The following is a 110,427-nucleotide window of genomic DNA, read 5'->3' on the forward strand; positions in this document are numbered from 1 at the left end:
TTATCAAGGCTCGAATATTTTCATGGATATTCCGCCTCTCCTTAATGAACTCGCACAGTTCATTTATTCGTTCCCCGAGTGTAACGAACGCCATTCCGGTATGTTCCCGTTTACTCTCGCGCCTTGCACCACAAGGAATGATGTCGATCAAGGGACTATTAATGTCTCTTTCAGAGTCCCGCGACGAATCTCGACTACTAAAGGAAACCGTTGCCATCGGTGGTGATTTCCCAAGCTTCGAACTCCTCCTAAAAGGATTCGATGTGGACCTAATTTCCACTCCACCATTATCTCTTGTAGCATTAGATGCCACAGTAGTCAAGTTTCCCACTACTGTGGCATTGCAGTCGTTGGATATCGACGGCCGCTTGCTCACTCCCAAAAACCGGCGGCACTGGGTTTCCGAAGCCCTGCACCGTAAAAAACTTCCTTTCTCCTCCTCCATATTTGGTTTATTTTCTGGGTATCCTTCCCATAGCCAATTTTTATCCATGGGTGGGCGTTTACTTCCCATATTCGCGGCCTGCGCATAAGCATGTCCATACACGCAAATCTCCGGATGCGTGCATGTGATGGGAGATTTGGCAATTCTACACAAGATATATGTTTTATATATATCTATATATATATAGTTAAAAAAGCCCACGGACCCTCTTCCCGCCCAACCGGACAGAGGGGCGACCAACCTAAGGATGGGCTGAAGGCAACGTCCAAAGGCCCGCATCATAGCGATGATGCGTTTTAACGCAAAATGTGTGCGACCATGCGAAAATGCATTGCTACATCTCGATTGTCGCAAACACTTCAAGGAAAGACGCGGTGGTTCTACACTTTTGTTGCAGTCAACACTGCAACAGAGCCCCAATGTTGCAATGCCACATGGTTACCTCCAAATGTAGGGAAGGTATTTGGAGGGGAGCCGCTGAAATACAGTTAAACGTCACTGCAATTCATCCGATAGGCGCGTCGATTCTTTCACCCCGGATTACGGATTTGTTAAGGAGGTTTACTCCCCCTGAAAGGGAAGCCGAACACAAACGGAAACGTTAAGGCTGCCTGCGGCTACTTATTAACAAGATTAACTTGCGATATTTGTAGCTGACCCGACAGGCCATGTTATTATCCGCAACCTATGAGACGCGCCTGGTCGCATGCAGCGCTGCGTTTGCCACTCAGGTCGGAATTAACCTGATACGCCAGGTATATATATATACTATAAGTATATTTTTTGAAAATTGACATGCAATTTTCTTAATTTTATTCCAGAATAATCAAGTTCGCAGTAATATAGGGTATACTATAATATATAGCATGATACTACCAAGTTTGCTGGAAATCGCGTTATTACTAGCAAGGTTATAGTAGCTCAAATTTTTCACCATATTAGCGGCACACTAAAGTGAATGGTTTGACAAACTAAATGCATAAACAATACTAGCTGTGAAATTCTCACAAACCGTTTAGCTTCCGGTTCCCTGACTTATTTTGTTTTTCTGAGCTAGAGTTATTTTATTTTTGATGAAATGCTTCATAAAGTGTGTAAATTAAATTCTCACCAATTTCGTTAAGTTTGGCTGCTGTTGTTACGTTTGTATTCGCAGAAAAGGTAAATCGATATTGGATAGCCTTAATACCTTCTGGAATCTTAGCGGGTGGGTCCCACATGGGTTTTGTGAAAGTTGTACTATAGGCCTGGAGTGTACCGTAACAATTTTGAATGAAGTGGTCTAACACACTTCCACACCTGGAAACAATTGGATTGTGACGCCATGGATTATTATTATATAAACGGTATAAACTAGTGTTATTATTATCGATACGATCAGTGTTGCTTATTGAACAATACCTTTTCAACAAATTTATTAGTGTACTTCATTGAACTGTATCCTGAGAAGACTGATAAAGAGTTCCACCTTATATTCAAACCTGCGAATCAGCTGATAAGTGTTGAACTGTCAAAATGTGACAAAATTCTGATCAGCGAATTGTGGTTCGCATAGTTGGAACGTCGGGTGGTTCAGTATATGTGGTTTCATTCTATAAACAATTGGTGTTCATTGCAAATTGGACTTGTATTTTCTAAGTAGAGGAAGTTTGTGAAATTGGATCTTTGAGCGAAAGTTGTCATCAAAATCACTTTATTTTGGAACTATTTACTTGGAATCAATGATAACCGAAGACTGTGAGATGACTCGGCTGTCTTACGAGGAATTGCGGCAAAATTTCAAGGATAGCGTTTATTTCGCAGCCCGTGATGGATACGCAATAAGCCTTGTTGCATTGCTGAACGAAATTGATGATTGGCATCTTCAGAATGAGTTGATAAATCAGGTAAGAGTCATATGTTAACTCCGGTTCCTTTAGTTGGTTCAATGATAAAGCCTTTGCAAATCAAAGAGACGGTTTGTCACGTATTATTTATAGGAATTTCGCTAAAAATAGGAGATTCGCATTTTTTATAAGAAACTGCGCGCCAGCTGATCGCGTGTGGTTTCCACATTCATTTCTCTAGGCTAATAAGTTCAACAACATTACTCATGTAGAAATTTTATAGGAGGATTCCGTTGTTCTCATCGTCGCACTGCTATTTAGAATAAATGGTCCGCGCGGCGCATAAAAGAATATCTTTGAGTGAAATTCCGTTTGCGTCTCCGCTATAATAAATGATTTACGAATAAACAAAGAATTCAGTATTCGAACAAGGAAATTAAGGTTTTCTTGTAATATAAAATAAAGATTTTATTCCAAAGAGTACCTATATTCTCCGTCTCAAATTATTTCGGGTGCAAAACCATGAGAAGGATTACTCTTAAGATTAAAGAATGGGTTATATGTAAAAGTTGTCAATTAATGAATGTTGCAAAGTAGAGGCCGACGGTTTAGAAAATTATCACATTGCCATCATTGTCAAGTTGGTATGTAGTTGAAACTTTTGTTTTCATTTAGTTCAAACTGCCTAAGGTGAGCGATAATGTCTTTAGGAGTGTATTTATGCATGCTGTCCCCTCCTTTGTGGATTGTATTATTTTTTCCGGCATTTTATTGTAAACCAAACTGCTTCAGTTTCTTTATCAAGCGATAAGTGTAACAGACAAGCACAAAGACGAAGATAAGCATCATTGACGACCGAGATTGGAATCCGGTTTTACTGTAGCCGCTGCCCTGCTAGTGAAGTCTTGATGTGCATTTCTTCCGCTTCTAAAGAAACTTCTTGCAAAGTTATAGAAAAAGGTCTAAGGCAAGTTACTTTTATAAGCGTTGTTGGCCTACGAATTAGAAATATTTCCATAAACACTTCTACAACTTTCCGTCATCAAAATTTGTTTTAATCAATGGTACCAGATACTTTTTAGGTTTTGTACAACTTGTGGGGGGGGGTCTCCATACATGCAAAAGGGAGTCATAAATGGTCATATTCACTGAATACAGTCATATGGGGTATCAAATGAAAGACCTCGGTTAGTATTTGTCAATGCCGACATGCAATACAAAATGTGGAGAGCGGGGGCGGGAAACTGCTCGTTTCTTTCACGGACCCATTCTCAGAATCTTCCCAATCGAAAAAAAATTTGATAAAAAAATCGTGTACGAAGTCTCCGAAATACTCTTCATATTGATATCTGTTTAAATTTTATTATGATTTTTAGTATTTAACAGTAAAACCCCCCTTAAATTCATCATAGAACCATAAAATTTGGCAGTGAAGTAGTAATATCCTATCAAGTGTTGAGAAGAAATCGCACTATCACTATCGAAGTTAGATTAGGTCGAAGTTGTCGCTTCGTATCTCAATGTCACGCTAAAATGAACTTCCTGTTATAATATATGCATATAAATTACGTGCTAGGTACAAATGGAACAAATGTCCACTCAAATATTTTTGTATAAGAAATACACAAAACCTTTCATACCTGAAGCGTCCAGCTTCTATTTTCCTGATTTGTTCAATCATAATCCAACTACATGTATTTTCAATAGCAATTGCTTAATTTCACTGGTTAATAAAATGTGTATTTGTATGACTTCAATTTGAGATATTAACGATTTTCGATGCTTCGTGATGGCTCCTTTTAGTAGTGTGGAGCAAACGATATTTCTCACCAGCCGTAATGAATCGCACGGGAAGCTAGAGAACATCTAATCACATAAGTGTCGTCTATAAATTCTCGGGTAGGCATTGATCAGATCTCTTTGTAGGGCGCACTGGTAGTGTTGTGCAAAATGCTCCTTATGATTTCAACTTCATTATTCACAATGTACATGTAATTACAGCAAATGCAGTCAGTGGAATCTTTTGTGTTTTTTTGAAAGCGGGGTTGATTTACTGTGGGGTGAAGTCTCCGCTGGAGTACTCATCTGAAGAACCTTTCAATAGCGAATTCATGGGTACTTTTTGAACACAGTTGCCCTCTTTCGAATGTTTATTTTTTGGGTGTTTCTGATGCGTTTACGGGTTGATTTTGCCAATTTTCAGAAAGGAGGAAAATTATCATTGCTACCGCGGTTTTTAGGCCAAAGATTTCGGAAGCAAGGTTTCCGTTTAAAATTAAAAGGAAGGGAAGGGTTAAATCACTTGAAATAGAATTGCTGCGGAAGGAAAATTTTCACGGTTTTTATTCGTGCAACTTTGACAATGTTAATATATATAATTTTCAGAATAATCTTCATTTTTATTCGCTGTTAATAATGCCGAAAATAAGGATTTTTCATTCGCTATAAGGCTACTTGTCTGGGCCTTATTTCCAAAATAATAAAACTGTAAGATTGCTTTCCGAAATTGTCATCCTAAAAAATTAAGGGCGGAAATCCATATACCGATAATCCTTTGAGCATTGCAATTCTAGCCCCTAGCCAATTATAAACATTGAAAAGCAATCCTTCTTCAGTTGATGGTTACACTGCCGTATAAACGGCACTGATCATGATTTTAATTATGCATGATTATGATTAAAATGATTACGATTACGATTCGAACTGATTATAATCAGGTAATAACGAAAGCATGCCCATTTGATGATTGAATGAGCGATACAATGACCGTCCGGTTGTGGGCGGGTCACTTAATCCATATGGATGAGGACGATCCCACCCGGAAAGTGTAGAAGGGCAATATCTATGGTAGGAAAAGAAGACGAGGCAGACCCTGCCTAAGATGGAGCGATGGCGTAGGTCAGGATGCCAGACAGCTTGTAGGGATATCGAATCGAATCGGTGGACCTTGGCGCTAAACCGGGATGTCTGGAGTTCCTTATTAAGGCAGGCCTAGACTGGATACCGGTTGTTGCGCCGTTGATCATCATGATGATACCCATTTCCTGATTATAATCGTAATCATTTTTTTTTTTGTTACATCTGCTTGCTCCTACACTAACTTTTGGATTTTCATCAAATGGCTCTGGATTTCAACAAGGCAGACAAAATCGGACTGAAGATACCAACAAAACCGGGCGATTGATTCGTATGGCTTGGTAGCGTTGTACTAAATTTGATTTTACACCACTAGATCCGCCTTCGGTGTTTTCTCTAAAATCACAGACTGTAGATATCTCAATACTAATATCAAGTTGAGGTTGTTTCGCGCCAATGTGCTTTCTGAGCTTCTATGGGGGACAGTACCTGGAAAGTGAACACGACTGTTACTGGATAAAGTCAAATTTTCGTTACCACATGTTTCCGTTTTATTGATAGGGTATTTTGGCCTGAGACAATGTCGAACGAAGTACTGATAAGAAAATGGAAGAGGCAATGGATAGAGCTTTTGCTAGCTATGCCTCAAATGAAATTCACTATACCAGGGCGCCCTTAAATGAAATCCACTATCCCACATGGTGTAGAATAAAATAAGAGGAGTTTGGACTTTTCGGGAAGAGCTGAATGTAGCTCCTACACGGATTCCAGCATTTTGACTTCGATGGCGGATTCATATACAGTCGAACCTTGATAATTCGAACTTGGATAATTCGAACTTTTCTTTTGGTCCCTTGAATTTCCGAGAGTAATGACGTTAAAGAATCGTGGCTGATTCGAAGGATTTTTAGATACTTCGAAGTATTTTAGAAAATATTTCAACTTTCAACTTGACTTTAAAAGGATTTCAAAAAATTCGAAAAATTAGACTCTCACGAGATTTTTTAGTTCAGTTCAGTTTATTGTAAAAATTCATGGGTTATGCGTTTGTCTTGAGGCCAAAATGACCAAGTTATAGATATATATATAGATGTATAGAATTTGTGATTCGCACGGTAGAAGGAGGGAAAAAAGTTTGCGAAGATCGCACGAATGATCTCAGAAAGAATCACAAGTTTTCATGATAAAAAAATATAACAATCCTTTATGTTGTTTAGAAAGGAACAAATCAACATGTTTAATAGACAAATTACCAGTAGTTGTACTTTGTAGTGCAGGGTTTGTATAACATTTTCTAAGAAAGCAGTAAAGCTAACTTCATTATTAGCTAAACGTGTTTCTGTTCTCTATTCGTATACTTTCTAAAGGAAAACATAATCTACATGAAAGACATTTTTTCGATTTTTCACATTTAGTGTTATAGTCAAGTAACGATTAATTCTACATTTTCAAAAAAATGGGCAATTGCTAGTAACTTTAAGGTCCTAAATTTTTCTTTCGGCATGTCCTTATTGAAGGATTTTGTAATATTCATTTGGACCAAACAATTTTTTGCAATTCACCGAGGTGGGTCTCCTTTGTTATGAGTCTCAATTCGTTTCTAATGTTTTTTTGATTTTCTTATTTATAAATGCAACATAAATCAGCATAATTTTTGTCAACAATCGATTCATATGTGTGTCCGGATGGCTCAGGTGGTTAAAGCGATGGGCTGTCGTACAGAAGGTTGCGGTTCAAATCTCGCTGGTGGCAGTGGAATTTTGATCGTGATTTGATGTCGGATACCAGTCGACTCAGCTGTGAATGAGTACCTGAGTCAAATCAGGGTAATAATCTCGGGCGAGCGCAATGGTGACCACATTGCTTCCTACAGTGTACTGTAGTGTACCGTTACGGTCTTGAATGAAGTGCTCTAACACAATTCAAGACCCTGATCCAATTGGTTTGTCGCGCCAAAGATTGTTATTATTAACCGATTCATATTGATGCCATTTCTTCGAGAAAGGCACCCGTAGAAAGTCTAAATACTGTCTTCAAATGAAAAGTTAATAACATGTGGAAATTATTCGAATTGAGTGAAGTTTGTCGTAATAACGATAGTTTTGTGTCGTGGTTGAAAGAAAAAAATTTAATTCGTGGACGACAAACTGTAAAAACATAAGAAATAAATGATTCTCGATGGGAAAGATGTGCTTGCTCTATTTAAAGGCTCATCCGGTAAGAATTCTCAGCGCCCTAAAATTTCTCGGGCTAAAGGTGGGTGATTTGAATCATTGCGAATGTGTCCCCAACAAGTGGTTATATTGTACTGCTTTGTCCATCACTTCTCTTACAATGGTCCTATGAGGGAAGTTTCTATTTTTGATGAAATTCTCAGTTTCGAAACTTTGATCGATCGGTATTCCTATCCAAAAAAAGTTTATGTGATCGTTTTAAACCAATTATATGAACAAGAAGGACAAAAGGGCAGTATCGGTAAAATTATAGAAGTGGATGGAACTAAAATTTGTCAAGCGAAAGTATGAGTGCGGATGAGTGGATTGTCGGTATGATTGAAAGGAATTCTAACAATTATCGTAATCGCGGATATCATGATTCCGAAACGCTACTTAATATTATAAAAAAAAATATTTGGCAGCGGGTTTAATCATTTTTTCCGGCCAGGACGCCAGACAGCTTTTAGGGATATCGAATTGGTGGACCTCGGCGCAAAACCGGGATGTCTGGAGTTCCTTATTAAGACAGGCCTAGACCGGATACCGGTTGTTGCGCCGTTGATGATGATGATGATGAAGTTATATGCCAAAAACTCGATTTTCCCGAAATTTTGTACTGTTATTTCAGGCCTTACAAGCCTTACAATTCAATTGGAAGAACACTCCTATTATGAGTAATGTTTGTAGCATATAAACTTGTTAATTAATTAATTCAATTTTAGTTATTCAATGCAATTCTTTAAATAATTAACTATTTTGTAAATCTTTGTAATTAGCACACACTTATAGACATTATATGTTTAGAATATTTAAACAATAACAATCAGTTGGCAAGAAGGCCTACTACATTCGAACATTCGAAATAAATTCCTTCGGCCTTCGTATGGAGACTGCAGTGGCTTCCGGACAGCATCCGTCCTGACCAGGACGTGCGTGCACGTATCCAGTTCCCTGGGAGCGCAGGCAGGTGCGGATGTGTGTCAGGTGGGGGGTGTGGGTTTAAGGCTTACATGCCTGGTGACCTTACACTTCTGGCATGTGACGCACTCCCTGGCCCAGGAGTTGACGTCCTTATTCATGGAGGGCCAGAAGTATTTTTCGGTGACTTGTCGATTTGTCATTCGATGCCTGGATGCGCTAAGTGGTGAACAGCGTGGAACACTTCCTTGCGAAAGGTGGCCGGAATGTAAGGCTGAGGTCCCTTTTCCGAGTATTTGCAGCAGAGAGAGAGGTTCGAGCCGAAGATGGGCAACTCCCAAAATTTGTATTTGGGGTAGAATTTGAAGCTCTGGAGCACTGTGTCATCCTCCTGCGCTTAGGCGATAGTCGAGAAGTCGGGTGATACGGGGATGTTTACCCCGGGGACACGTGACAGAGCGTCAGCAACTATGTTGTCCTTGCCAGACACGTGCTGTATGTCAGACGTGAACTGTCTTATAAAGCTCAGATGTCGAAGCTGACGAGGGGACGCTTTGTCGGGCTTTTGTTTTAAAGCAGACGTGAGAGGCTTATGGTCCGTGAACGCTGTGAGTGGCCTGCCTTCTAGGGAGAAACGAAAGTATTTAATGCTTAAGTACGCGGCGAGCAGTTCTCGATCGCAGGTGCTGTAGTTCAACTGTTTAGAGAAGAAGCTTAACGGCTGCGAGACTTGATTCACCTTTTGGTGAAGAGCAGTACCTACTGCGATGTCAGAGGCATCAACAAAAACGGCAAGGGGTGTTGAGGAAATGCCAAGAGTGTAGCATCAGCCAATCTGTCAAACGCGCGGACAGCCTCTTCAGGCCACACAATCTCTCGTGTGTCTTTTGATTTGGGGCCAGACAAGTACGCGTTCAAAACGGACTGGTGTTGGGCGGCCTTGGGCAGGAAACGACGATAGAAGAACCAAGAACCTCCGCAACTTCTTCACAATTTTCGAACGCGGAAAGCTTGTGATCGCTTGCACCTTGTCTGGGTCGGGCTGTATTCCGTCAGGGGAAATGGAGTGGCCGAGGAATCTCACCTGTGTCTGAAGAAACTTGCATTTATAAACGTTTAGGACTAAACCGCCCTCAAGGAGACGTTGAAAAATGCACTCGAGATGGGCTAAATGCTTAGACTCTGAGGAAGAAGCGACCAAAACATCATCCAAATACACGAAACAGAAGTCGAGGTTTCGCAGAACCGAATGAATGAACCTCTGAAAGGTTTGCGCCGCCTTGCACAACCCGAAAGTCATCCGCGTGAACTCGAAGAGTTCAAAGGGTGTGCTTATTGCCGTCTTTGGAATGTCTTCTGGAGCTACAGGGATTTGGTGATAGGCCTTCGTTAAATCCAAGGTCGGAAAAATGCGGCAGTTTGCGAGATGATGTGCAAAGTCGTGGATGAGTGGAATGGGATATCGGTCAGGAATAGTCTGTCCGTTTAGCCTTCGATAATCCCCACAGGGGCGCCATTCGTCCTTTGGCTTAGGGACCATATGGAGTGGGGAAAACCAACAGCTGTCTGAAGGTCTGCAGATACCCTGTTGGATAAGTTGCTCAAATTCTTTCCTTGCAATAGCCAGCTTTTGGGGTGGTAGAGGACACACCTTCGAGAAGATAGGGGAACCAGTGTTGTTAATGTGGTGCTGCACATTGTGCTTCATTGGTTTAGAGAGACTACATTCGGTAGTAATCTGGCTGAACTTTTGGAGGAGTGTCCGAACACGAGAGTCGGTAATGTCCTCCAAAAGTACGGAAAGATTGTTGTTGGGGTGTGATGAGATTTTGTTTGACGAATTAAGATTGATTGTGGAGTCTACGAGTATAAGAGACCTGTTCTTCAAGTCCACTAGCAACCCATAGTGACACATGAAGTCTGCAGGATGAATCGCTATGGGAACATCCTACGCAAGCCAAGACTCACGTCCACTTGCCTGTAAATGTAGGTGTTAATGCGCGAGGATTTTGCTGCCGTAAATTTTAAAGGTTGTGGGAATAGCCGGCGTACGCGAAGAACCGAAACTTCCGCACCAGTATCAACAAGATAACTGCGCCTGCTGAGATGGTCATAAATTGTTAGGCATTTTGGCGTTGCGTTCTGGGTGGCCGTCGCCAGGACCCCCACCGACCTAGTTTTTTGTGGTACTCGCGAATTTACACGGGAGTGTAGCTTTTTCGTCGCATCTACGATGGTACCAACAAATGCTTGGGTCCGTAAGTTGTCCTGATGACCTGCTAGGCGATCGCCCTTTTCGGGTGGTAGACCGCGAGTGTGCTTGCGGCCTGCTGTCCGAACGCTGGGCGTCCAGTGTCGCCTTCATTTCCGCCATGCTGGCCACAAGAGCGGCCATCTCGCGCCTCATTTCGTGAAGCAATTGACTGGGAGTTCGATTGCCCGACGTCAAACTTACCATCAAGTTATCCAGCTTAGCCGACCCACTTACCGGCAGGCGCTTAATTAGCTCCATTTTTAGTACATTGTAGGAGATCGTTTTGACAATGTCTGCCACCAGGAGGATGGTCTCCTCACCCAGGCTACAATGGCGTAGTTGAATTTGGTCGCGTCCATTGTGATTCCGGACATCTGGAATTGTCCCTCTAGATGGACGAACCACAGCTCCGGGTTCCCTCGCCAAAAAGGGGGGACGCACACAGCGAGGGCGTCTTTGTTGACCAGAGACATGACAATAGCTAAGTTAAACGCGAGATGAGTCGAGGAAGGCAAAAGAAAAGAAAAACACATTTCAGCAAAATCCACCGATGCACCCCGGAGCGGACGCTTGAAGCGCAGACTAAAAATAAAAATAACTCGCCACGGGAGCGGAACTCCAACGACGAATTTAAAAAATATCGTCGCCGTCTCTATAATTGTTATTAAAAGAAATTCACAAGCAATACAAAATTTAATTTTTTAATTTAGAAATTTTTCCCTGCGGCGGCTTGCACTGACGGCGTTTTTGAAGTTGGGGCTCCTGAGTGTACGCTCACTTGTCGGCGGCTCCGGTTTCCTGCGGCGACGTCGTCGAAGTCAGCTTCCACTTAGAGGCTGGCGGCTCAACGGACTGATCAGTGATTTCAGCACTAGACATCGGGGGCATACAATAACGAACGGAATTTTTCGCGTCTCTCCCAGCGAACTAAACGGCACGAACCTTCCAGTCGGCGCTGATACGGGGCGTCCTCGGCAGAATTCCTTGCGATCTCTCATTCGAAGCCGCGTTCGCGGTGTTGCGTCTGGCTCCTTCTGGCGCACGGTTTAGCCACCTTTCGCCGTCTCCGCAACGAGCGGCACACAAAAAAACAGCCCGAAACCGGCCCAGCGACGATGTCGGTTGTCGCTCTAGTCCGCGCTGCCTCGCTCTAGTCCTGACTGCGCTGCCTCGCTCTAGTCCTGACTGCACTGCCTCGCTCTACCTGGGCACAATCGACGCAATTGGAAATTTCCGCACAAACCTGCCTTTTCCCCTCGTTCTTTTTTTGATAGTGGCTACAGTTAGTTGAACCCACTACTTCAATTTTCTTTCTGTCTGGTGTTAATTTGGCGAGTAGTGTCTTGAGGTAAATGCAAGAGGTACGATCCTCTTTAAGTCCACCCAACTACTGGCCTATGCTGACGATGTCGACATCATGGGAAGAACCACCCGAGACGTACAAACTGCCTTCATCCAGATCGAGCAGGCGGCGCGAGATCTTGGGCTGCACATCAATGAAGGCAAGACAAAATATATGGTGGCAACGTCAGCACCGAAAACGAACCAACCAGCAACATCAAACCGCACTGGTCAAAGGGGAAGAATAACGATAGGAGAATACAACTTTGAGACCGTTGATAATTTCTCCTATCTAGGGTCGTAAATCACAACCGATAACAGCTACGGTGATGAAATCCGTTCACGGTTGTTGTCAGCCAACAGAACCTATTTCAGCTTACAAAAACTGTTCCGCTCGAAACGTCTCACCATAGGGTCAAAGCTCTTACTGTACACAACTATGATCTTGCCAGTCCTCATGTATTCCTCGGAAAATTGGGTTCTTAGCAAGAATTGCGAACACTTGACCGCGTTCGAGAGAAGAATCGTCCGAAGGAGTTTTGGCCCCCTACATGAGGATGGACGATTCCGTTGCCTACACAGTGACGAAATCTATGAGCGATACCATGACCGTCCGATTGTGGATAAAATCCGGCTCAATAGGTTACGATGGGCGGGTCACTTAATCCATATGAATGAGGATGATCCCACCTGGAATATCTATAAGGGCAATATCTATAGTAGAAAAAGAAGACGAGGCAGACCCTGCCTAAGATGGAGCGATGGCGTGGGCCAGGACGCCAGACAGCTTTTAAGGATATCGAATTGGTGGACCTTGGCGCAAAACCGGGATGTCTGGAGTTTCCTATTAAGGCAGGCCTTGGATTCGCTCAAAAATATTTTCGCTGCTGATGTAAGCTAGAATTTTTTCATTTGACTGCCTCAGAGCAAAGTTAATAGTAGAAGGGTTAATCCGGTGAGCTTGTGAAGTCTGAATCCTGACGAGCTAATCTATGGGCACGCGTATTGCCGATTTTATTTTGTTTTAATGGATGGAATAAAACTGAATTTCCTTTTCTTTCATTGGGGTCACCAATGTTAATTAATTAATTCAATTTTAGTTATTCAATGCAATTCCTATGGAATTAACACGCGCTTATAGAAATTATATATTTAGAATATTTAAACAAAAGACCGACTAGGTCAATGGTTGGTTGCAGACTCCCCCTCTATATTCAATTATTTTTTTACAATACCAATCAGTTGACAAGGCCGACTATGCCACGCAGAGCACCGGTGGTGGCATCTGTCTGTTGAATTAACAACATTTGAAATTTATTTGCTGCGCCACAAACTCATCTAATATCTGGGTATCTAAATATATTCAATGCTTCTTGCCTTTACGTACCTACTCCCAACTTCCATTCGATTTCGAATCACTGTATTTATCCTTTATATAGCCAAAATGAAATCAGATTTTAAATGAAATTATGGGGAATGCGTATAAAAATAGCTTATGTTATGCCAATTAGGCAACTAGGCGCTTTTTTCTTTTTCTCACTATCAGGTAAACAATTTTATTCCTCATGATTTTAACCGCGGTAATAGTAAATCATTTGTAACACAGCTACCTCTGTTAACAAGACAATTGAAAATCTTTTTATTTTTAGCCTTGGAAGTCCTCCCACTGTGCTGCAGTTGCAACAACGGTTCATATATTTACTTGAAGTGTATATGTACAAAGTATTGTAAATCCATTTAAATGACAAATTGTACTCGCATTGATATTTTTTTCTCCACTGATTCTTTTTCTTGCATCTTTTAAATGAATAACATTTCCGCTTTTTCTACGTATTTCCATAAAATTTCCAATGGGCTTCATTTGCAATCTTGCAGTGCCACGACATTATTTTCAATTATCGTCTCGTTCTCCATACGAGGATAGATTGATTGATATGCGCTGAACCATGCTTGACGCAGAATTGCTGAGGAAAAATGCAGACTTCTTGGGAAGTACTAGGGGAGGTGAAAATCATTGCTAGGGACCGAAAGTGACTGCGTGTTGGTGCATTTGATCTACTATGTTTCGTAGGAGTTTATGGTAGCTATATAATACATATACAGTATGCCCCCCGTCAATAATCTAATCCCAGATTTGATACCATTTTCGGAAAATACATAGAATTTTTTATAAATGGATATGTTTTCAACTGCACACTTCACAGTTATATCTAACTGTTTAAATTTTAAAGAAATTTCAAAATCGATTTTTTATCTGAATTTCAATATGCATAACGGTCCTTTAAACTTAGAAACGTGCAAAGTTGATAAAAGGTGCCTCATTATGTTAACTTTCAAATGACGTGCAAAAATGATTGCCTTAATTTTAGGAAATTTAGGAATATTACACTTTAAATGCGAGAAAACATGTTCTTGATATGCGACAAATTCACTTAAATATAGTAGTTTTAAATGCAAACAGATGAAAATTAATGCGCCAAAATACTAGAACTATCATATTTAGATTCATTGATTCATTTACTTTCCTAAAAGTTCAATTTCGACATATAGAAATTCTTCTTTCTTTTTAAAGTTTTGTGTAAAACAAAACCTTATTAAATCGATTCAATGTCTGTCTGTCTGTCACATGCACTTTTCTCCAAAATGGCTAAACCGATCCGAACGAAATTTGGTCGACAGATGGGAACTATGAAATTCCACGCATACAGCGAGTGGCATAAATTTAGGTGGAGTTTAAAGGGGGCTTCCCATACATGCAAAGAGGGGATTCAAAAATTTTTTTCACCGGATATAGTTGCGTAGGGTATCAAATGAAAGGTCTCGATTTGTACTTCCCGAAACTGATATTAGTTTTAGCATGAATTGTAAAGTGCGTGAGTAAGGAGTCAAAATGTACGCACTTAAAGTGAGACAAGACTTAATTTCGGAAACTACCCATTCTAAAAATCCGAAAAAACCAAGGCGGTGCACTTAGATGAAATCCAGGCCTCAAAATATGTCCCATTCCGATATCTGCTCAAATAAACTTACTAATAGTATATTACTGCTTTTTAGAAATTTACTGAAAACCCCCTCAAAAGTTCATCCTAGGACTATCGAATTTTGTACCAGCATAGAGGACAATGTCGTGGAAATCTGGTAATTAACGCCGAAGTTATAGCAGTTCAAACTTAGCAATTTTGCGCGAATTTACCGCTTCCAAAGCCATGCAAATCAGATGCTGACGACATAATTAACGGGAATAATTGACATTCGCATGAAATATTAAACAAAAGTCGCATTTATGAAGAATCTACTTATCTGCAGCCCTTTTTAAGGTTTTGTGTAAAACACTTAGGTGAAATCTAATCTTCGAGAGATGTCCCATTCCGGTATCTGTTGAAATAAATTTACTAATAGTATATTATCAACTATTAGAAATAGACTAAAAAACTCCCCTTAAGTTCATCCTAGGTGTAAGCCATACAAATAAGATGCTGACCTTATAATTAACAAGAATAATTGATATTCGAGAAGAAATCTATTTCTTCCTAGCCTTTTTTTATATTTGATGTTGGTTAAATTCTTGTAATTTGCTAATAATATTAAACTCAGAGTGTCAACCGCATGAGGTTGAGTATTTTCAATACAGGGCTTTCCATCAAATGATTTATTTAAATCGCTTTCTAGAAAATAGAGGGCAATGGAATTTTTAGCTATTTGACACGGAGCTGTCGCGCACATAAATGCCTGATGAGGATGTAATCGCGAGACCTATAAATCCCCATCCAGTGTATCAAGCCACCATTGTTTTGGCCGGCTTTTTGGTTGCTTACCATTGACTTCGATGTTCTGATCAATACTGGTTGTTGAATTCTCGTTAGCGTGAATTACGTGACCACACCATCGAAAACGCCTCTCTCGCAGTTTTTTCACGATCGGTGCAAACCCATATCAATCGCGGATATTCTCATTTCAGACGTGATCAAAACGTGTCACGCCACCCGTGCAACGCAACATCTTCTTCCCCATTACCGCAAGACGTCGTTCATTGTCCTTTATAATCGGCCAACACTCAGAACTATAGAGAGCGGCAGTACATTTTAAATTTGGAACGTGCCCTGATACGTCGATCACAAAGAACACCCGTTGGGGAATGCCACTTCATCAAGGTTGCGTTAATGTGTGAAACAATTTCATTACGCAGTTCTCCATTGAGAATCGCTGAGTTCTGGCAATGTCAGTAAACTGCCCCTCGAGATATTTAAATCGCTCAGTACTGGAAAAGGCAGTAACTTGCCCAGAACTGAGCGATTTCAATATCTCTCAATATAAGCCAATGGAGAACTACGTTATGTTCTTCACATAGGGAAACACAAAACCTTTTATACCTGAAGCGTCAAGCTTCCGGTTTCCCGACTTGTTTTATATTTGATGTAGGTTACATTCTTGGCATTTGCTAATAATATTAAACTCAGAGTGTGAAGCGTATGAGGTTGACAATTATCAATACATGGGTTTCCATCAAATTATTTATTTAAATCGCTTTCTAAAAAATAGAGAGCAATGGAATTTTTAGCTATGTGACACGGAGCTGTCGTGCACTCGTCGCTCCTCACATCTTTTTCTTTTGCGTTAACCTGTGTCCCGTTCACAAGCGGGGTCGGCTCGTCGTGATCGGTTTCGTCATTTTATTTTATCAAATGCCTGATCAGGATGTAATCGCGAGGCCTTTAAATCCCCATCCAGCGTATCAAGCCACCGTTGTTTCAGCCGGCTTTTTGGTTGCTTACCATTGACTTCGATGTTTAGGCCAATATTAGTCACTGAATTCTCGTTAGCGTGAATTACGTGACCACACCATCGAAAACGCCTCTCTCGCAGTTTTTCCACAATCGGTGTAAACCCATATCGATCGCGGATGTTCTCATTTCAAACGTGATCAAAATGTATCACGTCACCAGTGCAATGCACTTCGTCTCCATTACCGCAAGACGCCGTTCATTGTCTTTTATAGTGGCCAACACTCAGAACTATAGAGAGCGGCAGACGGACGACGGGAACCACTTGTTCCCTTCATCAGTGCAAACAAGTTTAAGAGTTCAAGTTCAAGAACTTGTTTGCACTGATGAAGGGAACAAGTGGTTCCCGAAATATCGGTATTTGCAAGAATAAATTACCCACACCAACGAATAAGAAACAACAAGTTTTTATTATTTCAATTAATTAATCGTTGGAAACACCGCATAATTTCACTCTGATTATGTTACTGTATTAATTATTAATATAGTTGTCTTTTTTGTGCAAATTTGCTGTAATCCGAAACACTAAATATCAATATTACACTAAAGTGACTAGTCTGACCTGGTACATTACAGACTACGTGCAAAAGGAACAGTTCTCCACTCAATGTTCTTTCACTAGAAATACACAAAACATTTCATAACTGTTTTTGACTTGTTTCATTTAACTTTCTAAACTGTTTTATTTTCATTCTTTTCATTCTCAATGTTGTGTTGTGATAGCCTATATCGGCAGAACAGGCATAAAAACGAACAGAAACTTCCACGACGTAATCAACATTCAACAAGGCAACGAGATCGAGAGGTTGACCGTTGACCTTGTTTGTCGCAAAAGATAAATAAAAGGGAAAGAAATTTCAATTTTTTTTCCTATTGAAACGGCGACAAGGCTGTGAGTAGAATTCACGATTGTGACATTTGGCTATGGAAGGCGGTTGACTGATTTTTGAAATATGCGCGCGCTTCTCAACAACGGGACGAGGATACTCAGAGTGCTTGCTTTCTCAAACTTGAGTGAGAGTTTCAGCATTTCTAAGCAAAATGCGCTTTTATATTCTGTAAAATTTAATCGTCGCAGACACGAATCCCGTGTGGGATTGTTGCTGATAACCATCAACGGAGGTTCCTAACACTGACGAAAAGGATACTTTCTATGAGGAATTACACGCAGTTCAGATGAAGCCTCACCTGAACCTGCGATGGTGATAGATTATTTGAATAGCAAAGGGGGCTCTGATACCTTGCTCGGTCAAGAGATGGGTAGACAAAGTCTTAATAATAATAATTTTTGGCGTAACAATCCAATTGGATTAGGTCTTTGAAGTGTGTTAGAGCACTTCATTCAAAACCGTAACGGTACACTACAGGATTACAGTATCCTGTAGGAGGCAATGTCGTCAGCATTGCGCACGCCCGAGATTATTACCCTGATTTGACTCAGGTATTTATTCACAGCTGAGTCGACTGGTATCCGGCGTCAAATCACGATACGAATTCCACTACCACCAGTGAAATTTGAACCGCGATCTTCCATACGACAGCCTTGTGTTCCAAACACTCAGTTATCCGGGCAAAGTTTTGGTGACTATTATCATAACGGTGAAAGGTTTGTAGATTTTTACAACTCCGATCGCCTTGTTATCGGCGGCACACTACTGCATCAGCTCCCAGAAGTCGTCCCACGATTTGGCTATCGTGGAGCAGAAATAGAACTTTCTTGTTGCCTAGACGACACAAGCTCTAAATAACGCTCTCGAGAATATTAACGATCAATCTATCGAAGTTTTGTTTGCAGTTCAGTATTATCCGTCGCAAAGAAAATTGCGACGGGTGGGAACACGCAAACAACTTTCTAAACGGGTGCGCTTCTTCGCAATCTTATCGATCAGGAGAATAAATTCCCATGATTGCCATAAAAGTGAAATTAATAACTCTGCACGAAACAATTACCACCTGCAAGCGATTTATGGCAGGTAATCATCATTTAAGTCAGTTTCTGTGTTCCTGACCAACGAAAAATTAGGCTCGTTCCATACTTGGATTTTTCGAAAATATATAATTAAATCCTATCTTCCGTTGGTGCTAACTCATCAGTGAAGATAATTATGTATATAATATTGAAATAAAAATGTATAGATGTATTTGATAGGTACATAATCTGCAAGAAAAAGTTACTGAATATGTTGAAACTTATACCATTATAGGAGTTCATAGAGGACGATGGACAGATTTTTACGCCATTTATTATAGCTGCAAAAAACGGAAAATACAATGTCGTATTCACCTTACTTATGAAATTTAAACCAGATTTGGAAAAGGAATGTGTAATAAAATTTGATGGACACATTGTGAGTGGTGCAACTGCTTTGTGGTGTGCGGCTGGTTCCGGTAAGATACAAAATTCAATGTACTGCAGTTGTTTTGAAATAATATATACTTACTTTTCCCTATATCGCAGGGCACATGAATGTTGTTAAATTATTGGTAAAACATGGAGCTAACGTAAATCACAAAACAAAAGCCCATTCTACTCCGCTTCGTGCTGCCTGTTTCGATGGTAAGGAAAACACATACTTTTGTAGAAAAGTGGAATTAATTTTTACTTCGTAAAGTAACTGCATCTTAGACTAATTAACAATCTTTTTAAGAGGATTTCGTGACAGTTTCCAGAAGTCGATTATATATACATATATATTTTTTTTGCGCGTACACGGAGGTGGAAAATCTTAGAAAGACACGTCCGCCGTCCGAACGCCGGAACTACAGCGGGTGTGTGTGGGATTCGAACCCACTAAAAACCATCCCCGGTCTCTCCAGGCCCAGCCCCGCGGGACCACCATCAAGGTATTACTTCGCGGGGTAGGTTTGCTCTTAGGCACTCATCCTTCTCCTATCTGTAGCTTTCCTACTGCATTTGGATGATTGCGGAGCCAACCGCAAGCCACTTCTCCTCGGACTCCATCTCGGTAACCAAGCTCTCCGGGGTCCCGCTCCTGCCCAGCACCTGGTTTAAGCTCCTTCTCTCCATCGCAAATCGTGGGCAGTGAAACATCACATGCTCTGGATCCTCCGGTATGCCATCGCATCTGGGACAGTTCGGAGAATCATCCAACCCAAAGCGGTGCAGATACTGCCTGTAGCAACCACCGTGTCCCGTGAGGAACTGGGTAATGTGGTAGTTGGTCTCCCCATGTTTTCGCTCAAGCCACACCCTAATGTTGGGAATGAGCCTGTGCGTCCACCGACCTTTCGTAGACTCGTCCTATCTGCGTTGCCAGAGATCAAGCGACTCTGACCTTGCCGCATTTCTACGCTGTGCATGCTCCTCCACACGTCTTGCATGGTACAGGACACTCATTTCTTTGGCCAGAATGTCAACCGGAATCATGCCTGCCACCACCAATACTGCCTCATCTGATGTGGTTCTAAAAGCACTGCAAACCCTCAAAGCCATCCGCCGGTAAACCGAGTTCATCTGCTTCCGTCTCTGACAGTTTGCAAGCGCCTCTGCCCACACCGGCGACGAGTAGAGCAGGATGAAGCGCACCACTCTGGCTAGCACCAACCTCAGGCAATGTTTTGGCCCACCAATATTTGGCAACATTTTTGCAAGTGTCGTGGTGGCTGGCTGCATTTTGGCATGCATACTCTAGGTGTTCCCTAAAACTCAATTTGGTGTCAATTATTACCCCCAGGTATTTAATAGCCGGTTTTGATACGATCGTATACATATATATATATATATTGAAAACAGAATATATTGGAAGCATACTGTAGAAATTTCAGACCTAAAATATTTAGCAAGTTACAGCAAATAGAAGAGCACGCACCATGTTACTGTACATACAACATGAAAACTTTATGGGGGTCATCCGGTGTGAAAAAAGGTGTTTTTCTGCTGCCACGCTAGATGGCGCTGCGATCATCTTCAAGAAAAAAAGTCAACGGCATTTTAACGTGCGGATTTAACTACAGTCCGGAAACTAAAATTATTAAAAAAATATTAAAAACTAATTTTTTTGTGAATTTTGGTGTTTTTTAAGGCTTTTTTAATGAATAGAAAAAAAACTACTGAATGAGTCACAATTATCCTAGTTTGCGGACTGTAGAAATATGTTCTGAATAAGTCGTGAAAATTTCATAGAATTTCGTTGGATAGATTTTGGGCTATGGTGGCAGCCATCAATATGCAGTTTCGAGAAAAACGCATTTAAAAAGTGGAATGTGATTTGTAGCCATAAAATCTTAACTGATCATTAATCTGCTATACCTAGTCCATAACCCTTAGGTTTTTTCAAGAAACACATCTAAATCCTTGGCTTCAATTCTTGTCCTTTTAGCGAAGTCATTCGAACGTCATTCGGACCGATAAATGTGCGCTTTATTACACCGATCATCATAAATCTGGCATCTGACTTATTACGTGTTTGACACTATAATTTCCGAACGACTCCGAATATAAAAAAATTACTTTGCCCATATATTCTAGACTATATCTAGATACAATTGATGCCAAAAAAAAATTCGATTTTTCGGATCCGACACATGGGATGACCTCCGAAACCACATTTTGTCAACTGGTGGGAAGTACAAATAGAATTTTCTTGCATCTATAGACCGGACTTTTTGAAGATTTTTCGTTACAATCGCTATTTGAATATTAAGCAAGATAAAATTATAATCGGGGTTCGCACGGTAAAGGCAAGTATACAGAATACGAAAATGTTTGAATTTTTGGTACCATATTACTGCCAGTGGAGATGTGCTTCCTGCCAACCTATGTTTTTTTTAGAGGAGCTAACTTTAACCATCAAATTAATTAATTAAAAATTGTTTATCAAAAATCCAGAACCAGATGTGAAGCTGGTATCGAGTTGCTTCTGAGGCTGCCGCAAGGCGCGCTCTGTTGATCTGCGAGCATGTTTCTGACAGATTTCTGACTGCAAGATTCCGGTCCAGGTTAAGGAGCATGATAATTGTACAATGATACGTACCAACGGAGACTGCTGGCAGCAGATTGCTCGGACATGTGGTGGGCAAGCGCGGTCTTGGCGGCTACATCGATAATGGTGGAAGGTTTGTGGATTTCTGCAGCTTGCACAGGCTCGCCGTTGATGGTACACTGTTCGAGTACAGAGTCTGCGTCGCAGCGATATAAACTGAACATTTTGGGCCTAAGCGAAGTAAGATGGTGGGATTCTGAAAAGTACTCCTCTCCCTCTCGTCACACTAATGCTTTTGTATTTTGGAAAGCCAAGTGGTAGCAGACGCGAATCTGGTGGCACTCTCTTGACTTGGGCGCCGGTTTCTGACAGATTTCTGACTGCAAGATGCCAATCCAGGTTAAAGAGCATCACAATTGTACAATGCTACACACCAACGGAGAATATCGGATATAGTGAAGAAGAATGCTTTCTACGAGCAATTAAGTGCAGTTCAATTCTTCCTAAAGGTAACATTGTGATCGTGATGGGTAATCTGAATGCCAAAGTGGGATCTGACAACACCTTGCTCGGATATGTGATGGGGAAACATCGGCGACCGCAACGATAACAGTGGGATGTTCGTGGATTTCTGCAACTTCCACTGCCTCGTCATTGGCGGCACATTGTTCGAGCACAGAGGCTGTCATAAGGTCGGTTGGGTTTCATTTGACCGATACCATATTTTGCGATAGGAAGCAGATTCAGGAGCTGTTTCCTGGGTAGGGTTGGGCTTTTGCGACCCCCGTAGTTCAATATCGAACGCTTGTATAACTCAGTTGTCGTCGAAAGTGGGAGAAATATTTTGTTGGTCGGACACTGGATATACTGAGTAACCCTCTTGAGAATATCGATAAGCATTGGGCCGCCATTAAAAATGTTCTTTTCTCGAGTGCTACACGGATCGTCGGCCACGTCCTGAAGGGACATCGTAATATCTGGCTGACTGCGGAATTGTGAAAGCAAATTATTCGATGATTCGATGGAAGGACGTCAACGATCGAGTTCTGATCCACGATGATGATCGATTGAAGAGGTGGAAATATCACTTTATCACGGTTCTTAACCGTATCCCATCAGGTGAAGTTCCATTGGTGGATGGAAAGTCTAGTAACATGCGGACTGTTCCTTCCAGCGAAAGAGAAACAATTTCGTCCACCAATGGAGTAAAGGCGCTGGGTTCGACTGTGTCGCTCAAGCTGCAGTTACTGCAGATCTGCTACTTCCATTTTTATGGAAATCTTGGGAATCCGCGACTTTTACCAGAGTGTGGAAGAAGGTGATAACAATTAATTCCAAAGAAGAGCACCCATTTTGAGTGTGGCAATTGGAGGTGTATCTGCGTGTTCCCTGCCGCTACAAAGATAATAGTGAAAATAATCATGGAACACATCAAAGAACGTCTCGAAAACTTGATCGGCAGAGAGGAGGCTGCTTTCCTCGATCAATTAGACGAGACTATTGTTGATATTTTTTTAAATTATGACTCTTTTGCGTTTGAAATGGGCTTTAGGAGGAAATTAAATGATAGTCTACTGGCACCTTGTGTCGACAGACCTGTATTTAATTTAAATTCATGTATTCGTGCTATTCTGTTTCTCATTCTAGTGACTTTTTGACTGTAAAAGTGTAACACCTTCAACTATCAACCAACTTCAACTATCGTTTCACTAGAAAAAATCTTTAGTCTTTTTTTGATTTTTTCCTATGCGCTTGCGCAACAAAGAGCAGACTGGTTTCCGCTCCGGATTTTGCTGCATTGACCACATTGACAGAACTCCACGGATCATGTTGAAACAGTACAGGGAATTTTAACAAAAAATTCCACTTGAGGAAATGCACCGAAACCACATTAGATTTAGATTTTTGCTTCACTTTCGTCTCATCGATTTCAAGAAAGCTTTCGATAGCGTGAACAGAAAGTGTGTTTGGCGCAGGAGAGGCATTCCGGAGAAACTCATAGCTATTATTAGAAAGACATGTGATGGCATCAAGTATCACGTGCTACTTCGAGGTAAATTCTCAGAGGATATTATTTCTTCTTGTTATCTGTGACGTTCTGCATACTGTCTTGTTCAGAGGACGTGGGTGCATTCAATGGACGTTGACATCTTTCCTTAAACACCTCGACAACGCTGATGACACCTGTTTGCTCTCTCACCGGACCTCAGCAAAGTGGCTCTGGATTTGGAGGCAAATAAAGTTGGACTGAAGATAAACACCAATAAAACCATGGTTCTCATACTGGCGTCGATTAATTGTATCTCTAGGAAGCGTGGTTCCTGCCGACTGTGGCACCGAACTGTGTGTGGCCCGATGCAGCAGCAGTGCTAGATACGCTTTTGCTGCTTTGTCCAAAACCTAGAAATGTAGTTATTTCAACACCAATATAAAGTTGAGACTGTTCATGCTAATATTCTTTCTGCTGCTATATGGGAGCAACCGTTGGAAAATAACCAACACTTTCACTCGGAGGCTCCAAGCCTTCGTCAGCACCTGTCTGCGTCATATCATCGGAGTAAGCGGTCCTGATACTATTACAAACGGAGAACTCGGTCGTCGTATAGGCCTGGTGCTTGTACGTGATGTGATCGGAAGGCGAAGTGGCTGTGGTAAGGTCATTCATTAAGAAGGGGCGAAATTACATTGTTAGCTACGCCTTGCAGTGGAATCTACTCTCCCAAGTTGGGCGACGAGTGGGCCGGCTCAAGAGCACTTGGCGCAAAACAGTAGAGAAAGAGTGCGGGTATATCGGGAAATCGTGGGAAGAGCTGAAGCGCATTTCAGGTAACTAGAAACAATGGCGCATATATACCCACTACCTCAAGGTAGAAGAGCTGGTATGTGCCAACTACATATCTGTCATTCAAACTAGTGGATGCGAAGATTAATATCTGTGTCATCTTTAATCTTTTGCAAGAAAGCACAAACTTACGTCGAGTTGAAAGCTCTTCTATACCTCCTTATCCTTTTGGGGTGCCGCCCACAACCAGTCTGAGTCCCCCTCCGAGACTTTATAAATTAATGAGGCTGGGTATTCGAAAATAAAGAAATCCCTATCGAGTACGTGTGGTACACAATTCCTAGGAACATCTTGTGTATGTATGTATACATATTAAATATGAAGCTAAACCCTAAACTGCCTCAAAGATGGGAACTGGGCCAGCCCCAGTCCCATTAAACCTTTTAATAATCGACTGAACTGTTCATCGCAAACACTTCACTAACTTTGATATTTCAATATAAGATTTCATTTTTCTCTAAAAACAATTATTTATTGTTTTTGCTATTGAAAGCTCACTCATTTTACCATTTTCGGAATCACAATATTCGGACTTAAACAGAAAACAACAAAGAACCACGTGCTTACACTAACAATAGGAAATAGAAATTGATAACACATCATTAAGAAAAACTAAGAAAAATGTTTTGAGCTTTACTTCATAAAAAGCTTCCTGTTGTTCATGTAACGGTATCAGCCTAGGTTGTATCCAAAGGGTCGTAAAAGTAATTTGCACTTTTCAATGTATCAACATTTTTTAGGGATGCCTAATAATTTTGGCCAAGGCTGTAGGTCACGTAATGTACATTCGCATTTGTTTAGGCCGCCAACATGGAAACATTAACCAGAACACCGAGTTTTCAATACTAATACTTTGTTTTAAGAGCATCAGGAAAGCCATCAGAATATGATTACAATTAAAAGTAACAATGCGAAATAAGAGAACTGTGGATGTCAGGATACAACTACAATGTATAATTACGTAGTACAAATTTGTCATTGATAAAAGGAAGCATTGCATAATCCGGTGAAAGTTCCCCGTCGTCTTTATGCTAATATATTTGCTTAGTATTATTGGGATTTATAGATTATGTGTCATCCACAGGTCGTATGGACATTGTACAATATCTTGTTACTCATGGAGCAGATATTAATCTGGCCAATGCATACAACAATACTTGTTTAATGATTTCTGCGTATAAAGGTCACACAGATGTGGTACGTATTAAGTGGTTATGCCCGATAAACTATTATAAACTTATTCATTTAGAGAAACTTTTGGGAGGGAATTGTAAAATTGAAATTCTCACGCCAATTTAAATTTAACTTATAAGAACTTTCAACTAGCTTTCAATAGCGAGGAAAGTCCATTTGAACCAATTTTATGTCCAAAAGAGGCTGTTGTTGATTTGTTTATCATCTGTTATTTTTATTATTATTACAGACTCATTCACAAGAACAAATAATTAAATATGTGTTTTTTAGGTAGAGTATCTTTTGTCAATTGGTTCCGATCCAAATGAGCAGGCACTATGTGGTGCAACCGCTTTACATTATGCTGCAGAATGTGGCCATGTAGAAATATGTAGTGCCCTTTTAGATCATGGTGCAGTGTTAAAGTTAAATGAATATGGTGCGTATAGCAGTGGATATTGTGTGCAGAGAATGTAAAATCTAAACCTACTTCTTTCATTTTTCAGGTATGACTCCCGTTATAGTAGCCGCTGAAAGAACTCGAGAAGCTGTAGTACACGTTTTCTCTACTCGTCCCCATTTACTGTCCCGAAGAGAAGTAAGTATGTGAAGATATTATCATTTTGAATAAAATGAAAACTCGATCAAACATCCGCCTGTAACAATCTAAATTTTCGTGTGACGGCTGACCAGTAATGAAATGAATCGATATAAGTACGTTTGGACAATATTGAGAGATTTGGAGATAATGAAAATTGGAATCGCTATGCTTTTGAAGCTACAAATTTTAATAACAAAAAAAATCCAGATAGGAAAGTGTACCAACAACACATTCTACATATCTATATGACAATATAGGTGGTCCCGTCAATTAGCCTAGTATATTGTTGATATTGTTTTAAATAATGATATTTTTCGATTTTAAAAGGGCTTTAGATGACTAAAAAGAGTAAACTAAACGATAGGCTCCTAATACATTGGTCAATAGACTTCTACTTAATTTAAATTCCTGATTTATGTTATTCTTATATCTCATCCTAGTGATTTTTCTAATTGTATAATTTATATCTCTAAATCCTTTCTTTTTGCCGTAATATTGAAAGTCATTTCAAGCTCTGGCGTTCGATCATGTTTGCCTCGTTTCATCTAATTCGAACTATCTTTTGACCAGAAATAAGTTTATTTTAAGTCTCTTTCTATGAGTGAAATATTGCATACACTACGGTGATTTTCTGATCATTAACGGGGTCATCCCGTGTGTTGGATCCAAGGAATAGAATTTTTTTGGCATCAATTGCATCTAGATTAGTGTAGAATATATGGGAAAAATGATTTGTTGATATTCGGAGTCGTTCGGAAATAACAGTGTTAAATAGGTAAAATGTCGCATACCAGGTTTACGTCGATCGCCGTAGTAAACTGCGTATTTATCGGTCTGAATGACGTTCGAATGACTTCGCTCATCATAAGAATTGAATCTAAGGCTTTGCATGTGTTTCTTCAAGAAACCTAAGGTTTATGGACTACGCATAGAAGATTAATGGTAAGTATAAGATTTTATGGTTAAGAATCGCACTCTATTTTTTAAATGCGTTTTTCTCGAAACTGCAAGTTGAAAATCTGCTGCCACCATAGCCCAAAATCTATTCAACGAAATTGTTTGAAATTTTCATGACTTATTCAGAATATATTTCTATGGTGGCGAACTAGGATAATTGCGATTCATTCAGTAGTTTTTTTCATTCATTAAAAAAGCCTTGAGAAAACATCAAAGTTTACAAAAAGAAAGTTTAATAAGAAATTTATCTTTCAATATTTTTTAATAATCCTAGTTTGCCGACTGTGGTTAGGTCTGCACGTTAAAATACCGTTTACTTTTTTTTAAAAGATGATCACAGCGCCCTCTAGCGTGGGAGCAGAAAAACATCTTTTTTGGAGATGGGTGTATAAGTTGCTCTGTATTTCAATAATGAACTATGCCATCGGTCTGGAAAAATTACTACGCATGCTCAAGATATTAGTAAATGTATGGTGAAAAATTTGTATTTGTAAAAATACTATTCTCAAAAAAGCGAAAAAAACAACCTTCACATGAGATGACCCCCTTAATCTCGGTTATTATACAATAATAAATGTTGCTGTTTTTAAGGTTTAGTGTGAAACAAAACATCTGTAATATGTGCGTATAGTATAATTTGAAATAAATATGAAGGAATATTTTGGGTTTTTAGCCATATACGAATGGAAAAATGTGCTCAGAAAGTTTCTTACATAATAATAATAATCGTTGGCGCAACAATCCATAATGGATTAGGGCCTTGAAGTGTGTTAGAGGACTTCATTCAAGACCGTAACGGTACACTACAGGATTACAGTACTCTGTAGGAGGCAATGTAGTCACCATTGCGCTCGCCCGATTATTACCCTGATTTGACTCAGGTACTCATTCACAGCTGAGTCGACTGGTATCCGACATCAAATCACGATACAAATTCCACTGCCACCAGCGAGATTTGAACCGCAACCTTCTGTACGACAGTCTTGTGCTTTCTTACATAAGATGAACATAAAACCTTTATGCCCGAAGCTTCCCGTATTCCGACTTGTTCTTAAGGTTTGGTTGAAAACAAGTTTTTCTCTTGGTCGTGTCGAGTATTAAATGAAAGGTTTCGATTAGTACTTTCAGAAGGAGGTATTAGTTTTGAAATTGGGTGCAAAGGGAACGATTGCGGGGTTTCGAAAAGGGTCAATTACTTCAAGGACCTGTTCTCAGAAACCACTCTATTGAAAAATTTGAAAACAAAATCGTGGTGGCCATGCATATCGTATCTACTCTCCGTTATAATATCTGCTCAAATAAAGTTGATGATAGTATATTATTTTATATTGAAATTGTTCCGTAAAAATACGGTAAAATAAAATCCTATCATTATTCACAAAGTTATAGTAGGTTAAAATTGGGATAGTGGATTCGACTGCATGGTGAAAATTTTGAACTTTTGAGTAAGACTGGCGGTCACTTTCCATATGCTGCTTTGATATAGCAATACCGGAAGAGCTGTTGAAGAGGCTGCTTCATGGTCTTGAGATAGCTATATTTCCTAATTTGCTGTAGAACTGCTTGTTATTGGTTTCGAAACGATTGGACAACATCAAGTCCGATGCAACCGTCGGCCAAAACAACGCTTTCTAAGTACACAAACTATTCGGTGTCTTCGATATTCTGGTCAGTATAGCAAATAGGACGAGTGCAAATTACTTATGAGCCAAAAACCCCGGCTTTGTTAATATTTATATTCGTTCTAATTGCCTTCTTCTCAAACCCGGAGCCAAGGAGATACGGCGGGAGAGCAATGGTAGTCGAGGAAACGAAAAAATATAGCGAGAGAAAACTGTAATGGACTGCCCTTTGGACGTCAACTTCCTCCGTTGGCCTCAGAGCAGATCGTGAAATTTTGCGCCGCCATATGTCAACATATATATGTATGTAGTTATTAGTTAATCTAAACTTTGTACAATATTTATTGTACAATAACCTGACGTGTGTTAATGTGCTATATCCAAATTCCAATCTTAATGTGGCTGTTGAAACTTACACTATGATCTTTTTATTAGTCTAGTTTAACTTAATGATCGATATGCTGACAATTTGGTTGCTGTGTTTATTCATTTTTTTTCATGATAGATGTCCGTGACCCGATACGACTCGGCACGTTGATGATGCTAACTCTTGTGGAGTCGGTAATTTTATTGGATAATTCAAAATGACACCCCCTTTTCTGGTGCGTTGACATTCTTTGGTTGATGGCCGTTGTTGAAGGCGTTCCTTTTTATTGATTTGACCGTTTGCTACCCCAACAGACTTGTTCCTTGTTGTTCTTTTCTGCCTGGCATATGTCAACGATGCCACTGCAATGATAAAAATAAACAGAACGCCCAGCTTTCCTATTGATATGTACCCATGCAGCTTCTCACTGACTTGACCCGCCTAGCTAGCTACTCGTCGGCATTCAGTACGTGCAAGTGTCTTATTTGGTTAACCCGCATATAATCACGAATCCTCTTCGGCAACGATTGAACCACATCACAGCATCGACCCGTATGTATCGCCACCTTGAAAAACACACCAGTCTCCAAGTATCAATCCCACTGGGGGATACTATATTCTCTTTTGCCATTTGAGCAGTGAGCCGCAACCGCCACTACATTCCTTGGGATGAACAGCCACTGATTATTAATCTATCCCCACAATTAACATAAAAATTTGTTACACACATCCTTTCAATAATAGTGACTTTCGTGTGTTACATATCGGGTCGAAACCGAAGATCACGACCGCTTTACACCATTCGAACCCTGGTTTGGTAACTGCTTCAATAGTGCTAGGACGTCCTGGTTATGAAGTAAGTCAGGGTTTAGTCTTCCATGTTTCGCACTCCCAATGAACCCCCTAGAGTTTGTTGAAGGTCCAGCAAAAGCTGAATCTTCAGTTGAGCTAGCAAAAAAAGTTCGTTAGGATCACTTCATAGTCCTTCGATGCTCACGGTCATTCTTTGTCGAATTTAAGGAGCTGTTAAAGATGTGCTTTATTTGCATTCGTTTGCTGCACTTGCGTCCTGTTAAATAACTCATAATTGGTGTTCATCATGCTAAGCTGTACCTCCAGCGGGTTAAAAGTTCGATTCTCTTTGGTATTCAATTCCGCTAGCCCATTAGTAATTCGCTTTTCATTTTTCGGGTCTATCGTATCTAAGATAGCTTTACTCAATCTACCGATACCAACAAAAGAAGAATTAAAAAGTCCGTCAACTCCATTCATCTATGCATATAGTTTGTTTTGATCCTTAGTGATGTTCATCTCCCTCGATTCATTTCTATTCTATAGCTGGGGTTTTGTCAAGATAAATCAGGGGGCGTGAAGAAATACAAGCGTCCTACCTCCTTAAGGTAGTAAGACAATGTAACGATTTTCAAGTATAACATATTGAAAATGTACAGTAAAAATCCCAAATTGAAATTCAAGATATTTGTAAGGTTGTAGCACAAAGAACGGTTCGCACTGTACTGTTATAGTCAACTGAACAAGGTCTAGGCATTATGTAAAAGTGCGCATATACTATTAAAAATAAGAAATCGGCATAGTATACGAGAAAGAATTTTGGAACAGCTTATTAGTAAGTTTTGCTACGAAAAATCTATTGTTAAAACTTTAAACGCGTTTTACTCGAAACCAAAGTTTCGGGAAAGCACTCAAACAATGGCTTAGCCGATTTAATTGAAGTTTGAATTCTTTCTTCTACACATTCATATGGGTATGCGGAACCTCAAAAATATTTAATTTTCTAATAAATATTAAAAAAAAAAATTTCATCAGAAAGAAAAAATATTTGAGGTTCCGCAAGTCTATAGAATGGAAAGTAATTTTTTTTTAATTCGGACCACCACAGAAGGCTTTGTGCTTCCCTGAGTGAGGTAATCTTTTTTTCAAGGAGTCTACTTTGGTCATAAAAAACATATTCATTCATGCAAAATTAAGTAACAGAAAATGTTATTGTATATTTTAAGCTTCCATCATTACTATTACTTTCTTATTGAAAAAAAATAACAAAATAATGAGATAACGTTAAAATTTCAAGCATCTGTACTACTACCTTAAACATCCCAGTTCGTCTTATCTGGTTCATCCGTAATCGTTCACCGCAAGCAAATGTCTACCACCTGCAAGCCAATAGCAATACGTATGTTGTCACCTTATTATAATTAGATTAAAGCTAGCAACTACTATTCCTACTATAATAACACAACCTTAATATTCTCTTTTTACTTTATTAGAATCGGTTCAATATCTGCTTGTCTGTCTGTCACACGCGATTTTCCCAGAAACGGCTATACCAATTGACACGAAACTTGGTGGGGTGGATGGATGTATGCAATAATTGATATCATTCTATTTGAGTTTAAGGAGGGGAAGGGGGCATATATGCCAAATGGGTGTCTATCATTTCTTTCGCCAAACATCGGCATGGTATCAAATGAAAGGTCTCGATTAGTACTTTTCGGAGCCAGTCATAGTTTTGACGCGGGGTTAGAAAATTATCATTTATTTCACAGCACCATTCTTAGAAACTATCCAACTCAAAAATCTGAAAAAGCTGTTCCCATACCATACCTGGCACTCAAAATACCATACCCTTTTTGAGAAGGGTTGATCTTTCTGAGGAAATCCTGAGTTTTCTATACCGACGCGAACAGATTCCGATCGATCAGCCTATAGTTATATTTTCTTTTATTAAGAACACAGTCTATTCCATTAAAACATTTTGCTTTTATTATTTTTAATTAACTTAAATTGTAACTACAAAACTAAATTCAAAGAATCACAAGAGTTCTTCATTCCTCAAATTCTGACTTCTCACTTAAAACAACTGACATTAAAATTCAATTCATTTTATTCGAAATCCATTATTTCAATCATGGCCTGTTCCGCCACGGAGAACACCGATGGTGGCCACAGTCAATTTAATTTATTTCGAATGTTGTTAACCCCGCTGCGCCACATCACTCCGCCCTCAGATGAAACCTACGGGTTTCAGCGACTGACTTTGGAACTGCGTTCCCCATCATACGGCGAAGCGAACGCGACGTTGATTTGGGGCGCAAACGGGCTTCAGCCTGGATAAGGAAACGACCTTTTTTTGTCCCCCGATCCCGAGCTGGAAGAAATGCTCCCCACGCTCGAGAACACGGTACGGGTCTTCGTATGGAGGCTGCAACGGCTTGCGTGCAGGTGTCCAGCTTCTTGGGCGCGCAGGCAGGTGCGGACGAGTGTCGTGTGGGAGGTGTGCCTTTAATGTGGCGAAGGTTGTCTTTCAGCAGGCACAGCACTCCCGAATCTGTGAGACCCGATCTCTTGTCGAAGACCGGATCACTTGAAAGTCTTGGGTTCTCCCCGTATACCAGCTCCGCGGGGCTGGCAGGAAATTCCTCTCGGCGGGTTGTTCGTAGGCCGAGTAGGACGAGAGGCAAGACCTGACTCCAGGACGGATAATCGCGAGCTATAATGGCGGCTTTCAGCGTCCGGTGCCAACGCTCTAGCATCCCATTGAATTGCGGGTGGTAAGCCGTAGTTCGCTGGCGTTTGAATTCCAGGAGTTTGCCCAACTCCGAGAAAAGGGTGAACTCAAATTGCATTCCTTGGTCAGTGATGATCACTGAAGGGACGCTAAAGCGAAGGATCCACTCTCGACAGAGGGCTTCGGCCACCGCGTAACCCTGTCGATGATTGTAAGGCAATACTTGTAACCGTGCGAGTCTCGCAAGGGTCCTACGATGTCGAGGTGTATGGTGTGGAATCGCTTGGTGGTGCGGGGAAATGAGCCCACTTCTTTTCTTACATACATGGTGAACTTTCACTTCTGGCATGCGATGCACGCTCTGGCCCAGGAGTTGATGTCCTTATTCATGGAGGGCCAGAAGTATTTCTCGGTGCCTAACCGATTTGTTGACCTGTTGCCTGGATGCGCTACGTGGTGAACCGCGTGGAACACTTGTTTGCGAAAGGTGGCCGGAATGTATGGCCGAGGTCCCGAGCCGAAGATGGGCAACTCCCGAAATTTATATTTGGGGTTGGATTTGGGGCTCTGAAGTACTGCGTCATCTATCTGCGCCTTGGCGATAGCCGAGAAGTCGGGTGAGGCGGGGACGTTAACCTCGGGGAAACGTGACAAAGCGTCAGCAATTATGTTGTCCTTGTTGTATGTCAGACGTGAACTGGCTTATAAAGCTCAGGTGTCGAAGCTGACGAGGGGACGCTTTGTCGGGCTTTTACTTCAAAGCAGACATGAGAGGCTTATAGTCCATGAACACTGTGAACGGTCTTCAAGGGAGAAGCAGAAGTACTTAATGCTCAAATACGCGGCGAGCAGTTCTCGATCGTAAGTGCTGTAGTTCCGTTGAGTAGGGTTTAACTGTCTGGAGAAGAAGCTCAACGGCTGCCAGATGTGATTCACCTTTTGGTGAAGAGCAGCACCTACCGTGATGTCAGAGGCATCAACAAAACTGCCTAGGGGTGCATTTTGTCGGGGAAATGCTAAGAGTGTACCATCAGCCAGTTGCTGTCGGGATTTATCGAACGCGCGGACAGCCTCTTCAGACTACACAATCTCTCTGTGTGTCCTTTGTTTTGGGCTAGACAAGTACGCGTTCAAAACCAACTGGTGTTGGGCGGCCTTGGGCTGGAAACGACGATAAAATTTAGCATGCCCAAGAACCTCCGCAAAGCCTTCATCGTTTGCACCTTGTCTGGGTCGGGGTGTATTCCGTCAGGGGAAATGAAGTGGCCGAGGAATCTCACCTGTGTCTGGAGGAACTTGCATTTCTCAGAGAGTCCAACGGGTGTCTTTGGAATGTCTTCTGGAACTACAGGTATTTGGTGATACGCCTTGGTTAAATCCAAGGTCGAAAAGATGCGGCAGTTTGTGAGATGTTGTGCAAAGTCGTGGATGAGTGGAATGGGATATCGGTCTGGAACGGTCTGTGCGTTTAGCCTTCTGTAATCCCCACAGGGTCGCCATTCGTCCTTTGGCTTAAGGACCATATGGAGTGGGGAAATCCAACAGCTGTCTGAAGGTCTGCAGATACCTTGTTGGATAAGTTGTTCAAACTCTTTCCGTGTAATAGCGAGTTTCTGGGGTGGTAGAGGACGCACCTTCGAGAAGGTAGGGGAGCCAGTGGTGTTATTGTGATGCTGCACATTGGTTACTAGTTTAGAGAGATTACATTCCGTAGTAATCTGGCTGAACTTTTGGAGGAATGCCCGAACGCGAGAGTCGGTAATGTCCTCTAAAAGTATGGAAAGATTGGTGCTTGGGTGAGATGCTATTTGGCCCGACGAATTAAGGTTGGTCGTGGGATCTATAAGAGACTTGTTTTGCAAGTCCACCAGCAACCCATAGTGACACAAGAAGTTTGCGCCTAGTATGGGGAAACTGACATCGGCCAGGGAACGTCCTATGCAAGCCAAAACTCACGTCCACTTGCCTATACCTGTATGTGTTAATTCGGGAGGAATTTGCTGCCGTCAGTTTTAAAGATTGAGGAAATAGTTGATGGTACGGGGGTACGGGAAGAACCGAAACCTCTGCACCAGTATCTACGAGATAACTGCGGCTGCTGAGAGGGTCATAAATTGTTAGGCGACGTGGCGTTGTGTTCTGGGTGGTCGTCGCCAGGACCCCCCCGCGGACTCAGTTTTTTGAGGTGCGGATTTACATGGGATCGTACATTTGATGGCTTTCTCGCCAAATCTGCGATGGTACCAACAAATACTCCGGCCCGTAGGTTGTCCTGACGACCTGTTACCCGATCGCCCTTTTCGAGCAGAAGACCGTGAGCGAACTCGCGACCTGACGCCCGAACGCTGAGCGTCTAGCGTCGCCCTCATTTCAGTCATATTGGCGACTAGTGCGGCTATTTCACGCTTCACCTCGTCAACTTCGTCAGAAGGCTGCTGAACGGCCGCTATTGTTGGACGCGCGCGCACTTCGTGCACCTTATCGGCCGCAGCCGCCGGCGCCTCCAACGAACCAGATACGCACGCGAGGATCGTCTGGGTGCCTTTCGGGAGTCGTCGCAGCCAGAGTGATTTTAACAAGTCGTCGTAGATCTTGCTCCCATCCAATTGCCTCATTTCGCGAAGCAATTGGCTGGGAGTTCGATTGCCCAACGAAAAACCTGCCAGCAAGTGATCCAGCTTAGCTGACTACCGACAGGCGTTTGATTAACTCGGTCTTCAACAGTGTGTAGGAGGCCGATTTCACAATGTTGGCGACCAGGAGGATGGACTCCTCATCCAGACCTACAATCACGTGGTTAAATTTGGTTGCGTCCGCCGTTATTCCGGACATGTGGAACTGCGCCTCTAAATGAACGAACAGTTCTGGATTCCGTCGCCAAAATGTAGGGACGCGGATAGCGAGAGCGGTCACATGAGGGTCTGATGGGCCTGCGGCGTCTTAATTGTCAAACGACATAACTAAAGCTAAGTTAACGACGTGAGTTTTGTCGAAGACGCGGCTGTATCGGATTCTAACAAGGCCCTGCACTAACTACGGCAGGCTGTACCCACAAATGCTCGCATGAGTGAAACGCAGACAACAACAACGCACTCCGAAGCGGATGCGTAGGCCAAAAAGAAAAGAAAAGAACTCGCCACAAAAGCGAAACTCCAACGACGAACATTTTTAATTTTTTCCTTTCGGTGGCTCCTTGCGGCGACGTCGTCGAAGTAGTTGATTGTTGAGTTTGGCTCACCGCACTGGCTGCAATCGATTTGCTGTGAACTTATATGATGCCAACGATCGGACAATCGCTCCTAGTCCGTGTTCTCAACGCCGCTGACGTCACACAAGATTTGAAGCACAAATTGGGTGAAAACATCCAAATATCACCGGTAAGGTAGTAGACTTCTGCCAAAAAAAATTGCAGATACCAACAGCGCCACGGAGAACACCGATGCTGGCCACTGTCAATCTAATTAACAACATTCGAAATAAATTTCGAATGGCGGTGGAATGTTGTTAACTTCGCTGCGCCACATCCTTATCTGCTTAAATAAAGCTATTAATTCACCTTTTAATGGGGCAAAGCGCATTGACCGCGCATATGTGCCATCATTCATGATTCATGGAAATGCACTTCAGAACGGGAACCCCTCTTGGGAATCTTAATGATTATCGCCTTCTTCCACTTTCTGGGAAAGGTCTTGGATTCCCAAAACTTAACGTACGAGGGTAGTTCAATAAGTGCTTAGAATGACCAACGGATGGCGCGCGAATCGCCCTAAATCATCTGTTTTTAGTCAGATATATAGTGCAGTCACAGTCCACATCTTCTGAGTTTACGCATTGAAAAACAAGTCGGGAAACCGGAAGCTGGACGCTTCAGGTACGAAAGGTTTTGTGTATTTCTTAGTACGTAGCACGTAATATATCCATATATTATGTGAGAATATCCACTTTCGGCTGATGTTGACATTCATAGTCTTTAATTTTCAAAGAAGCAACCAATTTGAGGTATTATAACTTTGTTAGCAATAGTGCGATTTCTACCAAACTTGGTAAGATTATGCTTTATATTACAGTCTATATCACTGCAAAATTTCATGGTACTAGGATAAACTTAAGGGGGGTTTCTAACCAATTACAAAAAATTGCAATAATATACTATTATTAACTTTATTTAAACAGATATCGGCATGGAAGGTATTTCGGAGCCCAGGCGCCATATAGTGGCAGCCTCCTGATTTTTTTCAGATTTTTCCGTTTGGTAGTTTCTGAGAATGGCCCCCTTAAAGAAGTGATCACTTTCAACCCCCCGCGTTCCCGACCCTTCCAACGAATGTCAAAACTAAGATCAGCTTTGAAAAGTACTAATCGAGACCTTTAATTTGATACCCCACATGATTATATTTGATGAAAAAAAATTTTACACCCCCCTTTTGCATGTATGGGGACCCCTCCTTAAATTCGACGTAAAAGGATGTAATTCACTGTATGCGTGAGCGTTCACAGTTCCCACCTTCTTGCCAAATTTGGTATCAATCGCTATAACCGTCTCCGAGAAAAATGCGTGTGACGGACAGACAGACAGACAGTAAACCGATTTTAATAAGGTTTCGTGTTTACACAAAACCTTAAAAAGAAATGGCTTGTTAAAAAAAATGGAAAAAAAACGAGTTCAGAGCGGTAATAAAACATTTTCATTTAAAGGGCTTAACTCCATATGAGATAAAAAATGAATTAGACTCGGTTCATGGCATATCTGCCCCCGCTTTAGCAACGCTTTATAATTGGGTAAATGGATTTAAGCGTGGTCGTAGATTAACAAGTGACGAACCACGTTCAGGAAGGCCCGTAGAAGTGACTACTCCCGAAATCATCAATAAAATCCACGATATGGTGTTGAAGGATAGAAGATTAAGAGTGCGCGAGTTAGCTGTGGCCACAGGGATATCAATAGGTACAGTTTTTTATACATGAAAAATTAGGCATGAGAAAGCTATCAGCAAGATGGGTGCCGCGTTTGCTCTCAGCTGAGAATAAACGAAATAGAGTGGTCACCTCTGAGGCTCTTTTGGCGCGCATAAGTCGGAATCCTGAGGATTTTTTTCGTCGGTTTGTGACTGTGGATACACCACTACACTCCTGAGACGAAGGAACAGTCAAAACAGTGGATCGGCACGGGTGAACCAGCTCCAAAAAAGGCGAAAACCGTAAAGTCAGCTGGTAAGGTTATGGCTACAGTTTTTTGGGATGCCCGTGGAATTATCTTTTTTGACTATTTGGAAAAGGGTAAAACAATTACTAGTGAGTAATATGTATCATTATTAGGGCAGCTGAAAGAAGAAATTAAAAAAAACCACCACATTTGGCGAAAAAAAATTCTTTTTCATCACGACAACGCCCGAGTTGACACGTGCTTCGTGGCTAAAATTAAAGAATTAAACTTTGAATTGGTCGATCTGGTATTCACCAGATTTAGCCCCCAGTGACTTTTTCTTATTTCCAAACTTGAAAAAGTGGCTCGGTGGACGGAGATTTACGGACAACGAAGACGTCATTGCCTCTGTAACTGCTTATTTTGAGGAACTTTATCGGATATGATAAGGTCGAGAACCATGGTCAAGTGATTCTTGCACCCCTTCAGGTGTTCGTCATCTTGGATGAACAGGAGTTGATCGTTAACGTCCCTCACAGGACCATCGAAAGATTAGCGCTCATAAAGAAGTTATTTTATTATGCGGTATATGGTTCTGAAATCATTACGGCAATCTCTTCTTCTCTGACCACCGCAATAAACCATTCCCTTTTATTTATGATGCATACTATGTTGCACTTCTGAGGATTTCACACGGTACCGGAGCTTGCGTGCGTTACGCTCGCTATCACTCACATAGTAGAGCCTAACCTACGGTTCGATAATCAATTATCGATCATTTCGGGCGGATTACGAAGGATATTTTCCGTCCGATCGGCAAGCTCTCCAACTGGATCCGGATAACTGGATCATATACGCGGTTTATGTTGAACTGCGTCTTAGTTCAATACATGAAGGGTTAAAAAAGCTAAACTACTAAAGAAACTTGCATCTATATGCTTCACAGAAAACTACTTTATCTTTAGGGGCCGTTTCTTCAAAATAACAAAAGGAACAGCTATGGGTAATACAGTATCCAGCGAAGAGGAGATAGATCTATTTCTATTCATACCAACAATAAAGTAGAAAACTAGCTCGACACAAATCATTCCATGATATCCCGACTCCTAACAGTATCCCCAACCGATGAAAGATTCAACAAAAACGAAGGTTCATCACCGATATCGTGAAGGAAAGCAAAGAAGATTTTCAAGAAAAATTACACAATCCATTACGAATAAGAAACAAGTCGGAATATCGGAAGCTCGCGCTTCGGGTATAAAGGTTTTGAGCTCATCTTATGTAAGAAATTTCAACGCACATTTTTCTATTCGTATATAGCTATAAATTCCACATATTCCTTCATATTTTTCTAAACTACGAGACATATGTATCATACATACAGGGTGCGGCAGCATAACTTCCTTTTTTAAAATGGCCGCCACTCAGTTAGTTGATATTATAGCGGAGCGCTAGTGGTCTCGTTCAAGAAGGGATACTGTAAAGTTTTGTCCTGACACGGTTCAGTCGCCATCATTCGTTGGAATAGTGAGGAGCGTGCCTTTGCCGTTGAGGTTTACTTTTCAAGCGGATGTTCGGTTATTGCAATACAGCGTGCATTTCGGAATCGCTTTAATTTAGCCCCGTTGGCTCTCGTCCCAGACCGCAAATCAATTGTTACATGGGTCACTCACTACATTCAGACAAACTGAAAGTGCGACAAAAGGAAGAACTGGAGTCCCTCGGCCCGTTAGATCACCTGAGAACATTGAAGCAATGAGAGCGTCAATGTTGCGATCGCCACGGCGTTCTTCGCGCAAACACGCATCTGCCCTTGGACTATCCGATCGTTCTGTGAGAAGAATTCTTCGTGATGATCTTCATTTTCATCCCTATAAGATGGCGATAGTGCAGGAACTTTCAGAACGTGACTTCAATTCTCGGATGAACGCGTGTGAGCTTCTTGATGTCGTTCCCGAGGGTGCTATTGTTTTTTTTAGCGATGAAGCCCATTTTCATTTGTGTGGGTCGGTTAACAAACATTTGATTTGATTTGAAGTCCAACATCCAAGAAGAAATTGCCAACATAACACCTGCTATGCTAACAAGAGTCATGACAAACGCCAGAAATCGGTTTACGCAATGTATGGAGAATGGGGGACGTCACCTAACAGATTTGATCTTCAAAACAATGTAAATAAAAACTTTAGACATGTACCTACATTATAAAAAATAAATAAATATTTTCCGATGCATATAATAGTTTTTATTGAGTTTATGCTGCCGCACCCTGTATAACAGCCATAGATATTACGCTTACCCTAGCCAAACAAACTGCCTATTTCCGAATACTGTACACATATATGCACGTATATAAATTGATCGTTCCCATATTTCCGATTTACTTCTTATATCTATTTGAATTAGGCACTACCCGCAAAGTTAATTAGCACGCATATACTATATGCATACATACATACATGTCTGGTTGGAGTAATTGATATTCATATACAAATAACTAAAAAACTAAAACCAAATAATTCTTTCGGACTCCATTCATAAGAACTCATTTCGTTGTGGTATTGACGAATTGATATGTGATGATGACGTCATGCAGGTTGCACGAAATTCACAAAAAATTGTAAAGTTTTACCCTCTATAACTTTGTTAATAATAGTTGGATTTTCTTCAAACTTGACCAAATTGTGCACTCTGTTCTTCATTACACACATGCCAAATTTTGTACTTCTGGGATGAACATAAGGGGGGTGCCGGGTAAATTTCTAAAATGTGGAAATATGCTATTATTAACTTTATTTATACAGATATCGAAACCGGATATATTTTGAGGCCTAGATTTTGTAAAGATACACCACTGTGATTTTTTTTGAGATTCTTCGGTTGGATAGGTTCTGAGAACGAGACCTGTTACACTTTTTGGGGGTCATATTTTGAGCTCTCACTCTGGTTTGTTTCACCCAATTTCAAATATTGAACCAGTTTCTACTAATTGAAATATTTCATTTGATACCCCACATGGCTACATTCTGTGAGAAAAAATTTGCACCCTCCATTCACATGTATGGGGAACCCCCCTTAAACTTAGCACAAAATGGTGGCACTTACTGCATGTAAAGGGAACAGATTACATACTCTCACCAATTTTCGTGGCAATCGATCCAGCCGTTTCCGAATAAATCGGGTGTGACAGACAGACACCGACTAGATTCTAATAAGGTTTTTTTTCCAACATCGGTGTACTCCCATATGGTCTAAATTCAGTAAGGTGGAACTACTCTGGGTACCTGGTCATTGTGGCGTAGAGGCACCGGAACCAGCAATTGGAGCACTAGTAGCATTGGTTAAGGCTGTCTTCAGAAAATGGGAACAACTTTCCGCAATGACAGGTGGCAGAGCCTAAATGCTGCTAGACACACCAAACTTTTCCTATCAGAACCGAACAGGCGTACCGCAAAGTTTATCCTGTCGAAAAGCAGGAGTATTGTGGGCATTCTGACAGGCCATAATTCACGAGCTGGGCATATGTTCAGAATAGGAATTATTCAAGATGATACGTGTCCCTCCTGTAATGAGGAAGCGGAATCCACGGAGCATTTGCTATGTGAATGCCTATGTACGCATCAGGCATCAGATCTTTGGTGCCGATGTCCTCCAGTTGCGACGGGTAGCATCATATCCACTAACGGAAATCCTGCGATACGTTAACGAATCCGAAATATTTCGTTCGATGGGGATGGCGAGTACAATGGGCCAACAAGGCCTGAGTGTTCAGAAGACACACCCACACACCCCCATATGGTTCGCGGATATCCTCATTTCGAACTTTTTTTTTATTCAAGTATTCTTACACAGAAAATACACAAAACCTGTTATATCTGAAGTGCCTGAAGTGATTCGTCTCATTAACAACACGTGCCAAAGAATAGCAACTAATTATCTCGCTAACTGCTGACCGAACTTCCTTGCATTGCCGCGAAATTTACAAATCTCGTCAAGTCGGCTGTTCAAACATAATTAAATTGAACAACTTGGAAAGACCCACTTGAATTATCATCCAACAAATTGGTTCAAGAAATATGCGGGGATTGCGAAAAAAGGCCGTTAGACCTCTTGAGGTCTCAGATAACGATTCTACCAAGACGATGTGTCTTCTATCGAATTGCCTGCCCGACACCGAAGTAACCACCAAGGACATCTTTGATGATTTTTGTTCCGCGTTTCTTTTAGGTTCCTTATTGTTCAGGGGTTCTGCTTCTCTAGCACATCAGGTCGCCTCAATTCCATCGACTTGGTAAACTAGTAGCTTCCTCCAAACTACAATTTTTATTTTTCAATGTAGATATATTGGGTTGGGGAAAAAGAAATGTCGTATTTTGTCAATAGATGGTGACACATAACCATTTCTTGTGTTGTACTTATCGCATCGGGCCATACTATTTGCTATTTGAAGACGACAATTTGTGCTACAAGTGTCTCTTTGGCAGTGTTGTGATCGTACGTTTCAGTCTCAAGTTATAGTGCGTCAAAGATGGAATCCACAAAGCAAGAAATTCGTCATATTTTACGTTTTTATTACCTGAAAGGTAAAAATGCAACGAAGGCGGCCGATAAAATTTGTGAAGTTTATGGGCCCGATACTGAAACGATTCGCATAGAACAGCGTTGGTTCGATCGATCTTGTTCTGGTGGATAAAGTCGTCGAAATCATCCAAGTAGACCGGCATGTGAGCATTCGCTCTATTGGCCAGGAACTGGGTATAGACCATAAAACCGTTTGGAATCATTTGCAAAAGATTGGATCCCAAAAAAAGCTGGATGGTTGGGCGCCACACGAGTTGACGCAAAAAATCTCTTGGACCGAATCAAAACCTGCGATGTACTGCTGAAACGGAACGAATTCGGCCCATTTTTGAAGCGGATGATGAAAAGTGGATCACGTACGACAACCTCAAACGAAAAAGATCGTGGTCGAAGTGCGGCGGGCCGGCCCAAACCATCGCCAAGTCCGGATTGACGGTCGGGAAGGTTTTGCTGTGTGTTTGGTAGGATTGGAAGTGAATCATCCACTATGGGCTGCTCAACTATGGCTACTGTGAGCAACTCGGCCGTTCGAAGCAGGTGATTGACCAGAAGCGGCCTGAATTGGTCAGTAGGAATGGTGTTGCGTTCCACCAGGACAACGCTCGGCTTCACACATTTTTGATGACCCGCCAGAAGCTACGGGAGCTCGGATGGGATGTCCAATTGTAGTTTGGGGGAAGCTACTGTTCTATCAATTTTAGGCTACACTACAAATAGCAGACGATATCTAATCTCCATCGACTTGCTTTCAGACCCCGGCACTACTGAATCGCTCTATCATTTTCAATTCATAATCATATTCAGACAGCTTTTTCTGAAAACGGTGCATCCAGCTGGTGATGTCTCTAGCATTTAGCATTCCCTTCAACGGCTTGTTATCGGTGAAACTCTCAACTATTCTCGTTTTGAAGTCAGCATTCGACTTACGTATTCCGCTGACTGTCCCTTCTGTTCCGGTACTACAGAACTTCTCTAATTGCGGACACGCCACTTTTCAGCTGCCTCTTTGCCACCAGAATGAACGGGGAGTTGTACAGACTATGACATGATTCAATTACACTGTCTTTCAAGAGTTATCACAACAAGGGTATGGAGAATGTTTTTTTCTTCCGTGAACGGCAACTTATCCCTAAAAAGTAGCAAAATATTATTATATGGACATCCTACTTTAAGCAGAATTGAGTAATGTTATCCCTCTCTTCTGGTTTAAGGGTTTCCCGTAGTTCTAACATTTCCTTTAAACGCCTACTCAACTTAAAATGTCAGTTTCTTCTCTCCCTTGGCCGCCGAAGTTTATAATCAGACAAATACTCGTACTTAGGCATAAAATTCTGAAGATTCACTTTTTCCTTATTCATATTGATGAATCTAACGTAAACCGTTCCATTCCCATAAGGTTTCATTACGGCATTACTTAGAAATACACCGGGCGAAACTTCCTGATGAAGGTTAATAATAATAATTTTCCCGTTGTATCTCCGATCGAGATCTTTTCTTCTTTATTTTAAAGCGTAAAACTGGACAAGTGGAAGGGTTTCAAGCCAAACTTGTTTTCACACATGCATTTTGGAAGATCTTCGTCAAGATTCATTCCTGATTTTCTTATTTGTGTAGGATTGCAAGCTATAGAAAGAAATTTGTATAGCTACTAATTGCGTGTTACCATGCTCGGCTTACATGTTTAGCTAAACCTCTTCTACAACTTTCATGTAATTACACATTTTTCATCCGATTGCGCATTGAATCATCAATGAGTCGCAGACACTTTAATTCTCATTGCACACTTTAAATAAGAAATAAGTGAGAACTATAGAGTTCATATTTTGTTTCAGTTATAGGCTTGCGGTCTTTTTCTTTCTCCAGAAGTTCTTCCGTTGCTATTCATGTACATTCACACTCTTGTCTCTCATTACCCACTTCCTCACACCGTACTGACAAAAACGTAGCTATACAGTCTTCAGGAAATAACGATCGAGATAGTCTGAAAATCTATTTCCCCAGATTCTGCGTTCTCTGAGAATAGTAATTTTCCCCAACATAACGATATCAACCTTCTTCGGCATCACTAGAATCGCCGAATTAAAGTTGATAGCACGGCCTGGTAAGCCTTGAGGAATTCCCCTAGTTCTGAACAACATTAAAATTACAGTTGTGCTACCCTGAACCCAGTTTCACACATTTCCCATTTACACATTCCCAGGGTTTTATTGTCTTCCCCAAACAGCCCATTAATCGTGATTTGCCGTTATATATCTAAAACTAAATCCTTTTTCACCATATAACTCTTTGCTAAGCTGCACACCATCCGTGTATCGCTCTATCACAGTTCACGGGGTTTACAGGTCGTCTCATCACATCCAAGAACGGTTTCTACTAGTTTTTTTGATTGACTCCGCTCCGCCAGCTACCTACGCATACAAATCGAAGTGTCGTGATCCCGCGCCGACTTCTGCTCGCTAACAAGCGTACATCCGTCTCCCTGTAATCCTACAAACTTTACATTACGTCGACCCTGCAGAAGCGACCGGGGAAATTTTTGTCGAAAACATTATCCCGGAATATGTCTGCACTTTAAGCAGCGAACGCAAAAAGGCTAAATCTGTCGTCTGATACTCTCTTGATTGATGTCCAAATTTTCCACAATTAAAACAGTTTACATTTTTAAGGTTTTGTATAAAAAAAACCTTATTAAAATCAGACCCATTCTCAGAAACTACCCAACCGAAAAATCTGAAAGAAATCACAAAGCTACCACTAGAGGGTGCCTAGGTTCCGAAGTATCATACCGATATCTGTTCAAACACCAAGTTTGGTGGAAATCGCACCACTACTATCAAAGTAGGTCAAAGTTGTCGCTTCTTAGCAAATTCAAGACAAGTCAATATCACAAAGTGGATATTCTCACATAATATATGGATATATTACGTGCTAGGTACTGATGGGGCAAATGCAAACTCAAATGGGTTATATAAGAAATACACAAAACTTTTCATACCTGAAGTGTCCAGCTTCCGGTTTCCCGACTTGTTCTCTTTCCTGCTAGGTGGTGATCCGGTCCCAGTCACAAGAAATTGTCGGAGATTGTGTCCATCGTCGTCAGACCAAAGCAGATTTTGCACTCAGGTTGCCGTATATGCTGCACTGCTGCTATGAGAATCAAAACTACTCCTGGTAAACTGTTCGAAGAGGCCGATCATTGAAATGCAAAGAACTGTCGCTGTCGTTCTCATAACAAATAGCTTTTGCTTGTTGCAATGTTCCAGGAAGCTTCGCCACCAAAATCAGTCTTCTCACTATTTTTATCTATATATATGTTATTTTATTTTATCTATATATATATGTACATATCCTTTTGCGCATGGAATTAAGTGGAAGCATTCAGATACATGGGATCAACTTAGATAGATATGTGTGTGAACACAAATATACGTATCAGTATGCGGTAATTGGTAATATCTATGGATGGTCATACTATAATATTTACGTTTTTAATCTGTACTTATAGTATATATAGTGTTCGGATAGCTGAGTGGTTAGAGCATAAAGCGGAAAATCGCGGTTCAAATTTCACTGGTGGCAGTGGAATTTGTATCGTGATTTGACGTCGGATACGAGTCGACTCAGCTGTGAATGAGTACCTCAGTCAAATCAGGGCAATAATCGGTCGAGCGCAATGCTGACTACATTGCCTCCTACAGGGTACTGTAACTCTGTAGTGTACCGTTACGGTCTTGAATGAAGTCCTCTAACACACTTCAAGGCCCTGATCCATTATCGATTGTTGCGCCAACGATTATTATTATTATGTAAGAAACTTTCTGAGCACATTTTTCCATTCGCATATGGCTAAAAACCCAAAATATTCCTTCATATTTTTTTCAAACTATACTATACGCACATATTACAGATGTTTTGTTTCACACAAGACCTTGAAAACAGCAACATTTATCCTTGTATATTAACCGAAATTAAGGGGGTCATCCCGTTTGAAGGTTGTTTTTTTCGCTTTTTTTAGAATTTTTTTTTTTTATGAAGAAGTGGTTAAAGATACAAATACGAGTTTTTCGCCCTGCATTTACTAATATCTTGAGCATGCGTAGTAATTTTTCCAGCCCAATAGCATAGTTCACTATTGAAATACAGAGCAAATCTCCAAAAAAGATGTTTTTCTGCTCCCACGCTAGAGGGCGCTGTGATCATCTTTTAAAAAAGTAAACGGTATTTTAACGTGCAGACCTAACCACAGTCGGCAAACTAGGATTATTAAAAAATATTGAAAGGTAAATTTCTGGTGCCTTATTAAACTTTTTTTTTTGTAAACTTTGATGTTTTCTCAAGCCTTTTTTAATGAATTAAAAAAAAACTACCCAGTACCCATCCCAAGATCGCGGTTCAAATTTCACTGGAATTTGTATCATGATTTGACGTAGGATACCAGCCGACTCAGCTGTGAATGAGTACCTGAGTCAAATCAGGGTGATAATCTCGGGCGAGCGCAATGCTGACCACATTGCCGTCTATAGGGTACTGTTGTGGCGCGGCAGGATCCGCAGCATTCGAAATTTATTTCGAATGTTGCGAATGCGGACACGTAGATGGCGCGGAACTCTCCACTCGTTTTGGAGCTCGCCACGAGAGGGGAGGATTAGCGGTGAGAAAGTGCCGTTGGTTGGAGCAGAAAAGACCGCATGGAAATAAGCCGGTCTCTTCTGTCACAACCACCGGGAGACACACGCGGCTTCTCTCGCGGCCCATCGAGTAAAACCTTTCACCGTTCACCATAATAAAGTTTCTAAATTGAATAATAATAATAAGTCGAAGGCAATGCACGATAAACACGTGAATTGTCTTTGGCAGCCATTTGTCGATTTGCATCTGTCGAACAGATGGCTGTGTGCTGGGGAGCTCTTTGCTGAGACGGAGGGGTTTATGTGTGCCATTCAGGATGACGTGGTCGCCATCCGAGCTTATAAAAAGCTCATCATGAAAGAACGGGTGGAGAACAACCAGTGCAGAATGTGTGGTTCGGCGTTAGAGACGTTGGACCATCTCATTTCTGGCTGTACTGTTATGGCATCGGTGCAATACATCACCAGGCATAATGCTGTATGTAAGGTTATCCATCAAAACCTTGCATATAAGCATGGGCTGATCACGGGAACATGTCCGGTTTACCAATATGAGCCGCAAGCAGTACTTGATATTTCTGCTTACAGCAGGTATTGGGACCGGCAAGTTCTGACTGATCGCCATACCGCACACAATAAGCCTGACGTACTGTTAGTTGACAAGACGGGTCGCTCCGCGTATATTATTGATGTTGCTATCCCCCATAATAGCAACATTGAACGGAAATACGTGGAGAAGAAGGTGAACTATGAGCCATTGGCTCGGGAAATCAAAGAAATTTGGCGTCTCGAGCCGGTGGTTGTAGTTCCCATAATATTGTCAGCTACAGGTATTGTACCTAAATCCCTGACGGCTTCCCTTGATGTCCTGGGACTTTCGCACAGTGTGGTTCAAACCATGCAGAAGTACACCATTCTGCATACGTGCTCGATGTTGCGGGGAGTACTCAACGGATTCTCCCACTGACCTACCACCGGCCACCACCACCAGTGTCCCTTTTAGTTTTTAAGTAGGTAGGATCGTCCGAGCCTAAATGCTTTGCACTTAGTGCTAGTATTAGGTAAAATCCGGCATCTGCCGAGATTGTGATAACTCGGAAATAATATAGTCATAAAGTTTCTAAATTGAATAATAACAATAATAATGTTATAAAGTAGCGTTAATTAATATTAGGAACATGAAATGTGCAAAATGAATATAACGGAATATATTGAAAACCCATTTTTACAAAAGTGACAGTAAGTAACGCTAAACTGTAATCCTGTAGTGTACCGTGTCGTTACGGTCTTGAATGACGTGCTCTAAAATAATTCAAAGCCCTGATCCAATTGGATTGTTGCGCCGACGATTACTATTATTATTATAAATTAACGGCTTTCCAAATGAAATCCATGACTTTACAATTGAAATTAACATTTTCTACAAATCAAATTAACGAATTTTACATTAACTTTTTCTGAAATCAGATTTACATCGAATCTCCGATTTTCTAAATTCAATATATAATAATTCAAAAGAAGAATGTTACATTGAAAAACCACTGCCATGTAGAATATACCCTTTCCCAGTAATGATACTGTAACCTTTGAAAATTTTTACGTCTTGGTTGCTATAGATGTTAGCTGGCAATTGAACAATTTTCAAGGTGGCCTATACTGTTACTTATTAGTGTCCATATTAAGTTCATTAGCGATAAAATTGCCAAAAAAAACCTCGCTCATAGCCTAAACACACATGAAATTCTCACTCACAATCTAAACAAACATGTCTGGCCAGTTGGCTGAATTATTTTTCATTCGATCACCAACCGCCTGAACAGTCAAAACTGACAGACTAACTCATTTCATCCACGTTATGGCCGCCGGGTAAATGCGGTCTCTTCAGGCGTAACTGACAGGCCGAACTGAAAGTGGATGACGACCTTTACAAATGTAAATTAAAATCCAATAAACTTATATCCCCCCAACACTGCAATTTTAAGTTGTAAATAATCGTTAATTTTTTTATTTTGAGTAAATTTGTAAAAGTGTTAATAGTACAATAAAGCAGTGTTTTTATTCAAATTGTGTGTAGTGGTGTAGTAATGAGTGTCAACATGGATATTAATAGCAATTCAGTATAAAATATGTTTTATTTTGAAAAACTACTTAACAGATGAATAAGGATTTGCAACAAGTGTTTCACCAGCAGGGTTCACTGCAAGTTCCTCTTATTTGTGCATGGCTTTGGTTTCCAGCACCACGTGGAAACTGCGATGCTCACAGTACCATCAACATCAAGAGTATGACGCTTTTGTTAGGCGCATACATTATCAAATTAGGTTCCCACATATTAACTGTACCATCTTCCCATTCAAAGAAGCAAGTTTCTCATAATAATTAAGAACATACAATCAGTTCATTATAATAAACAAGTTCAACAAACAGTGGTTAATAGTGAGCAACTAAAGACTATAAATATAAGTTCAATAGATTTAAGCTTACCTTTTGTCCGTGCTACTTCATCGAATAAAGTACATATTAATCGTGGTTTTCTTATTTACGAAGTATATCTTGAATATTTGGTCGCTGTTGTTACTACGGTTAATTATGTATACTTAATTACCATTTGGTCAACTACGGCGTATATTCTGATATATACCAGTGCGTAATTAGTGACATACTAGTGCAAACACCTGTAACATGTAACACAAAATACAGCAGGGAACAATAGAATCTGCTAACACAAATTGACGAAAATGGAGTTATCGTGAAATTATCCGCGTTCGCGATCAAAATGAAAACCAATACTGCACAATGCGTAATGAAATACAGCAAACATGAGTGTAGTTTAACAGAAGAAGGTTGCAGTGGAGTTCATCGGCTAAAATTAATCGAAGACGTGTCGTGAAAACAAACGCAAGCTTGAGTAAACGGAGTAACCATTGACAAATCAACAATTGAAAATGGTTTACGGAAATTAAGCATGAGCAATATCGTCATGTTCGTCATGGGGTCGTTCGTAGTCGATCAAATGAATGCTCGCCGCCGACATCTCGACAAGATGTCAAGAAACACAGCCAAAAATGGTTTTCATAGGCGAGTGTCGGTTTACCTTGCATCTGCGCCGAAAGCAAGTCCGATCACGGCGACCATCACGAACGAAGAACGAATATTTTAACACAACCAACCTGCAATGCAGAGAAATTGTACATATTTTTACGGGAATTGGTATCAAAATTGGATTCGTTAGCATTCGCTTAACGCCCAAATTTATCAAGGCAACGAAGCCAAGGGGATATTAGATTGCGGAGGACTAAATAAAACATTGCTATCGTATGATAAATTCAATTGAAAATGTATTCTTAATAGTCAAGGGATTTATTCGGCAAGCTCCAAGCGATGTTATGTGTGATCCTGTGTGATTCCTTTAGCTTTTGTCCCGTTCACAAGCGGGCTTGGCTCGTCGTTATCATTTCCGCCTTTTTATTCGATTAAAGACCTGATCTAAATGTAGTCGTGAAGCCTTCCAATCACCATCCAGCGTATCAAGCTACTGTTGTTTCGGGCGGCTTTTTGGTCACTTGCCAACGACTTCGTTGTTCAGACCAATTTTGGCGAGTGAAATTTCATTAGCGCGAATTACATGGCCATATCATCGAATGCGTCCCTCTTGCGATTTTTCCGCAGTCGGTACAACTCCATATCGATCGCGGATATTCTTATTTCGGATGTGATCAAGGCGTGTCACGCCACTAGCCCAACGCAACATCTTCGTCTCCATCACCGCAAGATGCCGTTCATTGTCTTTTATAGTTGGCCAACACTCAAAACCATGAAGGGCGACAGGACGAACTACTTTGTGTTAAATTTTAGATTAGAGAAGTTCGTTAATACGTCGATCGCAAAGAAAACCAGTTATGGACCGCCACTTTATTCAGGTTGCACTAATGCATGGAGCAATTTCATAACGGAGTTCTCCATAGACTGATAGCGCTGACACCACACCACACCACTGACAGTGATAGTGTCTCTTTCAGTGGAATCAGTCGTTAAAAATAGTTTTATTTAGATTCAATCTGAGACCATGTTGCATGAGGCGATCATTCCAGTTTTTTCATAAATTGCTCGAATTCATTTTTGCTAGGAGACGCTAAACATCTTCATAAAGCATTGTATAGGGTGCTGGCCGTTGAATGTGACTGTGTCTATAACAAGAACAAAGACGAGTGGTGAAAGGGCGCTTCCTTGATGAATAGCAACAGAGATATGAAGGGGGAAGTTTATGTGACACACAGTCAAACGCTTTTTCTAGATCCAGAAATGCAGTATACGAGCTGGATTATTCTCACGATTTTTCTCTATGAGTAACCGCGCATCGTGTATTGCGTTAGTAGTTACGCGGTTCTTGTCAAATCCGGCTTGATTCACAATTATTTGAATGATTTCGCGAATACGGTTGTCAAGAATGCGTTCAAAAATTTTCATGGTATGGGATAGCAACCGGATCGAACGGTCAGTTGAACATTCTGCTGAACTGCCTTTCTTTTTCCATATCAGTCAGATGATGTTCTATCTTCCTCAATAACCGGATTGAAGAATTCACTGAGCGACAGTGTTGGGTCCCAGCTCTTCGCTTTCCAAAGTTCAGATACGATGTCATCAGGTCCTGCTGCTTTCCCCAATTTCATTCGCTTTATTGTTTCCTTGACTTCAGTGGCGTTGACACGTTGAATGGCTCCAAATGTCGGCAACGCTTGCGGAAGTGGAGGATGAACAAATTCTGCTGTTGAAATCCTGTTCGAAATATTGTCGCCATTTATTCGTCGCGGCTCGTGGGTCGGTAAGCAAAGTACGTACTTGTCATTAACGCAGCAGTGGTATTCGATATCCTGTCTGCGTAGTTGTCGGCTTTTGACAAGTCGATACAAATCTCTTTCGCCATCCTGAGTGTCCAGTTTATTGTAAAAATCTTCGTAATGGACAGCTTGGTGACAATTATCGCTTTCTTTGCCTCTTTCTCTCTCTCTTCTTATAAATTTGCCAATTGGCCAGCGTTCTGGTGCAGACGCTTATTTTTACGGGCCTTTATTTCAACATTGCTATTCTAAAGCCAGGTATCTCGCTTACCCGGTTTGGTAACCCCGAGTGTTGCATAGGTGCTTTGTGGATCGTGTCTTTAACATGGTTTCACAATTCTTTCACCTTCGTAATGGTTGGTAATCGTGTGAGATCATTTCTTCTTCCTTCTCACGAAATCGCCACCATTGAATGTACCGCAGGATAGCGCGTTTCTCACGCTGTTTATCATCGGCTTGATTCGCAAGACCGCAACCGACGGTCGATATAGAGGTGTGATGCTTTCATAGGAAACGGCTTTGTAATCAATGACGGTGGTAAGATGTCGGCGTCTTATGAGAATATAGCCGATTTGGGTTTTACTTTTCTCATTATAAAATGTAAGATGAGACAATCATTTGATGAATAATGTATTCACGAATGTCCGCAAAATCGACTATACGCTTGCCATCCTCATTGCGCGCTTCAAAGCCTTTTCCCCGGGGCATCCCTTTCGGAGAGGGCATCCCTTTTCATCCACATGATCATTAAGGTCGCCTGCAATGTTGACATAATCATCAGGTGGCATGTTGCCGGTTTCTGCATTGAGAAGTTGATAGAAGGCATCCTTCTCGGCAACAGGTCGAAGGAGTTAATTCTGTAACATCCGACGATTACATGCCCTACGTCCGGGATATGGTAATGCTTCTTCCATCTGCAGGGAAGTTATTGAATTTGATTTGGAAAATCATTAATTTTATCTGAAATATCGTTAATCGGAGGTGAAAATGATGTATATCGGAAATGCACAATTATGATGCTTATCAATCTGGACCGGAATTTCTTAGTTAAGATCCTGCCCAAAATCGGCTCGAAGGTCATGAGAGCGCCCCTTGTGGGGTTTGCAAGCAACACTCCGACACCGCTAGGCTTTTCAGAGTGCAGAAACAAGAAGGTGAGGAGTACTGCCCAGAATTTCACTATTTAACTTCGGGTAGGCCGAGAAAGCCCACCGATATTTTGGAATAATTGTTGCAACTACTTTGAATATAGTAACTGTAATATTCGATAGCTCGCTACAAGCACATTTTGCACAAGGCCGAGATAATTTTAAATTCTACTATCTTCTGTATTGAGAAAGAAAATTCGCGATTTTTTTCCCGATTGCGAGTAAAAATTTGCATTATCATATAAACTGTAATTCATTTAATTTTGCAGACCATAGATGCTTTAGAATTGATGGGAGCTTCATTTGCCAATGATAAAGACAACTACAACGTTGCAAAAGCATATCAATATTTGATGCACGCAATGGAGTTGCGGTAATTTAATAAGATACTGAAGTGAATGTATTTTTAAATATTTCGTTCTCTTCAAGATATGCAGATGTCGATGATGTGATAAAAAAGAATTTAGCGCCACCAATTCCTGCTTACGAAAACTGGGTTGAAAGTCAAACTATCCAGGTAACTTATTCTCATCAACTTAATTCGGAATTACGAAAAGATTGTAATTTTGCAGGATTTGCAAGCAATACGATATAACAGCAATTCAATACATATGGAGTCTCTTACAATACGGGAAAGGATACTTGGCAGAAAATGTCCAGAGGTTGCCCATCCCATTGTTTTCAGGTTTTTAATAAATTTATGAATTTGGCAACCATCAAGCTAATGAGTTTTTTATCATGCAGAGGAGCAGTGTGCGCTGATAATGGTCGTTTCGATCGATGTGAAAGTTTGTGGATGCATGCCCTAGAAATTAGACAGGAAAATAATGTAGTTAACATGTTAAAGATAGAATCTTAGTTTATGCAATTTACTGCCTTTTTTCCAGCTATCTGTTCAGCGGGATCTTCTCAGGTTCGCTCAAGTATTCTCACAGATGATTCATATTAATGCAGCTCTGCGAGTCAGTAATGTAAAATTCAATTTCCTCCTTTTCTTGATTATGGGAAATTTAAATGTATAATATTTTCATAGATACTGAAAGTTTCAGCGGCATGTATTGTGGAATTGGAAAGAAACAAGCAAAAGATGGCAAAACCAGGTCCTAAAGACGATGTCGAAGTTATAGCAGTACGCATTATATTTTGTTTCCTTTTTCGATTATTTTTAACTATTTTGAACTTTTAAGGAGGAGTATGAACAAAATATAGTGACCGTGCTTTATCTTTTAACCATCCTCACAAAAGTTTTGAAACGGCCCAATCAAAGAATACAAAATTCTGACATAGCGGCGCTGTACAAACTGGTTTTCACTTTAAGTAAAATGAATTTAAAATTGCGCGATGGACAGACTTTACTTCATTTAGCGGTAAATGGTGTAACTCCTGTCGACGATTTTCATACAAATGATGTTTGCAGGTATGTCTCCTCTCATCAATATATCTCGTGCCTAATTTAATGGTTTATCAGGTTTCCTTGTGTGGATACAGTGAAATTGCTACTTCATTGTGGAGCAAATGTTTCAGAATGCGATTGTGATCGTAACACACCCTTGCATATATTGGCTTCTACGGTAAGATACGTAATTTGATATATTTTAGTTTTTTGAGGCCGGTATCTCTTCTTGTCTTGTCAAAAGATACAGTTACGTCCTTGTGGTTTGACGTGAGTGCCCGTCGTGTGTTGGTCTAATCGCACGATCCGCGATGTCGACGTTACCACAACCCCATGAAACACCTGCTAGGGGACCAAACGCAAATAACCTGGTCGAGAACATATATATGGCTGTCATTTACTGTCGTTCGCGGTAACCTGAAATGCGCTTCAGCTCCCACTATGATTTCTTGAGACGCCTGCATTCTTTCTCTGCTATTTTGCACCAAGAGCCTTTAGAACAAACTCGTTGGCCATCTTGGGAGAGTGGATTCCATTACATGGCGTAGCCAGAAATGTAATCGTCGCCACTCCTTGATGTATGACCCATCCACTTCTACTTCCGCCTTTCGATCACAAAGCATACGGGTGCCAGGCCTATGCGCCAAACAAGTTCTTCGTTTGTAATACTATCAGGCCACATTACTCCGATGGTACGACGCAGGCAGGTACTGATGGAGGCTTGGAGTCCTCGAGTGACATTGGGAGCAATTTACCATGTTCTACTCCCATATAGCAACACAGAAAGAACACTAGTATAGACAGTCCCAACTTAACTTAGTGTCAAGATAAGTGCAGTTCTAGTTTCTAGGCAAAATGGCGCAGGCGGACGTTGCGCTGCAAATGCTTCGGGCAACATACAATTCGGTACCACCGTCCGCAGAAACTACACTTCCTAGATATATAAATTGATCGACGCTTTCGTTGCTTTGCCCGTTATTGCAGATAGGGAGAATACGATGATCCTCAGTCTGAGGTCCTTGATTTGTAAATCTTCAGACCAGCTCCACTTGCTTCTATTTCCAAATCCATAGTCATCCATCAAGATCCATGACCCGGTGAGAGAGCAAAGAGACGTCATTAGCGTAGTCGAGGTGTTTGAGGAAAGATGCATGGCACATTGAAAAGCGTCGTTACATCATCGACAACAAGAAGAAATAATATCGGTGAATATCGGTAATATCGAGAAGCTCTCTCGAAATCGATGAAGAACAGATAAAGCAAAGATTTCAACTCTGCGCAACGTTTCTAAAATGATGTGGTCAATGCAAGAGGATCCGGTGGGGAAACCAACGATCAAGCTGGAGTTGTTCTTTGATGCTTTCCAGGATTATTTTAGCTATTATCTTCGCGACGGCGAGGAGCATGCAGATACCCATTTAATTATCACATTCAGAATGGATGGAATTTTAACGGTCATCCCCTTCTACTCTGTGGGAAAGGTCTCGGATTCCCAAGGTTTATGTATGCATGAGCAGAGGTAGCAACTTTGCAGTAACTGCGGGGAGACCGTCATGTACAGCAACTTTACTCGGTTTGTGTGCCTTGATAGCCGAAATGCCCCAGAAATTCTCATGAGATATATGAACTCGGAGGGTTATCCCGGTTCCCATGGTATCAGATAACCTGCTCTCTTCGTTCCCGATCCCACCACGTGGAGTCCTCTTTAGCCACTAGGTGTTGATTCAGTCGACAGGCTTGTTGCTCCGTCTCACTTCTTGATACATCAGAGTACCTGCCAAAGGATACAGTGTCAAATAATCACCTTGAATACTAAGAACTTATAATAAATGCATATATGTATTAGTTCTGTAAACCATTATGTGCGACATAGCGCATCAACCAAACCATCGTTGATGGTTTCTAGCAATTTACTTCAGCTTTTCCGATGATTGTCTGAAAGCTAGTATCTGCTAATGAGATTTATTTGATTTCTTCAAGTAGTATAGTTAGTTGTTATACACTTTTTCCAACACTTACGTTAGATTAAATAGTAAGTAGTAATTAAAAGTAAGAAGACTGTATACATCAGATTCAACTCCCAGCGCTTCTTCGAAATTTCATGATGAAAAAATATAATTGTACGGCAATTGTGCGAGAAAAATTCTGCGCATAAGGTTTGGTGTTAGTGCTGCAGTGCATGGTGTGCGTCCATGACTGCGGGCATGTGGTATTGCAAGACTGTTTATAGTTTGTCACATGGGATTGTGAAACATACACAAGAAAATTATCTAAGCTCCATCGACACACCAATCTATTAACCACAGGGTAACGGGCCGGTTAGCTACCTCGTCCCTACCTCAGAGATACACAATGACATTCCGTGCCCCGTTGCCGCTGTATTTGCTCCTTCTGTATGTTTTCCTTGAATTATACGCATATATCATTTGAACCCTTAAACAACTGATATACTGTTACTGTAAACAAATGTGGCGAAATTGTTTGAATAAAAAAAAATGCAGTTGAAGAGTAATGTAATGTGCAATGCACATACACCAAGGTGATGCTTTTAAGGTTTCGTGGTGTATTGAGGAATGGTTTTCATATCGCACGTCGGTTCGCTTTGAATCTTTTCTGTAGACTTGAAATAGTTTTTCCGGAGTGATGTTTTAAATTTAGTGCATAGAAGCCGCGCTTCATGACAAATGCAGTACTTGCAGCATCTTTTCGTTTCACGTGACAAATTATACTCAAAACATATTCGTTCTCAACATAAATATAAATCATCAGTATAAATGAGTACTTTGACGATTTGAAGCTATCCAAGAAGACTGTATACAGAAGATTCAACTCTCAACGTGTTCTTTGAAATTTTACGGTGACGGAAAATTATTGCACATCTTCCACCGCGATGGGAGTTGCGCAACAAAAAAATCCGCGCATAAGTGCAGATGTTAGTGCCGACTATGTCCACGTGGTTGCGAGCATATGGCTACGTGCACCTGGCAGTATCTGCCATACAATAGACATTATATAACTGTTTATGGCTTCCACATCCCAGTCAAAGGCAGAGTTTCCTTAAAGGTTAATTTCGCATGTTGATGGATCTTAATGAAATCACTGAATAAATGATGCTTCAAAATTCTTCTATGGGAAGTTTGGTGGAAGCAAACGCGCGCAACATTCTCGGCAATTAATCAATGTTTGCTTCCTTAGGAAGTGAGGAGGAAATAAGTAGATGCATCTGTTTTCTGCTGGGATAGCAGAAAAAAAATTAGGTTTCGGTTAATATAGGTATAACATAAAATAGAGTTGCAATAAATTTACCTTTAATGTCATTTTTGTGATTTTTTTGTGCGCGTAGAAATGGCTTTGCTTTAAATTAGTCTTTATACTTGATTGCTAGGTTAATGTTAAATCGGAAGTTACTAATATTACCTCCACTAACATTGCCTCTTTTTAATAGCTGCAAACTGCCCGTTCGAATGAACACAATGATATTATCACGACTATAGAAGAAATTATAAAGCTTTTCGTCGAGTCGGGCATTCATTTGGATGCAGTCAATAACGATGGTTTAACGGCCGCGCAACTTTGTACTTCACGTAAGTTATAATGCTTCACTGAAACGGAATGATATCACGATGTAGTAATTTTTCAGATTTAATTGAGTCATTAGTCAAATCTTATGAGATGCAGCTAATAAATCTGAAGTGTTTGGCATCACGATGCATTACATGTCATAAACTGAAGTATAGAGGTCTCGTTCCTCAACATTTAGAGAATTTCATCCAATTACACAGTGCCGAAAAATTTGCAGATTGATAGTGGGTACTAGACGTAAAATATCTAAAGTTTAAGCAGTTCGTAAGAGAAAGTAAAACCATTTTGTACTGATTAAAAAATATTCAATTGTTTTTAATGGACAAATAGTGAATTTTGGATATTATTTATTGGAAAATACCATGTGTTTAATTACTTTTTTGTACTGATTAATACAAAGGATCAAATTGATAGAGTTGACTTTCTATTGTAATTTTTATAAACAATTTAGTTTCCTGATTAAAATTTGTAAAATGCAATCTTTTATACATGTCGAACATTTTGAATGAAATTCAACTGTTATACGAAATCCGTATTGGCATTTGTATGACGTACGCATATATGTGGAAGAAAATGGCGAAATATAGGTCGTCATTACCACTTGGAGAAAGTGAAAAGTGTAGTTCAATTCGACTTTTAATAACTAGGCAAGATCTTCCTTTTTCTATCACTCAATAATAAGGGAGAAATGTGAGTAGGGTAAAACGGTTCTGCCATATGTATTGGTGTATTACTATGTAAAAGGTGCAGTCATCGACTCGATGATGCGTTCATATTCATGTTTTCCAAGACTGTTTTTTGGGAATGGTTTGCGGTGAATACGGTAACTCGATAACGGTTCATCCGAAATCGGAATTTTAAAAAGTGGGTTAATATTTGACGTTGGTTTGACTAATATTTCTATAGTATTCGTGTCCATCGCAAAGGCACTTTTACAAAAATACGATTCTGAAATAACCGCGTTCAAAGTTTCAGGTTTGTGTTCTCCATTTTAAAAATTAACTTGTTTATTTACATCGAGTCTTTGATTCCAGGGTCATACAGTATTCCTTCTGCAGACTCCAAAACATCGATTTGATACTGGCTACAACCCATTATAACTTCCCTTGTGGCTGCAGCTACAAACCGTATATAGGGCGATGAAGGTTCGAAAGTCTATGCACAACTGCGCTGGAGTAGCGAGGTAATGCGTTATAAATAGCTATAACTTCGGGTCTAATGCTCTGATCGTTATCAAATTTAAGATTATGTATTAAAGAATATACACTAAAAATCACAACTGTCTGTAAGAACAAGTATGGACTCACGGAGGACATCTACATGGACTTCCTCATCTGCTTTCAGGCAAGAACCAACGAATTCGAGGCCAAGAACGTCGGAGAATGAGCAATCCTTCGCTATCCTAATGAGTACCGAATTGTTATTCCCAAGTTCAACGGGGACTATAGAGATCCTGTAGAGAAGATGCGGGACTTGAAAACTCACCGACAGGGAGAAGATACCAGGGTAGTCCAACATCTGGAGGTCACCAACGATAATTACCAAAAAGCTTGGGGATTGTTATGAAAACGCTTTGGAAATAAAAAAGCGATTGCATGCCAATAGCAAAGGAAGGCGAAGACTTGGCGATCACTCTGGCCATGGACGGAACTTCCTAAGTTCCTAGCTAATATGGGAGGCATCGGCATGAACATTGGGGTCTACTGACCATTTATACGATTGTTCAGAAACTACATAAATCAAGAGTCGAAACGTCTATAGGAGACATGGCAAGAGCGTCATCAAATGTTCTGAAGCTATCAGTATTTATAGATTTTTTGGCTGGTCGTTTCAGAACTTCGGGATTTCTCGTTTCCTCGAAGAAGACAAATCGAAGCGCTGGTGGGCAATGCCACTACTGAATGCAACATGTGTTAAAAGGATCACCAGATCCACCAACGCAGGAAATTCAAATCCTCAACTCCAGCAGTGAAGGGCCAACGTAGGGAAAAGGAGTTTTCTTTTAAACTGCGTTAAGAAAAGACATATATTGAATGTCCATCTATAAGCGATTCTTGCTGTGCGCTAGGAATCACCATACACTGCTACATACCGACACGATAAAGGCATCAGAATTTTCGGTTGATACGAACTCCTAGATAGCCAAAAAGGGGGCCTGCTGGCCGGTACGAAACGCAACCGGATAATTTACTTTTCTTAGAGTGTTAATTAATTACGGGTGCCAGAGCTTTATAACCGATTTAAATAGGATCGCATACGATAAAAACAAGCACAGGTAAAATATACATGGTTAGCACCGAAAAAAGCACGGAGCAGCGACTGAGGAAATACTGGGAAATGAAGATCAACCGTCAAAAACACTGGACTCAAGCCAAGCAAGCCGTTTCTACTTGGTGCACGAGCACAACTATACAGGATCCAATGGGAAAATGTTGTGTGACTCCCTTCAAAGAGAAAGCGTAACTAGCCGAAGTGGAATTTATAATACCGGAAGCTAAGTGCTTCAGGTGTAAAGGTTTTGTGTTCATCTTATGTGAGGAACTTTCTATGTACGGTTTTCTTTTTGAAGATACAAATTCAAAATATTCCTTCATATATTTATAAACTGGCCTCATCGACTGACCCTTTCAAAAGAAGCTCGATTCTTCGCAGAGCCCCTCCCCCCACACGGGCATAAGCCCCCGCATCGCTACCGCCAGTGGAACAGGGAGGCGGAGCGCATGAGGACTATGACTGAAACTGCCGGCGAAATTGCTGCAGCGACTTCGAGAAAAGGGACCGGACTTTTAAGGGCAGATGCGGAAGCCTGGAGGCTGCTCCCGTTCATCGAACTTGGGGGTGGTCTTCCAGAGTGGCAATATGGGTTTCGGCGAGTCCGTTCTACGGTCGATGCAGTAGCAAAGGTCGTGGAATTGGCTCGAAATGCAATGGCCATCGGCGAATGCTGTATTCTGGTGGCGCTGGATGTCAAAAATGCATTCAACTCAGCCAACTGAGGCTGGATTAAAGGCGCTTTGGGCAAACTGGGTGTTCCTAGTTACTTGGCTCGGCTAATCCAGAGTTACCTTTCAGATAGACTTCTCTGGTACGAGACGGACGACGGGCCGAAGGAATACATTGTGACAGCAGGTGTGCCTCAAGGTTCTGTATTGGAACCACTGCTGTAGAACATAATGTACGACGGAGTGCTTGGCCTTCGCGTGCCGGAGGAGACAACGCTGATTGGTTTTGCGGACGACCTGGCGGTAGTTGCAATTGCAAAGCATCCCGAGGATGTGGAGCTTGATGCAAATGAAGCGATTCATACCATCAAGTCATGGTTACGAATGGCTAAGCTAGACCTGGCAGACCAACCGTAGTCTTCCTACGGTTGGTCTGCCAGGTCTAGCTTAGCCATTCGTAATGGAGGAAAACACGGTTAATATCCGGGTTGGTAATCTTGAGGTCGTCTCAAAATCAATTGTCAAACACCCTGGGGGTGATGATCGATGCCACGCTGAGTTTCAAGGGACACTTGGATTATGCGCGAGAGAAGGCAGCAAATGCTAGCTCATCCCTTGCAAGGAAGACACCAAACGTGGGAGGGCCGAAGTATAGTCGTAGGCTACTCATTGCGGGAGTGGTGAAGTCGATCCTGCTATACACGGCCCCTTTCTGGGCGGGCGCGTTGAACCACGCTGTAAACCGGAGGAGGATAAGTTCGGCATACCGGGCAATTGCGCTAAGGGTGTGCAGTGTATTTAGGACGGCGTCGACGGAGGCAGCGGATTTCCGAAAAGCCATCAGGAGAAAATTGTGTGGCAAGTGGCAACAACGGTGGGATAACTCCGACAAGGGCCGGTGGACCCATACGTTGATCTCGTGTATCGAGAAGTGGGTCGACCGAAAGCACGGAGAATTGAATTACCACCTGACACAGTTCCTTACGGGACAGGAAGGCGGCGCAACGGAAACGCGACATGGACGAGCTGGTGTAGCGAACCAGACCCTCCCCCACGAAGTAATACTTCACGGTGGTCCCGCGGGGAGGGGCAGAAGAGTCGGGGTGGTTTTAGTGAGTGCGAATCCCACACACTGCTCCAACCTGGCGCAGCAGCGCCTCTATATAGTTAAAAAAGCGTATATATATAGTTAAAAAAGCCCACGGACCCTCTTCCCGCCCAACCGGACCGAGGGGCGACCAACCTAAGGATGGGCTGAAGGCAACATCCAAAGGCCCGTATCACAGCGATGATGCGTTTTAACGCAGTGTGTGCGACCATGCGAAAATGTATTGCTACATCCCGATTGTCGCAAACACTTCAGCCAATGACGCGGTGGTTCTACACTACAGAGACATGGATCTTGAATGGAAGACCGTGCGGATCAAGACTGAAATCCACTAGGTCAGATTGTTACCGGACAGGACTCTTCGGACTATAGCACAGGTTGCAAGGATAATCGTTTTTTGCAGCCCTAAGATCGAGCGTTTTCAGCGCTTTATGTAAGTTCTGCGGGACTAATCCCGTCGCTGAAATTACCACTGGGACTACTTCGATCTTTTGTAGTTTCCAAGTCTGCTTATATCGTCTGCCAAGGGGCCGTTCCGGATTTTTTCATAGTGTTTTTCAACAGTGTTCCGGTCCAACGGTACGGCTACATCGATTATAAAGCACGCTCGTTCTTCCTTCAGAAGCAGAATGAGATCGGGTCTGTTATGATTAACACTGTGATCGGTGGAAATAGTCTGATCCCACACTAGTTTAACCCGATCATTTTCCAAGATTCTCTGCGGAGTATACTTATAGTAAGGATGGTAAGTTGCCACTAAGTTATACTTCAACGCAAGGTTTTGATGGAGAATCTTGCAGACGGAGTTATGACGATTGGCGTACTCGGTACTGCTCAACCTCCTGCACGCAGATGTTATGTGCTGGATGGTCTCCTCTTCACAGTTGCATAACCTACAACTGGAGTTGGTGATTGAGGAGTCGTGGAGAATGTACCGTTTATAATTTTTTGTTGGGAGCGAAGCATCCTGAATTGAAGTTAGGAATGTTTCGGTCTCATAGAAAAGTACACCATTAGTCAACCATTTGTTGGAGGCTTCGATGACAATGCCTGACAGCAACAAATTTTTTATATGACCTCCGTGAATGGGTTTTTCTTTGCACATGTCGATTTTCTGTTGGACTGAAGTAACATTCGACATGTGATCCCATTCTCTGCTTCTCAAGTTCAAAGGAGGTAATTTATTATCTGCTATGACGGTAGCCTAATGTATTTGGCTAGAGGATTGTTTCTCATAGAAAATTCACGAAGAGAATGCACTTGATTGTAGTGCAATGTTTTTAAATCAAGTACCCCCTTCCTCCCTGATGACGTGGGATAGTGATCCTCAATTTTTCGGCAGCTCTATTGTGCATGTTGTTGTTTGCAAGAACTACCCTTACCCATCTATTGACAGATACTAAATCCGTATTACTCCACTGTATCACACCGAAAGTATATAGAAGGACGGGAATGGCGAAGGTATTGATTACCATGATTTTATTTTTCCCATACATTTTTATAGACAAGATCCAGACCCTGTTCAATTTCCCCCAGCAACTTAGATTTGATTATTGCCACAGCAGGTCTTATTGCTTGCAATATGCCGAGGTATTTGTAGACGTCGTCCGAATCCGTACCCTCAATTCGGATGTTATTTTGGCTGGTTCCTTCGTTGTCGGTGTGTTTTCCCCGAACAATTGTTTTTATGCGATATTTCTCCAAACCCAACTGCATGCCGATATCCCTGCTGAACTGGATGGTGATGTCCAGCAAGGAGCGAAGTTGGTTCTCGTCTTTGGCATACAATTTGATGTCGTCAATGTACTTCCCGACATAACTTTTGCGTCGGAATCTCTGGCATCATCGGTGGACGGGTGGCGAGTCCTAGAAGACTTCTCGGCAAGTGATCATCAGTACATTGCGTTCGAAGTGTTTGACGCTACTTGCCGGCGAGCACCAACACGACGTTCCCCCTGCGTGTGGAATGTCGCGAAGGTGAACATCGGAAGGTTCGTCGAAGCTCTTGGAGCAGGTAGGGCCGCACTGGGGGGCACTCCGGGGGGTGGTGGTGTCGCAGCTGACACCGTCGTAAATTCAGTGATGAATCTGATAACGACGGTGTGTGAGGCTTCCATGCCCCGGAGAGGCCCCAGGCGCGACAAGTCTTCTATGTACTGGTGGACGGCGGAAATTGCCGACCTACGGAAGGAGTGTCATAAGCTCCGCCGTTTCGCACAACGTTTCTACGCCAACGAGGAGGCATGTGCCATAAAGGCACAATATAGATCAGCAAAAAGGAGACTCCGCAGCGCTATAAATAAAAGCAAAGCTCGCGGCTGGCAAAACCTTGTTAATGAGGTGAATGATGACCCGTGGGGACTTGGCTATAAGCTTGTCACTCGGAAAATCGGGGCTCTGCGGAAGCCCTGCATACTGAGCACCGACCAGATGGACCGCATTGTGCGGGCATTGTTCCCTAGACACCCTGTACGGGTCGATGTAAACAGCGCGGAAAGCCTCGTGGATTGCCCCCTTTTCACAATGGGAGAACTCGAAGAAGCGGTTCTCACTATGAAAAACAGGAAGGCGCCAGGCCCTGATGGCATCCCGGCGGAAGTTTACAAACTGGTGTTCCGCCAACGGCCAGAATTGCTGCTCGAAGCGTTCAACGCATGCTTGAAGGAGGGCATTTTTCCTTCTCGCTGGAAAGTGGCCAGACTCGTGTTGATCCGTAAGGGTAAAGGAGATCCGGAGCTCCCGTCTGCATACCGACCGCTGTGTATGCTTGACACGGCCGGAAAAGTGCTCGAGAAGCTCATCAGGGGTAGACTCGCTGAAGCGATCCGTGCTGCCGGGGACTTATCCGCAAGGCAGTTCGGGTTTAGAACAGGGAAATCTACAGTGGATGCTGTTATGGAGGTCGTAGATGCGTTTAATCGAGCCGGGGCGCACAGCCGCCGATCTCGACGGATAGTGCTCCTCATAACGCTCGACGTCAGAAATGCCTTCAATTCCGTAAGATGGACAGATATGCTGGGCACACTGGAGAACTCCTTTCGCGTGCCAAGCTATCTCTTGCGGATATTGAGGGATTATCTGAAAGACCGCTCCCTGTTCTATGAGACGCTAGAGGGCCAGAGGAGGATGGAAATCACGTCGGGAGTAGCGCAGGAATCCATCCTAGGGCCGGACCTCTGGAACGCTTCCTACGATAGTCTGCTGAGACTCGATATGCCTGAAGAGTCGCGCCTGGTCGGTTATGCAGACGACGTTGCGGCACTTGTTGCCGGACGCACTGTTGAACAGGCGCAAAGCAGACTTGGCATATTGATGCGACGGGTAAGCGGATGGATGACTGCTCACGGTTTCAACCTTGCGCTGGAGAAAACCGAAGTAGTCATCCTGACCAGAAGGAGAATCCCGACCTTGCGTCCCATATCGATCGGCGAGTTGACTATAGAGTCAAAACCAGCGGTTAAATACCTTGGTTTAATGCTCGACTCGAAGATGAGCTTCTCCGAGCAAATCAAAGCAGCCGCGGACAGGGCTGCAGCAGGAGTCGCGGCCTTGAGTCGGCTAATGGCGAATGTGGGGGGCCCTATATCAACTAGGAGACATCTCCTCATGGGAGCAACGCAGTCCGTCCTTCTCTATGGTGCGGAGGTATGGGCTGATGCCCTTGACAAGGAGGTGCATCGTAAACGCCTAGCTCAAGTGCAGAGGCGGGGAGCTTTGCGAGTGGCGTCTGCTTATCGCACTGTCTCCGAACCGGCTGTGATGGTGATTGCGGGAGTGATCCCCGTTGCCCTCCTTGCCAAGGAGCGCAAAGCTATCTATCGCCGTAAGGGCGAAAACTTAAGAGAAGTGGTTGCCCGTGAAGAACGTCAACGCACCCTTAACGAGTGGCAAGTTTCTTGGCAAAATGAACCAAGGGGCAAGTGGACTGCGCGGCTCATCGACAAATTAGATCCGTGGTTGAACAGAAAGCACGGTGAGATTGATTACTTCCTTACCCAACTTCTAAGTGGGCATGGAGGTTTTCAGTCTTACCTGCACAGGGTTGGGAAGGCGCGATCTCCTGATTGTGTGTTCTGCAATAGAGTGCCGGATGACGCTGAACACACCTTTTTCTCTTGCGAGAGGTGGGATGGCCTCCGCCAGCAGCTTTATGCAAACAGAGTGGAGCTCTCTCCAGACAACATTGTCAGAGAGATGCTGAAGAGCGCTGGCAGCTGGAATCGTATTGCGCATTATGTTCGGGCTCTTCTTACTACGAAGAAGATTGAACTCGACCGGCAGAGGGATCGGACGGTAAGGGGTTCCCTGAACTAACAACTCCCTTCCTCCCCTCCCCTCCCGTTGGTGAAAGGAATTCCCTGACTTGAAGGCTCCCAAAGCCGGGAGAGCGGGAGGGCTAGCCCGAAGTAATGTGTCAAACGGTTCCAGGCTAGTTCTCTGATGACAGGGGGGTGTTTAGTTGGTAGTCCGCCAGCGTGCTGTTGCGGGAGTCCAACACTCTGTGCGTAAACGCATTCACCTACCCTACTCCAAAAAAAAAAAAATGTACATCAAATGACTTAATGTACATTTCGACAATATGCCATGCTTGACTTGGAACCCGTATTTGCTTTCATGCAAAAGATGGGACAGCGGATTCAAAGCCAAACAAAACCACAGTGGACTTAGACAGTCGCTTTGGAAAATGCCACGCCTGATTGTTATCTCTCCTGATGTTTGTGAGGATACCGATAGCTTCGTGCTCCAATTCTTCATCACTGTTCTGAGGAGAAGAACGACATTTGGGTTGATTTTTTACAAGCGTAACACTTGTAGTAACCACGCATGTGATATGGAGTCAAAGGCTAATTTATAATCAATGTAGGCTGTTGAGATGATTCGTTTCTGATGGACAGCCTGCTTTACAGTTACCGTATCGATTATAAGCTGTTCTTAGCAGCCTCGGGAGCATTTTGCGCATGGTTTTTGCTCCTCAGCTATCAATTTATGATGGTCATTTCGGGGAGGACTTCACATGAACGCATAAGGTGTGGGAGCCACGCTGCTTCTAAATTGCAACGGCTGGATTCGCTCCAAACACTTCTCCAGAAGTTTTCTGCCTGATCCAGATTGAGGTTACTTTCCCTATCTGAGTTGGTGAGATTTTTGTAGAATCCTCGTTGGTTCTGGAAGAACAAGGTGTTGTTTGTCCTTCGCTGAAAGCTTTTTTGATACCTACGGATGCGATTGGAGCATACCGCAAGTTCCTGCTTCAGCACCTCGAGGATTTTTTCGATTGGCATATCATTGAACAGATGGTAGTTTCCAATGATGTTCGCAACGCATCTGTGCACTCTTGGTGATGGATTTCCAAAGAGTGCTTGCGTGACACGACCAATCTCCTTTCTCAACTTTTCGATTCTTTTGTTGAGTCGAAACACCCAGAACGGTAAAGTCCCTCTGCGCACACCTCTGTTATTCGCTCTAAGATGTTGATTATGGAGACGAATAACCGTAGCAGCTGCAACATAGATCAGGCTGTGAACCTCTGTAGCAGTAATCTCGCTAGCCAAACGATCAGCCAAAATTCTGTCAACGGCAGCAATGATGTTAGTAGCTGCCGAAGTAAACTTCAGTTTTGGGATCTTTGACTTAGCGTCTGGGAGAATCTCAGCATACTCTGTGAATGCGGCCTGGAATGCGGTCAAAGCCTCATTATAAATTGGGTCGACATCCCGAGTCACTAAGCTTCTCCTGATTACTGGGTTCATGGAGTGCCTTTTAAGTGGAGTATTCGTGTTGCTCCTTTGTTCAGTCCGGTAAGTTGGTGACTCCAGACCGAGCTCAAGTGAAACCTCTTGGAATATTTGTTGCCTAGTTGGTAGGGCAACTCGATTATTTTTCACTATCACCCGGTATTGATTGACAACGTTCTGCTCCGGAACATGACTTAGTTCCAGGAAGCGGGTTATGAACGCGTCATGGAGTCGATGTCTGTACCCTGATGGATTCCGTTCCAAATCCGTGACACGGTAATAGGCGCGGACGATAAATTCGTTAAGTTGGTTCGTCCAAACCCTACGACGCCTAGGTCTCCCGTCCCTGGTGGTTGACGGCATAACCGCCGAAACATCCAAGGGCAAAGAACCGCTCTGGTGTTGTTGAATGACCCTTGACCGTGTTGGGTACTGTCTTCGTGTCCCTGGGGTCCATCAAAAGAATTTGAAAAATTATCCCCAGTTTTGTTTCCACGAGTGTTGGGGAGGCAGTCGACCCTGCAACAGAGCCCCAATGCTGCGATGTCCCATGGTTACCTCCAAAGGTAGGGAAGGTATTTGGAGGGGAGCCGCTGAAATACAGTGTAACGTCACTGCAATTCATCCGATAGGCGCGTCGATCCCTTCACCCCGGATTACGGATTTGTTAAGGAGGTTTATTCCCCCTGAAAGGGAAGAATCGGTAAGGGAGCACGAACACAAAGGGAAATATTCTGCTTGACCGCGGTTACTTATTTAAAAGATTAACTTGCGATATTCGTAGCTGACCCGATGGCTCATGCCATTATCCGCAACCCATGACACGCGCCTGGTCGCATGCAGCTCTGCGTTTGCAACTCAGGTGAGGATAAACCTGGTACGCCAGGTATATATATATATACATATTTTTTTTTTTGGTGCGTACACGGAGGTGGAAAATCTTAGAAAGACACGTCCGCCGCAGCTCCGCCGCCCGAACGGCGGAACTACAGCGGGCGCGTGTGGGATTCACACCCATACCCGGTCTCTCCGGCTCCAGCCCCGCGGGACCACCATTAGGGTATTACTTCGCGGGGTAGGTTTGCTCTTAGGCACTCATCCTTCTCCTATTTGCAGCTTTCCTCCTTCTTTGTTCCTTCAGCAACTCCTCCTGCATTTGGATGATTGCGGAGCCAACCGCAAGCCACTTCTCGGACTCCAGCATCTCAGTAACCAAGCTCTCCGGGGTCCCGCTCCTGCCCAGCACCTGGTTTAAGCTTCTTCTCTATATCGTAAATCGTTTGCAGTGAAATATCACATGCTCTGGATCCTTCGGAGAATCATCCAACCCAAAGCGGTGCAGCTATTGGCTGTAGCAACCACCGTGTCCCGTGAGGAACTGGGTAATGTGGTAGTTGGTCTCCCCATGTTTTCGCTCAAGCCACACCCTAATGTTGGGAATGAGCCTGTGCGTCCATCGACCCTTCGTAGACTCGCCCCATCTGCGTTGCCAGAGATCAAGCGACTCTGACCTTGTCGCATTTATACGCTGTGCATGCCCCTCCATACGTCTTGCATGGTACAGGACACTCATTTCTTTGGCAGAATGTCAGCCGGAATCATGCCTGTCACCACTAATACTGCCTCATCTGATGTGGTTCTAAAAGCACTGCAAACCCTCAAAGCCATCCGCCGGTAAACCGAGTTCACCTGCTTCCGTCGGTGAGAGTTTGCAAGCGCTTCTGCCCACACCGGCGACGAGTAGAGCAGGATAGAGCGCACCACTCCGGCTAGCACGAACCTCCGGCAATGTTTCGGTCCACCAATATTTGGCAACATTTTTGCAAGTGCCGTGGTGGCACTGGCTGCCCTTTGGCATGCATACTCTAGGTGTTCCCTAAAACTTAATTTGGTGTCAATTATTACCCCCAGGTATTTAATAGCCGGCTTTGATTTGACCGTATGTCCACCGACCTCCACTTTCACAGTGTTATTTTTTCTGCGGTTCGTTATTAAGACCTCTTCCGTTTTCGCGTCCGCCAAGGTCAGCCCGGCCTTTTCTAGCCAGGACTTTACCGCTCTCACTGTTTCCGTTGCGTAAACCTCCACATCTTCTGGGTGTTTTGCTACAACAACCACAGCTAGGTCATCAGCCGACAATCGTAGTCCCCTCTGGGACGGGAAGAGCAAGCACCCCATTATACATGATATTCCATAACAGGGGAACAAGTACCGATCCCTGCGGTACCCCGTTGTACCATGTTAATTGCGTCCACCTTAGAGTGGGCGCGTCGGAAACCAAACTGGCGTTCCGACAAACCATTGCTGGCTTCGACGATGGGCAGGAGTCTGTTGTAGATGACTCTCTCCATCATCTTCCCCATTGTATCCAACAGGCAGATAGGACGATACGGCGCTGGGATTCCAGGTGGCTTGCCAGGCTTCGGAAGCAACACCAACTTTAGCTTTTTCCACTGGGCAGGGAATATTCCTTCTTTTAGGTACGCCTCGAAGATGTTGGCGAAAAGGTTGGGCCTAGTCTTTACTGCTAGTTTCAAAGCTCGGTTGGGGATGCCATCCAAACCTGGGCCCTTGTTGTCACCGAACCTACCACATATTTCCCGCAGCTCCTCCACAGTTACAGGCAGTATTATGCCGTCATTTGGCTGGAAAAAATTTTCCTTCCCCTATTTTCGTGGTGAGGGAACAGAGTGGTAACAATCTGTTTCAGGAGGCGCGGACAGGTCACCTGGGGTGATTTCCGCAGCCTTTTCATCACCACTCTGTAAGCCTCGCCCCAAGGGTTTATGTCGGCATGGTCGCACAGCTGTTTGAAGCAGTTATTTTTGGTCCTCCGAATGGCTTCCTTTAGGCGGCCACGCAATTGCTTGTGTGCATCCTCTCGACCGTCGCCACCGGGTTTTCCCCTGAGCCTCTGGCAAAGCCTCCTTGCCCGAAAACATGCGGCTCGCAAACTTGCGATTTCATTGTTCCACCAGTAGTTGAGTTGCCTACTGGGGAGCAATCGCCTTCGGGGCATAGTAGCATCGCATGCTTCCGTTACACATCGAGTGATCTGGGTGGCTTTCTCTCCAGCCGTACCATTCAGGGATATGTCGGATTTGAGCACCGCGGAAAACGTGTCCCCCTCGAAAGCTTTCACTGTCCAGCCAAGCATACCACCCGGCATTCTGCGGAAACTCTTTTTCGAGCTCGATCCGCCCTTGATCTCTATGCAGATTGCCTGGTGGTCGCTGTGAGTATAGTCCTCACTGACATGCCAAGCAATTCTTCTGGCTAAAGTGGCACTCACGTATGTCAGGTCCGCTATAGACCCCAGACCCCTTCCCCGGAAAGTGTACGAAGACCCAACATTCGCCAGTACCACGTCTAGCTCCGCGAATGCTTCGAGGAGAACACGTCCCCTTACATTAGTTATCCGGCTGCCAAATTCAAGAGCCCACACATTGAAATCGGCTCCTATTATGATCGGCCAACGTCCTCTTGCATCCAAAACAAGAGCGGCAAGCATCCGCTCATACTCGACGAGTGTAGCGCTGGGTGGAGCATAGCAGCTGTAGATATGGATGTCCTTCACCTTCGCTCTGATGAAGCCCTCCTCCGAGTGCTCCATTATTTCCTCGAAGGCTTGTTCTCCACAATCCCACAGCGCTGCTTGGCCCGTTTGGTCTTTGATCCAAACGCTACCACCGTGGTTTCGGTATGGTTCACTTAGTAGGGCTACATCGATGTTTTTCTTGTGGATGGTTTGCGTGTACTTCAGAAAAATCGCCTACTGTATCTAGCAAATATGGCAATGGAGGAATGGCTTTTATCTCCAGTGACATTGTAAGACCAACAAGGGTGGGTGATAGATTCGTACAATGCCTACGTGTAATACCACTGCAAGAGTGTGGTAAATTGTTAAGATTTGAACATATTGAATATCATCCAATCGAAACAACTTTTATTGAAAGTATTTCTGTGGAAGTAACTAAACAACAAGGCGAATTGATTGAATTCCGTGCAAGCGAGGCTCCATCACACCTGCATTTCAAACGTCGATAAAGTATAAATATACTGTCTGGATGTCAACCAGGTATACTCTGGTTGGAAGACTTAAGGAGTTTGAATTGTCACAGACATGGATTCCTATTTCACACGTTATTACCTAATCCAGAGGGGCGGGAATTCCTCAATTCAGAATTTATATCGACCGCCAGATATTAGTCAGCACGGTGGAGGTGTTGGAGTTTCTTTAGAGGTTTAGTGCGACACGCAAGCTCGCTGGTCTCGGCAGGAGCTACAACCTTAAAACAACAAGCAGTAAAAACTGCTAAGGCAATACTATCAGAAGTAGGAAGTAAGCCGATTAAAACCATTCTAAAGAGGCAGGCTAAAACTGCTGTCCGGGAGCTAACCAAGAAAAGTATAAATAAAATCTTCAGAGGTTTACATAATGTTGTTATCAATAATCATTCATCTCGAAAAAGACCCAATCCCTTTGAGACGAAAAAATCAAGATCGTTTTCGAAGTTCAAACGCAGGAGGTATTCTAAAGGAAGAAAAGCTGTTAAAAAATCTAAGTCTTCAAAGCAAGGCAAACCACACTAAAAGCAGATACGTAAACGTGTGATACACATTTTTGATAAGTAGAAATGTCGTACAAAGAGTGCATGAAGTCTGAACTAGATCTTTTCTCAAGTTCGCCAATTCAAAGTAATATTTTAAAAACAGAGGAAGTAGCATACAAGCCCATAGCTTCATTAGATAACTCTACCGTTTTAGAATTTGTGTCGGTAGGTCATGGCGATACATACCGCGATCTGTCTAGCATATATCTTCGACTAAAAGTACAACTTAATAAAGCAAAAGATGGGAAAGAGGAATTGTATGATAAAGCTGCTATACCAATTGGCGTTGTCAATAATGTTCTGCATTCGCTGTTCAGACAATGTACAATACAGTTAAATGGTAGGCCAATAGCGGAAATTGACTACAATTACCAATACAGAGCGTATATTGAAAATTTGCTAAATTATGGCAAGAATACCGCCGAAACCCATTTGGAGTCTGTCGGATGGTATCTCGATGAGAATGAAATGGACATAGTTGAAAGTGGCAAACCATCTGATTCAAACCAAGGATATAGTAAAAGATCCAAATTGCTTGCACACAGCAATGTGGTGGAGTTTATGGGAAAAGTTCATGGAGATATCTTAAATCAAGATAAGTTGCTAATCAACGGGGTAGATTTGCGTGTCATTTTTTCGCTAGAAAAACCCGAATTTTACTTGCATTGTAAAGACGACGTTCAGCCATCACTAATCAAAATTATAGAGGCGACAATGTACGAGTACATGAACCATGTAACTGTCAATCCGAACATCTTACTTGCGCATGAAAGTGTTCTCCAAAGATCTAATGCAATATATCCATATAAACGTGTAGAAGTGAAGACATATATTCTACCTGCAGACACATTTTCACTTTCACTCGATAATGTGGTCATTGGACAATTACCTAACTTGCTAGTGTTTGGTATGGTAGACAATGAGGCATATACAGGAAAACGGTCGAAAAATTCATACAACTTTAAACACAATAATCTGACAAGGTTCAATTTATGTCAATGGAGTACAAGTACCGAACCAACCTTTAGAGTTTGACTTTTCAAATGAAACTCCCATTAGTACGCGAGGATATCTAAGCTTGTTCAAGAGTACTGGAATACATTATTCCGACAAGGATCATCAAATATCAAAAAACTCTTCGATAATGGAGCGTTCTTGTTGGCGTTTGATCTCACTCCGGACAATTCCTACAATTCAACATGTGGAAGTCTACTCAACCAGGGCACAATTAGGATCGAGGGGCGATTCAAAGACGCTCTAAAGAAAAGCGTCACATGCGTTGTTTACGCAGAGTATGTTAGCAGTATCGAGATAGGCAAGGCTCGGAATGTTTTCACAAGCTATTAAAATCTATATATAGTGCCGACATTCCGACATTCTTCCACATTTAATCAAAAGTCGAAATGAGCTGTTTAGTGAATGTTGACTATCTCCCTGGAGGTGATTTAGCTTTCTTTAAAACACCTGACAGGTGTCGTTCGCTGGTATTACTGCGGATAATAAGTTGTTCACCAGAGTGATCACCTTTAGATATCCTACTACAACAAGCAATCTAGCAGTTGTGGAACAATTGGGAAGATGCGGCAGCTTGGAGCTGAGCCGGTTGGATGAAGACGTTATAAAAACATTGGCGAAATTTACTACGGTATTTGTTCAAGATGATGGTGTAAAGGAATTTATAAAGCACTATGTAGCATCGCACTCGAAAATTATTAATATTGAAGCTTGCAACTTTTCTGAACAGGAATGAACACGATTGAACTAAACAGAACATTCAGAACGAACAAAATACCATCAAGATTCTTCAAATTCGTTTTTCCATGTAATTATTTACCGAAGCGAATTAAAAGACCGGCCTGTGTGATAGCTAATAGAGATCCTTCTTACAAAAGTGGAACTCATTGGGTTGCTTTCTTCATTCCGAAAAAGGACCTGCGGAGCACTTTGATTCATTTGGAAGTTACCCAGTAAATAAATTTTTTCAAAAGTTTCTCATGACTAATTCGTCCGTATTTATAAATAATAAGACACGGTTACAAAGTGCGTTTGCATCTACTTGTGGGTATTACTGTTGTATGTATCTTTACTGGCGTTGTAAGGGACGAAGTCTTAGAAATTTTCTAAACCAATTTTCATCATATGATTTCACTTGGAATGACACTAAGGTTGTTATCATACTTTATACAGAAAAGTGTATTTAAAGAATCATGTGCATATATAACAGGAGGAAATCTATGTACTCATCGAGATGAAAACTAAGTATAAAAACCCGAAACGACATGTTTTACATCCAGTTTCGCAACTACATTTGTTCACGATGAAGTCTGACACCAAGAAGTTAAAAAGTGAGAAAAAAACTACGACCAAAACGGTGAAAGAAAGAAAATCTGCCGGGAGAACAAGTGCTGTTAAATTACACCTATTACTTGGACGGATGCCAGAACCGAAAAGTTGTGCTCGGTTTTGATCCTTCAAACTTTGAAGCCTAAATCATTTTTCATCTTCATGGACGGTTTCCAGTATCGACAAATTATTCAGGATGGTGTGCAGTTTTCGACTATATAAACAAGCTTAAAGAGGAAACAGGAGACTTTTTACCGGAAAATCAGTTTGAGCTTTCGAAAAAATACAAAATTCCAGTGGATCAGGGCAGTATCCAATTGCAGACACCTGAACTTTTGAAGCTATATGAGATGATGCGGTTTTTTAATATTGTTATGTACCACAACAACAGTGCATCAGAGAGCGTGAAAGAATACTATAATGGATACGTCACAAAATGCCGAGAGAAAAACACCATCAAACTGCCAGACGAAGATTTCTTTATACCATCGAGAGCATCTTACGTTCATGTTAATTATTCCAGACTTTTTTATGAAATTCCAATATTTTGTAGCGCTAATGTACTGTGTTTATAGAGAAATAAAAGAGCAAATTAAATAAAAGGCAATATTTTCTGTTTTATTCAATGATTTTATTTTTCAGCAGATACATATACATGTTCACAGTATTTTCTAAAGCACATCTAACATTTGGCAATTCCCCATGTAGCATACAATTTGTTTTATACTTTTTTAAAAGACCAAGTTTGGGGATATCTGCCTGAATCATTTCAACGTCTTTAAGGTATTTTTTCAAAACTGTTGCTTTCTCTTCTCCTTTTACATATATTACTGAACCTTCTAGGGTTGATAAAATTTCAGGTAAATGATTATAATCAATGACGCCATTCGACCACGTTAATCCATTTATGAATTTATAATTATAATCTGATTGCCATGCACTATTTGCGTTAAGTTCTTCCTTCGGGAACGGAGGTTTGAAATGATACAAAACTGGGTTAATGGAGTCAGTGTTCAATGTAACTAGTTCTTTTACAAACATTTGCTTAGTGTTACCAACTACAAACTGGACATCAACAATAACCGACTTTTTGTTAGATTCCATAACGTATTGCACTATCTTTTCCGAATCTGCCATCAGAATACTGAAAAATAAAAGAAGCATCCCTATTTATATTTATTATTTTTCTCTATGCATTCTTGTAATTAAATTCTCTTAAAGCCGTATGCTCTTTCATCTTCACTTATGACTTTGGATTTATTCTTCTCTTCCCTAAATGGAAAATTGACGATGTTTGCATCAATCTCTATTAAATCATCTGAAAGAAATGTTGAATTCGACTGATTAATACTTGATATTAATGACAGAATGTGTTCGCCATTTAGCTCACTTACAGGTCTTAAACTTGACCATATAGGTTTCACATGCGACGACTTTGGCAATGAAATATACATTAAAATGTTGCTACCCTCCATAGAGTTTTTCACGATTTCATTAACGACTTCGTTAAAGGTATTTCTAAGACCTTGCAATATATTTTCTTCAGGACCTTTAAACTCATTCAGTCGGAAAACTATTTTCACCCCCATCACATTAAATTTCTTGAAATTTGTCACTTTTTTTGAAATTATTTCGATTTTTTCTTTTAATCCAGAACCGACTTGATAATTTTGATTGTTGCTGTTACTACGCGCATTCGTAACAGTAGTAGTAACACATATCGATGAAGTGGAAGCTGCTGGTCTATTTGTATTATTGCTTATAGTTGAACAGTCTGACAATTTTACACACTCATCTATAATTTTGAAAAATTTATGAAAAACTACGTCATCCTAATTTTTATTTTAAACTTCTTGGAACATTCAAGAAGAATCTTGAAAAATGAATTCTTTTCTTGCACTGTTATTGAAGCTTTTTGTTTCTCCAAGTAACTAATAACAGTGTTCATCACCTCAAAGCAAAACTCTTTACCCAAAGCAATAGAATTTTGTAAGAGCTGAATTAAATTAAAAGTGAAAGACATTTTTAGAAAATTTTGTTTTATTGCATGCTTCTTTTATATTTTATTTTTTTTTATTTTGAAAGAGCTGAAAAGCTCATTATCATTCAAATACCTTAGCTAATAAGCCAACGGTACTGTTGCTTTAATTTATTATTGGTTAAATCTGCAATAAAGTTAGAAAACCTGTTAATAATTGTTAAACAAATTTTACGAAAGACTCTTACCCCAGTGCTACCTTCCTGATCGTTTCAAAATTTCTGCGGATTTCCCACTTGAAATTTGCACTATTTATACGTAGGGAGGGAGTCAAAAAAAAAATAAAAGATCAAACTATACTGGATAAATCAAATCATAATGTTCATAAGCAACAAATCTTCATTATCGCAATCTCTTGGTTCCGTGCATTTTTTCATGCGAAATATTGCAATAAATCAACAGACAAATGAAATTGTAAGGAGTTTACATTCGCAGATGCTGAGTAATTAATTTCAGGGAACATAAAAATATTATAAAGCTGCACCGGATAAATCAAGGCATATGCATGCGTATTTTTTCTTGTTCAGAAGTAACACATCTTCATGATCGCAGTATCTTAGTCCATTGCATTTTTTTATGCATCATTTCGCATGGGATAAATCAAGACGGAAGCATATGCAATTCCCTTTTTGTTTGCAAGCAACTTATGCGTATCTTCATGATCGCAATGGTTCCATACATTTTTTTACGCAACATGCGAAATGTATAATACAGGGTACAAGATTTGAAGACCAACATCCAAGAAGAAATTGCCAACATAACACCTGCTATGCTAACAAGAGTCATGACAAACGCCAGAAATCGGTTTACGCAATATATGGAGAATGGGGGACTTCACCTAACAGATTTGATCTTCAAAACAATGTAAATAAAAACTTTAGACATGTACCTACATTATAAAAAATAAATAAATATTTTCCGATGCATACAATAGTTTTTATTGAGTTTTGAAAAAAGGATTAATTGCTTTCAGAGAATATAAAAATATCAAAAAAATTGCACTGGATAACTCAAAGAACCAAGGCGTAAGCAGAAACAGTGTTTTTTGACGAGCAACCTGTCTTCATGATCGTAATATTTGTAGGAAGTTTACATTTGCAGATGCTGTGTAATTTATTTCAGAGAACATAAAAACAGCACAAAACTGTCCTGGATAAATTACAAGGCAAGTATCATGATGATGATGATTTCTTATGAGCTATGAAGATATCTTCATGATCGCTATATGATGTTCTCATGTAGCGAATACATGTATAAAAGGAATTTCTTCTGGAGGTAATTATCATTTGCAAGGCTGCAATATACCAACATGGTAAGTTTATTTTATTTGATTCAATGCGCTTTTAGCGCAAGAAAGCTGAGCGCCAACTTTATGTTTGGGCCGCTATTATATACTTTTCTTTTGACTTTTATGAAACACAAAAAATCTGTCTCCGAAACTAAAAAAAAAATCTCTGAAGTAAAATTCTATGTGCTTTTATCGCAAGAAAACTCAGCGCCAACTTTGTGTATGGGTCGCTAATATTCCTTCTATTTCAATTGTAAATTTTTTTTTTTTTTTTTTTTTTATTTTTAGAAACATTTTACAACAAGAATTAGACCTTTTGGTCTCTAGCCTGTAGTGTGGCGAATCTTAATACTAAAATAGAATATTCTCACTCTATCAAGCCAGTGTTTGAAAAGAGTTATTTTGTTCAAATCTTATTATAGATTTATAGCTAAGCGCTTATAACTAATACAATTAATCTTTTTAATAACTAATATAATTAGCCTTTTTATTCTAATCTCAGATTTAGATTTGGAACCAATTCGTAGGGAATTTCTTAAGGTTGGAGGGTTCAGGAAAGGATTGCTATGTAGTTTATGTCTATAGTCAGACTTTTTCTGTGTATCTTTTTTTGATGCTGCGTCTGTAGTCCTTATACAGTTGGTACGCAAAGGAGCACCCTACTGTTGCAGTGAGGATGATGAGAATAGTTTCAATTCTTTCTGATTGTACGTCGACCGTGTCTACTATGATTGTGTTCGTCACCTCCCCGGTATTATCAACGTGCTTATCTTGAGTATTTCCCATATTACTGGTTTGGTTAAACGGAAAAGAGTACTATAAGAAAATTGATGAGTGTGGCGGGTTTTTATTTGCAATTTGTAGTGGATTTGTTATTATTGCAAGTTGGCTAGTTGCAGTGGGTCAGTTCTTTTTAGTCTTGCGTAGTTGTTGGAAAGAAGAATGTCTTTAGCTGTAGTGTTTGGATGGTTGGCTAATCTTTTGATATATTTTTTGCTATACTTTTTCGCTTCTTTTGCAACCTTTAAAGTATTGGTGTCGCGAAGAATTATTTCGTTCTTAACGTACCTGGGTGCACCTAAAATTGACCTGATAATTTTTGTTTGTACGCGCTCGATTATGTTGATGTTCGACTTTTTGGCTGTGCCCCAAAGTTGCAAGCCATAGGTCCAGATTGGTTTTAATATAGATTTATACACCATTATTTTTGTTAAAGTGTTGAGTTTGGATTTATTGTGCATTAGCCAATATAGCTTGCGGAATTGAATTTTGATTTGGTTGCGTTTATGTTCAATGTGAGATTTCCAGGTGAGCCGTCTGTCTAAGTACAGCCCAAGATATTTAACTACGTTAGAAAGATTGACTTTATTTCCGTTTATGGTGACAGGTCTGCATGTTCTTTTTCTCAGCGTGAAGGTTATCTGCTGTGTTTTGTTAACATTTACACTGATTTTCCAGGTTTTGGCCCAGTTCATTATCGTGTTGATGTGTCCTTGGATTTCTCTGACGGCTGTTAATGGATTGGGATGGCTATATAGGATGGCGGTGTCATCAGCAAAGGTGGTGGTCAGCATTTTGTTATTTGTAGGGAGATCTGAAGTGTAAAGTAGATAGAGAAGTGGTCCAAGTACACTACCTTGGGGTACACCTGCTTCTATGTAGTGGGTTGAGCTGAGCGCATCCTTATATTTTACTTTGAAGTTTCTGCTATCTAGGTAGCTAAATAGTATAGCGTGAAATTCTTTAGGGAGGAGGGCAGTTATTTTTATCTTGAGGCCTTTATGCCAGACTTGATCAAAGGCTTGTGCAATATCTAGGAATATACCTACACAATATTCTTTTCTTTCTAGGGCTTGTTTAATATTGTTAACGATTTTGTGGATTTGCTCGATCGTTCCGTGTTTTTGTCTAAATCCGAATTGGTGAGAGGGTATGATATCTTTCTTATCTATTACCTTTAGAATTTTGTCAAATAGAAGCTTTTCGAATAGTTTAGAGAGGGTTGGGAGCAGACTTATTGGTCGGTATGATTCAATTTTTTTCATGTCTTTTCCTGGCTTAGGGATGACTGTAATCCTGGCGTGTTTCCAGGTGTCAGGATAATAGTTAAGACGAAGAATTGCATTGAAGATAAATAGTATTGCAGATTTTCCTGAGAGCGGAAGTTCCTTTAGCATTTTCCCTGATACGCAATCATGGCCTGGGGTTTTCTTAGGGTTAGTTTCTTTAAGTTTTTTGAGCAAATCTGAAAAATTGAATTTTAGGGGTGTTGATGGGTTAGTTGTATGGTGGTTAGGGATATCAGGTGGGGTGCTATCACCACCTTCCGTTTTGAATACTTTTTCAAAATATTTAGCAAAGGCCTCAGCTTTTTGCTGGTTAGATATGATCCAGGCGCCTTGCTGACTTTGGATTGGAGTTTCCGCTTGTATTGGCTTTTTAATTCTTCTTGTTGTTTTCCATACTGCGTAATTTGTGTCTGCTAAATGGCTTAGTCCAAGAACGAATTTTTGAATGTTTTCATTTCTTTCTTTGATAAGTTCTTGTCTAAGTGTTTTGGTTGCTTTATTCAGGATTGCTTTTGTTCTTGGGGAGCGTAGCTTTTGCCATTCGCGTTTTGCTTTTCGTTTGGCTTTAAGCAATTCTTGGACATTCTGAGAAGTATCGGGATGGGATATTTTCGGGGATTTATGGTTGGGAGTAGCTAATTCGATGCATTCTAGTATAGTGCTAGTCAGATATTGCAGTGCGTTGTCAATGTCCGTTTGGGTTTTAAGTCTGATTTGTGAGCAAAAGTTTTTGTTGAAAAGTTTCTGAAACTTGTGCCAGTTGGTTTTGTTAGTGTTTAGTTTGTCTTCTTCTTGGGAATTTGTGGCCGTAAGTCTAAGCACGAAAATGGTTGGTGAATGATCCGAGGAGAGGTCGATCGTAGTAGTGGCCCTAATGCGATTGGGATTTAGGCTTTTAAAGATACCAAAATCTATACAGTCTGGGATTTTGTGGGGGTCGGATGGCCAGTAGGTGGGCAATCCCCCTGAAATGCAATGGAGATTGTTTTTGTATACAGCGTTTAAGAGCTGTTTACCTCTGGGGGTGGTTAGGCGTGAGGCCCAGTGTGGCGACTTGGCGTTAAAATCGCCCGCCGCGAAAAATCTGGGTCCTAGAGTATTGAAAAATTCAGAGAATTGGTTTTCACTTATTTTGCTTTTTGGGGAACAGTAGACAGCAGCTAATCGAATGATTTTTTGATTTTGATCGGTAATTTCAACTACCGAGCTTTGAATAAATTTTGAATTAACACTAGGTACAGGAGAATATCTTAACCTATTTCTTACTAGCACAGCTGTTCCTCCACATGGCTTGTCTTCTGGGTTGTTTTGTAGATGGGTATTATAACCGTTGATTTTGAAGCGGTTGTTTTTGCTGCAGAGGTGCGTTTCGACTAACAGCATGACATCAATGTTGTTTTCTCTGAGAAAGATTTCTAACTCGTTGCGATGTTTGAGAATACCGTTTGCGTTCCATTGGGCGATATTGATGCTGCTCATTTACCTAAAAGTTGACTAAGTATTTCTGTTTGTTTGTTTAAGGTTACCTGCATTTGATGCATTGTATTTGTTAGCTGTTGGATGTTGCTTGCGAGTGTTAACAGTATTTGAGTTGTGGTGTCAGGAGTGCTGGTTGGGCTGGTTGATGTCGGAATGTGTGATTGTCTAATTGTCGGCTGAGGGAAACGCAGCATTTCCGCATATGTCGGCTGGGGAGGGGTGCAGAATGTTTGTTGGGTATACGGTTGGCTAGTAAAATTTGTTACAGCTGGTTGATTGTTTTGCGTTTGATGGATATGTTGAAGTTTGTAGGTTGTTAGCGGGGAGTATTTCTTCTGAGCCGTTAGTTTATTTATGGCTGAGTAGACAGGGCAGCCTCTGTAATTTGCGGTGTGGTTGCCTCCGCAATTGCTACATTTTTTACTATTGGGGTCCGTTTTGTTGCTAGGGCAAGCTTTAGCTTCGTGTAGTTTGCCGCAGATTACACAGACTGATGATAATTTACAGTAAGTTCTGGTGTGGCCATATTCTTGGCAGTTCTGACACTGCACAGGGCCTGAACGTTTGTGTGGTTCTTCGATAGTTATCCTGCGGTGGAGTAGATATTTCAAATTGTATATTGGATGAGGTTTCCCTTTGGGCGGCACACTGGTTTCGGGTGTTAACTCCACTAGAAACATAGGCTGTGGCTTCTTTAATCGATTAATTATGTTGTGCACGGATTTGGTCTCGAATCCTTTTGCTTTCAGTTCTTCAGAGATTTCTTGAGGTTCGACAAGGTGGTCTATACCTTTGATGACAACTTTAAGCCCTTTGGCACTCTTCAGCTGGTAGGTGTAGTATTGCATTTTTTTACTGTCCAGCCAGTTTACCAGAACTGTATATTTCACTTCGCTAACAACTTGCACTTTAGTTTCTTTTATATCTCCTCTTTTGAGGTCAACTATGTAGAAGTTATCTGCTCCAACTATTTTTCCGATTTCGGTGGTTAATTTGTTGCTGGCCGCTTGCCTGATGTAAATCGGAGGTGGTTTTGTAGTTTTTCTTATGGTTTCGTTGACGTCATTGCTTTTGTCCGCTAGGATGCTATAGTAGTTGCTACTGCCGGGATTCGTTGTGGCAGAGTCTTTGTTTGGCTTAACTTGCTCGTTATTCGTGGTTGGCTTTTGCTTTTTTTTACCAGTGATGGTAATATATCTTTCCATCCCGGTTTGTATTTTTTTGTTCGGTGGCGGTGCCTCTTGATCATTGTCACTTATATTTTCCTCGGATGAGGTTTCCATGTCGTCATTCTCATTGCTGGTCATTGGTAAAGATGAGTTGACTTGTTTTTTGCTTTTCTTGCGTTTAATTGTAAAGGTATTATTACTTGTTATAGTAAGCATTTTAATGTCTATTGGAAATTTCACAAATTCACTGGAGGTGGCACATGTTGGTTGCACAGGTGAATTTTGATTGTCTTGCACTTTGTTTTGAGGTCGTTTTACGCGTACTATTGAACGACGCGTGTAGAGTTTTTGTTGTTTGTTCACTAATGGGTTCACTTGCACTTTACTAAAGGTTTTTTTGATTACTTTCATTAATTTGCACTTGTGTAAATTTTTGATTTTGCCGTTAATATCAGTCTATACTATTACACTTAATAGATTCCGGAGCACAGTTAACACGGTACTAACTCTAATACTGTAATGCTTTCGAAATTTTTACACGTGGCCGGGAGCGCGCACAAAACACGTCCGGTCTGTTCGGCTGCTAGATATCTGGCTGCAATTGTAAATTGGTTTTAAAATAAAATTCGATGAGCCCTTACCGCAAGAGAACCGAGCGCCAACTTCAAGTTTGGGTCGCTAGTACAATTTTCTTGATTTACTTAAGAAAATATTTTACAATAGTTTATTAGTTGTTTCCTTAGGATACCATCGAAATCCTGAACAATGTCAGTGAAACATTACCCCAGACCTATGTGTCAATATCCAGTTTAGAGGTGGGTAAAAAATATCTCATCACCGAATTCAAGCTTGTTAAAACTAAATTTGGACAGCGTTTGACAGTCCGTTTTAGTAATAACAATTTTGTTTTCTTACCCCCTGGCTCCTCCGAAAAGATTCGTAACCAGAAGCAGATCGATGAGCTGAACGCCATACAGGAACACTATTTCGTTTTCGAAGGTGCGGATGTGCAGAAACATAATTATTGCAAAATAAAATTTGTTCAAAATCACAATTATTCAGCTTATGCACTGTAATTTAAAGTAATATTCAAAATGTTGCATAATATTGTGAAATAGTTTTATAAGATAAGAGTTTTAAATAACATCACCACACAATTTGTAACGAATTTCATAATTTGTATATGAAATTTATAGGTTATATTGTGAAATAAACAGAAAGATATATATATATAAGTGTACACATATTGTTAATTCTAAAGAATATTGAATGATGTATGTGTAAATAAGTATAATAAAATAAATATTTGAACTTTATCAACGAACTTTTTCATTTAAACTTACTCCCATTACCTAAGTCAGCAATGATAACTGCAAAATCTGCATCGGCCAGCCAACCGCCTCAAGCCCGCGGGGAAGCCTACCACCTAAAGCCCGCATCATAGCCGCCGTGAATCCCACAAACCCCACTTCCATCAAGACACTCACCGCCAAGGCCGATACCCAGGCAAATACATCAAAACAGCTTAATAAACCACAAAAAGCACACCAAAAAGATCGATACCCCCTATAAAGCCACACAAACAACTTGACACTCCCCAACAAGCACTCGGAAAACATCGCTATCTCATATACACACCAAACCAGCTTAATAACCCACAAAAAGCACACCAAAAAGATCGATACCCCATAAAGGCAGCAAATAAAACTTGACACTCCCCAAAAACACTTGAAAAAGATCGCTATCTCAGAAACACACCAAAACATAACTCGGCATTACCCAAGACACACAGCAAAAGTACTTATCCTAAAAAACCAGCAATAGAGCCTAATATCCCCAAGGCACAAACCACCCACCCCAAGACACGACCCCCGACGAAAGCATAGGCCCCCACATAAAGCAACACCCCGTACCCAAGTCGCAACCCCAAAAGCTCCAAAGGCACGGTTCTCACCCAAGGCACACACCCAAAGCCCCAGCAAAAGCACACCGTCCAAAGGCCTCAGCAAAGACACACACCCAACGCCCTCAGCAAAAGCACACCCATTACCCAAGGTGCACACCCCTTGCCCAAGGCGCGCACCCAAAAGCTCGCAGTGCGAAAGAGACGGAGCCAGGGAGATAGCATGAAAGCTTAAAAGCTCTATCATGCTATCTCCTTCTAACACACAGAACCTATTGGGAGAGTATCCCACTTACTACTATCATTTCCTTTCCGCGGTTCTACCTTCCTCCAAGCTTCCACATCCGCTTTTGAAGGTTCGATCTTTTTTCTCGAGGTAGCCACTGCAATATTTTCACTGGCAGCTTGAGAAGTCTCTCTTGAGAATCTCTTTTAGTCACGGCGTACACTCCTCTAAACTTCTTGGGATTTCGCTCGGTATCGGAGTTCGAGCACGTCACGTCCATTATTACCCGTAGTAGTTGATAGAGCGTTCAACCCCTTCCGTCCATCACGACTCCGCATTCAGCCAGATCACTTTTTGGGACGTGGCAGACGACTTGTGCAGCACCCGAGAAAAGACAATTTTTCATGGCGGCCCAATGCTCATCGATATTCTCTGGCGCGTCATCACGACTCCGCATTCAGCCAGATCACTTTTTGGGACGTGGCGGACGACTTGTGCAGCACCCGAGAAAAGACAATTTTTCATGGCGGCCCAATGCTCATCGATATTCTCTAGCGCGTCACTCAGTAGTTCTGTCGCTCGATCAGCAAGATGGCTCTCTCACTGTCGAGCGACAGCTGGCTCGTACGGCGGTTGATGTTGAACTTAGGGGGGCCTCAACTCCCCAACCCTGCGAGAAGTGGTGGACGCAGCACGCGAACGTAAGTGACCATCAGATCGTGATTCCTTTCAAGGTCGATGCCATCCAGAAGGCAACTCTAAGTCTTCTGCTGATCGCGAAGAGGTCTGATCAGATTGCTCGTACGGCGTTGGTCAGTTGAAACCTAACTGCCATAAATGACGGCGCGGTGGAACCATTACCGTTACGTTTGGCAAGACCATGCTTCAACGTCACATGTCCTAGCAAGGTGTTTTCGGATCCCACCTTGACATTCAGAGTGCACATCACGATCACAATGTCACTTTTAGGAAGCTTCCTCTGAACCGAATTTGATTGCTCATAAAATGCATCCTTCTCCATTTCATCGGAAGTCTCCGTTGGTGGGTAACATTGTACAATTGTGATGTTCCTTAACCTGGACCGAAGTCCGAAGTCAAGAGAGCGCATCTTGTTATAGTCCTCAGAAGCATCCGATACTGGATTCACATCTCCTACCACTAGGCTTTCCAGAGTACAAAAGCACATTGCCAATAGTGTAGGAAGAGGACCAGGAGTGCTCTCCCATCATCTTAGTACACTTAGGCCCAACATGATGAACTCTCGCTCAGGTTGGAGAAAGCGAGCGTTCTGAGGACCACCGCTACCGTTATCGAAGAGCGTGCGTATTCCAAAAATGAATCATAGTCCGTTTTCCATAGCCAAAGGTCGTTGTCGTGAGGTCAGTGCCCCGTTTCGGTAGCATTAGAGTTACAAAATTTTCGGGCTGCTAACCCACATATCCGTTTTAGGCATCTCTTACGACAAGGTAGAATACTTTGAGTGTATTCTTAACCCCCAACTCTCATAGCTAGTAACAAAGTTATAATAGGTCCAAATTGTCTCTTTTGTGCTTGAAATGCCGATATCCCGAGTGGAACAGCGATGGTTCTATGTGTTGAGACCTAGGAACAAGGAAGGTGGACGCTTCGGATATAAAGCAGTGTGCTTATCTTGAATGAGAAATTTCCTATGAATTTTTTCCGTTTGCATATAGCCAAATATCGAAATGTGGCTCATACATGTCTTAAAGTGTGAAATATACAATTTTGGTCTGTTATACCTTTGTTAGGTATAATTGGACTTCCTTCAAATTTTTCATTTGTATACTACATTATTACTTTTATGTAATGGCACCAAATTTTTAACTTTTAGTATGAACCTACAACTTTGACTATACAACGACGAACCCGGCAACGACAAAGGAATAACGATTTGCGCATTTCCTCATGGAACGTGCGCTTCCTTTACAGAGATGGAGTTGCCAAGCAGTTAGCCCAATATAGAACTGATGTAACAGCGTTCTAGGAGATGCGTTGGATAGGGACCAGTTTCCTACACCATATATTAGTAGATTTCTTAGTCAGCCAAAAAATGAAACCTGCTGTGACGGGTTTTGAAAAGAAAAACAAAATTTTGAAAATATAAGCCTCATTAACGTTCACGCCTCTACAGAGGAGACAGCAGAGTCGGAGAAGGATACCTTCTACGAGGCAGTAGAACGAACCCTCGAAGTCTGTCCCAGGTATGATATTAAATACATACTTGGGGATTTTAACAGCCAAGTAGGGACGCAGCCCGTATTCAGACGATACGTTGGCTTCCATAGCTTACATTAAAATACAAATGACAACGGACTGTGGATGTGTCATACGAAATGGTTGTTCGAAGTACCTGGTTTGGGCGAAAAGCGAACCACAAACATACGTGGGCCTCTCCAGATGAATGTCAGAACATATAAGGGGACCAATATAGACTTGGATCTCTATCTCGTTGGCATGGTTCTCCGAGTTCGAATAACAACACCACCCAGAATCCCCTCTGACAATCAGGTGAGAGTTAACACTGAAGCCATCCACAACTCAGCAACACCTATAAGGGGGAAATGGATGCCGCAATAGTCGCAGTCAACAGAGAACCTAGAGATGAAACATTAGCAAATGATGTTCACAAACATCTGAAGAATGTTATCATATATACGGCAACAAACATACTACAGTCGTAAAAAGAGTCGAAAGGGCTGGTTTGACGATGAATGTAAGCTAGCAACGGAACGGGAGAGTGCTGCATACCGAGTAATATTTTATTCTCAAAGGACGCGGGTGCACGCGGAGACTTATCACGAACTCCGGCGAGCGGAGAAGTGACTTCATAGACGAGAAAAGGAAGCTTGGGAGGCAGGTTAAAGAGGACGCATGATAGGGTATCCTTTTGTCTTAGACTGTTGTCGACTTTGAATGGTCTCGAGAGTGATCCTGCTGCTTTTATCTGGTCTCGCACATGGGCCAGGGTCAGCCTAGTTCGTCTTATCCTGTTCATTGTTATACAGATTTCTCTCATGGCCATGGACAGTTTTTGCCTGGTTATGCTGCCATATGCGGCTTTAAAGTCAATGAAAAGACGGAATAAATGGTGTCCATATTCCAACAGTTTTTTCATCGCTTGTCGAAGAGAGAAAATCTGATATGGGCCAATGATGTTCTGGGTGTATGGGGTTATCCGGCCTAGCAAGATAGCGGAGAATATCTTATAGATGGTACTCAGCAACGTGATACTTTAAACTGTTGTTTCAAAACATTGTGTCAACCATCATACCCAGATTATTATGTAAATAATTAATTGAAATGGGGGACGCAGTTACACCCACACTGATCACTGATGAATGAGAAAACAAATGTGTTTGATTTTTAGAGGAATTGTAATAAAGTTTATTTTGTTTTTCTTCGCAATGACTTTCAGTGTCAAATGCTTTATAACCCAAGTAATATATACAAATTTCGATAATTAGCAAGGAAGGTCAGTGTTAATTTGTTTTCATTAATAGTCTTCCGAGTAAATCAGAATTTCATTCAACGTATTATCGATTTCAATCAGTTAGGCAGTCGCCTTTTTTATGTTATTTTAACAGTTAAAACTTTACATTTTTTCTAGTTGTGTTCACCGCCGCGGCTGGAAACAGAAGAGACCGGCTTATTTCCATGCGGTCCTTACTGTCCCAACCAACGGCATTTTTCCACCGCTAATTCTCAACTCCCTTGGTGCGTTCTAAAATGAGTGAGTGGAGAGTTCCGCGCCATCTACCCGTCCGCATCCGCAACATTCGAAATAAATTTCGAATGCTGCAGATCCTGCCGCGCCACATCACTCCGCCCCCAGACGAAACCTAGGAGGTTTCGGCGACGGATCCCGGAACTTCGTTCCCCGTTAATCCACAAAGCGGACACGACGCTGCTTCGGGGCGCACACGGGTTTCAGCCTGGACAAAGAGACCGCCTTTTTGTGTCCACCGATCTCGAGCTGGAAGAAATGTTCTCCCCTCTCGAGAACGCGATACGGGCCCTCATATGGAGGCTGCAGCGACTTCCGGACGGCATCCGTCCTGATCAGCACGTGCGTGCATGTGTCCAGTTCCTTGGGCGAACAAGCAGGTATGGGCGAGTGTCGAGTGGGTGGTGGCGCTTTGACGCACCAACCCCGACTCCGTGAGACCCGATCTCTTGTCGAAGACCGGATCGCTTGGGAGTCTTGGGTTCTCCCCGTATACCAGCTCCGCGGGGCTGGCAGCAAATTCCTCTCGGCGGGTTGTACGAAGGCCGAGTAGGACGAGAGGCAAGACTTGAGTCCAGGACGGGTCGTCGCGTGCCATAATGGCGGCTTTCTGCGTCCGGTGCCAACGTTCTAGCATCCCATTGCATTGCGGGTGGTATGCCGTAGTCCGCTGGCGTTTAAAACCCAGGAGTTTGCCTAACTCCGAGAAAAGGGTGGATTCAAATTGCATTCCCTGGTCAGTGATGACCACTGCAGGGACGCCAAAGCGAGGTATCCACTCTCGGCAGAGGGCTTCGGCACAAGATTGCGGCGTAATGTCTTTCAGAGGTATTGCCTCAGGCCACCGCGTGAGTCTGTCGATGATTGTGAGGCGATACTTGTAGCCGTGCGAGTCTCGCAAAGGCCCTATTATGTCGAGGTGTATCGTGTGGAAACGCTTGGTAGTGCGGGGGAATGAGCCCACTTCTTTTCTTACATGCCTGGAGACTTTACACTTTTGGCATGCGATGCACTCTCTGGCCCAGGAATAGATATCCTTGTTCATGGAGGGCCAGAAGTATTTGCCGGTGACTAACTGGTTTGTTGTCCTGATGCCGGGATGCGCCAAGTCGTGAACTGCGTAGAACACTTCCTTGCGAAATGTGGCCGGAATGTATGGCCGAGGTCCCTTTTCCGAGTCTTCGCAGCAGAGCGAGATGTTTGAGCCGAAGATGGGAAACTCCCGAAATTTGTATTTGGGGTTGGATTTGAGGCTCTGAAGTGCTGCGTCATCCTCCTGCGCCCTGGCAATAGCCGAGAAATCGAGTGAGGCAGGGATGTTAACCTCGGAGACACGAGACAAAGCGTCAGCAAGTATGTTGTCCTTGCCGGACACGTGCTGGATGTCTGACGTAAACTGGCTTGTGAAGCTCAGGTGTCGAAGCTGACGAGGGGACGCTTTGTCGGGCTTTTGTTTCAAAGCATACGTGAGAGGCTTATGGTCCGTGAACACTGTGAACGGCCTGCCTTCTAGGGAGAAACGGAAGTATTTGATACTCAAGTACGCGGCGAGCAGTTCGCGATCGTAGGTACTGTAGTTCCGTTGAGCGGGATTCAACTGTTTCGAGAAGAAGCTCAACGGCTGCCAAACTTGATCCACCTTTTGGTGAAGGGCAGCACCTACTGCGATATCAGAGGCATCAACAAAAACGGCTAGGGGTGCATCTTGCAGAGGAAATGCCAAGAGTGTAGCATCAGCCAGTTGCTGTCGGGATTTATCGAACGCGCGGACAGCCTCTTCAGACCACACAATCTCTCGTGTGTCTTTTGTTTTGGGGCCAGACAAGTACGCGTTCAAAACGGACTGGTGATGGGCGGCCTTGGGCAGGAAACGACGGTAGAAGTTTAGCATGCCCAAGAACCTCCTCAACTCTCTCACTGTTTTCGGACGCGGGAAGCTTGTAATTGCTTGCACCTTGTCTGGGTCGGGCTGTATTCCTTCAGAGGAAATGGAGTGGCCGAGGAATCTCACCTGTTGTTGAAGGAACTTGCATTTCTCAACGTTTAGGACTAAACCGGCCTCAAGGAGCCGTTGAAAAATGCACTCGAGATGGGCTAAGTGCTCAGACTTAGTGGAAGAAGCGACCAAAACATCATGCAAATAGACGAAACAGAAATCGAGGTTTCGCAGAATTGAGTGAATGAACCTTTGAAAGGTTTGCGCCGCATTGCACAATCCGAAAGTCATTCGGGTGAACTCGAAGAGTCCAAAGGGTGTGCATATTGCCGTCTTTGGAATGTCTGCAGGAGCTACTGGGATTTGGTGGTATGCCTTGGTTAAGTCTAAGGTCGAAAAGATGCGGCAATTCGCGAGGTGATGCGCAAAGTCGTGGATGAGTGGAATTGGATATCGGTCAGGAACAGTCTGTGCGTTTAGCCTTCTGTAATCCCCACAGGGGCGCCATTCGCCATTTGGCTTAGGGACCATATGCAATGGGGAAGAGCAACAGCTGAGGGCCTGCAGATACCCTGTCGAACAAGTTGTTCAAATTCTTTCCGCGCAATAGCCAGTTTCTGGGGTGGTAGAGGACGCACCTTCGAGAAAATCAGGGAACCAGTAGTATTTATGTGGTGCTGCACATTGTGCTTCACTGGTTTCGAGAGACTACACTCGGTAGTAATCTGGCTGAACTTTTGGAGGAGTGTCCGAACACGAGAGTCGGTGATGTCCTCCAAAAGAACGGAAAGGTTATTGTCAGCGTGAGATACCATTTGGCCCGACGAATTAAGGTTGGTTGTGGGGTCTATAAGGGACTTATTTTGCAAGTCCACCAGCAACCCATAGTGACACAAAAAGTCTGCGCCTAATATGGGGAAGCTGACATCCGCCAGGATGAAACGCCACGAAAACGTCCTACGTAAGCCAAGACTCACGTCCACTTGCCTGTACCCGTATGTATTGATGCGGGAGGAATTTGCTGCCGCCAGTTTGAGGGGTTGTGGATAAAGTTTATGATGCCGGGGTACGGGAAGAACCGAAACCTCCGCACCCGTGTCGACGAGGTAGTTGCGCCTGCTGAGGGGGTCGAAAATAGTTAGGCGACGTGGCGCTGCGCTCTGGGTGGCTGTCGCCAAGACCCCCCGCGGACCTAGTTTTTTGTGGTAGGTGCGAATTTACAAGGTAGCGTACATCTTGTCGCTTTATCTCCGAAATTACGATGGTACCAGCAAATACCTTTGCCCGCAGGCTGTCTTGACGACCTGCTACCCGAACGCCCTTTCCGTGTGGCAGACCGTGAGCGAGCTCGCGATCTGTTTTGATACACTCGTCATACTTCGAACCTTACCTTTCGGATCGTGGTAGGTTCAATTACCCAGGGCACGAGTTCTTCTGGCATTAAGTGTTGTCGTAAAGCATACCAGATGAGTTCGTGTGACGCACGGTTTCTCTAGATCCAGAAATGCAATGTAAAGAGGGCGATGCTTCTCATGGTGTTTCTCCATGAGTAACCGCGTAGCGTGTATTGCATGAATAGTTTGTAGAGAACGGACGTGTCTACAAATTGATATTATTAATAAAAATAATTTAAAATTGAAATTAAATTAACTTTTATCAAGAATATAAAAAGATATTTATATTAATTAATTAATAATATATAATTTAAAACTTAATTGAAACTAATTTACTTTTGAGTTGTTATCTAAGTTACTTTTCCTTAAAAAGTTTTGAGAAAAAATTCGTTTTTGGCTTGGCGGGAATGAGCGGCGAGCCGCCGGCGGGTGGCGGACCAGACCGGCCCCCCACCATAAGGCCTAGGGGCACTCGGATCGGTCGTGGAGTCCGCAACGAGGAGGATCCAGACTTGAAAATAGCCAAAGTGAGGATAGCCAATCTTGAAAGAAGAAATGGCGAGCTGGCGAAGACGCTCGAAGATTTGAAAAAGCAAATGACAATATTGATAAAAAAAATGGAAAGCTTACAGACTAGCTAATGGCTGGGGAGGCGGGCCCGCCGTCTCCAAATGTAGGCAGAAAAAAGGTTAAGCTATCTTCGACTACTTTTGCAGTCATGGAGGAACCGGGCTGCCTTGAGGGCGAACAAGTTCTCGACAGCGAATCTGTCCGTATGGAGGACATAGAGAGCAGTAAAGCAGACGATACGAGAGTCAGCGACAACGGTGGCGATGGAAATGTCCCAGAAGAGGATGCTAACCAGGCAAGTTGCAGCAGTGAAGATGGAAAATTGGGTGAGTTTTTGGTCTATGTTTCCAAAAAATTAAAGAAAAAAAAACAAAACTCAAGAAAAAATGTTAAATAATGTAAAAAATAATGCAAGTACGAGTGAACATTTAAAAAATGGTCCGACTGGGGATATAATTAGCACCCAAAATAAAGAAGAGGGGGAAAGGGTGCCCCCATTAATGTTTATAAATTAGGTGGTAGAGATTTAGCCACGCTACTTAATAGGAGCGCGGGGCTCTCAAATTTTGTTATTAAAAAGACGGGGGCCGAGAGAGCCCAAGTTAAATGTAATAAAATTGCAGATTACAAAAAAGCACGGGAGGTCGTCGAGCGAGTGAAGGCTCCTCACTTCACCTACACTCCAAAGGAAGAGAAGGTGCAAACCTTCCTTCTGAAAGGCTTGGATGCGGAGGAAGAGCCCGATGAGGTGCTCAAAATGCTCCGGGAGACGGGAACTGAGGTCAAGTTCCTGTTAGTGTCACGGTTTAGTATGAGGAGATCCGTTTTGGAAAAACGAATCCTGCCGCACTTCCTCGTGCAGATAAGCCCGGAGAGCCGGGGATCTGATCGGCATCAGGTCGCTTAATTACCAGGCCATTCGTTTTGAGCGCCTGCTAAGGGGCGAAATAGTCCAGTGTCGAAGATGCCAGCGCTATGGTCACTCGGCAGTGAACTGTCAAATGACCTTACGATGTGTAAAGTGCGGTAAAGACCATACCGCAGCTGAATGTTCGCTGACTGAAGCAGATGGCAAGGAAAAAACTTTCTGTGTTAACTGCGGAAGCGGAGGGCATCCGGCTTCGTACCGTGGATGTCCTGCATACCGCAATGTTAAGGTCACAAGGCAGCAGGCACTGAGATCGGTCCAAAGAACGAAGGTGTCAGCGGCGTTGGACGGTACCGGCACCAATCGTCTCGGGGATCCCATTTGCAGAAGTAGTTCGACAAGCGGGAGCTAAGAAGCCCCAACAAGATGCAAGTGGCGGGATGAACACTATCGTCAATAAAATACTAACCATGTGTGAAAACATGCAGTATACGCTACACGTACACAATACAAAAATAAATAGCATAACAGAATATTTACACAAACAGCATGCCCGCTTCTAGGTCTGCAGTCATAGCGGTACCACTGGATGGTCTTCGGATCATCGCGATTAATGTGAATTCCATCGTAGGAATCCATCGAAGAGCGGAGCTCCTTGATTTCGCTGCCAGACAACAGCCTGACATAGTCTTGATTTCAGAAACCCACCTCAATCCGAGGCATTCGATAACATTCAAGGATTTTGAATTCGTGAGGAACGATAGACGAAATTGTGATGGGGGAGGTGGTACCGGAATACTTGTGGGTCGCCATTATCGTTTCAGGCATATTAATAGGCCTGAATTTGAAACCTTTGAGTGCATCGAAGTCTCATGTATTCTTTTTTCACTGCCTAGAGGAGGGAATTTATATGATATATTATGATACATTCTGTCAGTCTATGCAGTGGGAAACAACCGAGCCAAGTTCAAGGAGGAGCTCCATTCTCTGTTTACGATACTCGAACTGAATAGGCTGCATAATTACTATATTATAGCTGGCGACTTGAATGCTAAGCATACCTCGTGGCTAAACGCCACAAACAATCCCAGAGGAGTATTCCTCAAATCTTGGATAGAGCAATACCAGATAGATTATAAATGCGAATTATATGGGTCAGAGAGTCCAACCTGGCCCAGGGCAAATTCCTATCTGGATTTGTGCATTGCTGACGCGCGCTTGAACTTTAATTTTAGGAATCCTCAACGGAAACTACAGACTCTTCCTTACGATAGCGACCATAACGCTATTCTTATTGAAGTTCTGTTTGGTGGACGAAGAGTTCGCCTTCTGCCGATGGACAGTGGCGTCCACAGGCTGAACTTTAAACAAACAAATTGGAAGAAATTGCAAGAGAGGTTTATTCGGGGATATCGAGAGGAATGCCCACCTCTTGATGGGGAAAACGATGGTACAATTGCACCAGGTGACAGGAACTTGAGCAACGAGGAAATACTTCAGTATCTTCTCAAGCTGGAGAACTTGACGCTGGAAACAATTGAACAAGTCGTCCTTAAGATTAAACCTCGCAATAATATGGAAGGATATGAAACTGCAGCCATAAAACGGTTGAAAAAAGTGAAAAGCCTTCTGCTCACTCGCGTCAACAAAATCTAACGAAGATATGGGGACTATCATCATCCCATATTGGTTGAGTTCAAATCACTTCTAAAGATCGCGCGGGATCTTATCCGTCAACATTACGTAAATGAAGTGAACTTCCAATGGCGGGAGAAGTTAAAGGGTATTTCACCAAGCGATCCAGATTCCATGTTTACTAAGATAAATACGTTATTCCGGAAGAAGTCACGAATAACTGTGCCGAGAATTAAAGTCGGTGGCAGCGAGATACAACACCTTATTGACTCAGGTATAGACACGGATAGTGTAACTGCTGATGCGCAAGGCAATTACATCGTGATGGATGATGCTCTGAAACTCGAACTTATAGGGGAGCACTTTGAATCGGTGCATCGGCCCAGAACCAACTTAGAGCCAACGCGACTTTCGGAAATTGTAGAACGAGATGTCAACAATTTCAAATATAGCCTGAACGGTACCACAGTTCTCCAATTTAATTCTGCGTTGCAGGCTGATCTCATACCGAGTGATAATCTGCTTGATTACTTTGTCTCATGTGTAGAGTTAACTTCCATATTCAGAAGAGTAAACAATAAGAGATCATCCGGTATGGATGGCATTCCCAACGTGGTCCTCAGGCATTTACCAGACATTGCCATTCGTAATTATTGCATTTTGTTCAATAATTTATTGAACAATTCCTTCTTTCCAGGACAGTGGAAGAAAGCCCGAGTATTCCCGATTTTAAAGAGAGGGAAGGATTCATCCAGCCCTCAAAGCTACCGCCCAATCAGTTTGCTGCCAAGGTGTTTGAGGTTTTGGTATTGAAAGCCTTGAACGGGCATATCAAGAAGAAGGAATTATTGCCAAACGCGCAATTCGGATTTCGATCTGGACATTCGACAATACATGCAATAACGAAGGTAACGTCTGATATTTGCTGGCGGATTAACAATGGTGAGTGCGTAGGCGCTTGCCTTATAGACATGGAGAAAGCCTTTGATACCGTCTGGTTGGATGGACTGATTTTCAGGCTCCTGAAGAATGAGTTTCCCAGTTACCTCGTAGCAATGATGTGTAGTATGCTGTATGGAAAGTGCTTTGTCATTACGGACGGAAATCTCACTACTAGCAGAGAATTTCATGTTCTGAATGGATTACAGCAAGGGACAGTGACTGCGCCTACACTTTTTGCGGTATTTGCCGGCGAATTGCTCAATTCTTTCGATTTTAATAAATCTCCTAAAAGGTCGTTGGTTGCCTTTGCTGACGATCTGATAGCCTACACGGCGCACAAGAAGGTAACTGAGGTGCAAGTTGAACTTCAGAAGATGTTCAATGATATTAAATTCTTCATGAACAGTTGGCGGATGAAAATCAATGCGCAAAAGTGTGAAACGATTCTGTTTCGAAATTCCTTGACGTATGCCAGTAGGAACTTGAAAAGGAATTGGAGAGATTTCCACATTGTCGCTGTTCGAATCAAACAAAAGAACGTAATAGCAGTTCAGCTAAAATTAATAAGTGCATCGACACATTGATCTACTTTCGCACAAGTCATTAGTAATTATGTCAGCATAATAGCAGTTCAAAGAAAAATACTGAACATGCGCTTGTGCCAGAAACAAATCAATAGGTCATGTAAACAGAAATGTGTCAATTGTAAATTGCTAAATGGTCATGTAAACAAAAATGTGTAAATTGTAAATTGCTTAGTTATAAGATTTCTTTTATAAAAACGAAGTGATAATAATAAAGAATGGACTAGCGAAAGTAAAGTGAAACCAGTAGTTTCTTCTTAGTTCCTCCAACGTGCAATAATTTGAGGATTATTGCTCCCATCCCGGCAGCCATCAACAATTTTAGGATTGTTGACTAGGTATCAATTTAAGGATTGATATCTGCCCCCATTTTTACAGTCGCGAACGAGGATAGTTCTGAGCGCATTCCTCATAAGAAGTGCGTTAGATACCTGGGTGTGCGTCTTGACGAGCGTCTCCAATTTAACGAGCACGTTAAAGTCGCGCTAGAAAGCGCTCGCAAGGCATTCGAAGACTCTTTTATGCTCCACATCTTAGCGGGAAGGTTAAGATTATTTGTTATCTTACTTTGGTTAGACCGGTGCTCACCTACGGGTGTGCAATCTGGTTTAATTTGAGTGCTAGCCAAATGGAGAAAATAAGGATCTTTGGAAGGAAATGTGTGCGTGCTTGCACGGGGCTTAATAGGACTGCTTCGTCAAACTATGAGCACTATATAACTAATGAAGTGATGTATGCAGCTGCTGCTGTGCCAAGAATCGACACAGTTATCGTCAGATTGATTCGGAATCATATAGTGCGATCTGCTTCGCATGGTGAGAACCCTTGGGTTTCGCAGCCGTTCTACCCAAATGATGGGTATTTCGAGAAAACTCACACGACAGGCTTCATTCCTCCCGAAGCGTTCCTGTATCTTGACAGGAATGGTCAAATTCTTGATTCTGCCGGTGATCCGGTTATGTATCATATACATAGACGGGCCACGGACAAAAGGATAGAATACCCCCGAATTTGACAGTGGGGGCCCGGGATTCGACTGGAGATACTCCAGAGCGAGAGCAATTGATATTCTTCTTTTTCTTCAGCCTTTGTCCCGTTCACAAGCGGGGTCGGCTCGTCGTGATCGGCTTCGCCATTTGGCTCTATCGAATGCCTGATCTGGGTGCAATCTCGAGGCTTTCAAATCCCCATCCAGCGTATCAAGCCACCGTTGCTTAGGTCTGCCTTTTGGTCGTTTACCATCGACTTCGATGTTCAGACCAATCTTTGCAAGTGAATTCTCGTTTGCACGAATTGCGTGACCATACCATCGAAGACGCCTCTCTCGCAACTTTTCCACGATCGGTGCAACCCCATAATGATCGCGGATATCCTCATTTCGGATGTGATCTAAACGTGTGACGCCACTAGTCCAACGTAGCATCTTCGTCTCCATTACCGCAAGACGCCGTTCATTGTCTTTTATGGTCGGCCAACACTCAGAACCATAGAGAGCGACTGGACGGACGACATTGAGGTAAATTTTAGATTTGAGACGTTCGTTGATACGTCGATCACAAAGGACACCAGTTGTGGAACGCCACTTCATCCAGGTTGCGTTAATGCATGAAGCAATTTCATAACGCAGCTCTCCATTGGCTGATAGCGTTGACCCGAGGTATTTAAATCGCTCAGTTCTGGGCAGATCACTGCCGCTGACAGTGATTGTGCCTGTTTCTTGGGGGTCGGTCGTCAAAAATTCAGTTTTGTTTAAATTCAATCTGAGACCGTGTTGCATGAGGCGATCATTCCATTTTTGAACAAGTTGCTCGAGATCATTTTTGCTATCAGATGCTAGGAAAACATCATCTGCATAAAGCAGTGTGGGGGCGCTGGACGTTGGATATCCCGTGTGACGGTGTCCATAACAAGGACAAAGAGGAGTGGTGAGAGGGCACTTCCTTGACGAACACCAACAGAGATACGAAGCGGTTTTGATACACCCGCCATACTTCGAACTTTACTTTTTGGATCGTGGTAGAGCAATTGAACCCAGCGCACGAGTTCTTCTGGCACGAAGTGTTGTCGTAAAGCATACCAGATGAGTTCGTGTGGTACACGGTCAAATGGTTTCTCTAGATCCAGAAAGGCAATGTAAAGAGGGCGATGCTTCTCACGGTGTTTCTCCATGAGTAACCGCGCAGCGTGTATTGCGTCAGTAGTTCCGCAGTTCTTGACAAATTCGGCTTGATTCACGGTTATTTCAACGATTTCGCGAATACGGTTGTCAAGAATGCGTTCAAAAATCTTCATGGTATGGGAAAGTAACCGGATCGGACGGTAATTTGAACATTCTGCTGGGCTACCTTTCTTTTTCCATATTGGAGCAGTGGTACTTTCTTGCCAGTCAGATGGTGTTCTTCCTTCCTGAATAACTCGATTAAAGAATTCACTGAGCCACAGTGTTGGGTCCCAGCTCTTCGCTTTCCAGAGCTCAGATGCGATGTCGTCAGGTCCGGTTGCTTTCCCCGATTTCATTTGTTTTATTGCCTCCTCGACTTCAGTTGCGCTGATTGGTGGAACTGTTCCAAATGTCGGCAATGATTGTGGAAGTGGGGGATGAGCAAATTCTTCAGTTGAAATCTGCTCGAAGTATTCTCGCCATCTATCCGTTGCGGCTCGACGGTTGGTAAACAAAGTACCGTTCTTGTCATTAACACAACAGAAGTGTTCGATATCCTGTGTGCGTTCATCACGGCTTTTAGCAAGTCGATACAGATCTCTCTCGCCATCCCGAGTGTCCAGTTTATCGTAAATATTTTTGAAATGGTTCGCTCGGGTGACAGCGACCGCTTTCTTTGCTTCCCGGTTGGCATTCTCATAAATTTGCCAATTAGCAGGCGTTTTATCGTCGAGAAATTTGTGGTAGAGGCGTTTCTTTTCACGGACCTTCATTTCAACATCATCATTCCAAAGCCAAGTATCTCGGTTGATGTACCGCTTACCTGGCTTGGTGACCCCGAGGGTTGCAGAGGCCGCTTTGTGGATCGTGTCTTTCATTTGGTTCCATGATTCTTCCACATTCGTAATGGTTGGCAATCGTATGAGTGAGACCGCTTCTTCTTTCTTCTCACCAAATCGCCACCATTTAATGCGCGGCGGGCCAGTGCGTTCCTCACGCCGTTTTATCGGTGGCTTGATTCGCAGGACAGCAATCAACGGCCGATGTTGAGGTGCGATGGTCTCATAGGGAACGACTTTGCAATCAGTGACAGTGGTAAAATGTTGGCGTCTTATGAGAATATAGTCGATTTGCGTTTCATTGTTCCCACTATAAAATGTGGGAAGATGAGACAATCGTTTGATGAACCATGTATTCATAAGTACAAGGTCATGGATGTCCGCAAAATCGATTATACGTTCGCCACCCTCATTGCGCGCTCCGAACCCCTTTCTCCCATGGCACCTGTTACCGTCTGCCTTTTCACCCACATGACCATTAAGGTCGCCGGCAATGATTATGTAATCGTCAGCAGGCACGTGACAAGTCTTTTCATCGAGAAGTTCCTAGAAGGCATCTTTCTCGGCATCAGTTCGGCCTGTCTGTGGTGCATACGCGGTGAAGAAGTGAATAGTGCGATCAGCTGATATAATGGTGACCTTCATCAGCCGATCATCAAATCGTTCGACTTCTTTAATGGCATCACGGAAACCCTCTGAGATGGCAATGCCAACACCATATTGAGTGTGTGGGTTACCAAAATAGAGAAGTTTGTAGCCATTTTTACCGCGTTCGCGTTCAATGTCGCAGCTTTTGGAACCCGACCATCGGGTTTCTTGCAGAGCGCAGATGTCAATGCACCTTCTCCGAAGGGCTCTTGCGAGTTCCTCGGTCTTTCCAGTTAGGGTTCGAACATTTAGCGTGCAGACAAGTATTTGTTTTGTTCGTTGTGTGCGGACTAACTTGCTTACGTCCTGACGCCGTCCATGCGTCAAGAACCCTTGCCCATTTCTCGACAGGACCGGGGCCCGTCCTGCCGCGTCGACTGAGGTGAACGCCCTAGCATTTCTCCGAGGCCTGTGACTTAATCCGATCATCATGTTTGTAACGACATTCTATGCATTTTCTTGGTCGACCTGTCGCGGGGCCTGTCACCAAGATGCGTCAGATCAATTTGGATAAGCAACAATTGTTTAGTTAGGATTAGCAAAATATTGATGTATGTATGTATGTACATGTGTATATCTGGATTTTAACAATTAGTGAAGGAATATTTTGCATTTATCGCTATATACGAATATAAAATCATGCACAGGGAGTTGCTCACATAACATGAACACAAAACCTTCTACCTGAAGCGATCAGCTTCCGGTATCCTGACTTGTTTAACACTATTACACTATCGCTGATATCATCAATTTTATATGTTGATGTTTCTTCTGAGTGAGTGCTCACGGGGTATAGGGCAGAAATGTTGCTTCACTTGAAGCAGTAGATGCCTTTATTTCTCACGTTTACGTATGCACGTTGTTGGGCTATGTACTTTGGGGATTGAATAAAATTCGGTCCATTTAAATAATATTATACGACTCCTGTTTTCAAGAAAATCAGCCGAAGTACATTTAAATCTACAAGCCCATCAATAAGCACTTTCAAACGATCACCCCTTATCAGCAACCTCAAGAAAATCAGCCTAAGCATATTACCCAATAGACCTCCAAATCATAACAATCCAGGCGCCACCAAACCTTATCACACCCCACCTCAACAAGAAGCACGAGTTACGGCATCACCTATACCAGACGTGCCCTCAACCGGGTCACCAACATAAATTCGAACATTACCTTGAATATGGATTTCACTGAACTTTGCAAAATAATGCGAACACAAATGTCCCAATTAAAATTCATTGTATCATATTTGCACCTTGCACAATCCATTTCACAACATAATACTTGCACATGCTACAGTTATTTGAACTAATAAACCTATGTAAGCAATTTCTTAACTTATAAACTGAAAACGCATATTGTAATGGTTGAGTTGTAATTTAGAATAGAAGGCAGAAGGTTGAATTTGTGAATTTTAAATCCGGTCTTTTATTTTTTTGGGCATAGATCCCCTGAGATCTATAACTGGCGCAGTCTGTAAAGTAAGGGCGGAGGAGAATTTGTGAGTTTTGTGAAAGTTTTTCTAAAATTGTCATATGCCGACGGGTTATCGGTTGGCGAAAGGAAATCGCCCACGGTTACGGATACTTTTCGAAGTGTTAGTGCAAGTGACGAAGGAATATCGTGGTGGAAGCAGGCTTAGCGAGGGAATATCGCTATAAGAGCAAAACACTTCACAGAACGAGCTTAGCAACAAGGATGTTCAAGGTTGCTGTATTTTTCACGTAAGTCAACTTTGGATTAATGCCCCTTTACTCCCAACCCAAAAAATCTCCTTCATTTCGGCCCTATTTCACGCTCCATAATTTTTTTAGAAATAGGCTTAATAACCGTAATTTAAGTTGTGAAAATTTACCTAGTGAAAGTGAAAACAGCAGAACAAAACTGATAAATTCATTCAGTGCATCAATTGTATATCGCGATAATAATATTGATAATAATTCTGTGGTAAGGGAAACGTCGAACCCAAGCATAAGCGCTAACCAGGATGCTGTGTCCTCTGTGGACGTTATCAATTCATTAAAGGTTCCAGATGCAATCAAGGACCTCCCAAAATTTGATGGTAACCCTAGATTGTCATTTGATTTCCTCGACAATGTGGACAAGTGACGAGTGGGACACCTTATGGGCAATTATTATTGAGAGCCATAAGATAAGAGAAATCAGACATCTCTTATAAGAGACCTTCATGGTCTAAAGCAAAATAAGTATTCAATTCAGAAGTTCTATAGTGAAATAGTGGAATTACTTTCAAGTATGAATAATCATGTTAATATTCATGAGAGTGACGACAATGTGATAACTGCGAAAAAGGCGCTCTTCGCGGAAATGTGCCTTAACATGTTTCTTTCTGGGCTAAGAAACCGCAGACGTTAGCTACCGTCTATGGATATTGCATAAAAGAGCAAACTATATTCTACACGAAATCGGAGTCTAATAACCATAACTTAAATTTGGTGTCTATGTCTAAGTCTAAACCAAAAGGGTTGCTATCGGCTAAACAAAATTTGAAGTTTCCACAAATTATCTCTTCGAGGTTCAATCATTCAGACCCAATCATTTATACTACCCTCCATAGCAGAGACCCGGTTTTCATCAAACAAACTTGCAACCCTCACAATGGGCAATCAGTTTCCGCAAAGGCCACATTTTGCCCACAGAGGCAACCTAAATTTTCAACAAAGAACAAATCCGTTCCAATGGGCTCAACCTAGGATCCAACCACCCTAAAACGTATCCGCGAGACCAAGCAATGCATCCTTTGCTAAACACGAGCCGATGGACATTAACTCTGGTAGTTTCAGAGCGAATCAACCTCAACCTAGGCAGCCTTAAAATAATTTTTTCAGAGCAACTAGACCTGCAAACTTTTTCTCAGAGGAGTTATTTAATGTCGCAATACCAGGCTATACCCTTGATGAACCAGACACTGATCCAAATTTTGCACAAACAAATAATCCGGTTAATCAACCTTATTACGCGGACCAGTTTTACGGACAAAATTTCCAAGATGAGGTTTCACTTCCAGAATCCAATCCGCCTGAGGACCCACAGCTCCTCAAGGAGGATAACAACAATGCAAAGGTATACAACGTTGAAGTCGATGATGGAAACGAATGACCGATTAGATACCTAGATATCAACAAACATGGAAACACACTTCCGTATATTAATATACCATCCCCTTACGGGCGACCATTCAAATTTATCATTATCTTCATTCATCATTTCGGAATTAGTAAACCCGCGTGTCATTAAACTAATAAGTCCAATTTCTATTACTACTGTCCTTGCAAAACACAAAATAAACAAAGAAATCACACTTCCATATTTTCTCGAATTTAATCAACTAGGATCCGCAAGATTTTTAATCTTCTGATTTTACGGATACTTCGAGTAGGGGGGGGGGGGGGGAGTAGACATTCTAAGTGAGATCGATGGGAAAATTGATTTAAGTAATAATGCACTTATAACCAAAAACTCATCAATCCCTTTGAATTTTAAACCTAATTTTACATCCCAAAGATATATTGTACCACCCCGATCAAAATTAATCGTCAAACTTCCAGTTGATGTAGAGGCTAGTGACACTTACATTAAACCCATTAAGTAACCCCTGAACTTATGATCTCCGAGGGAATATACACTGCTCTCGACTGGCATGTTATGATCGAAATAGCAAACACATCGAATTTTTTTTTTCCTTGAACACCTCTTAAGCGCATAGTGTCTTTCCCGCAATTACGAGCAAATAAATAACCTAAACGTGAGTTACGAAGCCGAAAATTGGAATCCTTCCATGTCAAATGATATCATCAAACTACTTCGGACCTCTCATCCAAATTCGGAAGAGAAGAGACAACTTTTTAAGCTCTGCCGAGAATACGATGATATCTTCTATCGTGAAGGTCAAAATTTAAGTTTCGCTAACCAGGTGAAAAAACGAATAAGGGTAGTTGACGACACCCCCATATATACGAAATCTTATAGATAGATATAATATGGCCTAGTTATTCACCATGAAGTTCCCCTGTTTCGATCGTGCCGAAAAAATCGGACGCAAGTGGGAAGAAAAAGTGGCGGCTTGTCATAGATTACGGCTTTCACTGTTGAAGGAGGGCACTATGATAATGTACGAATGCCCTTTGGCCTCAAAAATGCCCCTTCAACATTTCAGAGAGTGATGGATAACATCTTGAAGGAGTTACAGGGAACTATTTGTCTTGTCTATTTGGATGGCATAATTATTTTCTCCACCTCGTTGCAAGAACAAATGGAAACTCTCAAAAAGTTGTTCCATAGGTTACGAACAGCTAACCTCAAGGTACAACTGGATAAATCAGAATTTCTAAACAAGTCGGAATACCGGAAGCTCGTGCTTCGGGTATAAAGGTTTTGTGTTCATCTTATCTAAGAAATTTCAACGCATATTTTTCTACCCGTATACAGCTACAAAATTACGAGACATACGTACATATTACAGCCGTAGATGTTACGCTCACCCTAAACAAACAAACTGCCTATTTTCGAATACTGTACACGAATACTGTACTGTACACAGGCACGTACATAAATTGATCGTACCCATATTTCCGATTTACTTCTTATATCTGAATTAGGCTCTACCCGCAAAGTTCATTAGCACGCATATACTATATACCTACATACACACATGTCTCGTTGGAATAATTGATATTCATATACAAATGATTAAAGAACTATGATAAAACAAAATAATTCTTTTCCACCCAATTCATACGAACTTACTTCGTTGTGGTATTGACAAATTGATATGTGATGATGACGTCATGCAGGTTGTAGAGTGCACGAAATTCACAAAAAATTGTAAAGTTTTACCCCCTATAACTTTGTTAATAATAGTTGGATTTTCTTCAAACTTGACCAAATTGTGCATTATGTTCTTCATTATACGTATGCCAAATTTTGTACTTCTGGGATGAACATGAGGGGGGGTGCCGAGTAAATTTCTAAAATGTGGAAATATACTATTATTAACTTTATTTGTGCATATATCGGAACTGGATATATTTTGAGGCCTAGATTTCGTATAGAGATGCACTACTGAGATTTTTTTCAGATTTTTCGGTTGCATAGGTTCTGAGAACGAGACCTGTTACACTTTTTGGGGATCATATTTTGAGCCCTGAATCCCCTATGTTTGACCCAATATCAAATATTGAACCAATTTCGAAAAGTACTAATTGAGACCTTTCATTTGATACCCCACATGGCCACATTTTATGAAAAAAATTTTGCACCCTCCTTTCACATGTATGGGGAGCCCCCCCTTAAACTTAACACAAAATGGCGTCAGTTGCTGCATGTAAAGGGAACGGCAGATCACATAGTCCTACCAATTTTTGTGACAATCGGTCCAGCCGTTTCCGAATAAATCGGCTGTGACAGACAGACAGAGAGACAGACAGACGGACAGACAGACAGACAGACAGACAGACAGACAGACATACGGACAGATCGCAAGGAGCAAATCCGAACATTTCAAGCGGATGTGTACTGAAGCTGATTCCGATCCATGGGGTGGCGCATATAGGTCAGTGATGTCATCACTAAAAGGCGAGCGCTCCCCACCGATTACTTGCCCAGAGTTGTTGCAGAATATAGTGAACACTCTATTCCCAGTGGATCTGAATGGTACAAGTTTGCCTGCAGTACAGTTAAATCCCGACGAAGTTCCGATAGTGGAAAATGAGGAGGTTCTAGACGCAGCAAAAAGATTGATTGAAAAAAAGACTCCAGGACCGGATGGAATCCCTAACATTGACCTGAAAGTAGCCGCCAGGACAGCACCAGGTATGTTTGCCCAAGTTTTCACGGCATGCCTTAGGGAAGGAGAATTCCCCGAGCAATGGAAGGTACAAAAGCTAATACTCATTCCGAAGGCAGGTAAACCATTGGGTGACCCCTCCTCATATAGGCCGATATGTCTGGTCAATACCATTGGCAAACTTTTTGAACGAGTAATATATAACAGACTGCTCGCTGTTGCGGAAAAGGAAGGAGGCCTTTCCGACAAACAATTCGGATTTCGTAAGGCAAAATCAACTGTCGACGCAATCAGCATGCTGACTGGCTTGGCTCAGGCTGCAATAGAAGAAGGAAAAAGCTGCGCAGTAATAACCCTCGACGTAAAAAATGCGTTCAATAGTGCAAAATGGAATAAAATCATCGAGGCACTCGACAAGATACAAGCCCCGAAGTACATTGTACGCATTGTAGTCGAGTTTCTCCTTGGGAGAAGACTTTACTGCGACTCGGACGATGGGCTAAAAATATTCCCGACAACTTGCGGAGTGCCACAGGGTTCTGTCCTGGGTCCCTTGCTGTGGCTAGTTATGTACGATGGAGTGTTGACGCAACGCCTACCGGACAACGTGACAACTATTGGCTTCGCCGATGATATCGGAATAACGGTGGTTGCAAAGCACCAAGACGAGATCGAGATCTATGCAAATGAAGCGATATGGGAGATCAATTCCTGGTTGAGAAATTCTGGCCTTTCACTTGCCGAGCATAAAACAGAAGTAGTTCTCATTAGCAAGAGAAGAAAGAACACAACTGTGAAAATCAAAGTTGGCGGAAAGACAATTTACTCCCAACCATCGCTCAAATACTTGGGAGTAATTATTGACAGAAGACTCAACTTCAAAAGACACATTGAGTACGCCGCAACTAAAGCGTCTTCCATCGCTACAACGATCTCGAGGATACTACCGAACATTGGTGGGCCAAGACAAAGTCGACGTCTTCTGCTCTCCAGGGTAGTCAGCTCCGTGCTACTCTACGCAGCTCCAGTTTGGGCAACTGCTCTGAATAACAAAGTGAACTGCCGAAAATTGGGAATGGCGTATCGGTTAAGTGCACTCCGGGTATGCAGTGCATATCGGACAACATCAGGAGAAGCGGCATATGTACTAGCAGGGATGCTCCCCATAGACATCTTGGCGAAGGAAAGTCGGCGACTCTACGACAAAACGTATGCAGCTGGAGAGTCTAGCGCATTTCGACGGCAGCTGGCACGGTGGGAATCTATCGAACGGTGGCAACAGCGATGGGACGAGTCCCAAACTGGTCGTTGGACATACCGCATCATTCCGGATATTCGGAGATGGTTTGAACGAAACCATGGGGAATTAAGCCACGAGCTAACACAATTCTTGAGTGGACATGGAGGTTATCGTGCTTATTTACATCGATTTGGTCACGACGAATCACCATGCTGCCCAAGATGTGGTAACGTGGCTGAGAATGCGGAGCATGTCATATTTGATTGCCCCAGGTTCACCGCGCACCGAACAAGAATGGAAGCGGTCGCAGACAGGCGTTTAACACCCGAAAACATTGTGGAGTTTATGCTGGAGTCAACGGATGCCTGGAACCAGGTTGTAAGGGAACTGCAAGCTATTCACCAACAGCTTAGGCAGGAAGAACTACGACGAAAACAAGGAAGGGAGAGAACCATAATGAGCCGCAGCTAAAAGCTGATCCAGCCCCGCGATGCAATACTTGATAGGAGTTCCGTGGGGAGAGTGGAATGAGAAGGAGGTGGTTTTAGTGAGTAGAAGTCTCACATAACTGCGTGGCAGGAGCCAGCAGTAGGTTTTGAACCTTTCCACCTTCCAACGCCGAAAAAAAAAAAAAAAAAAAAAAGACATACGGACAGACAGACATCGAATCGATTCTAATAAGGTTTTGTTTCACACAAAACCTTAAAAAAGAAATCGCTTTTCTTGGACATCTTGTCACGACAAATGTAATCAGATCCAACCTTGATAAAATTCAAGGGATAATGGACTTCCCAATTCCAAAAACAACAAAGAAAATCAAATCTTTTTTTGGGTTATTGGGATATTACCGCAAGTTCATTAAGGACTTCGCGAAACTTACCAAACCCTTAACAGAATGCTTGAAAAAAGGGGCGGATTATAGAGCTGAATCACCATTATATAGCATTTAAGTATTCCAAAGATATTCTGATGAATGATCCAACATCCGGATTTCAGCAAACCCTTCGCCTTAACGACGGATGCGAGCAACTATGCGATTGGCGCCATTTTATTCCAAGGACTTATTGGTAGTGATAAACCAATTTGCCATGCTAGCAGAACACTGACCGATTCGGAGATTAACTATTCTACCATGGAAAAAGGATTTTTGGCCATAGTATGGGCCACAAAATACTTTCGACCATATTTGTTCGGCCGGAAATTTAAAATTGTAACCGACCACAAACCGCTCACATGGATGATGAGTTTGAAGTACTCGAATTCTAGGCTAATACGTTCGCGATTAAAACTGGAAGAGTACGACTATGAAGTAGTTTATAAAAAGGGCACTCAAAATAGCAACGCCGGCACTTTGAGTCGAATAAAACTCCCAGAAAATGAGGTCGAAATTAACATCAACAAAAACATCCACAACGCAAACGAGCCATTACAAGGTACTAGAGGGACAACTGCACATTCTGCAGAGGGGAACTTCGACACTGGTATTCCCATTTTCGAACAACCTCTCAACGAATTTTCGCTCCAACTTGTACTTGAAACTTCAAATAGAAGGTCGCAAACAACATTAACAAGTCGGAATACCGGAAGCGCGCGCTTCGGGTATAAAGGTTTTGTGTTCATCTTATGTAAGAAATCTCATCGCGCATTTTTCTATCCGTATATAGCTACAAATCCAACATAACCCTTCATATTTTTCCGAACTACGAGACATACGTACATATTACAGCCAGAGATATTACACTCACCCTAAGCAAACAAACTGCCTATTTCCGAATACTGTACACATATATGCACGTATATAAATTGATCGTTCCCATATTTCCGATTTACTTCTTATATCTATTTGAATTAGGCACTACCTGCAAAGTTAATTAGCACGCATATACTATATGCATACATACATACATGTCTGGTTGGAGTAATTGATATTCATATACAAATAACTAAAAAACTAAAACAAAATAATTCTTTCCGACCCCATTCATAAGAACTCATTTCGTTGTGGTATTGACGAATTGATATGTGATGATGACGTCATGCAGGTTGTAGAGTGCACGAAATTCACAAAAAAATGTAAAATTTCATCTCCTATAACTTTGTTAATAATAGTTGGATTTTCTTCAAACTTGACCAAACTGTGCATTATGTTCTTCATTATACGCATTTTGAACTTGGGAATGGAGGGGGGAACTGGGATGAACATAAGCGGGGTGCCGGGTAATTTTCTAAAATGTGGAATTTACTGTTATTGACTTTGTTTGTGCAGATATCGGAACCGGATATATTCTGAGGCCTAGATTTCGTACAGATGCACCACTGTGATTTTTTTCAAATTCTTTGGTTGGATAGGTTCTGAGAAGGAGACCTGTTACACTTTTTGGCGGTCATATTTTGAGCCCTCATTCAACTATGTTTCACCCAATATCAAATTTGGAACCAGTTTCAAAAAGTAATAATTGAACCCTTTCATTTGATACCCCACGTGGCTACATTCTGTGAAAAAAAAATGTGCACACTCCATTCACATTTATGGGGAGCCCCCCTTAATCTTAACACAAGATGGCGCCACTTACTGCATGTAAAGGGAACACCAGATCTGATACTCTCACCAATTTTCGTGACAATCGGTCTAGCCGTTTCCGAATAAATCGGGTGTGACAGACAGACAGACAGATGGACAGACAGACACCGTCTCGATTCTAATAAGGTTTTGTTTCACACAAAACCTTAAAAATGCCCTTCAGAAATAAGCGACGGCGAATAATGCGTATGCAGGAGTTTACTGAATCGACGATTATCGAAATTTTTAAAAAGCTTATTCCACTCAATCGATTAACAGCAATTTTAAGCTTTTGAATCATTCAGGAGGTATACTCAACACACTTCTCACATTCTAACAATTTTAAGGTTGTTAGATGTATGGAATCACTAGACCACATAGCGGAAAGCGACGAACAAGACGCATTCATTCGTGACTTTTATACAAGAAAAAACCATCGCGGGATAAACGAAACACTTGCCCACCTAACAAGGGAATGCTACTTTCCTTACATGAAAAGAAGATCACTCAACTAATCAACAACTGCGAACAACATCAAACTTGAAAGTATGATAGGAATCCTCAAATCCGAAATTCCAATTTTCAGAAGCTCCCAAGAAACC

General features: G+C 42.0%; 2 protein-coding genes across 2 annotated transcripts; both read left to right on the forward strand.

Annotated features, from left to right (window-relative positions):
• Positions 1-1,956: 1,956 nt before the first annotated feature.
• Positions 1,957-58,394, forward strand: LOC119650069 (protein fem-1 homolog B). Its single transcript, XM_038052569.1, has 16 exons — positions 1,957-2,331; positions 18,842-19,025; positions 19,096-19,194; positions 25,507-25,619; positions 25,887-26,034; positions 26,102-26,193; positions 53,276-53,379; positions 53,436-53,523; positions 53,579-53,691; positions 53,751-53,835; positions 53,894-53,977; positions 54,040-54,135; positions 54,194-54,423; positions 54,475-54,577; positions 57,845-57,983; positions 58,040-58,394. The coding sequence occupies exons 1-16, from the start codon at positions 2,167-2,169 to the stop codon at positions 58,201-58,203; spliced, it is 2,007 nt and encodes a 668-aa protein (XP_037908497.1). The 5' UTR covers positions 1,957-2,166; the 3' UTR covers positions 58,204-58,394.
• A 14,009-nt stretch (positions 58,395-72,403) lies between these two features.
• On the forward strand, positions 72,404-73,726 carry LOC119661110. Its single transcript, XM_038070309.1, has 3 exons — positions 72,404-72,896; positions 73,023-73,291; positions 73,439-73,726. The coding sequence occupies exons 1-3, from the start codon at positions 72,404-72,406 to the stop codon at positions 73,724-73,726; spliced, it is 1,050 nt and encodes a 349-aa protein (XP_037926237.1).
• Positions 73,727-110,427: the final 36,701 nt, after the last annotated feature.

Source organism: Hermetia illucens, chromosome 1 (genome assembly GCF_905115235.1).
Source record: "Hermetia illucens chromosome 1, iHerIll2.2.curated.20191125, whole genome shotgun sequence".
NCBI classification, from domain to species: domain Eukaryota; kingdom Metazoa; phylum Arthropoda; class Insecta; order Diptera; family Stratiomyidae; genus Hermetia; species Hermetia illucens.

Bases quoted from the DNA above. Each gene is read 5' to 3' on its own strand.
- LOC119650069 (XM_038052569.1), top strand. From the start codon at position 2,167: ATGATAACCGAAGACTGTGAGATGACTCGGCTGTCTTACGAGGAATTG. The intron at 53,978-54,039 runs GTAAAATTCAAT...ATATTTTCATAG, and splicing joins CAGCTCTGCGAGTCAGTAAT to ATACTGAAAGTTTCAGCGGC. The intron at 57,984-58,039 runs GTAAGTTATAAT...GTAATTTTTCAG, and splicing joins CGCGCAACTTTGTACTTCAC to ATTTAATTGAGTCATTAGTC.
- LOC119661110 (XM_038070309.1), top strand. From the start codon at position 72,404: ATGTCGTACAAAGAGTGCATGAAGTCTGAACTAGATCTTTTCTCAAGT. The intron at 72,897-73,022 runs GTAAAAGATCCA...TTTTTTCGCTAG, and splicing joins TGATTCAAACCAAGGATATA to AAAAACCCGAATTTTACTTG. The intron at 73,292-73,438 runs GTAGACAATGAG...AACTCCCATTAG, and splicing joins ACTTGCTAGTGTTTGGTATG to TACGCGAGGATATCTAAGCT.